The following is a 121,896-nucleotide window of genomic DNA, read 5'->3' as shown; positions in this document are numbered from 1 at the left end:
AGTTACCCAATCAGTGCCCCGCTATGTGTTTACGCCACATTTTAGTCCCCGCTTGGAACCCCAGCGGAGCAGGGACCAAAATCATAACGGTTTGTACCGTGTTGGGGCCAGTGGAAACTAGGCCAAACCGATCTGAGCTGAAGTGAGCAGTGGAAACGCACTCCAAGTGTCTTATTTGTGACGCAGGCTGAGCACGGCCCAGTTGCTGGTCTGACAGTAGCTGAGACGGTTAGCAGAAGGGTTCATTCTTAAATTTCTCCACCATTTCTCTAATAAATAAGCACCTGGTAACTCTTGTGTTCCTGCGGTATGTGTGACATCAACGCTGTCATGATATCGGCCCAGCTCACTGTAATGTAAATATTAAATATATTTTAGACCTATTGAATGTTTTAAGCAATTATTGCACTCACTGTTGCACTCACATTTAATGATAGTAATTAATTATGAAATATAATAAAATATTTGCATTTTAAAATCAAACATTCGAACGGACTACTTTAATACTAAAGCACAATGGAGTCAGACCGGACAGGTGAACGCAAGCGCAGGCATATCACTCCCATGATGCATTGCGTCGGCATTTTCCCGCTCTAACGCATCAGAGAACGACATGTTAGCCGTCTGTACTTCCGTAAAGCGACGGCTCGGCTTACGTGGTTGACTCGATGGATTCCTCGCGGTATAACCGGCAAGTTCGCACCCGTCCCCGGTGTTTTCCCGTTTGCAAACTGAAGTACGTTTTCCTCCTCGACATTTGCCGTCGCGCGTGACGGGGTTGTGTCCTTAAGATAGCGCGTGACAGCTGGTGAGTGGTTCCAAGGCGGAGCTTCCTGGTGTCGGAAGGGAAAACTGACGGGTTGTGCTCCGGTGTTGATCAGACAATTGCGTCGTTGAGCTTTACATATATGTATATATATATTTTTAAAAAGTATAATGAAAATAATAAAAAAAAAAAAACCTCTTAAGTATAAAATTGACCAAAACTTATTTCCCGCCTGTCCGTCGGGAATAATAGTCCCTGGTAACCCGGACCAATAAACTTGGACCGCCCTTTTCCGTTGTGTTTTACATATATATATATATATATATATATATATATATATATATATATATATATATATATATATATATATTCCAGCGCGTATTAGAAATTCCTGGACAACCTGGCTCGATGACAGGGTACTCAACTGCACCTTCATGCTACATTTATTTATATATATATATATATATATATATATATATATATATATATATATATATATATTTGATGCTTTTTGTATTATTATTTTCTTTGTGTCTTTTTTTATTTGGTGTTTGCATTGCGGTGAGCTTTCCCAGCCATTTTACAACTCCTTTCTGTTCAGGGATTTGCTTGTTAAGTTACCTGAACAGGGCTCCATTTTATTAATCCAGATAAAGGTATGATGAGGGCTGGACAGGGATGGCTGGATGATGGAGATGTTTTTGACGTGGTGGATAGCAGAAATATTGATGGCTGTGTTTTGTCCTACTGGGAGGGTGATGTTAAGACTGGCTGAGCCTGGCCAGCAGCCACGGAGGCCACAAACAGAAGCATGAAGGTGCAGTTGAGTGCCCTGTCATCGAGCCAGGTTGTCCAGGAATTTCTAATACGCGCTGGGATAGACTCCAGCCTCAGCACCCTGAACGGTGGTTTAGAAAATGGCTGGATAATTGTCCTTGGAGTCTCTTTCTTTTCACAGTGTGGTTTACAGCCAGTGATCATCACGGGGAAAACTTGCCGCTGGAAGGGAAAATTCTCCACTTCAGAATCCACCTTTTTCAGCAAGTTGCCGAGCGGTGTCTGCTGACAAAAAGAACAGCCAGTAAAAAGTACCGCTGGTTTAGAATTATAACGTGTGTTTTGCTCACTTGCCAGCGGAGTAAGAGGAGTTGAATCGTGATGGGCTTTTCATTCCTCAACCTGACAGTTCGCCATTGATCATTCATCACGCTGGGTATGTGCCAGAGCCATCGATCGAGCATTGGGGAAATAAAATGAGATTCTCCAAATGAAAGTGCTCCTCTGTGAACAACACCTGATGAAATTTACTCTGCAAATGTTATTCTCTGCTTGTTGACAGAGGCTGCGGGAGAACGGCGTGGTGCACGTGCAGGCAGCGTGTTCTCTGTGGGCTATCATGCAGTCCTGCTTTGGCCATCCGTTCTCAGCTGAGTGGAGCTTTTCTCTCTGTCCGGCTGTGGGGATTTTGCCAGGTCTGCAGGAGAGCTTGCAGTGATATTGTGCTGAGTTAAGTGGCCCAGAATCTAATCACTCTAATGTCAACTCTAAATCACAGTCGAGTGCAATGCTTGGTCTGTCCTTCAAAAGGGAAGCTTTCCCTTCCATATTGTCATTATTCCAACTGGATATGAGCTATTGCACTTACTGGCTAGGGCAAGGCACCGGCTGCCTCCACTTTCATTGGCTGCCAGGACACCTCTCTGCCTCCTCCCATTGGCTGCCTGGAGGTGAGTGGGAGGGGAGCTCCCCCCATCCTCCCCCTGTGGCAGAGCGTGTAAATGTAAAGACTCTTTCTCTGCCTAATATCTGAGTGACTCGGGGTTTGGGTGTCTGCCTCCGAGCGTGTCTGAGTGTGTGTTGGAGGGTGAACGAGATAAAGAGAGAGAGAAAAGGGGAGAGAGAGGCAAGTAGCATTTCTTCTCCCCCCTGTCTCCCTGCTCCCTGTCACTCCATCCTTCCTCCCCTCTCCTGGACCACCCTCCAGCCCTGCTTCGAGCCGGACCAAGACCCCCCTACCACCCAGACCACCCCGGGACCCTTTGACTCTCCTCACTTCCATCCCACCAACCTTGGCGAAGGTAAGATCTCTGCTTGTTTCAGCCTCTGAAAAGTATTTCAATTCTCGCTTTCTCAACTCACAGTTGTTTTGATCTCTTGTTGTCTCTGATTTCCTGTGTGCATATTTCAAGTTCTCCCCGCAGCACTTGTGCTCTTCTCACTAAAGTGACACAGTTGCAGGAGATGATAGGTCACTCTGGTCCCCTCCCTCCTCAACTTATCCCTCCATCTCCACAACCCAATCTCCTCATCTCCTCTCCTATCTCATACCCTCGGGAGGTGCAAATTCAGTGGAAAAATGAAGCCTTTTGTTTTCAATTTGGCCTGTAGCACAATGTGACATCACAAATGCGTCTCTAATTGATTTTTTTTTTAATGTTATTGTTGTTGTCTATTTATAGGCGCTTATGCTTTGCTAGGCCACTTTCCCAAATACCAGGACAGATCACATAGACTGTCCACTGGCCCAAGAACACATGACATTGCACAAAGTGTAATGGCTTTACAAGGCATTGACTTGCTTGATTGAATCAAGCAATCTTTCCAGCAGGAGAAGTCCAGTATTAGCATGGGCCATAAAGCATTCTCTGGCAAAAGCAGAGGGGGAGGGGGGGGGGGGGTGGGGGGGCTTAGTTCTTCATCCGCACATCCTGTACTTTAGCAGGAAGGGGAAGTGGAGTGTGTGTCTATGAGTGTGTGTTTGTGAGTGAGACAGAGATGCTGCTAAAGTGCTTTAGACATCAATACTGCCAGCACAGAGTTTTTAAAGCCACTCTATCAAATCTGAAAATTGGACCTTACAATGATGTCAACAAACCAGGAAATGCTTCCTGCAGATGTTGTGCTTCTCTAATGGCTGTTTGAATATGTCTGAAGAATAAACAAAGAGTTTGTAAATCACACGTGACTAACAACAACGCCGACTGGGAACGGGTAGAAATGTTATGATGTATTGCGAAATGATAACGATACTTTTGCGCCAACTATTGACACAAACCTAACATTCTGCACTTTGTTGTGTATTTTTTTGCAACAAATTTTTTGATACTTGACTTAAATTCGGTGAATAAATACACAATTACTTTTTTTTTTAAAAAATCAGAAAGCAGCAGAATCCTCATAGAGGTGCTTGGAAGCTCAAGGTCATGGAGCTGTCGCTCATCATGACCCCCTAAAGGACACCGGAACGTTCTTTTGTTATATGATTAACTGTTACTTGAATGTAAATGCTCATTAAAGGTCTCGTTTTAGTTGTTGATAATAGGAAAGGAGGTTTTTTTTTTAAATGATAACTTGTGTAATATAGTAAATATAGTTTTACACAGAAAAGGGCTTTCTTTAACAAAAAGCGAGCATTTAAGAAAGCACTTAAAATCGTACGTACTTGGATTCAGCGCAAGTCCGATATTTAGCTTTGAAAGTGAATGCTATTTTACTTTTGGGGTTTTCATTTATTAAATTTTTTTGTGTGTTTTCACCTCAAAGTTGTCCATGGCACGATACATAAATGATAATCAAAACTGTCATTTTGACATGTGAAGCCGCATGTCTCGACAGTTTCCTTTTAAATAAGTACTTTTCTGTGTAATGTATTTTTTTCTTCAGTCCTGCATAGATGAACTGTCTTTGAATCCATCGTTTATCGCCGAATGGCTGTATCGTGATATTGTTCGTGTGGGGGTATTATTCTGTCATCAATGTAAATCCCACCTCGTAATTATCATATTAAACGCTGTCGTAATCCACTGTCAGATGCCCCTGCCTCATTTTCGCATCTCTAATATCGCCATCATGCAGTCACATCGGCTGTGACATTCAGTAGAAATTTCCGGCGTTCTTCGGCAGAGAGTTTAACCTTTCCTTCTGTGAGCATCATTTAATAATTTGGACAAAAACAGCATCTGTGCTGAAGCCTTGTGGGAATCTCCCCAATAGGACCGTCTCCAGGGAGAGCAGCTTTCACTGAAAGGCTCTTATTGTGATAGTTTGTGTTGAACAGCTAAATGGGGGAAAAAAACCTGAGATGCCCTTATTTTCTTAAATTTGACTTTGAGCTGCAGTATTTATACTATAAATAGTATTTCCGAAAAAACACTTGATGGAATCACCAACTTCCACCTAAATCTTTCATTTTATCCTCTGTAGCAGATAGAAACATGGAATAAAAGCCTGAGATCTTTAGCTTACATGTAAATTCACTTGTCTTTTCCCCAACTATTCATGATAGGTTTTTAAAAAGTCAGACCTTAAAGGGAGAACACGCCACACAGATGCTGCATCAGGTCACGCGTGTGGCCTGGAAGAACGACGCCGATGCTGACAGTTCTCTGATTCATTCATCCATGTTTGTCTGCTGCTGCTCCACAGATGCTTCGCTGGCTCTGGACTAAATACTGAAGCAGCTGCCACGCAGCATTAATTCACACTGTAATCTCCATGTATCATTCATCAAAAACATTTTGATTGAGGGCTTTTAAACATTCATAGAGTCCAGACTGGAGCAAAGTTATGTTAGTCATTAGGAAATTACACAGAAATGCAAATGAGGAAGAAAAACATATTGCATGTTTCGCTTTAGTGTTTTATATCAGCAGCACATTAAATTAATTCAATCATTCATGGCGTCTCTTCTTCAAACCTGAATATTCCTCTGTAGTTGACTAATTTCTTTGAATTGCAATAAATGCCGTAGTCTATCGTAAGTATTTACCCTCAGTGAAAGCATGGATGTCAGCTTGAGAGAGAGAGTACTTCTACTCCACAATGCACTCAGCTCTCAGCAGCTGCTCTCGTATGCACTGTTATTTAATGCACTTACTGCTCTTTGGGGGTAAGCTCTCATAAGAACGTGCACCTCAAATCTCCTGTAGAATGAGATATTTATGAGCCTCGCTGATGTTTTTGCACACGCCTGCTTGTGCACTGGTGTGCCTTTATAAGCCACCGCGCTGAGCTTCGGGTGAGCTGCTGGTTGTTAACACAGACAATGAGGGTGGCTCGCCACGACACGCCACTTTTAGACTCTCTCTTCACCCAGAGATGTTAGTTAAGGACGAGGTGAAGGTTTGAGGAGTGTTAAACAGAACAACATGAAGTACAAGGAGAAAGGCTTAAGATGGACAAAGGCATGTGACTCGCTGGTTTATTATGGGCTACTGATTTGTGCGAATCCTTCGTTCTTATTTTTAAAAATTGTCTTCATTGTGTCGAGTGACTGCACTATAAAAAGATGGATCACATGCATCCACTACTCGGTAAGCTCTGCTTCCTTCTATGTAAAGTCAATGCTCTGCAAGCAGCTGGCCCTTTGTGTCTGGCCCTTTCCGGAGCTCACGCTGGCCCGGCTCCGAGTGTGATGGGATGGAAGTTTCTGGGTAGCGACTGGCAGAGTGAGAGAGGCTGCTGACATGGACTGACTGCTGTCTTGGTAGCTGTCACGGGATGATGGAGGACAGGTGGACGGAGACACAAGGGTCTGTTGAGGGTTTACTGAGGCTGCTCAGCTGAGTGATGGCTTTATTGATATAAATAATGGAAAGCCAAAATGTGCTCTGGTTTTAAGGTTTTATACAAAGTAGAGACTAGACAGAATCCCTCTGCATCTGTAACGAGCTGTCGGTTAACTCCACTGCAGTCCTTTACTGGAGTAGCATTGCTGGTATCGGCTCGCCACTGGGCCGCCCCTTCGCTGTGCTGCTGTTTTCGGAGCCTGGTGAGACCCTCTGAACCTCACGGGCTCAGATATGGAGCTCTGCAGTTGCGTGTGGATCCCCTCCTATCTGAAATGACGACGAGAGGGTGGAGTATCTCCCTTGACACACAAGTTCCTTTAGCCAATAGGAAACATTTGATGCCATCACATAACAAATCCAGTTGTAAGAGCAGTAAAAACAGCTTTCCTGCAGAGAAACACTGTTGGTGCTGTTGCTGTTATTGAGTCTATAACTGCACATACACTTGTGTTGATGCTACTAACATTACTACTTGCTTCAAGGGAAGACATTTTCTACTACTCTTTTTCCATTGGCGGCGTTGGCTTCAAGAAACCAATCAAGAGCTACCTCATAGGCCCACACATCTGCTGAGGGCAGCAGTCCTGATTAATTTGATAACTTTCTCCAAGTGATTCTAGAGGTTCTGGATGTAGCTGCAGAGCTCAGCTTCTTAGCTTGGTAGATGCTAGTAGTCTGAACACAGTACTCAAAGTTGAGCTAACTAGCAAGTAGCAACTTACTCACTGAAAAGGAAATGGTTTAATGAAGATTTGGTCATGCCGTAAGACTACTTGTTTCTAAAGGTTGCACAGATATAAAATTAATATATCAACATTTTCACGAAAACTGTGCAAGGGCACTGTCCCCTGGTTAGTCCCGCCCACAGTTATTGGCTTATACAAAGTATGAAGGAGCCTCAGGCGTCTTTATTTTCTGAGTGTGATGTATCACGAGGGAATGTCTTGAAGTGTGGCACAAACGCCCATTGAGACTCAAAGATGAGCTGAAACCATTTTGCTGGTCAAAGGTCACTGTGACCTCAAGTCAGTATGACATCTCAGGTGCGCCTTAGGGACATCTTTAAAATTGTTATTATTGGGTTGCAGAGCAGCTATTTTGTATTGTGTTCTCATGGTTGACATCACACCTAGTTTGTGACTACAGGGTAGGATTCTGCAGCAAGGTCTAGTGTTTGTGGGACCGTCCACAATCCCAGCCTCCCTCCATGGATGGTTGCCGTGTGGTCTCCTGTGGTCCTGTGGTCATATTCACTAGATGTCGTCTAAATAGCTTCATATGTTGTTGTGACCCTTACGTCTAAAGCCCTATCTGGTTCTTTTTCCTTAGTGATGCTGGGAAGCTAAACAGCAGCAGCTGATCTAGCTGTGACATACTGAACTGTACACCCCCCCCCCCCCCACACACACACACACATACTTGATTAATAAGCAGTTCTCTGTCACTGAGCAGGGCTGTAAACTTAAAAAAACAATCTATCGTGTGTCATAATTCATAATAAAATGTGGGGGCCGGGGGAGTGAGGCGTCTGCCAGCGGCTGAAATTGAACATGGTACCTTTTAAAATTTGAAGCTATTGCAGAGAATTATGATCTGTGAAACCTGAGGGCCTTTTTTTGTCTGTGTGCAAAGCCAATAGCTGATGTAATTTAAGCCGGTGAAGGGTAGGGAGATCAATCAGGGAGGATGAAGAGTTGGGTGGGGAAAAGGCTGAGCGTTAAGAAATGGAAGGTGAAGTAGAGCTTTTGCATTCCCTGCTGCTTTCCTAGCATCCCTCTGGGTGGTGAAGTGTGGTCATAAATAGGCAGCCCCTTTGCCCCCTGTGTGAGTGCTATTTTTGTACCTGCTAATCCAGGGGGTGTGGTGAAGTGGCAAGAAAACATTATTGTTGGCTTCACTTTAAGAGCTATGCACGTACCTACCATCTGGCAGGATTAGCCTTTGTGGTATTCTTTTATTTGATTGGACCGTGGATTGTTCTTCTCATCTTGAGATGTACTTGTGTTGAGACATCTGAACTGTGTATTGCATCCATTTTCAAGCGTATCTCACTGCAGGTTTAAGGAACAGTTCATAAAAGCTCAAAATATTCAAAGGAGGTCGTGTTTTTGGTGGTGTTTTCTGCAGGATCAGGTCAAAACTATCACCAGTCATGTTGGAGTGTTGTTGACTGGGCCGAGGAAGCCCGCAGAGGTGTTTCCTGTTTTATTCTGAAAGTGTAGTCTGTGGTGTGTTGATGAGCTCTCGGTGTATTTGGTGCAAGCTCGTCTCTGCTGCCACCAGCTTCTAACAGAGCAGCTGAGAGTCGGTGTCTGTAATTCCTTTTAGGAGAACCCAAAATGGAATTTAGCTGTTGCTCCCTGCTAGTGTGCACTAATCAAAGAGTCCATCTGATGTCACATCCTGTAAAACACCTTTTTGTAGAGGAAATCGTGTGCAATTGTTTGTGTCTGTGACATAGAAAGTGATTAATTATCTAGAGGTTTACCCGTTTTTCCACACCATTCTTGAGTCCATGTTTCGAAAATCCGTCAGCAAGATTCATACATGCCAAAACAATGTGTGACTCCTCTCGGGAATATACAGGGTTGACCTTTTGATCCAACCTGCAGGGATGTTGTATGCTCATATAATTTAATAATTTATTTTCGATTAAGCACGTTTTCCTCTCAGTCTGAACTAAATGATTAATGGGAATATCGATTCAACAGTGGGGTTCCTCCCTTGTCGTCGTCATCATCATTACCCGACAGGAATAAGGAGGGAGCTGTCTCAGTATCGTCTGCTTACATTTTCTGTCAGTGTGCAAATAAACAACCAGGTAGCTGCTCCTTAAATATCCCTTTAGCTGAAATTGACTTGTCATCAGAAGTTGATATATTGTACTAAATATAGTCAGTGTTGTGTGTGTGTGTGTGTGTGTGTGTGTGTGTGGTGTCTGCATGCTGACATGGTGATAATGACTGTGCTAACATGCTAATTAGCTCTGCAGGCATTCAGGTGTATTTGCCATGTTTTCTACTTTAGCTAGTCTGCATGTCAGCGGCAGCACTTGGCCTCACAACAATACTCATGAATATATCACGCTGACGCTTGAATGACTGGGCTTGCGGATGATATTTGAGGGGAAGAGCCGAGAGCGTCTGCAGCCAATGTCAGTGACACATGCAGGGGGTTACCCACAGGGGAGTGATCCGGTGGACTACTACCAGGGTTACTCAGTCATTAAAGATTAAAGACAAATCTAAATTAAATATATCAAAAACAATGACAAGATCTGCAGCGTCAGACAGTTGAATAATCAGACCAGAAAGTGAATTTTCTCAGAAATACACAACATTGTTGCTATAAATTTGCCTTGTAAATAAAGATGTAATGAGGCATTTGCCTCTTTTTTTTATGTAACATAGCAGCGCCCTGTGTGGCTCCACATCGTGTGCCGTTTCTCAGAGTGGATTCTATCAAATTAGATCATCAGTTGCTGTGGTGAGCACACACAATTCCTGGTTTAAAAATGTAGCTTTTAATTTTGGTTTGAGTAGAAAGCTTCATGTTTATCATTTCTCACAGACAACATTATCTTTGAAATAAATAGCACATAAATAATGAACCACCATGTCATTTGGACATATTACACATTGTCAATAGGCTGTAGTCATTTCAAAAATGTTCTTACTCATGAGGAAATGATGTGAGTTGCCATAGATATCTGTGTGTAATTTGTTGACATATTTTAAGTGCAGTGACTGCTGTGTGAGGGGCGGGGCTGTGGGTTGTGGGGTCTATATTATGATGATGATTGTATGAACAGTACAGTATGATTACTGCAGTTTCTTGAAGTGTTGGAAAAGGATGTTTTGTAATGTGCCACTGTGGATTAAAAAAAAATCAACTTTTTAGGTTCAAGGCATAAAGCGATACCTGTTTGAAGTTAAAAAAAAAAAAATCACAAAATCCTCCTGGTTTCAGGTAAGCCATGAAGGAACATTTGAGAACACACTGATTTTTCCATCCTCCCCAGAGCCAGACAACAAGATGATGATGCCCCCCAGATAGACTGGCTTCTGCTCTGCACAATGAACGACATCAAAGAGTTCTCAAGTCTTTTCTCCAAACCTTTCTTTGGGACCACTGGGAAGATTATAAAATGATAAATGTTACAATGCTAAAATCAGAGACACAGTAGGAACTGCTTTCATGGGAAAACTGCACCTCAAAAACCCCACTGAGTTATGACTAATCATGGCCGACTTAGGAAGGGAGGATGAGGAGAATTATTGCTGGACAAACCAACATCCTGAACCCGATCCAGTTGATGACTTTTGTTGGAGATATGCTAACATTTACCATCCGCGATAGTTCATTATGCTAAGCTAACTAGCGTCAGTCTCAGCCGCTGAATACAGCACAGAGAAACATCTCTATCTTCTTGACTGGCTCTGTGGACGATGGACAATTAGCAAAATTCAAATAAAGCCAATCGTGGTCTTTTGAAAATGAATCAGGACATGGTTAATGAATTGTGTTATCAGTGTGACAATCAGAACGCTGGCGACTGACATTCTGTGAAAAACTGCTTTGATCCCCATGAGGAAGCTACGGGGGGTGTATTTGTGGGAAGAATCACTGGAAGTGATGAATCACCGCAAATAAAAGTAAGAATAAAACTCACTGTGTTCACTTTAAAGAGGAAAAAAACCCAGATGTGTTTGGCTTACAGTGAAAAATGACGTGTAGTGTTGTCAGGAGAAAGTGTAACAGATATTCCTAATCTCATCTCTTAGCCTGGGCTCTTGGCACTCGCCGCTGCCTCTCAGCGTTTTTACTTGATTAAAAAGCGCCCAGGAGTTTGTAAGCGCATGGTAGGTGCGAGCACACACCCTGACAGCTTAACATACTGATTATTCAAGCCTCTTAGGCTAAGCCACGGCACTCGAGTGATGAACGTCAACTCTCTCTCTCTCTCTCTCTCTCTCTCTCTCTCTCTCTCTCTCTCTCTCTCTCTCTCTCCTGCACACACATTCTCAATATCTCTTTTATTCTTCATTTGAAAGAGTGGAAAGCTAGTGACAGCTTGCAGAAGGCAAACCTGTTGTCTGGGAAGCAGAGGGATCAGTGACACAGTGATTCATACAGTGCCGTGGCTTTATTTAGACATAATCCACCCAGCGTCACTTTCAAGTTCTTTTATGGAGCTGGTGAACAGTAGCGTGGCTGGTATTGTCCTGCGCTGTGGACCACAGGGACGCTAATGCATTAGCCGTGGTTGTCTGATGCATTCATGAGTTCCTGGCGGGGTCAGACAAGGCATCACACACACATTGTTTTGTCCACACACCAAAGATGTTTCCTAACATGGCTTTTCTTAACACTAAATCACAGAAAAAAATGAGTTTGTGGCTTCAAAGTAAGTTTTGATACACTGGTCAAGTTACGCGGCAAAATAGGTTGACTCAACATGACTCGATGGACTAATGATCAGTCTGCAGCTTCCTCAGTCGTCTCAGGCTTCAAATATCGCTGGTGGCATTTAAGTAACGTGCTAGAATAAAACTGTTGAGTGTGTACACACACGGCTAGGAAGCTAATGGTGACTGGATAACTTTTCAGTGAGCAGATGATTTGTCTCTGCTCTGAAGTGTCACTGGGCTCTTCCCACTCCCGTCCTGACTCATAGTATTCAGACAAATATTGTAAATATATTTGCATATTCATTTTGAATAAACAGTTTAAGACAAACCCTGCATGTCTCTCAACAAACAAGTAAAGTAAATCATACTGAACATTTGTAGGATGATTCTGTTATTCTGGTTTCCAAAAATTAAATTTTCCTGCAAAAAAGAAAAGAGAAAAAACATGCAGCTGGTTCCTGTGACTCACACGAGGGAGTTGGCTCGTAGCGTTGACTCGTTTGAGACGGCTCACGTTTTCATTAGGTTGTAGAATACTAAACCATTTGATTATGTACTGACAACACACTCTGATCAGTAAACTATTCACGGTTACTTTGCGGTCTTTCCAAATGATTAGCACTTTAACAAATTGATAAACATCCATGAACAAGTATGGGTCACATATTTTAAACTAACTAGTTTGTTAATTGTCTATAAAATATTTGCATTAAGTGATGATTATGTCAGCATGTCAGTGTTTGCCACTGTTGATAATTGTGTCATAAACAAATTTAACCATCCGGCCTGTTGATAGTAAAATAAACCTCTATCAAAACTGAATGAAACATAGCTGATGAATGGTAAATTAGTTGTTATAAAGTGTCACCAGGAGCGATCCCTGCTTAAAATCCCTATGGGCACACTAGTTATGGACTGTTTTAATAGCCACTTTAGCCTTTTGTGCACTGACTGTAAAAAAATAAGAATAAAAATGTCCACTTTAAAGGCCATAAAGAGTGAATGTGAAATGTCAGCAGCTGTCAGCACCAAAGTGCTACACACACAAAACCAGAACTGCATATCTTCTGCTCTATAAATCTGGGATGAGATTTGGTAGTTAAATCCTCAGTCAAACTGTCAGCATGCACTGAACATTGTCATTATTATTATTATTATTATTATTATTATTATGCAATATTAAACTCCTCATTTCTGTGTTCAGAGTCTGAGAATATTCCTGTTTCAATGTTCTATCATCGGAACCGGTGTGAGAACATGTTGTCTCTCTTGTGTATCAAAGGTTGCGCTGCAGTGCAAGCTGTTCCTCTCTGGGTTTGGAAGTCCTCTCAGCACGGTGGTGAGTCGGTGGCTTCTACCACCGAGTCCCACCTGACCAACAGATTGACCCCAGCAAGGGGTGGGGGGGCGGGGGGCGGGGGGCTGAGGCTGGAGCTGGAGCTGGAGCTGACACAGACGAGGCTCACCTGGTGATTCCGCATATTATATAGACACTTTCTTTTTAGAATACTGGAAAGACTGATTATATGTGGTGGCAGGTTTAACTGTTACTCACAGTAAGTCTGGCAGTGTTCATAAATTTAGAGGGAACCGTATCAGTGCGGGTGTGAGGGACTTTCTGTGAATGTATAGACCAGCACTGTCCTCAGGGTGTCCAACAATGAGCCCAAACCATTAATTAGTAGGTCCACACTCCTGGTAACTACATGACATTAACAGCGGTAGTGGTAGACGACACACAGAAAAGAAGGCTTTTAAAGGGGGGGTTGCACTCTGGACACAATCCTGAATATTAAACATGCAGCAATGAAGTCATGTCAACATGAAAGGTACTGGAGGAGTGTTAGGAGAGGAGTTACTGATGTATGCATATATCGACATTTTCTGCGTGTCAGTTATTGTCATACTTGTTGTCACGTGTGGTCTGGAGTTTTGCTTGATAGCCCGTGTGAGAGAGTGTTTTTTTTGTTTTTGTTTTTTATGGACTCAGATGCCCAGAAGTGTAAACTTGTTTCTGTGGGAGTTCGATCGTGTCTAATGTGATGGTTAAAAACAACTAGTTCTAGAACATGAAAGGTAGAAGAATTACTAGATGACTAAATATAGTCCCTGAGATGATATTTCCTGTTACAGTGATGAATGGAGCACATGCTCCACCTAATAGAGGGGAGGTCATTCATTTAGGTCGTCCACTTCCGGGACCAGGATGTTCAGCCTTGGTGGAGGGTTGGAAGGGGGGCCAGCTGATCCCTCTGATCTGAAGCTGGGTGGTCCTTTGTCATTAGACAGCACATTTGAGGATGAGACAGTTCATCATGTGGTTGAGACCTGAAGCTCCTCAGTCAAGGAGTTGAATCGTCAGGTGTGTGTGTGTGAGAGAGAGAGAGAGAGAGAGAGAGTGGTGGTTGGGGGGGACTCATGAAGAGGAGCAAAGATGTTACCTGATCACCACCTGCTGGTGAGCTGGCTCATGCTGCAGGTGGACAGACCTGGTGGTGAGCGAGCACTGAGAAGGGGCAGCTGTGTGGTCTGAGTGTGTGTGGTCACACTCAAAAACAGAGCAACCAAACAACAGCCACTCCTCTGCTGAATACATTGGTTGTGTTTGTGGAGAAACGGGGGTCGTTTGGCATTGCACAAAATCTTGAAAAGAGGGGGGGAAGGCAACAGATTGAGAAAGTGGAAGTAGGAAAAAATAACCCACCGAGCTGAGCTTTCAGCCCTCGACCCTTTGGTGGTCGTGTCCCACTTAAGACTGCTAACCCTAACAACATTTTAATTTTACATGAAGGAGTAGACTAATGCTGCACTGTGGTGCAAATATCACCTCCTGCTAACACTAGGTGGCGCTGGAGAACACACACGAGACAAAAGCATTAGAACCAGCCAGCTGTGCTAACCGAGCGTGTACAGTGTGTTTCCTCTCCTGGCAGCGCAGGAATGTTGACATGAAGTACAGGGAGATTTACCTGATGAGGTTTATTGCAGCGCGTGTGAACGGATTTGGCTGAGGCTTGAATGTTGGATGTGAAAACATCATGCACAGTGGGTTCCCCCGCTGTGTGCCAGCTCAGCTCAGGTGTTCAGAGTCATTTCTGTCCGTCATCTTGGTCCTGATAGCAGAGACGTGTGTTAAGTCTTCATCTGGTGGTTGACTTCTGTTGGACTGTTGTGTTGAACCTAAATGAAACTGGTGCTTGAACACCTACTGAGCTTGATTTACAGCGGTACTGCACATAAACTTCAGTTAATGTGAGAAAAAGGGCGTATGCAGGTTTGTTGTGTGTACACAGCATTTATACCTCTGGCTCCTGCTCTTTGTTCCTAACTAACTCTATTTCTGGCGTTAAAGAATTGAGCTGCTTCCTGCTTCCCTGACACACTTTTCCTGAACACACGCTGAATATTTGGGGGGGAGCAGCTCCCGAAGCATTCGCCGAACAGGCTGCTAAGTCAGCAAGAACTCAGCCGAGTGTGCTTAAGCAGATGTAGGAAAGACGGCGAATACTTCAGGAGCTTGAGAAAACACTTCCCTGCTCGCTGCCGCTGGCGTGTACTCAGCGTCTTAGGTAGTGGATTTGATGAGAGAGCAGCTGTGATGAAACAGGGCAGGACTGGGAGAGGGGGAGCTTAAAATCCCATTAGCCTCTGCTTTCAACCCCCCCTCACATGCACCGCCTAATTCATTAATCACTAAAAATTTCAGGGACCCCCAAAGGGGCACATTTAAGAATTCCATCATGTGCCATTAGGAGTAACATGGGGACGACTGGATGCACCAAAGTAATGCTGCAAGTGTGTAATATCTCCAGTTAAATTAACTGCAGAGGAACGCCACCTTACAGTCACGCCTTCCTGAATGTTCCCTCTTCCGTTTCCTCCCATTTCTCAATAATCCTGCTTCTCCCTACATTATTCATTTAATGGAAAAGTGAAACTGTGTCAGAGGGAGGGAACGAGGGAGATCTTGTCCCAGACCTAGAGTGCTTCTTTCTCTCTCCCACCTCTCCATCTTTGTTGTCTTGTTTGTACAATTTTCCTGTCATATGTGAGCTATTGCAGAACTCAAAAAGGACTGCCCACTTTTTGAACGGCTCCGGGTCCAGAAGTAAATTACATGAATTGATGCAATTCCAGTTCACTAGGTCACGATTTGATTTGATTTTCTGCTTGATATCAAGTCTGTTTGGAATATTTTCGACATCATGGCAAGAGGGTTACGCGACTATTATTTTTATGTCTATTAGAAATGCCCAAAATATGCACTGCAGGGTAACCTGTAAACTCAAGCTGTGGTACCTTTGCTTACTGGAATACTGGCTTCAATGATGCTATCTACCAATTAGAATTCTATTTCTGAATATTTCTGTTTAAATCTTTTTTCTTTTGTTATAATACTTACATTATTATGTATTGCTAGCAGGAGCAGGTGCCGCGGATGCTCTGTCTGCGCATGCATGACGTGAATGGACACAACCATGTAGCAGTCTGACGCAGAAATATAGCAAAAAAAGAAAAAATATTGTGAATTACATTGTTTAATGTATTTTCAATCAGAAGTAGTTACTGTTTTGATAGTAATCTTTGTTTTTAAAAGTTTGATTTGTTAAATTTTTCAAACAAAACAAAATTTTGGGATTCCTCCATTTACCACTTGAGGGAGCTCCAGTACCACAGTTAGAGAATCCCTGAGCTCCATCAACTACACAGAACCTCTGTAGGTTCTGCCACATGCATCATCCGGTGTATTGACAAGAGCACAATAACCGCAAGATGAGCTTCTTGATTTTTTTTGACATTTTGCAGAGCCCATCGAGCGCTGAGCTACAATCTGTTTCCCTGCAGGCGTCTTAAAAGTGGAAGCAGATTATTCAAGCAGCATGGTGTGATCTCCACGCGCTCAGATGGAACTTGATCCATCGGCTAATTCGCCCTTGTCGTTCTGCAAGATGGCGCTGCATGACATCATGATTACCGTCGTTTCCCCACACACGAGCATGTGGCTGTTGTCATTCTGGTGATGAAAATATTTTTGGAATTTCAGTTTGTTCACTCAACAGTTAAATTGATCTCTGGATTCTTCTTTAAAAATCCATGAGATGCATTTAAACATGCATGGATGACCCTATATATGTAAAAAGCTCTGTGTGTGTGTGTGTGTGTGTGTGTGTGTGTGTGTGTGTGCGCGCTATGTATAAAGAGTGGGGAATTATAAAAATTGCATTCATATGTAGGAGGTTCTTAATTTTTCTCCTTCTTTAGGATTAAGTGGTTAAAGACTCTGGAACATCAAAGAGTTTCACTGTCGTCTCCATGTTGAGGAAAAGCTCCATGCTGAAGGTGTGAAGATGTCAAATGCTGCTTAACGAAACAGGATATTAGGCCTCCCCTGACACAAACACACACGTTCACGCACGCACACACGCACACACGCACAGTATATACCAGAAGGGATACCCATCATTATCCTGGGGGGGGCGGGTTGTTATTCCTCATGGGGGTTGGTTGTTGTTTGGTTCTGATTCTTGTGAATGTGATACAGCAGAACATTGAGAGATTTTTCTGTGGTTTGTAGTTCAGACGTTGGCTTGGTTTTCATCAATCGCTCCATTTATTTCCCCTGAATCTTTGGCACATTGTAGCAGCATATGTCAACAGGAAGCCATTTGTAGAGCGGACAGAAAGTGGACCGGGGATTTTATTGCAACAATCCAGTCCGGTCGATCTACTGTGTTTAGTTCACTCACAAACTCTGCTTTAAGTAGAAGGCCGCAGTGGTGGTGTGTTTGTAAAGGCTAACCTGGAAGCTAGCACCTCCAGTGTTTTTCGTTGTGATGATTTTAATGTCCATGACAACTTCTAATGTTAATATGAGGAGATTGGCTCCAAAATTTTGATCCTGCCGACAAAGGAACTGCGCGTATCATCTTTCTTCGTGGTGAGATAATCGAGAAAATTAATTAACACTGTTGAATGTCAGGTGCTCTGGTCTCCAGCTCTGGGGTTTGGCTTTATTGCCTGAAAAAAGTTCTGTTGTTAACACAAATTGGAGCCATCTTAACATTTTGTTGTATGGCGTAAAATCTGTCAGTAAAATCCACAACAGTGAATGTTGGAGATTTGTAGGTGCTTCAAAACGCTGACGCGACCACGAGGCTCAAGAACCCATCAGATGTTGTCGTTGATGTAAAATGTCATCATGTTTAAAGAAACGCAAAGCTCGGCCGTATCCAGGGTTTTGTTTGTTCATAGCGTAGCATTGGCTTTGCTCTGCTTACGACCACTTCTACTTCTTTACTGTGTCTAAAATCTGAAAAGTGGTGTTTTATTGTGAAGATAATGTAATGTCAAACGCAATGTGTAAGACTCATTTTCAAATTTAGAGTTTGTTTGCATCAGCAATCTATAATCTAATGTAAAATTCCCAGGGGGCTCATGTTCAGAATCAGAATCACTAACAAGGAATTTGACTCCAGTTGAGTTCTCTCTGGAAAAAAAAGTTATGAAGCATGACTGCTGCATGCTAGTATCCAGGTCAGGTATGAAAATACCTCATGGCTGGGGCTCTGACTAGTTGCTGTGCACACGTCAGACAGTGTTTGTGAAGGCAACATCAACAATCTTAACCGAACAAAATGAGAACATGCAGCGGGGGGCCAAGAAAGCTGAGCTTGTCACAAGCCATCAAAACTGTCACCTGTGGGAGCAATCAAGCTCCATTTGCAGAATTTTTTGGAACAAGGAGAAAATCAGTTAACAAACCCCTTCAGTGGTCAAGCATTTGCCTCCTGTGATTTATCAGTTGAATAAAGCTGACACTTTTCATTGGCAGGGAAATCGTAGCAGTGGGGAGAAAACAGCTCCACATCTCCTGATGCATGAAGCTCATTTGGCTGACCGGACATATTGGACAGCTTATTAAAGCATATTACAGAATTCCTTTTCCTTTTAATCAAAAGTGTGTGAAATTGAGAAATGCTTGAGCCAGACATTAGTAGATTAATATTAAATCTCAAGCCCACTCCTGCAGGCTTTCGTGCTCCTCATTTGGCACAAAAGGAAATCTAAATGACAATTAGAGGGACGAAGCAGCCGTCACTTCTGTAAGTGATTTACCGTACATTCATTTGAGATGCCTGAATTATGAGGCTGCTGGCGCAACGTTTTATGTTTTAGATGATTGGAAACAGACTTGGTGACAGTAAGTACACTGACTGTTGATTTTAGGGCCCCTGATTGACAGCTGGTCCAAAACCACAATGGGTTAAAGTTTCTGACCTGGTGGCGCCAGCATGTCAGACGAATGCAAACAAAACCCTGTTTCAGTGTTTGAGAAATGTGTGATTTGTATTCAGAGCTTTTTGCCTCAGCGTTCATTCACAGACATGTCAAAAGGATAAATTGATTTGAATAAGCAGTGTGAAATGTAATTTATCAGACAGAACAATGTAATGCCCCGTAAAATTATCCTGACAGGCCTCCATTTGCTCACGTTTATCTCTGCTTTCGTCTCCTCCGCAGTTTGATTTCATTCACTGTCATAACTCTTTCTTAAGGAACCGCAGCCCACGTCTTTGCATTGTGTTGCAAACAAATCGTGCAACCTAAGAGAATAAATGTATGAGATGGAATTTAGCCCGAGAGGTACAGTATAGTTTCGCTCTCTTGGTTCCTGTGGTCAGACAGTGTCAAGGCCCTCCCTGACCACTGGAGCCTTCCTCAGCAACCAGGAAACTGAAACTGTGGGGTTTTTCTTTGTTGGTTTTGACTCAAGTATGTGCTCATGTGGAGCGGCTGGGATGAAGATCCTCTATATCTGAGGCCATTGTCCTCTTCAAGTCAAGTACGAGTCCTTCACCCCAAGTGAAGGTGTTCAAGTATCTCGGGGGGCCTGGTGTCAAGTGAGGGGGGCATGAGATGGGCTGCAGAATCAGAGCAGCAGGAGCAGTTTTGTGTTTGCTGTACTGCACCGTTGAGCAATGAAGAGGGCAAAGCTCCCCATCTACTCTGTCTTCCTTCCTGCTCTCACCGAGTTGTGACCTCCAGATCACAAATATAAGCAGCTAGAAAGGGTTCCCTTGGGGGCGTGGCTTAGTGATAAAGGTGTCAGTCCTCCATGAGGGACTTGGACTTGAGAGGAGCCACCTGAGATGGTTTGGGTATTTAGTCAAGCTGGGAGGAGGCTGCAGGACAGACTGAGGACCAGGTGGAGGGATTATATCTCCACGCTGGCCCGGGAACACCTCCAGTCAGAACTGGTCAGTGTGGCTGGGGAAAGCGACATGGCGTTCCCTGCTGGAGCTGCTACAGCACCTCCACGACCCGACTTGGTTGGGATAGGTAGCTAATAATGGATGGGTGGATGCGCCACTTTTGTCTCCATCTTCTGGTGTGATCCACTTTGACCACTATGTTCAGTGGTGGAAAAACTAGGACTGTGTCCAGGTGTTAAAGATGGTCGAACATATTGAGGGGCAGCAGGAAGCCTTGCTGCATCTCTGCATCTTGAAGTCAGCAGAACTGCTACACCAGGTTCTCTCAGGAGTGCCAGGGTTTTGTGTTCTCACCTGTTTCAGCGTGCAGGTTGATCACTGACAGTCAGAACCGTGTGGAGTGCTAAAAAGGGCCGACAGCAGACACTTTCTAGTGCTGTTTTTGTTTGTGCGTGGACTTCTTTTGGTTGGTGTAAATCATCTGGTTGTGTGTCGTGAACTCTTCAAGGAGCAAAGCAGCTGCACGTGGCTCGCCTCTCCCTCAGAGCTTTTAATGATGCAAGCTTAAGATAATTTAAGTAGGAAAGTAAATTACCCTATCCTTCTCTTGTGTTTATGTGCATCACACACACTTCCAGTTCAGCAGCTGTGATGAGCAATGAGCCTCTGGGCATAAATATGTCCGGTGTTGAGATATATAATTAATGCTGTCATCTGCTGCTGAAACCTCACCAATTGTTCTATACCACTTCCCTGCTCCCATGCACTCAAATAAATACATGGCACACAGGATGAAGACATCAGAGCCAAGATATGTAATACTCAGTAACTCTTTAGCCATCAATCACATATTGAAAATGTATGCATGTATTGATATTTTATGCATCAAAATGTTTAAGACGTGAGTGTTCATGCTCAGTTGAAATGAATGTAGGGTGCAGTCCAGCCAAAACTGGCAGCAGAAAAACACTCTGAGAACATTGAAGAGCCTCGGATTCTTTATTTCAATTTCTTTCTCTTTTTTTCAGTTTTATTTTTGTAGATAACAACGAAAGTTATATCATGACCCTTTGTAAGAGGGGTAGATCTAGAGCCACTCTCTTTAATTGATTTAGCCTAAAGTGACCTGTCAGTCATAAACAGACACATTTGAGGTAGCAGTGATGAAAAATTTAAGTTTTTAAAAGGCAGAAACATTGAGCAGACCCAGCTTCTATGGGGCGGCCATCTTCCTTGACCGGTTAGGGTGGGACTGACGGGGCAAGGGAGAGCCTGTACTTAGCAAATTGGTGGAATCAGGACTTCTAGTGCTCTTACACAAGTACCTGTGTGAGTAATGAGCTTGTGTACTTGTTCCACCTTTTCCACCTTTCCACCCAAGCCCTTGATCCTTGAATCACCCCTGGAGAGTTTTCAAGTCATGCGAGGAAATCAAGAGCAAAGTTTTAGGAAGTTTCAAGTTTTTATGAGGTCTTAATGCCACGTAACCATTGTGCTACAGTTGTAGCGTTCCCTTGATTGTGAAGTTCCAGAGTTTTGAAGTTGAAATGTGAGGCAGTTCTGACAAAAACACCCCTGAAGCAAAAATCCCTGAAATGCAGCAGTCAAGAAAGCCGATGAAGAGTAAATATAGCGTGACTAATACCTCATCAGAGATGACAAGGCCAAGTCATCTCACACACAATGAGTGGCTTCTCTCTAAATGACTTCAAAGCAAGAATGGAGCGATGGTGCTCCACGACTCGCTGCAGTACACACTTTAGCAAACGCTGCTGCACTGAAATTGCTTGTTTGGTTAAAGAGCTTGATGGGCCAGCTAAGCTCCTGTGATTGGCCTTTGTGTGAGGAAGTGACCATTTAAGTGCTGAGCGGCCCTTCTCGCTCCGTTTGTTGGCATAAGCATTTCCTCTGGTTTTCTGCTTGCTTGCTCTTGCTATATTGTTTGTGTGTTTCTCTGTGTGTGTGTGTGTGTGTGTGTGTGTGTGTGTGTGTGTGTGTATACATGCTTACTGGTGCATTAGATGTTTTGCAGAGAGTGCAGGTGTGTGATAGAGTAAATCTGTGTTGGGGTTTTTGTGTTGCTGCTGGTGTGAAGTCGTTTCTTTGCTTCATTTTAAACAAAAGTTTAGCATCCATCTACAGGAGAGGGGAACAGCAGCCGCTGTACTCACCCTCTGTCTGAGGCTGCCTGCGAGGAGCGTGTGTCACAAGACACATCACTCCATATAAATGGAAAGGACCCCGAGACATATTTGTGAGCCTATTGTTTCAAGTACTTACTGGTGTGGTCAAGGACGTATTCGACCACATACCTGCAGCCATATAAACTCCAGTGTGTCCTGATGCATCACTGACGAGGACATAACAAACAAATATCCCTCATTAATTTAACATGTGGGGTTTATTTTGGTGATGGCGTTCCACAACTGGATGGGAAAAATGCTCCACTTTTTCAAACAGCATTGTCCCTCAATAGTCTCCGTCACAGCTCTCCAGCACCGCAGTCGCCGCTGCTGCCTCCACCTGCTCATGAGGATTTTTCTCAGCTACTTCCTCACCATGGCCACTGAGTGGCATTGATCACGAACCATGATTGTAGGTTGTTCCCACCACTTGTGTTTTGACCTTCTGCTGGACCTCCTGGTGAGGACAGGCTATCATAACATGCTCCTCAGAAACACATTGAAGCACTGACTGCTGCCTGAGCTGCCAAGTGGTGGTGTGTGATTGTTCAGGTAATTTGAGTTTTTAATGCACAGTATTTATCTTTCTCTGAAATCTGGGAAATGTTTAATTATGTGTGTGTTCAATGTGTATGATAATATATTTACACACACCGTCTTTCATCCTCTTTTAGCTTGAATGCTGCCTTCGTCTTTCTCGTGTGTGTGTGGGCGTGCGTGCGTGCGCGCGCGTGTGTGTGTAGGGCAAGTCCTTCAGCAGACGGGGTCACCTCTCTAATCTGAGGTGACGATATTGTGTGTGCGGATATTTAATGAGAGCATAAGAGCGTGTGTGTGAGAGTGAGCATTAGGCTTTTTAGATATCATTAAATATTAATACTGTCAGGGGACTGGAGCACTCTGGGAGCCTTTCATTGACTTTCATGCTGCATGTTAATAGAGTTTCTCCTGTGGGGACCCCCACAAACACGATCCGCCCCTCGGTGCAGTGCTGAAGCTGAGGCCAGATCAGATCTCTAGTGAGGACTGGCTTCAGCTCCGGCGTCAACGACTCGTCACTGCTGCCCCTCTGTCTTTATGTGTTGGATGCTTGTGTAATAATAAAGTCCCTGCAGTTAAAACCTGCAGAACACCCTCAGAGTTCTTAATCCCCAGGGACCTACAGACGGGCTGTCAATCACTTTGACTGAGTTTTGAGAAATTGTTCTTCACGTGTTGGGTTTAATAATTGTGAAGTCGTGTGAACTCAGTTTAATACTGTTCTGTCACCTCACACCCTCTTTCAGTCCAGCAGAGGGCAGCTTCAACATGACGTCCTGCACCTCCGCTTGTTGAAACACTGTAGAACCGAGACTCTGCATCCCCCAAAGACCAAGCTTGACTTAAGGAGCCGCCATCTTTGTATTTTAGTTGAGTATTTAGTGATTTCTCCTGCATACTGTTGGCGAAGATTGTCATTCTTCCAGGCCACCGATTAGCTAGAACTGATGACCCTCTTGGGTGAGGGGAGAAAAAAAGCTGGAATGAGCCCAGTTGCTGATGACGCAGCACTTAAAGGGGAACCTGCATTTTTTTCAACCTGGACTCTATTTTTCTCTCTGTTTTCAGTCTAAATTTCACATCAGGAGTCATGAGACTCATCTGACTGAGTGCTGTGTTTCATATCAGGCACCAACAGAGGGCAGCAGTCTTCTTCTGGAGAAGCCTGTTTTTGTGTGGGTGTGTGTGTGTGTGTGGCTGTGTGGCTCAATGAGGCCATGTGCTGGCTCCTCTCAGTGGGAAAGCAAAACAAAAGACCCATTGAAAGTCATATTAATAAGTTGTCTCCATTGGCAGGATTTCCTCCTCTCCCCGGGGGGCTGCTGTCTCTGAACAACTTCTCCAACAACAAGATGTAAGAATTTCATTTAGCAGACGCTTTTGTCCAAAGTGATGTACAACACAAGCAAGAAACATTTCCACGAGTAAATCACAACTGAACACTTCAGCTTAACCTGTGATAATGAATCCTGGCGGCCTGTTTTTCTCTTTCCAGTTGTACCACTGGGTCCAGTTTCATCATTAATTGGATCAAAAGACGCTTCTGCTGCAAGGCAGAAAAGTAAGTGACTGTAATGAACAAACATGGAATGTTTATCATAACTATGCGTGGTTATAGCCTCCATCAGACTCCACTCGTTTCACACTTTAATGCCGTTCTCCCTCACTGTGCATAAACATTATTAACATCATTGTTAATGAGTTCCTCTGGTTTATTTGATATATACGTATATAACATGAATTTAACCTTTTTTGGCTTTTTTTTTTTTTACATCATATGACAGTTATCAATACAAACAAGTCCCTTCCTCTTTGCTCATCATCAATGATTAGAAACAAGGAGAAATTCATGACTTATTGGCTCTTCCAGATGTTTATGAAATTGAGAAACATTTTGCTTTTTTTAAAAGTCACAATATTTTCATGTGTTTCTGTTTCTGTACAAAGTGAGTATCATATAAACTTGTTTGAATGCAGGTAATATTGGCATCCTTAAGCATTGGCTGAATCACGCTCATGCATCCATTCATGAACAGACGATTCTTGGGCATCTTTCCCAAAGATGGAACATCATTGACAGGAAGGAGTTTGACGTACATCCATCACATCTGTGCACTCAAAAAAATTAAAACACTGACGAAAAAATGTTCATGCCATACAACTCAATGAATTAAAAAAAAAAAGTATCTTAATAAAAGCATTTGTATCGCTTTACCTGAAAATAAGATTAAATACAACATGTCCAACACCCCTCCTTCACTTTTTAGAGCGAAGGCTTCTATCTTTATTCAACAGCATGGTCCTTTCACCGGAGAGAGTTTTCTTGATGTCAAGGTGAACTGTAACCTGCCGCCTCGGGCAGCTGTTGGAACACATGAAGGGCTGATGAACAACCGCCCACTTCACTTCTCTTTTTGCAACATTTAGTGGTGCTTATTCTTCCGTTATTAACCAAGGAAAACACATTTGAAAAGGTTCAATCAAGAATGAGCAGGTGAAGAAGAGTCATACAGGAAATTGTGCGACAGTGTGTGTGTGTGTGTGTCTGTGAGAGAGAGAGAGAGAGAGTGTGACTTGTGTCTGTTTGTGTGAAATGTTTGTTTGTGTCTAGTGCTCAGGGTTATGCTAGACACAATGGAACGCTGGACAACATTATAAATAATTGTAATATTATGAAAATTAAAGTATTTCTAATGTTTGTCTTTAACTGTGGTGTGTTCAGGTGAGTCAGCCCGACGTCCAGTCACCTCATTCAGCAAGAAGGCTGCTCGCCACAGGTCACATGACCTGGAAGAAAAAACCTAGAAGACTTTTGGAGAAGAAACACCTTCTTACAACTTGTACGTTCACACCAGAACCGTCTAAACCTACTTTTGCTACGATGCTGTTGGGGAAATGATGTAATGAAACAAGCGGTTCAAGGCAACTCAGAATCCTCCGACTTGGTAACTTTATTTTAAGGGGTTCACTGATTAATTAAATCAATAATCGTCTCGACGTTGAAGTCTTAAATGGACCTGAGGTGTACTGGAAGTGACCCAGTGAATGTACAATGACTCATCATTGGTCTCTGCGTGAAAATGAAATATTAGAATTCTCATGGAGGGAAGCAGTATAATTATACTCAATTTGTGTACCTTCTTAATTCGTTCTACATCATTTTGAAGGCTCTATGTTGCTCGATAAAACAGGGTGTAAGGGGACACAGATTCTGTGTACGTGTGATGACGCGAAGACTCGTATGAGTCTCACTTGATGTGGCTCTCCTCCTCAGACATCGGCATGGCCTGGCTATCCACCTGAAGGGAATTCTGAGGGCCGATGAACTAAGAGAGAGTGAACATTGCTGGTGTCTCGCCTCACTCTGGTGGTCTATATGACCTGGGAACACATCCCCCACTGCAAATCTGGTGAGTAACCACAGTCGATTGATCTGTCATCTGTCACGCTTAGGAAGGTTCACAGTTATTACTGAAGCAAATATTGAAATAATCTGTTTAAACAAAGACTACTTTCTGTCTCTTTCCTCTCTGCTTGCACATGTCTGGAATGTCTCGAAGCTACACGGCCTCTGTCAGACTCGCCATTGCTCAGCTGTCAGTTCAAGCTGCACATTCTGATGGTTAGAATTATAAGTATTTGAAATGACCAAGCAGTAGAGCAAGGAAATGTTTGAAAAGATAAATTAATGCAACATTGTTTTGCATTAGCAAAATATGAATATTATACACAAGGATACTTAACTTCTGCTGTCAATGTGTGCAGCTCACAGAGGATATTACACTGCATCGCAACATAACCTGACATGCCACCTGGTTCACCTGGTGACTTACAGAATGATCTGAGAGTAAATATTTGATTTATCTTGCACATGTAATGGCCCCACAACTATCACACCAAACAAAGGTGGTGGATGAGAGGCTAATTCCATGTTTTTCCTCACCCAGACATGAGGGTTATCCTCCTGCACCTCAGAGAAGCTGCAGAAGTAGCAAACCCCATCTATTTAGCTCACTCGTAGCCTGTTAGCCTGTTTCAGCTAGCACTTATCCATTAAGGGTCGGGGGGTGGAGCCTATCCCAGCTGACATTTGGCAAAGGCGGCGTTCACCCTGGACGGGTTGCCAGTCCATCAGGAGCAATTAGGGCCTCAGTCTCTTGCTCAAGGACACTTGGACATGGTCACCAGGGGAAGTGAGAATCGAAACAGTGACCCTTTGGTTGCCAGACTGCCATGCTACCTCTGAGCCACGCTGCCCCCTGAGGCAAAAATTGGTGTTTTTTTCTCAACATATTCGGGTTGTATTGCAGACAAGGAAAAAAATGTAAGGAGGAGTTTTGCAGAGTTTCAGAGATCGGGGAGGTTCTCTGAGGAATGATTGGCCCTGCGTTGTATACGCGGACAATGTGGAAAGCAGGCGTTACCCTAGCAGCTGTGCTTCACGGCTAACTTCCTGTAGCCACGAGGTAGCGCTATGACTTTAACTCAGCTTTTTGGCTTGGACTCTCATCAAAGTGTGAGCTGACCATCTGTTGCTGATGGCTGCAGGTTTTACAGTGAAAAACAACTCTCTAGTAAGTGAAGGGAGTGACATTGACCTTATCAAAGTGGCAGAACTGAAGGGGCATTTCTGCAGAGCAGCATTTGCCACTAGTCCCTCTGCCAGCAGTCAGATCTGATGCCCAGTAGCTTCTCTGATGTCAGCATGTGGCATGAATACATGCAGACAGTCAGTCCTCATTCCTGGTTGAGCTCAAAAAGGGTCTACATTACACAACTATCATTCCTTGACATTGAGAAACACCCACGAGATTGTGACACAGACTAAAACTATAATTACCCAACAAACTATAATTACCCCCAAACGTGTTGCTGTGATTGAAATTGTGCATTTTCAGGTGGTTTATACTGTACATGTTGGGGGCTTAATACAAATCCTGAAATCAATATGTCCAATCTGTGAGTATAAGCATCCTGCGGGCATGTTTGTGCATGCTTGTGCATACTAGTGAGTGTATTCTCACTGGAGTTGAGGAAAAGCTTTATAGTTGGAGCCTTAATGAGAGTGTGTCCAAGCTGGCTCCCTCTACTGATGGGACTAAAGGCTGCAGATACTAGATTCCTTTGATAACCTCAAAGGGGTTGAACACTGATCAACATATTAAGTCTGAACAGCAGGGAAACTAACTAACTAACTAGACACAGAGATAAGATTTACCAACCTAATAAGTTAATGCTGCTATATAAGATAAACTTGATCCTGAGTGATGCATATCACTCAGGATGAGGACCTGGACATTGAAGCTGCATCGCTGCACACAAAGCCACAGCAAGGCTGCTTTCTCAGGATTGACTCAACACTTGATCAACTAGGAGCGCACCGGGAGAGGCCAGACGGCTTTATTATATGCAGATATGCAGCTGAAACCGTGAATTTGTCTGGAATTATTTTCCAAAACATAAGCTAAGTCTGTTTTTTCCTCCCATAAACATCACTGGGATTTGTGATGTGAGTAATAAACGACTTGAAAGTTCATATCTATTAGTTTTCTCTTTGTCTCTGTGCTAAACTCCTAGTCAAGCTGCTCCCAGGCACAGATTTGTCTGTTTCTATTGTTACAACAAATCCTAAAGTTCATTAACACAACATCATAGTAACTTGCTGTCCCTTCCAAGCTGCTGCTCTGCTATGCTAAAGTCCTCCATTATATCTGCAACATCGTCTCACTGAAGACAACATGAACGCTCATTCCCTCTTACAAGAACTTCATCACCACCAGAAACACCAGCAGTGTAACTCAGTGACCTTCGACCAACAGAACTGCTGGTGCTCTTCCTAGAATCCGAGTAGATGTTTGTACAACACTTACCTGAAGGAGTTCCTGGAAAATTTGCATTTATTTGAGTCGACAGTGACCTTTGACCCTCCTAAAATTCGTTCAGTTCATCCTTAAGTCCAACTGGACATTTAAGGTCACCTTCACTTCACATGTGGGATGACGGTGACATTGACCTTTGGACCACTGGAATCATGTCACTTTATCCTTGAGTCTCCGTGGATGTTTGAGCCAAATTTCCCTGACGGCGTTCCCGAAATATCACGGTAACAAGAATGGGACAGACATGGTTTACGTGAAGTGACGGGTGAGCCTCTCCTCCAAAAATGTAAAGATTTACTGGAGATTTTTTGAATGACAGGAAATCTCCGGAGGAAAGTCCCCTTCAAGGTAGTTTTATCCGGTGTTGAATCTGCTCCTAAATGTAACGGCTCATGTTGCACCAAGTTCAGAGAAATTTGGCGACCTTTGAGAAGAAAATTGTCCCTTTAGTTTTCACATGAGTGACCACGGAAACCCAGAGACCGCTTCAAACAAGACGACTGAGAGGAATCTGTTTGTAAATTTGAACACGTTGGAAACAAAGACATCAAATACTTGTAAAAAAAAATCAAATACAAGAAAAGCTTAAAAATCTCTTAAGAAAAATTGAATAACACAACAGGTAGATTGAAAAAAAATCATGAAGATGTTTAAAGATAGCAAACTGAAGCCTGAGCGTTAGCGATTCAGCCTACAGTGAAGACACTAAACCTCCATGAGGATCTGCAGCGTCATCAAAAGCAGCATCAGCTAAATCACACAGCCTTGTGCTAACAGAGGCCAGGCAGTTACACTTCATTCCCACACAATTTAGTATATTTATGCTTTTCTTTTTTTTAAAAAACTTTTCTACTCATGACTCACTCGTTTGTTGTAACAGTCACCATGTTCCCGATAAAGCTTCACTGTGGCGTTTTCATCCTTCCTTCCTTTACTGTCATTGATAGAAACCAACACAGACCGGTCAGTCACAAACTCGCTGTGACATCATCCTGCATGTGGAATTTGTTCAAACACTCTCTGATATTGGTGCCATTTTTCAGCCGCCACGCTACTTTATAAGCAGACGTTGCAGTGGGCAGAAGCTGTCACTTCCTGGGCTATTTGAGTTCTCTATCGCTAAAAGCAGAACATTTTTACTGTCACATTAGAATTTACACACAGGAAGAAAGTCTTAATACCAATTTTAAATATGGCATACATATCGCAGACTTTTAGGGATATTTGACCATAAATGTAATAATGGATACTAAAAAAAGAGCTGCAGAGTCAACTGTTATAACTCAGCTTGTCATTTAAAAGGTTCTTTAACAACATGAATAAAGCAGCAAGCAACTACTTCCTATGGAAAGATTTACTGGTTCACATCCTGTGTGTGTGTGTGTGTGTGTGTGTGTGTGTGTGTGTGTGTGTCTGAGGGGCTGAAACGATCATTTAAAATGTATTTTATAGCTAGATGAGGTTTGCGTGTTATTTATGGAAATAAAACTTGATTCAAACTGGGCGTATTTGACACGAGGCTGGACTTCCATGCAGGCTCATGCATGTGTTTTATAGCTGAGATATTTGTAACTACTGACAGACGTGAAGGCTGACTGGTAGATGGCGTTGACTTCTGGGGAAAACAATGAAATAAGGCCATCAGTTTTCTGTCCAACAGTGACGCGTGGTATAAAATGTAGTAGATGCATAAAGCAAGCGTGAGGCAGGGCAGGATAATTAATCACATACTAATGTAATCAAAATGGAGGTTCATAGAGACGATCGTAGCCGAGTTATCAACATTGTATTAAAATCACTACACGGCCTTGGCCAAAGGCAGATGGAAAGCATCGCACCATCATTTCAATATGGTTCAAGTTCACACGTCGGTATTGGCACAAGAATGAAGACGATCTCTGATACTGAGACTTCAACTGATAAAATTGTACTTTTGATTTAAGACTGAAGGATATAAGTTTATTATCAATTTCATTGGGGTTATTTTAATATTTTCCCCTTAACAATTCAGCGTGTCAAGAGTACAGAACCCCTCCGAATCTCCAGCCCGACTGCTGATGGTTGATTGAATCGTGTCGGCACCAGACACTTCTGGTTCTGCTGAATTCGTTCTCATCCTCTGATAAAACGTTGGTTTTGGTTTCTATTGCATAGCTCAGTGTACTTCTTTAATGGGGTCTCCGTGACAACGCCATGTAGCTGCAGAGGGACACTCTTGGAGAAATACTTCTGTTGTTTTTCACAATTACTTGATTTCTGCAGTTATTTTAAGATAAACATCAAGGAAACGATGCACATAAGTCAGACTTGCTCCCAGAGTGTTATTTGATATTCAATCTCTGAGCAACACTTCGCCTTGAAATCCCCAACAAATGAAATCCAATCTTTCTGGATATGAATTGAAGGGTAAATGCACATGCAGGCTAATCTTTTTTGAATGAGAGCGAGTTATTGCCCCATCGCCACACTCCAGAAGCCCAAAGTCAAAAAGGAAATATATTGAAAATGTAGATTACCTCCCTTGTGTTACTGTGACTCTTTCTGTTGTGGAAATGAACGCTGACTACATCTCACCGTGATTTCCACTGCACAGACGGCTCTCTGACTGGGTCGAGGTTCGAAAGAATTCCGTATGTGGAAATATAATTGCTTGACCCCGAGAGGTCCTTTAAGTGATAATAAAATAATACGTACAATAAAAAGAGAACATGAAGCACGTGGAGGACGACATCACTCCAGCTCAAGACAGTCTGGTGTAAGATGACATTGCTTCAGACGGGTTGAGTGAGTTAAGACGGTTTTCCGCAGGATCAGATTTTTGCCTTGAGTCATATCCATTTTTAAGTATCGCTGTTGAAAGCAGGAATGACCGCTCACCAGGCGCGTGTCATTTCCACTGTGGCAGGACCTTGGCGTGGCTTTACAATGTTTCAGTGAACGTTCTAAACTTTGTGCCTCGGGATGATATTTTACTTCTTGCTCTAAACAATAATGTTATACTGATTAAAACATACAATGATAACAGTGGTCGAAAAAGTCCCGACATCTTGCTGAAACACTAATTTTTATCACCAGAAACACGTCTAAAAATATCCCGACGTCTCGCTGACAACACCCCGTTTAGTCAGGAGAAACTTTCAGGAACCAGATGGCTTCTTTCCTACGTGAGATTTCAGCATAAAAACTTCCTCCTTGTCTGTACGATAGAAGTGCTTGGAGATTTAATGGTGTAAATTGAACCGCAGAAAGCAAAAAAAAAAAATTTCTGTGATAACGCGCGAAAATGACGTAAGGAATTGGTGTGTTATTAATGTCTCTGAGGAGTCCAGGCTGGTAGGAAATGCACATTTGCACAGAGCTCCATGACAACAGATTTATCTGCAAGTCAGTTAATGAACAGTGGATTAGAATTTTTGGAGCGTCTAAACTCGGGAGGCTGAAGGTCACAGAGATTCTGATAAAATGCTTGGATCTGTCTTACAAACTTTGGTGGCCACACACACACACACACACACACACACACACACACACACACACACACACACACACACACACACAATCATAACAATCTCAGAAGAAATGATGCTCATGTTAGCAGTCAATCAAAGATAGCTGGAGAAAGCCAGGGAACATAAAACAGCTATGGGATCGGTTGACAAGCTGGCCTCTGTTAGCTTACATGAAGTAGCGTGAACATCTCATTTACTGCACCTCATCACACAGCTGGAAACAGGGCCGCCATCTTGGTACAGCGACGCAGTCCAGCTTTTTGTTGCAAAAGAAATAAAGCCTAACATAAAATAGGTCAAACGAAGATGATGTAAACTTTAACTTCCAATCATATATTTTTTTCCCTTAATTACCAAGTAACATTCATTTCTAGTTTATTAGAGAGGTCTTAATCATGTCTTTGTGTCAGTATCTTGGCAACCTTGTCAGAATGTCGTCGCACACACAGCAGGCAGACGGTGCCTCAGCTGAAGTATCAGTGTAACACACTAACGGTTAGCCTTGACAGGCTCAGGCTAATGCGGTTTGTCACCAAGCCTGCTCACACATTTTGTTCTTTATCTTCTCTCTGTGGATGCGGTTGCCTTCTTTACTGAGAACTCAGAGAACCTGGTTGTGATTGAGTCCGAGCAGGGGAGCGGCAGGTTGAGAGACATCCTGGTGACCTCCTGTACCATCAGTGTGAGGCACATTGCACAAAATCAAGTGAAAATCCAAAAGCCTGCTTCTGCAGGGAGCCGGTAGTCGCACTGAGCAAGCATGTTCGAGGGCTTCGCAAGCCTGTCAGCCACGATATCAGGGCTCCATTTTAAATTCTAAGCCACCTCTGACCCCCCCCTAAACGCTGCAGGGCAACCTTATCTGGGGCACCCATCAAGTCTGCTGCCCATGGAGATCCAGACACTTGCAATAGCTGTAGCGTTCATCTAGTCGGGATGTATTTTCAGGTTCTACGCAAAATGTGACGTCACAAGTGGTGACGCATCGTCCTCGCGACCTCATGTGTTAGCCAATAACGCGACAGCATCAGGTCTGGTCTTAGTGATCAAGTGTTATGATCTCTCAATTCCATTTGGCCATCCTTTGTTGGCAGCTGGTCATCTAGTAGGACTGCAAAAAGGTAAATGATATTGAAATTATTATCTTTGGAAAGTCTTGTGAGGATTAAATGTCTGTGGTGAGCTGTGCTGACTCTCTGATTGTGAGGGCTTTTGTCTGAGGACGTTCAGCTGGGCGAGGATTTGTGTGTTCATGCAGTTGGAAATCATGGGGGAGAATATTCAATGTTTTTTGCAGTCGTAACAGGACGCACGTGACTTTGGATCCAGTACTTTTGATACAGACCTCCTTAGTTGATCAAATGACACTGAGATAAGTTACAGCTGCCTGTGTACATCAAGGATTGGATACAAATATGGAAAATGAATCATAAACAACAGCAATGATAGATTTTCATCTGGATGAGGAGGGACTCTGACTGATTCTTGGTTTCCTTGTCAGTAAAATTGTTTCAGTTTCCTATGTTGTACCATGTAGTTCTAGGCTGAAGTCATGAAGCTGTTTGTGTTATGGAGGCTTCCATGATGTGAGTTTATATCTTCAGGAGGCAACAACAATCCGTCCTAAGGACCACTGATGTCCAAGGAGCTACTGGATGTTCTGCTCCTGGTTAGCAACAGCAAGTGTCTGCATTCAGACGGTAGCATGATGTCTTTGTGTTTTGGCCTGGCGAGGTCAATTAGCAGACATGTTACGCTATGTTCAAGCTAATGCTAGCTGGCAGAGGAACAATGCAAGAGGGGCTGTCAGTGTGTGATTGTAATTTAAGCTGAGCTGTCAAGCCGGCCATCTGATTGGAGATGACAGGTTCACAGCTTTTGGGCTGAGAGGGAGGCAGGACAGCAGCAGTCGCAGCTCGCAAAACAAAAGCGTCCTCAGCCTGTGAATGAATCTGTGGATTTATCCAATCCTCCCTCGCTGCTCTGCCACATCACATTTCCCCAAAAGCATCAAAACAGTTTGAGCCCATTCTGAAAGGGGGTTCTGCCGCACTGTAGCTAGCAGGTGATATTTAACCAAAACAAATGATGACACTCCTTCCTCAAGGTTATCATTTCACGGACATTCATGGCGAGAAAAAGCCCTCGATTGGTCCTCTGCTACATTAGGAGCGCAGCATGCTGCGCTGATTTGAATTTAAGGAGGCAGAAAAACCGTATGTGCTTGCTTGAATGCGTGTGCTATTCTGAGTATAATTTTCCAACACACTGCCTTCTAGGCAAAGAACCTTTTAAAGTTTTCTCGCTATGATAATCGCTGATCTGCACAAGTTAAAGAGACAGTTCACCCAAAAATGAAGATTCCCTCATGTTCGACTCCGCCCTTGCACAGCAGCCTCCACCATGACTGGGTGGATGAGGCAACAGCTTAAAGCACGTCCACTACCGCCAGTGTAGGAAAGCGTTATGTATCTGCGTAGCATGTACCAAGGCTGAGTAAACTCATCTGGAGTTCAGCACTGGAGGAACAAATCTGAAGGAAGTGACACCGATCTGATTGGTGTCATTCGCAACAATGACGCTTTCATCCAGGTGACAACTTAGAACATCCATTTAAACAGATATCAGTACAAAAGATCCCTGATAACCTCCCTTTCATGTAATAATGAGAATAATAATCATGTTCTTTTTAACACCCAACACGCTCTGAATGCAGAGGGGCATTTGGACAGCTGCTGTATCCACATTAAACAAATGAAGGCACTTTTTGCTGGATTGTTACAACTCACTTTGATGGCGTGTACTATGTGTACACAGTACTGCTAATTTAGATGAATAGCACTGTGTAACATTTTTCTTTAGAGGTTTTCTTTTTCCCCGCATAAATGAATCTACATGCTGATGTTCTCATCCATGGATCGCGTGATGAAGGAAAAGCACATCCATAAAGCAGCGGCTGTCCTTGGATGACTATGGATGGACACTAAGAATGCTAAATAGGGCATTTAATATTCATTCTCTGCTATCACGGACTGTTAGCATAGACAGTTACTGTATATTAAAGTATTCAGTTGGACATTCGCTGATGCAAAAGATAGTTTGAGCTTCCACAAATGAGATAACATGCAACACCAAAAAACATAGTTAAATGCATAAAGATACAGCAAAGCCAACCTGAATGGCACGGCCTGCTAACATCAAAAGTTAACATAGAATCTGACATTGCATGATTTTGTTGAACCGTTGAAACCGTCAATCAGACAAAAACCCACAGCAAAAGTTAGCTTTGTGCTAACAGTCAGAACAGGAGGTCTTGTTTCTCTACCGCTTCAGAACTCGTCCTCTTTGGCTTTGGGACATAAAATAGTCACCGATCTCAGATCAGATTTGGGGATGCTGGCTGGCTAAAGTGCTACGGTGGTGAGTCAGCACGCTACTGGCTGGATTCTACATGAGTGTTGTCCATTTCTAAATCATCTACATACTTTTTATGACTGTGTATGACCGGATACGATTGTACTGGCTGAGGGAGGGCAGTGGAACAGTCATCCAATCCCATTAAACTAATACCTGAAGGATTTGTTTCATATTTGGAGCAATTGTCCAAAAACTTGGACTCATGGATGAATTACAGATTTTAATGGTCAAAGGTCAAGATCACGGTCGGCTCTCATGAATATCTGAAAAACGCCTGAGCCGCCACGACTGGTCTCTGCTAACTCTCACCTGTGAGCATAGAGGGAAGGCAGGTTGTGGAGCTGAAGTGTCGTTGCAGCGCTGTGAATGTGGGAGGTCCTTTGTTTTTTAGTTTGTATTCAATTCAGATTTCCTTGTCATTTCATTACGCACTTCCATACATCGAAAACAGAAGCTGTCTTCCCCTAAAAACACATTTCAGGACAGAAACCATGTAGAGCAAAAGATAAGGACAGGGCGTATGTGCTGGCAATTGAGTTTGTTTGATTGCTTGATTGATTGAGGAAAAACCGTTCAGCCGCCCAGTCTTTCTGGTATGGATCTTCTTGTATGTCATCCCAGACTGCAAGGGGGAAGAGTCTGTGGGGGAGGAACGGGATGGGAGGGGCAAGGCTGTGTATATGCATGTTTTCAAAAGATTTTTGTCTCAGAAATATAGAGTTCTCCCTTTCGTGTTCCTGCTCCAGTCTTTGGGAGGAAGCCGACCAACAAGTGACAAAACAAGCAGACTCTGGAGGGGAGGGGGAGTTCTTTGTGGGACCTTTTCTGTATTTTGACCTGCGTCCATTGCTTCAGCTGCAGGCCTGACAGACTGGAACCCCCTTGAGGGGATCTCTGGCTCGCTGTCATCCAATATCTCCTGATAATGGACGCCTTGGAGGGCGTTGTCTTACTCCCTCCATCAACACTTTCATCTATTTCATCTGTTTTCCCATAACGCCTCTACCACGGGTTTGAGTCATAGCAGGTATACTCTTGGTCACTACTCCAGTTAATAGGCCAGACCGCATAGGAGGTCCAGTTGTGATAATTGAGTGAATAACTGTAGGATTTGAATCTCTCGCTCGCTGTGAGCCTGGCAACTGCAAAGGTCTCTTCCTGTGTTCTGACTTCTTTGATTTCTTTGTAATATATATAGCAGAGTTAGCTGAATACAAATTTATTCAAATGAAGAGAATTTATTCTGCACAGAAAGGAAACGTTCAGTTATTGGAATAGCGTTCGCGGACGGCTGTATTGGTAGCAAGGAGGCAAAGTAAATTGACGCAGAGCAACGAAGGCTGGAGGAGGAAACTGTTGATATCCAACTCCTAGAAAACATCCTGTGAGCCTTAGGACACTGGAATACTGCTCTCATGAAGGTACAGCACAGTGATTTGCACTGAAATATTTACATCCAGACCAGGACCTTATTTAGTTTTTATCTCCAGCACAGTGGACGAATGATGGGATTCCTGCATAGGTGGCTGTTTTTCCATTTTCTCAGACTCTATAACTACGTTCTGAACCAAAGGAGACGCCGGCTGAGTTTTTCTCCTGTGATTACACACAAGTTGATCACGTTTAAAAAAAAAAATTTAAAATAAAAAAAAAAAAAAAACAAGGCAAGAGAGAAACAATATCTGTGGAACATGAATCTAATTAGGCTTGGTTACCTCCAGACAGTCGACACACAATTACAGAGAGTATAAATCACGGAGCAAATGTTGTGTGGGGGCATCATAAAATAATCTTCACTGTGCTGGAGTCACAACAGTCCACTACAAAGGTAGTTTATTATATTCCCAGTATGAGATGCGGTGGCCTGTTTACTTACTGAAATAGAAGAGAGAGCAAGCTGAGCATTGTGGTTTTCTAGCAAACACGCAGAACTATGAACCTGTTGTACTGCTTGTAGAAATCTTGTTACACACTCTTTGAAAGTCAAATATGAAGTTAGAAGTGCAGAGCAGAGCACAAAGGCGCTTTCTGTAAGCACGCAGGAAATTATCTTACTGTCCGTCGTCCACAGAGCCACACGGGAAGTTAGACCCCGTTCTCTAGGGAGCTGAGATGCACGCTAGTTAGCTTAGCACAATGAATGCTGGTGGGTGTGAAGTGTTAGCCCACGTCAAGCAAACGTCATCAAAGAGCCTTTTTGCACGTGTTGCGTTTACCTGCATTAATACATGTGGAGTTTAACCTTCATGACGAATGTTCAGATTAGGAATCAAACACACAGCTGGAAGGAGTTCCCTGATGCCTACAGCAGCTTTTTCCTCAGCTCGTGGAACCTCCACCGTGCGACCTGTGGGTCTGCACCATTAATAACCAGTTAACCTGCCGTGTCTCTGTGTTTAGCTGATGTTTATAAATGGATGGCTTCTCTGTGACCTCCTATACTGGGAGGATATGATGCTCTTCTCCATCATGTGAGCTTGATGAAGGATACCTGAGACCATTAAGAGGAAGCTCACGGGTCCTCCATTCCAAGATAATTTTCTATAAATGTGTGTGTGTGTGCGTGCATATGTGCGCACACGGTGTTTTGCAGGTGACTGGCTGGCTGGAATACCACCCTATTCCTTCCCCTTCTGAGGACGTCCCATTCCAGGACCGCCATCTGGTCTCATGGAGCCCACCAAAGTCCAGTCGGAGGGCGGCCTCAATGTCACCCTCACCATCCGCCTCCTCATGCATGGAAAAGTAAGCAGACTTTCATAACTGGCTTTGGGGAGAGAAATTAGACACGGAATTAGTTTCTTCCTTGCAGGGACATTTAAGCCACTAACGACCTTGTGTAACATCTTCTGGAGGAACTTTAAAGTCGGAGCCGTACCCTAATGACGGCATTATCTCGGCTTGATGACGTCTTATCCCGGCTTAGACGTGGACCTACTGAATTTAGCAGGAATGTTGTGAGCTAGGGGCATGCTGTTTGAAGAACATTTGCATTTACCTGGCAGGGAGGGTTTAATGAGAAGATGCTTTTTGGTGGATAATAAGAAACACAGGATACAGCATCCATACTTAGACAGAGAATATTATAATATCTCAGGCTGTGCTGCATAAACTTTAGTTTTAAATCTGCCTCCTGTGAGTGTCCCAACTTTTTGGAAGTGCTTCAGTAATTCACTGGAGGGTCTAATCTCTGTGAATTCATCCCAGATTCACTAAAGGTGCTTTAGATGACTTCGCATTAAGGAACAAAAGCCCACCAGCGGTAGGTCTGTATCTATAAATGGCTGTTTTTATAGAGCGCATTAGTCTAAAGCAGCTTCTCCTCCAGCCGTAGTAGAGAGCTACCATGCCAGGTGTGACGTCACCGTCGGGACCAGTCTGGGGTCCTGCACCTTTCTCAAGGACACTTGGACATGTGGACAGCAGGAGCTCTGAGTAGTAAACAAACTTTTACCTCCCGAGTCACGGCGGCTCATATTTGTTGCATCCAAACTCTGTAAAAGATCACCTTGAAAAATTCCATTGCATGCATCTCATCTCTGCAGCTGCCATGCAGATGTTGTCCCTTAACTTAGCTTGTAATGCCCAAACTGATGGCTAACTTGAAACCAGCAAGCTAAATCTGTGTGGACTTTCGTTTTCACCACCGAGACACACCGTTTATCTCCCAGCATGACAGCCCGTCCCACAACTAAGACACTGCAGGCAATAACGTCTTCAGTTCCTGTTCAGACCCCAAAAACTTTATTTATCCCCATGGAGGGCAATCAAGTCTCATCTATTGGCTCAAAACCAACATTTAATCACAAGAACAAAAAAGCGTGTTGATAGTAACTGGAGGGATCATTGTTATTGGTGATGATTCCAGCCAACAGCAACTCAAATGACATTGAGGGTTTAAACCCTGAAACTACAACATATCCTGGTACGACCAGTATATCCACCCCCCCTCCTCTACATGGCCACCCAGCCAGAATGCTCTAGAGAGGAGCCAGATGTTCAACTGGTAACTTCAGCCTACCGGGGAAGCTTTTCAGCTGGTGCCATCTTTAAAATGTTACTGGTGCACAAACTGTCCTCATCTAGAATTCAAACTATTCTACGTTTGAACTTTGACCTCGCTGGTACAACCTACTGCCACCTCACCGATGCTGCATCAGCTGTGGATCATCCGTCCTGAGGGATGCGTAGTTCTGTACATGCACACAGTTCGCTCCTTTAATCGAACTGAAGTCACTGCAACTCCTTTCATGAAGATAAACATAAAGAGAACCTGTCTGCTCTCGAGCGTTAGTATTGTTCCCTGTGACATCACCTGTTAGTGTTACATCTTACATGTGGCTGGAGGATGGTCGCATGAGTCCGCATGTGTATCATAATTCATAGAAGTGACAATAATAATAATTGCCTTGAAATACAAAAATCAAATTGCAGCTCCAGATTTGGAGTGGGCGGGCCATGTTCAGACCGCAGAGTCGTGGGCCAACATTCTCTCCTGGTGTTGAGAGCCAAGCGCTCTGCAGGCTGGTGGGGGCTCCAGACAGCAGTGACCCAGGGATGGTTTGTATAACCCTGCTGGAACATCGGCGCCGCAGCCTGCCAGAAGATGGCACATGGTGGCCAGAATGATGACGTGTTGCAGAATGACCCACATTTATCCTCCACTGTTGTCTGAGGGCTTCTCCCCCAAACTGAGTAGCACGAAGCAGCGTCCCTTCACACCTGCTGCACTTTCACTCCCTCACAGTTTTAGCGCTCTCGTCCTGAACGTCTGAAGGGTCAAAGCAGAATGAAAACACTGTGTGGGGTGAAACTGGGTCGAAGCTACTCAGGTTTTGTACACAAGTGGTGTTTTTTCTCAGGATTGCTTTAATGTCAGCAACTTTTTTTAATTCAAAATTGAAGGTTTTCTTTTCTTTTCTTTTTTTTTAAGGGCTAAATGTTTTGACCTTTGTTGTGTGGACGCCACTCACACGTTGATTGTTTTATTCTCTGCCGAATGACAAAGGAGACAAACTTCTAAAGAGATGAAAACCTGGGATGGCCATCAAACTGGCATCCCAAGATAAACCCACAAGACACCCCCCCCCCTCTCTCTCTCTGTGGATGAGCACAGAATCTCAAATTAAAAAGGTTTTGGAGTCAAAAAATGATCAAACTAGGCAACTGGACTCAACCTCTTGGAGTCACCATCGCCATCGTCGCTCGGACGCTGCTGCGTCATTTTTCCGAAGAATGAGCTGACAAGAATGGGTTGAAGGCTTTCATCGAAAAAGTGCCGCAAAGTTGCATCACGGCTGGCATGGAACAAAAATATTCACCCGTGTCAGTTTTTCATGGTTTTTGTTCTCGGTGGCGTGGAAAGACGTGTCATGCTGCCATTGTGAAGAAATAAACCATGGCTGATTCAAAAGGCACAGGAGGGAATTTTTCATTTCAAGCGCAGGTTCACTGTAGATTTGTTTGATTTCTAGTCAAGTGAGTACAAGTATATTTAGATAACACGCTGTTTTCAGGGCAGCAGCAACATTTCACCGTGCAGAAGTTACGAGAGTCGAGGTGTTTGGCTTGTAAAATCCAAAACATTTAGCGAATTCTTGTTAAGTAGAGACGATTGTTCTTGAAACAAGTTGTTATCTTTGTGAGACGATGCTTGGACTGTAATCGTAGAGGATCTTTTAAGACAATAAGTGTTTATTACATTGAAAAAAAACATTATGAAGTAAATTGGGATTAAAAAAAGAGGTGTAAATTCTGAAATGAAAATAATAAATTTAAGTCAATGAACTGGAGAGCAACAAAGTCACAACGTGTTCTGTCGATGTTTAGGGAATAAACTGGCCTCCATCTTTAAGGTCATGATGGATGAACCTCACGTTCCCATGGCGACGCACTAAGCTCATACAGCGTGATGACATGCATGAGGAAGCTGTTCCAGCTGCCTGAGCGCTATCATGTCCCTCTGACAATCTCAAGAGTTTTTTTTTCCATTACTGACATGAAACATTTAAAAAGATCCATGCTTTTCCTTTTTTATTGCAGGAAGTTGGAAGTATCATTGGAAAGGTAGGTGACTTTTATTAAATCAACTATTTCTCATCCTTGGAGGGAAATGATAAGATTTGAAGGTCCTTTCACATTTTTTCTCTTAGATCATACTGGAAAAATACATTTCAAATTGCTTTTAGAATTTTAATTATCGTTTGTTTGTGTCTTTCTTCTCCAGAAAGGGGAAACGGTAAAAAAGATGCGAGAAGAGGTGAGGTGTTAAAGTGTCTGAATATGAATCAGATAAACGAGAGCATCTCATCTTTCTGCAGTGCTCTGTCCCTTCAGCTATTAATAGTGAAGACATCATTCCCAGGTGGAGCTCAGCTGTTGTTGAGTCCGTTGACAGTGTGTACATGCTGGGTTTTTTTTCCTAGAGTGGAGCACGGATCAATATCTCCGAGGGCAACTGCCCCGAGAGGATCGTCACCATCACGGGACCAACGGACACCATCTTCAAGGCTTTCGCTATGATTGCCTACAAATTTGAGGAGGTATGGTGGCTTTGAGAGGGGGGTGGGGGAAGTATTTCTGCGCAACGCAAAATAAGCACATTATGAATCAACATTTGACATTCAGCAATAAAAACTGATGACATTTCAAGACCTTTTGCTCTCATCAAGCGCCACAAAAAAGAGCTGACTCTGAGATCTGTACCTTCAAGGAAACTTGTGAAATTGAAGAGGTCACAGGCGAACTCCATCTCTAGTTGCTGTAGTCGATTAAACACAGCCATGTTGTCACTTGTGATAGAGATTCCTCACACGTCTGCTGTGGGTCTGTGGCGCTAGGCTTGGTCCGTATTTGAGGTGATGCTTAGGTTCAAGCAAAACTGGAGGGAGGCAAACAACCATTCTGTCTTTGAAATTTCGAATTAAATGGCTGAATGGGGCCAAGGAAAAATACATGGCTGCAGAGTGAGAGACAAGTGGAGAGCATTAAATCCTAGCTGTAGAAGCTGAAGACTGCGGTGAAGCGATGATTGTTGGCTCACATGCCCGTTTACAGAGGGATTGACTGCATTCTGGGCGATAAACCCAGCTGCCTGCTATTGAAGTTGCTCGAAAGGAGCCTGGGACTCGATGCCTTTCTTTCTCCTCATCTTCTTTATTATCTGCCCACCAATTTTCTGGCTTCCAAAGCACATCAGATTACAAGTGAAACCATAAAATTTGACTACAGTCGGGTTTTTGCGGGTCTGTTCAGGAGTGTAACCAGTTCCCACTGGGAGCTGATACTGACCACCTGAAAGAGAAACGACAGCAGCCAAAAATCTAAATCAGATCTGAGCAAATCGTCTGTGAGCACTGAGGCTGCTGTATTGTTGAGTTGATATGAATTGAATCTACAATCACGCAACGCCATTAACTCACCTTTGACCTTATGAAGACTGGCAAATGGACTCCCAGTTCTAAACTGGTGCAAACTGGACTCTGACAGTGAGGAGTGCAAGACCCTGGTAAATGAGTTCTTCACCTGGGAGGGAAACTGCAGCTCCGTAGTCGACCCAGGCGCCCTTTAAATTCTGAGTTCCTCCATATTCTGACATTTATGGTAACACAGGCTGTATATAAACTACCTTCAGTCAAAGTATGAGAACCTTTAGTCCACGTCTTTGTTTTTAATAGTGAGAAATCGGGTCAGTTTTATTTCGCACTAAACCACTGCAAGAATAATCTCACGTCACTTTACAAGTCGTCGTCTTCTTTCTTTTTTTCAGAAAACACGAAACTGGGGACAAAACATCATAAGGAGCTGATTTTAAGCAAAAAAAATGTAAAAAAAGAAAGAAAGAAAGACAAGACAGACGATGATTGTAAGGTGGTGAGACGGAGCGGCGGCTCCCCAACACATTTTTTTGAATGAATGTCTTTTAAAGAGACCCAACAGTGCCTCATGAGTCAGCACTTCTGTTACAGCAGCCGTGAAAAACATTCTTTTAACGGGCAGACGTGTCAAGCATTCAATTCATTTTTTCAATTAAAGGCCGATTACAGAGAAAACAGACTTTTTTTTTTTAAAGCAACAATTCGACAGCTGCTGACATCAGTGGCCACAAGTGGTAATTACAGGATGGCGTGATCTCATTTTCAGTTGAAACTTGTCGATAAAATGTGATAGATATCTTGAACTGTGCTGTTGAAAAGGTGTCAAAACTACACTGCAGACAGAACCGGGGGTTTTAAGCCAGAGACGGGAACATCGTCAGCCGTGTTGCTGTTCTTTTCATCTGTGCACCTGTATTTGATCCCACCCAGCCAGGAGTAGAGCTAAATTCACGCTACATGACGGGAGCATGGCGTCGGTGCCTCACTGTGTCCTCAGTGACTTTTGTCTCAGTTGGTCTGCTAGACCCAAGGAGCTTGTAATTTACAGTCAAAGCAGACGTGAAAATGGTGTCAGAATGATTGAGAGTCATTTCTTTGTGAGTTTTATTGGTATTGGCTTTCGAGCTTGTAAAATGATTTATACTGATTACCAACAAACAGAATTTTGGGAGCCCAGCTGTTTGAGATATTATCCAGCAAAATGAAAGTTACTCTGCTTTTGTTCTCTAGGATATCATCAATTCCATGAGCAACAGCCCGGCGACCAGCAAGCCTCCTGTCACCTTACGGCTCGTCGTGCCAGCCAGCCAGTGTGGCTCCCTCATAGGGAAAGGAGGCTCCAAAATAAAAGAAATGAGAGAGGTACCATCATATCTACATGAGCCCGGTGACCCAAACCCCTCTTTTGATAACCCAAGGTCTGGTGGAGCCGGATCTCCCTCTACTGCACCGGGCCAACACAGGAGAGACGTGTGGCTCGACCCGTTAACATTCTGAGTTACTGGAAAGAACACTCTGAATTGTTTGTAAGATACTTGTATTTGTAGTGGGCGGGGCTAAGCCCAGACCCTGAACTGATGGTGCCTTTGCAAAATACCACCCTATGTAACTTATGGTCTATGCAGGAATTTTGTTTGTGTCATTATTGTATATCTGCACAGTTTGCCACAGACATTACCAGCAGATGTGCCTTGTTTTATAATGCTAGTCTTTGTCAAAGCTGTCTAGGCTGGTGCGTCGGTCCTCTCAGCAGCTGTGAGGCATTTTCCATTCTACAAGTGCCTGCAACAGAGCAGAGCCAGGCTCAGTGGGATGGCAGTCAGAGCCTATACTCAGCTGTACCAGAGCAGCACAGGAGTGAGCCTAATACCGAGAAATAGGCTGAACATGCTGCTCCCTCATCTGCAGGCTAATGAGTTTTCTGAATTCCTGAAATAAGTTCTGTGTTAACACCACCTGAAGATCTTTCAACATTTTGTTCTACAGCATAAAGCTGTAAATACAACACTCTTTGATGTTTCCTAAACTGCTACTGCAGAGTACGTGAGTGTTGTGTTACACCTGTTCAGTTAGGAGCGTGTTATTGGAGTCATTTCTGACTGGGTAATAGAACGTCTTTCGTGGACAATCCACAGCATGATATTTTCAAACACGTCCAAAGGGTTGGAGGTGATTGTCATGGGGGGGGACTGCTAACTTGCCCCAGTTGTGTGAGGCTTAACGGGTTGATGGAGCACAAAGTGTGCAGGGGAATCCAGGCATAAACTAGGACAGCCTCGTGTACAGCTACAGCCTGTGAAAAACACTGGCTGCTTATGGAAATGTCGACTTGTGCATGTTCGTCTTCTGCTGAAATATTGAGCCTGAGAGGTGGAGTGTTTGTTGTACGTCCACATGAACCTTGGCAGGAGGCGTGAGCGTCATGTGAACCCTTCTATATGACCAACTGCTGCTCTGCATCAACGGACACTTAGTATGCAAGAACAAGACACCACCATTTTGTGTTCAGCGACTGAAGCCACTTATCCAGCCTTCAGCGTGAGGGCTTGATTGGTCAAGGAGGCCGGAAAATAGGTTCCTGTTCTGTTCGCTGCCCTGCAGAGGCGAGTTCTTGTGCGAGAATGCTGTCAGCGTTGTCAAATCCCTCAACAGTGTGTTCCTCTTGTCCAGTCCACAGGGGCCCAGGTGCAGGTAGCAGGGGACATGCTGCCCAACTCTACAGAACGCGCGGTGACAATCTCTGGAACCCCAGAAGCCATCATCCAGTGTGTCAAACAGATCTGTGTGGTCATGCTGGAGGTAGAGTACAGCAACGCATGGCTGATGATGTCATTAATGATGTTATGTGATGTCATTACATTTCATTTGATTAGTAACTCTTAATAAACAGATATTTCACCCATTTGCCTTTCAAGGATTCATAGTTGGATGTGTTGAACCTGCACTTTTTTCCACCCTCGCGGCTTCTTGTTGCTAAAGTCAGAGTATCTGGATGATTGAGCAAAGCTGGATGAGGAATGCTTGGATTTTACCGACCTGTTGTACAGTTGCATTTCATGCCTGGTGTTTCCTGCCTCCTGGGATCGCTGTGAAGTCGTGCAGGGTTGAAAAATGTCTTTGTGACATCAAGAAACCTCATGGCGAGTCAATAATTGACAAAGTGCACAGATTTTTTTTTAAACCCTCAATTTAGGAAGCAAAGCCTGAGGGCCATTTGAAACCCCTTCCTCCAGAAATAACCACAAGAGCCCAGGACTCCAATTTACTATCATAGTTTCGGGAGTCCATGTTTATTGCTGATTGAGATGTTGAAGTTTGCTAGATTAAAGATGTTGTCCTCTAAGCGTGGACACTGTTTAGGTCGTGGCTCAAACACATGCAGCATTTTCTCTTCCCTTCTATTCTGTTCTAACCACTGCATGATTTGAGCCCTGCTCAGCATGTTGGCGTGTGTCATGTTGACTGCTGACGCTGACGAAAAACTGGGGCGGTCCCATCGTGCTTGTATATTGCAGATGTAGATGTGAGGAGGACCATGTGCAGAGAACAAGGGCATGACAGAAAATCTGAGCGACTTCCTGACATTTTTGACATTCAGCATCCAAACACATTGTTGGGAAAACCGAGTGTGTTTGTGTTTGCGATGTCTTGGTATTGTATGCAAAGCACAACTCTAAGCTCCAGAGGAAATCTGATTAAGTCCCGACTGTCTTGAGCAGCCTTGTTGCTGGGTACGGCGTGAATCAATAACGCCGGTCATTACAGCGACTTCACAAAGGGAAACTCCCCTGCTGTCCAATTTAAACCAGGATGTCCCTGGTGTCCTGAGAGGACAAAGAAGATGGAAAAACCTGGCCAATAAGGATAAAGTTGTGCGGAGCAAAAGTTTTCACACCAACCAGAGCGTTCTATTGTTGTACGTGACTACTTGGAGTCGTATAACTATATAATATATTATAGTACGTTTCCAGAATGTCAGATTATTTGGAAAGTCTCACATTGTCTATCCTCTACAGAGTCAGACTAGAAGACAGAGGACCCTTCTGTCCTCTGTGCTGCATTAGGAAGCTGAGACCCATGCTAGTTAGCTTAGCACAATGAATGGTAGTGGATGGGAAGTGATAGCATACCTCCTTCAAAATTCAGCAAATACACAAATGATCTTTGCCTGCATGAACAGAGCTCAGGGTTTTTTCATAAATTCACCATGAAATTACTCTGAATCACTGGAAAGTGTGGCTTTAAAATCAGGGAGGGCAGCACAGAGGAGAGTTGCGTCTCTGTGGTCCGGCTCTGGGGACGATGGACAGTCAGCACAGTCATTAAAAGTTGTCGTTTAAGTTAAGTGTGTGTTTTGTGGCTTGAGCATGTCCCACCTGCATCTGATGCTTTCTTCCTCTCCCTCTGTTTCTTCTAGTCTCCACCAAAAGGTGCCACCATCCCTTATCGCCCAAAGCCTGCCTCCACCCCTGTCATTTTTTCAGGTGGCCAGGTAAGAGCTGAGCTAGCAAGAGCTGGTCAATTTGTGCCTAAAGACAACCTAAGATTTACTGCAGCATCAGCCACTGCCTGCACACCCAGTAAATGCCACCGCTTCACAAATGAGACGGCACTCGTGGGTGAAAAACTGACACCGACGGTTGTTTGTTCAAACGCCTGAACACGCTTTAGTGACCTTTTGTGTGTCTCGTCTCACTTACGACGACAGGAATGTACCCTTTTCTAGTGGTAGGCCGAGATAACGTGTTGTCTCAGCAACAAGCGGCATCAGAAAGACAAATGTGCTGCACTCCCTGCTAATGTGCATCATTGATTCATGTAAGACTAATAAGCAGTTGAATAGATGCCAAACAACATAAGAGGCACGGCACACAATTACTTTAATGGCTCCTATTTCGAGAATATACTCTTATTATAAAAAGTTTTTGTTTGAAATGATGGAAGACAACAAAATACAGACAAGCCTGCTACAGACAGTTCTGACAAAAGTGGACACAAACACAATATGCAGTAATGCAACACGTATATAATACATTACAGCAGAAACTTTCTGCATAAAACTGCATTGTAAAGGTGTATTTTTTGCAGTGTGGAAATCTGTGTGTGTGTTTGCTATCTAAATGTCTCTCCTGCAGTCCTTTCTTTAATGTCCCTCAGGATCAATAAAGTATGAACTAATCTCCTTAACTACCAATAAGGAGCGCTGCAGGGATGAGAAGTTTTTGTTGCCGTGTAGAAGCTCCATTGTTCCCTCCACCAAAATCAGAAAGTCAACTAAAAAGTGAACGAGACTTAAGCCTGGTTTATGCTTCTGCGTCACGGCGATGCTGTACCTGCGCCGTCGACGCAGACCCTACGCCATAGCCTGATGTGCACCTCCAAAAAATCCTGACTACGCATTGCGTCGACGTGTCATGTCGTGACGTGAACGTCAGGGACTGTGATTGTTCTGCTCAGAATGTCATTTCTGGTTCAGCACAACAACACCGCCATTTTTAAGGTTTCTGTGGTGAGAGCTACATGCAAAAATGGACCAAGCTGAAGAAAGGGTTATCAAGGAGGTCCGCAAGTACGACCACCTTTACTCCTCTTTCAGGGCACTAAAAAGACAAATGGCAAACAATTTATGGAGGAGTCCGACAAGAGCCCCCCGAAACCATACAAAGACACAGCCACACCCCCCTAGCAGCTTGGCGGTGAATTGCAGAGCAACGCGTTCCCTCGACGCAGCACTTCGAATGCTCAATGACTACGCCATCGCTACTCTGTTGCCGCGACGCCGTTGCATAAACAAAGCTTCGTTACTAAAGATCATCTTTACTAATAAACACCACTTTGGTGATGTTAGGAGTGGAAATGCCGTGGTTAGCAGTACAAAGCTAACATTAGCATATGAAAGAACCACACGGTTGAACTTAACGCCTCTTCTGAAAAATCTTCTAAATTCAGGCGTTAAGACATGTTTAAGTGTCTTAAACTTGTGTGATAGCAGATCTTATTGAAAGAAAACTCGACCAGAGAAACTGGACCTCCAGCAATGCTGGAAACTTGTGTCTGGATTCAACAACTCATTCCTGTGCCGTCTGTGCTTGGATTTTGTCTTGGCCGAGTTTAAGGCCTTTTTTCTCAGTAGACTTGAATTTATTAATGAAGACGACCAATGAAGAAACGTCTGCGAATATAATCTGGTGTGTGTGGTCACAGTGACATTCAGACAGCACGACTTGGACGGTGTCGACACGTGTAATCAGTTGTGTCAGACGTTGTATCGTAGGATTTGTTCTGTATGTGTTGATCCTTGCTAACCCCTGCTGTTGATTCTGCTTCTCCAGGCCTACACAATTCAGGGACAGTATGCCATCCCTCACCCAGATGTGAGTTTTAGTCTCTCTTTTTTTAATCTACATGATATTAATGACATGTGATGAACAACTGTACCGTACATTTAATGATATTGACACAGCCTCTCTCTGAAGTTAGGGAAGGGGAGTCCTGAGCTACAACGTCTGGAGTGTCCTTGTAGTTGCAAGCTAGCAGCTAGAATTCTTAGCAGATCCGGCTGACGACCAAACAACAGCTGGGGAATGTAATAAAGGCAGAGACAGTAATGGCAGCTTCAGTGTAGTCACCTCCTTGGTTCCAGTGGACCAGATAGTCTCCATGAATAATCTGCCTTCATTTGTCCTTGTCCTAAGAACATCTCTACATCTACTTCATGACAGATTTGCTAATTCGAGCTTGGGCAGTGATTGATGCTGGTGGAGGAGGTGGTTGACGGTACAATCACTCAAGTACAAACTTGACGCCCTCCCTCTTTAAACTCTTAAGGATTTAAAGTCCTCCTCATTCCCGATGGAAGCGATACACAGCGGTGGACGGATATCTTATGACCGTGTTGGGTCGAGAGACGGTCTGACGGTCATTGAGAACACCTCACATTCTGAAGAAGTGCCAACTAGGAGGGCGCATGGTAATTGACGGGGCGAATGGGAATGAAATGATTTGAGTAAAGAAACTCAGGAGGGAAAATCCATGTTGCTCCGCTTTACTCAGGACGATCTGGCAGTGAGTGAAATGACCCTGACCTCTTAACACCACTTTGCATGGTGGTGGCACGTAATTTGTTCAAATTATGTGGCGGCACAACTGGAATAATGCCGGTGTGTAATCAGTTTAGGTGCTTTTTCACAGTGGCCACACTCGGGGGGGGGGGGGGGTGCACTTTTCAGCATGAGACCAGTGTTTCCCAGCATGAACTTACGCCTGCGTTCACAGCCGTTCATGAGCAACCAAAGCAGACTTTCAGGGTGACGCGGAACCTCAGACATCTCTGGGATGCCAGTTCAGCAGCTGAGGCAACAACCAATCGCAGTTCAGGACTTGATTCTCTTCCTTCAGCAGTTGGGCTCCTCAAGTTCTAAGCAAAGATGTCTTTGTCACGAAAACAAACCTTTTAGTTTCACAAGGTACCAGCAAATGTCTGTTTTCTTCACTGAGTCTCCGTCTCGCTAAAGTTCATTCAGACTAGCAGTGCATTTGCCGACACCTTAAAAAATACCTCTTTTTTTTCTAAGCTGGCTGGATTTAGTATTTATATTTGTTATTTTCAAGTAAAATTCACTTCACATTTTATATTTCAGTGGGCTTCGCCCCCCAGAGAACATCCGGGCCGGCTTGGGAAGGTGAATTGGAAATATACAACACAAAAAAAGATGGAGGCAAACAATGACACCGCATTCCAAAACTGAAACGTCTCATCAGTGATGAACAGTAAACCAAAGCTTTAAACAACAACAAGCTGCGCACGGAGCTGCGTGTCTACCACTCACCAAGGATCTACATTATGATCCTAATGTTCCTTTGTGTCAGCGTGCCGCCACCACGTAAGGCATGTTAGGAGGTGGTTGAAGTTCTGTGACATCACGTTGCTCAATGAAGTGAAAACAACGAGGAAACAGGGCTGGCGCGTCTACCTCAGAAGTAGTCTCAGGAGTGGAGTCTAGCTCCCCGACTGACGATCGCCCTTCTCCATATCTCTCTTTCTCTTGGTTTTTGTCCTCCTCCTCCACCACCCCGTGTTATGGCCCTTCTTCTCCTCACCATTTCTTCACTCTAGTTTTGTTTGGCTTCATTTCTCAGTGTAACAGTAACCTCTTAGTTCTACTTTCCCTCCTAACCCTTCAGCAGTTGACCAAGCTCCACCAGTTGGCTATGCAGCAAACCCCCTTTACCCCTCTCGGACAGACCACCCCCGCTTTCCCTGGTACGTACCCACAGTGCCCTGTAGACATTTCCTTTTCTTTTCATCCAGAGAAACATTTTTCTCTCTTCCCCTACCTTCCACCTTATCTCTTATTTTTGTCACAGCATGACTCGGCCCTGTAGGTTTCTTCCCTCCTTTGATTTTCTCATGTATGGGCCTACATTTTCTCTTGCCTCTGTCTGATATAATGCCGGCGAAAAGCAAAAGGGACACTGGGATTCACTTTAACAGGACATAATCCAAATTATCACTTGTCTGTGGGATTACAGCCTTCCTTTAGGTTGCTTTACTTCACAATAAAGATGAAGACCTCCAGGGGAATATGCTGGGCGCATGGTGTAATCATGATGGAGTGAATCTCCCCTCATCTGGAATGAACAAACAGGCTGTACTCCTTGTGTTGTGCTGCCTGGATCGTGTCCTGCATGTCTAGAAGAGCAAATTATGTTCTCCGACCCTCACACATGTTCTTTTCACACCAGTTTCATGAGCTGCAGCGGTTACCCTAAACATAACTCAACATGGGTCTGACAACAGCGCGCCCCATTTCAGGTGTTGACTCGCAGAGAAGTGCAGGAAAAATCATAACTGGATGCTCTGAGGAATGTTTTATTTTAAATAAACATTCTTCATTTCCGTGCGGTAGCTTAGTTTTTACCTCATTTGTATCTTTATCCTTCATGTGAGCCTACAGTTCAGCACAGGGGGAAGACGTCCGCCTGGACGCATCTCTCTGACACTCGTCTCCACTGCACACTCGCTGATTCTGACCGACCTCATTGCTGGTCCATTACACAGCTTTATTTTTTACGCCGTTGTTGCGTCACGTCCAACGTCATGAGCAGAGTCGCTGCACTGAGAAAACGGGTAAACAGTAAGGTAGAAACAAAGAACTTGACGGGGAGTGTGAGCGCCAGAGGTTGATTGGTCTGTGGTTACTTCTGTTTTCATCTTCTTCAGTCTGAAAGCCCTCGGTGCCTCAGTCATAAAGGCTGTGCTCCAGTCCTGGCCGCTCCTCGCCTTGTATGTGGGTGGGTGGTGCGTCTGCTGCCTTCAGCCGGGGCTCGTGTTTGCATCCACGTTTATCGGAGGTGATGAACACCTGCGTCTAATCAGTGGCGGTTGATTCGACGTGTCCACACAGCAGCAACAGCCAGATGTTAGCAGGTGTTACGTGTTTTTTTTGGCGGTGGGACCGGGGCTGCTTCTCAGACGGAGGTTCTGATGAACAGGTGCTGCTCTTGCAGTCCTGACGATTTGGGTTTTAGTAAACAGGGAAACTGGGGACTGACTGTGAGTCGGCTCGCTCACATCTCTTGATCCGGGTAAACGGGTCCCGCAGGTCTCACCACGATGACATCAGCACTGGTAGAGGTGAGGCTGGACTACAGCCGAGAGACTTTCAGGTTGAGGTGACACGTCCATGAATCAGGCCGCCGGTGCCCGTGTCAATCATCCTCAGTGGAGACGGCGGTGGATGACGAATCGTCAGCAGCCAGGACGAGTCTTTGAGTCGGCACCCACTTTTTTAATCACCAAAGTTAGAGAGCATGTTTTTATTAAAGAGCACTGAACGCTGTTCAGTTCCATCATCGGTGCCAACAAGCGGTGGAGAAAAGAACAGCTGCTCGTGTTCTGTCAGGAACACCCTGACGAGAATGCATTTGTTATGTTTCACCTAAAAAGTTTTTATGTCTTTCAAGTACTCATAAATAAAAGGAAGCGGCAGCCACGTACGTTTAGCTGAAGCTGATGGAGACTGGCGGCCAACCACAGCAGAGCCGTCCAAGACTCTTGTTTTTCCATTGTGCTTGTGCGGAAGCTGACAGCCACAACCACTAGCCCATGCTAGCTCACGCAGCAGTAAGCCAACATTTACAAAACAGGGACTTGGCTACTGTTATCACACTCGGCAACTACGGAAGGTGACTGACTGACACGTAAGGAGCAGAGGAGTGAAAGCCAGCTTCAAGTGAAGATTCCCTATCAGGATTCATGTTCATCCAGAATGGCTCCAAAATACAAAACAGAGCATCTCTGATAATATCGCACACACACACACACACACCATGTGTGTCTTTACACAGAAAACAGTCTCTGCAGCTTTATTCATGCTTAAAAAACTCATTCAGAACTTTAAAAATTCTAATTTTCCTGCCGTTTCTCCCCACTTCAGGTTTGGATGCCAGTCCACCAGCCAGCACCCATGAACTCACCATTCCTAACGATGTGAGGACAGTTTCTGCATCCTGTCAGTTCCCAGTTCTCCACACGTGAATTGAGATGTTTTTGTAGTAATATCGTAGTGTGAAACCCCCAGGTGTGTCAGGTTTAGGCTGTAAAGCCCACTGATTCACCACCTGTTACCGCCATTGATCCCACAGACTCACTCATTCGTAGAAATGTAAGACTGAAGACGAGCGCCGTTTCCTTGTGTTTCTGCTTCAGGGTCTAAGACCTCTGCTTTTCTCCAGCTAATAGGCTGTATCATTGGACGCCAGGGAACCAAAATCAATGAGATTCGACAGATGTCTGGAGCGCAGATCAAAATTGCAAATGCCATGGAGGGCTCATCTGAGCGGCAGATCACCATCACAGGGACCCCCGCTAACATCAGCCTGGCGCAGTATCTCATCAACGCCAGGTAACCTTCCAGCTTGACCTGCTCGACAGAGATGAAAGCAACAGCTGAATGAGTGGCGCTCAACAAGTGTCCGTGACACGGCCATGAGTCGCCAGACAATTCACATTATCTTTGTGCGGTTATGAGCCCGCCAGTAATTCAGCTTGGTGTGTTTCCTGGGTTGTTATTCTCTACTCATTATCTCTGAGGGGAAGACGATTAGTGCACAAGGTTTTGGCAAGTCCAGCCCGTCTCAGCGAGTGGTTCATAGCAGACATGCCGTCCACGGAGACGAGTTATTTGTGTCTTAAGAGAACATGAGGACGAGTAAATTGGAAGATCAATAAACGAATCACCAGCCCCTCAGTGCTTCGCTCACTTTTCAAAGTCCTGATCACAATCATGAAATCTTTTAAACTCCAGAGAAGCGGGCCGAGCTGCCACGGAGGGAGTAGCGTGCAGCCCAGGTTTGCCTGAATTAAAAGAAGGTTCGTTGATATAATCGATGAATATCATCAATCCAGACATTGGCGTTTATAAAAACTGTATTTGAAACTGGACCTAAATAGGAGCGTGAATGAAGCCTGCACAGTGTCAAGTTTCAGCATAAGTTAGTGAGGGATGCAAAAGCCTGCCTTGTTCACAGCTTTTTGCGAGTTGACGTGTCATTGGGCTCAAAACACAAAGTTGTGTAGATTTTGAATGTACACATTAATTACTCCAACCTTAGACAAATAATTAAGGGCCAAGCTAAGTGCTCCTGCTAGCTTAGCGAATCAAATACTGGAGGGACACACGAGAGACGAGTTAAAAAAACGAGTTGGTGACCAGGACATTCGTGTTCTGGCAGAGTTGGAGTAACATCTCATAATGATAGTGATGATACAAATATTAAGTATTACTGCTTTTATTTTGAAGGGAAGAAAACTGTACTGGATGTCATTAACTGATGCGGGATGATGCCTGAAATGGTCGTCAAGAAAATAAATGAAATATCGGCTTTCCTCATTAACTGGAGCAGTAGAGGAGTGGATTACTCACGCCCTTCCTGAGTAATTATAACTTGAGCCGTAATCCATTTATGGTATTAAATGAAAAGCATCTCCAGGATGGAAGCCTCTCTGCCCCAGAGGCTGCGTAGAGCAGCACTTTACATTTCATTGAAGGAGTTTATTCTTCCTACTGTGTGCCGCTCCTGCGTCTTCCCTCCTCTCCGTCCGCTGAAGCCTCCCAGCCGACAGAGAGTCCATGTTTCATTCTCAGCTCTGTGAAAACTGAGCCTGGCTGCTGTCCCCCAGGCTGCCAGCACCTCAGAGTCAAATGTTATCTGTGTTAAAGCAGGGGACCCGCATGCTCACCAACGGGACTCCGTGTCTTTGACTTCTGAAGGGGGTTTCACAATGCACCCCACAGAGAAACTAATGGTTATCGCTTTCCCACAATTCCAATGGCAGGTTCAGGGACGTGGCCGCCATGTGGAATGACCCCTCATCCATGACAACATCTTGAAGTGCCCCCCCCCCCCCCCCAAAACCCCCAACTGGCTCTGTTTTCAAAATCACCACTTCACAAATAATCATGTGTTGTCCCACGGAGTTTGACTCACTTGTATACACTCATTCATGAATCCGTGGGAAGACGAAGGACTCTTGGATTTTTTTTTTTTTTTTTTTAATTCATGTAGAAAATAACAACTTGAGAAGTTTGACATTTGAGGAAAATCGCTGAGAGTTGATGAGAAGATGAGCGTTGTTTGTCTCAGGAGGAATGAGACAGCCGGCGAGACGTGGAGGCGAAAGCAGACAGCCGGCTGAGTGCGGCGTCACCGCCCAAGTGACTCCGCAAAGTCTTCATCCGTGTTGTGACTAAACCAAAATGTTCTTGAACGTATTTCATTGTATTGATTTAGTTCCTAGTATGAAAGCTACAGTGCGTGAAGTATTAACGTAGTGGCGTCGTAGTGATAGTGGGTCAACGTTCCTTAGTGGCCGGTGACCAAAGCAGGTCTCACTAACGCTTTGGCCGGCTGACAACTTCCTGTCATATTTTTAATTTGTTTCGCCATGTAATTTGATGTAAAGTGTTTGATTTCTGATTTTAGCCTTTTTTTTAATTTTTACTTTTTTGGATCAAGCGTGGCGAACTTCCACACTTTGTTTCACGTTGCTAAGTTAAGCTAAGCTAAGCTAAGCTAAGCTAGCCAGCTGATGGCTCCGGCTTCATTTTCAGCATAAAAGTACCTTGAAGTGGTATTGAGCCCCTACTAAAACTCGACAGTGAGCCAGGAAGCAAACTCCCCCAAATGTCAAACGAGCTTGTCACATAGAGTATTTAGCATGTCTCAGTATTAATGTCTGACTTCATTGAATTGTTCACACAAACCTGGACTCAAGGATGAACTGGAAAGATCTGAGCGGCCGAAGGCCACTGTCATAATGTCATAATCACTGGATTTGATTAGATTAGATTTTTTAATGGAAAATTACAAAACTGAAAACATTCCACCATGGAGAGGTGCATGAAGGAGCCTCAACAGCCGGGAATAAGTTAGCATGAGTGAACGTCCGCTTCCCTCGTCTGTAAGTCAGCGGGATTTTTGGTAAAATGCCTGAAATAAAGTCTTTGGTTGGTTCAAGCTTAGGATGTGTTAGCGTTGGGTTATGCAGCATCGAATGTCAGAGACCACTGACCTGAAATTTGTCCCCGTGTGTCTTAAAAATGGCGGTTGCTAACCAGCGGCTGACCAAATTTACTTTGTCCTTCCAATGATGGCGTTCAGATTTCCAGATCCTAACTGTGGCGCTCATGGGTCAGGATTATCCAAACGAGCGGGTCGGACAAACGTCCGCTGAATACAGAGACTAACAATCCCATTGGCTTTTGGCGGAGGGAAGCAAAGAGACGCTCACTTCCTGTTGGACTGCAAAAATGCGCCATTCCTGCAGAGCTCGATGCTGAGAAGAGTGATGTGATGCAGCTGTCAGGGATTTTACAGTTACTGCATTCCATGACACCGTCTTTCCTCTCATTTCACTGCATGGGTACACGAGGCAGGGTAGTACTGCATGGTGACATGAGGTACTGCATGGTGACATGAGGCGGTTAGTACTGCATGGTAATGGTGACGGTCATATTTCTAGAGGCTGAGATATTTTATTTATGAGCGATTACGATGGACGTGTGTAAAATACGCCAGGAGCGACTGAAGCACAACACCAGCCATTGCAGTATTCACAGTTGTGTTATTTTGTCTGTCTACCCCCCCCCCCCTCCTCCCCCCCGGATCCTCTTTCCCCCCTAAACTGTTCTAGGTTGACATCTGAAGTCACTGGAATGGGCACACTCTAGTTTCTACCCATCTTCCCTCTGTGCATCACATGACCCTTGAGCAAATATCACCTGCTTTCTTTCTGTATCCAACCGTCTTGATATGTCAGTGAATTCTGTCATTTCCAGTCTGACTGTAAGCACCTGTACCTGCACCTCCACCGGGACTCTCCACGCTCTGGAAGCTCGCTTCTTTCTTGCTCTACGACCTTCAAAGCATCTCATCTCCTGCACCTCTTTGTTTTACCTCATGTTTTAATGAACTCGTCACTGTATTTCTGTATTCTGGGGACCAGAGGCGATGCACAGCAGAGGTTGTTGTGACAGCGGGCGGTTGCTCCTCCCCCTCCCTCGTTCAAATGCCTGTTCAGACCGTCGGCTGTGCCACTAAAGAGCAACTCCACCCATTGCCATTATTCTCTTATTGTTTCCTGCACGAACCCTGACTTCAGCTCGTTATTCAGGCGTAAGACGAATGACAAAACTTAACGAACAAACCCTCCTGACGTTTTGGCGTCGGGAACAAAGGTGAGCGAGTAGGAAGCAGTGAGCTCCCCCTGAACCGCCAGAATAGGAGCGCGCCTCCCTCTGGCTGCTCCTTCCTAGAGAAACCCACCCCCGCGCCGGCGGCGTGTTTCAGGTGTAGATGGTATACAAGTCCAACATAGTACCACACATCTGAGTAAGAACGAGCAGGTGCAGGATAGAAAGATGCTCATGCGGCCGTTGGCTGAGACCCTGCATCGCTGAATCATGTTTGATTATGGAGGGGGGACGTGAGTCGTTAAGCTGTGAGGAAGTTTAGAAAAGAAAAACGAGTTCTTCAAGTTCTAATTTAGATTGGTTGACAAACCATTTCATGGTTTCATCGGTCATAACTCCCATTTATTCACATTCAGGAGCCAATTCCGGTGTTAAAGCCCCCAAACTTTTCCTACTCCTTTAATTATGAGTACGATATTCATTCCAGATGATCCGGTACATGCCCGTGTGTATTACAGTAGTATTCACATTACTGCATGACGCACAGCTCTCAGTCACTGCATGTCATGTTTTGTTCTCAAATCAAAGTGTCAGACAGGAAGGCTGAGTGGTGAGAAGGAATGGAAATCTATAATCAGAGCGAGTCAGGAGTGACCTCCGTGAGCCGCTGGGTTGCACCTAAATCACTCTCCCTCCCCGTCAAGTGACACCTGCCAAGTGGAAGCAGCGGAGAGTGAAAACTCGCCGCACGCTAATAATAATCATTTTTATACACCTGTACTCTACAAACACGTAATCATGTTATTCTTGCTGAAATGACTTGTGAGAGGCTCTTGGGAGGCGGGGCCGTCATTAGCCACTCGCGTTTCAGGTCTTTTATGGCGGCGGTCTTCCCACACACAGATATTACATGTTCCTAGATAGCTTGAGTCATGCCTGGGCTCATACGAAACAGCGGGAACGTCCATCATAAACCTGTTGTTGTTTTACAGTTTGGGAAAGTCAGGCTTCTGCAGTTATGCTTGACTCACACTTCGTTTTCACGTGCGAATGTTTGGGGCTCGTTGGTACACCGGAGCTCCGTTTATCCCCTCGGAAAACTCAAATGATCTCTGAAATGTTAGCAAAGCTCCTCCTTCCTTTATTTTTAGTTCCTGTATTTGCTCCAAGTACATTGAAGTACAATCATGCTAATGTAAAGCTGGTTAGTGTCACACACAAAAAAACAAACAAACACAGACACAGACAGCAGCTGCTTAATACGCCAAGGAACTGTGTGTGGAGCAGTTTTTGGATGAAACAACGTGTTAGCCCAGGCTACAGCATGGCGGCTCAGGCTGCAGCATATTAGCTCAGGCTACATTGTGTTAGCTCAGGCTACAGTGTGTTAGCTCAGGCTACAGTGTGTTAGCTCAGGCTACAGCATGGCGGCTCAGCTGCAGCATATTAGCTCAGGCTACATTGTGTTAGCTCAGGCTACAGTGTGTTAGCTCAGGCTACAGCATGGCGGCTCAGGCTGCAGCATATTAGCTCAGGCTACATTGTGTTAGCTCTGGCTACATCGTGATAGCTCAGGCTGCAGCATATTAGCTCAGGCTACAGCGGGTTAGCTCAGGCTACATCGTGTTAGCTCAAGCTACAGTGTGGCAGCTCAGGCTGCAGCGTATTAGCTCAGGCTAAATTCGTATTAGCTCAGGCTGCAGCGTATTAGCTCAGGCTCCTGCGTGTTAGCTCAGGCTACTGCTTGTCAGCTTAGGCTGCAGCATATTAGCTCAGGCTACAGCATGGCAGCGCAGGCTACTGCGTGTTAGCTCAGGCTACTACGTGTTAGCTCAAGCTACAGCGTGGAGTCTGCCTGGACCCGAGGTACAAGTACAGCTCACCGCAGATGCGTCTCCTCATCCAACTGTTACATCCTCCAGCAGCAGGGAACAATTCTGAAGCCCAATGTAAAGATGAATGTATCTCAGAAATGCATTTTAACATCAAATTTTAAAAGCCTAGTTATTTTTCTCAAGGGTGTTTCTATTGAATGCTGAAGCGAGTGCAGCGGAACAAGATGCATATTGATCATATTTACAGTTTCTGAATTTTACAAGCATAGTAGTCAGGAGGAGTTCTTAGTAGCCATCAGGCTTCGCTCCCCGTCTGTAAGACTAAACTGAGGGCTAAAAAATCCTTTTATAATGCACGAGACCCTCTCACGACTGGGGCCTGCATCTGCGTCCGGCTCTGTAAGAACAAACACATTAATAATCATTGATCCACTGATGTGCTCACAGGAAGTAATCGTTGTGGCCAGCGTTCGTTTGTTACCTCATAGATAGGAAATACAGTTACTGCATGATCACTTAAATTGTAGTAGAACCCGTTTGGCTGGCAAGTACCAAAACCTTCAAAGCCTTTCCAGCCACATATCTCAAACATGTTTCAGCTAAAGCCTATAAACGCGACTCCAATGGTAACCAGAGGTGTTGGGGCGGCTCAGACTCAGGTACTCCACTTTGGTTGGAATTAATTTTACGCAGGTTGAATCAATAATAAGCTGTTGAAATCAATATTTACATTCTGAATGTAAATCTGCGTCAGCTGCATCCAGACGGGCTCCAGACGGACAAACGGCTGACCGAGGGCCTTTAAAGCAACACGCCCACTTTCACTGAACCGGGCGGGACGGAGGGAGACTCTTCTCTCGGCTGCGTGAGGGAGCGTAGCCCCGCGCTAGCTAGCTAGCTAGCTTAGCGCAGTGAATGGGAGTGGTTGCGTACCTCAGGTGTCATCAAATGCAACTTTTTCGCAAAATGTTTGATCATTTATCATGAGACAATTTCAAATCGTGGGACATCTCCCGGGGGAACCGGCGAGCAGCGACGTCAGAAGCTCCCGTGTAACTTCAGCTAGCGAACCCCGCATGTTTGTCGACGACGATCAGGAGGATGAGTGCGCTTGGACCAACTGACACCCTGATGACATTTGTTGAAGGCATGCTAACACTTACCATCCACTCCCATTCTTTGTGCTAAGCTAACTAGCTGTCAGCTGGCCTCGGTGGGTCTGGGCTCCCTGCGGCAGCACGCAGCAGAGGAAAAAAAGTCGGTGTGTTCCTTTAAGTTGTCATTTGCAAGCGAACTGATCAGCAGAAACGTGCGCACATCGTCAGAGGGGTTCAGTTTTTCCTGAGCGGTGCACCTCATCGGCGACGCTCGTCCGATGCCGGTGACAGGCCAACGTGAGTGTGACCAATTTTGCAAAGATCTCAGTTGCCTTTTTTGAACTGTCCCACTTCTCTCATATTCATGCCATCGCTCCTCTTTGTGTTGTCATCCGACTGTCGTTTAGCCTCCGCGTGTTTTGCTTTTATGCTGGAGCAGCAAATGAAGTAACAGAATAAAAAGGTTGCAGATGTTTGAGAGAACTCGTCTGATCCTGTTTCAGTTCGATCATTTACCTGCAGACTGTCTGCACTGCAGATATTATTTCTTGAGGTTGATTCTGAAATGTTTTGTAAAAATGATAGAATAAAGTTTGTGTTTTACCCCCTCGACTTCGCGTCTTTCTTCAGTTTTTGTCCTCTCGGGAACTTGAAGGGGGAAGTTTCTTTGTTCTTACGAGAACACGAGCAGGGAACAATCCCGGGCTGGGCTGCAGACTGTAGACCGGCATTCTGACTGTCTTCAGCTTCCGTGCACTTTACTTTTCAAAATAAAATGGAAAAAAAGATGGCTATACCTGCACGTTTTTCAGAATTAAAGATTTTAATAAAATCAAACCTGCTTTTAGCTAAGAAACTGGGTTTTGAGCTTGTTGAGCAAATCTGCCTACAAATACTTCCTCTGTACTGAGAGGGGATCTGAGTTTTTCTCCTCGTATACGTAGAGTGAAGCTAACGGGGTTAGCCAGGCGTCGTGTGTAACCCGCGTCCTCTTTGTCCAGCCGTGTGATCAATACAATTGATGGTTTGTTCTCAGTCGCGCCGAAGAATACATCGAAATAATTAATAGAGCAAAGAGGGCATTTCAAAATTGGCTCCTCCAAAACTTCCAAAGAGTTTAATAAACTCCCCAGTGTGACAAGTACTTTATTAACTTCCTAAATGTAGTACACTTTGCAGGGCTGCTGCAGTCGACTGCGCCCTGTTGTTAAAGAGTTCATTAATCAAGTTCCTGCACAACGTTCCTACTCATGTCAGGGACTCAAATGAAAGCAGAACCAGACCTGCGTTTACGGGGATGCTCAGTCACCGCGTGAGCCCCGGACGCGCCGCTGCAGAAACCTTTCCCTGTAGGAGCTGCGTAACCGCGGTGAGACATTGCACTCGCCTGACCTCTGATGTGACGTCGCCATCACCTTCGTGCAATGTGTCTTTGTAAACGACCATGAAGCTCGTCTGCCGATGATGTCAGAGATTTACAGTCGCTATAACCTCGGCGTTACGGCCATTAAACTGTGCTTTACCCAGCCGACCTTATGCAGGTTAATTAGAGTCTCATTTCGTCGCGTCAGTGGGACCGAACATTCCTGACGGCTCCGTGGAGCAGAGCCGTCCCCTCAGGCACACGTGTGACGGCGGCCTGCTGAGCCAGAGGCAACGCGCTGCTGGTGAATGTGAGACTCCCGGTGTCATGGAGACCACAGACATGTGGCAGCTTCTTTGAGTCGCTGCACAAATGGCATTCAAACACGGTCCAGGCGATCGGTATCAGGCCGCCGCCGCCGTTCTCGCCTCTGAATACAGCAGATAGAAGCAGCTCTGGTGAATCGCTTCAGTCGGGCTCGCTTCTGTCGGTGGTGTTGTATCAGCGAGCTGAATGACAACAACAGAGGAGTGAAGGGAACGCAGAGACCTTGAGCCGCGCTGAGCAGGCGCCTCAGCGGCCAAATGTCATTCCTGTTATTCCAACCTTCTCACAGGAAGTCGAAAAGAAGAGAGGAGCCTATCACCTCTCAGTAATTCTGATGTTTTGATTGTCATGATTTCTAAGTCTGCAGCAGAACGGCTCCTGGGTTTCCTGATTGTGTCTCCGGGGGGGGAGACCAAATGTCGTTATCTGGCCCTGTTTTCAGATGAAAGCCTGGACTCGTTGCAGGGAAACAGGAGAATCTCACCAGCAAAGGACGTTCATCCAAAACACAAAAAACTGCAAAGCCGTGAGTTGCGTTCAACCTTGAGGAGCCTTGTTTTTGGGGTTTTTTAACACATCTGCATAAGTGGCTCTGCAGTTGTGAGATGGACACTTAAAAGGTTCCCAGCAGCTCGCAAACATCACCTTAAGTTTCTCAAAGTCAATTTTAATGACTTTGTTTTAATATATGTAGGAATAAAGGAGGGAAAGCCGGCTGAGAGGTTCAGGTGTGCGTCTGCTCGTCTGTGTTCTTGTGTTTCTTCTCAGTTCGCTCACTCACTCGCTGCACATTTGGGAGCAACACGACATCCTTGGATCGATCAGCAGTGGACAAAAGAGTCGCTTCCTTCTGCTGTTAATTAGACGTAGCAACGCTCCGGCCCGACATCCAGCTGGAATGTGAACCGCAGGAGCCCCTGCTCCTCTCCAGGGACGGTGAGACGTCACCTCGCAGACCACCAGTCCTCAAATCAGCTTGATTGTATTCCAGGGTCCGTGATTGAGGCAGCCTGCGACTCACCACATGGAACGCTGCCACGCACACGGGGTTTGGGACGCTGGCAGGAGGTCGTAGCAGGAATCAGACGGGCTCAGATTTTAGTTTCACTGTTGAAGAACTTTGTACCTCAGGACTCTGATGTCCTACCGGGGGTTTCGCGACGCGCGCGCGGGTCCTCCTGCAGTACAGCGCGGTTCCAGCTCCCAACGAGTGTGACAACCTCAACATTACCAGAGTTCTGAATTATGAGCACCTCTTAAATGTACCAACATGACAAAAATGATTCCAAATCAATCCACGTCAGATCGGCTCTGCAGCGTGTGGATGTGGAGAAGAGGAATATCTTGTTTAGGAAAACGTCAGGGGTGGAAGTGTAGCTGTGGGTGTCGTCAGTATCTCAGTCACACCTCCAGGAAATTTCCCCAAAATGGGCCCAAACCTTCACTTGGACTGACGGAGGAGCTGGAAATCTGCACTCAGACCTCTGCCCCCCTCATGTAAACACAGAAATAACCTAGAACTGTAATTGGGTTTGCATGGTGCTTAATGGAGAAGACTGGTGTTGACTGACTCTCATCACCGTGTTGTCTTTGGGGCATGCGGCTGCGCTCTGAAATGCAAATGTTCAACTACTCATCTCGCTCGTCTCTGACTCTCTGCAGCTGAACGGACATGAAGTGGCACTCTGAAACTCTGGGTTAAATGGCCTCTCACTCTCTCTCTCTCTCTCTCTCTCTCTCCGCGGGCTACGTTTCTTCCTCTGGGGGAAATGTTAAGCTCTTCAGCTGCTAAATATTTCATGTCGACCGTCTAAGTTCATCTGCTGGAGAACATTTAGAGCCGGACAACAAAAGAGCTAAAGAGCTTTTTCACTGGAAGAAGCGGCGGCTGGAGGCATGAGAGCAGCTCCTAATGAGAATATAATTATAGCTTAGAGTCCCTGGAGCTTCGGCTTCCCCTCCGTCGGATCTCTTAATCGCAGCAGACGCGTTGATTACTGATATCATGTTTGCATGGACAAAAGTTAAGAGCTTCTTGGAGTGACTCGCTGTCTTAATGGGGAATACCCTCATTGTCTATCGTTCAAGAGCCTTCCGGTCAGATAGCCGCGAGTTAGCTTAGCTGCTTCAAAGGCTAGCAGTGTGGAAGTAGAGACAAACATCCCAAAAATCCAAAAAACACCTTTTCCCCATCAGTCTTTGCCTGTATCAATATAACTTGTGTTGTTTCTAACATTTGCTGTGGGAAAAAATACTGTTATAAAATTAGGAGATGCTATTTTATCAGAAACATCCCCCATTGCTAGCATTCAGTGCCGCTAAGCTAACTAGCGGGGGGGGGGGGGGGGGGGGTTCTGGACAAGTTACCAGACCGGTTAGAGACAGGCAACCATTCAGACCTGCAAAACCGTTTAATTTCAATAATTATAGTCCCTTGTTTTAGGAAGCTGGAACACCCAGAGAAAAGCTTCACAGTGGGACAAAAAGACCTTTCACCAAAAAGATGGAACATTCCGTCACTGATCAATGAGCCTAAAAGCTCATTTTGCCCTCCAAGTGGTCGCACACGGGCATCCTGACCTCATGGCAGACATTTTTCTCCCTCCTGCATCACTCCCGTGTGACTCCAGAATACAGAAAGAGCCGGCCACGTATATTTAGCGAGGAGTTGTTAGCCTGTTGCTACTAGCTCCGAGCTAAACATACGTGGCCGGCTCTTTCTGCATTCTGGAGTCACACGGGAGTGATGCAGGAGGGAGGGGAGCATCATCGCCAACTCCAGACAGCCGATTGTGTGTAAGGATGGTGAGGTGTGAGACATCATGGCGCTGTGGTGGATGACATCATCAAGAAGACACAAATCCAGGCTCCAGGTTTGTCTGAAGGTCTTTCGCTGGTGCTGCTGGTCCCTGTGTCTTTCGTGGATATCGCTACAATAGCAGGCGGCTTCAGTCACATGTCAGGGCCGTCAGACCGAGGATGCTGATGCAGCGATTTTATTATTCCTTTAGAAAACCAAACAGAATGACATCCCGGTGCTTTAAGTCCTTCATTTTTTGAGCATGAATACGATTATCAGCGGCTATTCAGGAGATTTCAGGGTTGAACCGTAATGATTCCATCATTAAAAAAGAATTTCCTCCGTCAAATCACTTCCACCGTGTGGCACCGCGACTCAGCCGCCTCAGAGCGAGACACGTGTGAGGGAGGAGTCCAGCCTCGGGGTCAGATTAGCGCTTCCCCCCCAAACTTTAGGGTTTTGTGGTGAATGAAGCTGTGCGTCTGGCTGCAGTTTGGTCATTAACCTCAATAATCACTCTAACCTCTGAGGCAAGTGGAGTCGTCTGTTCAGAATGAACCAGCAACTTAAAAACTCCATGAACACGTCCATCCTGAAAGCTGGAATCAGGTCTGTGACTCACACGAGACTGGAATATTTACCCCCCCCCCCCCCCCCCCCCCCCACGTGTGTGTTGGGAACCATGGCGACGTCCCTGCTCCCGGCTGCAAACGTGCAGCCGGATAAGAATTCACGTGCTGTAAAAGATCCTTCATCACGCACGACAGCGCTGGAGAGGACCGGCACGACGGCCGCTGATCGATCAGGTTGCCACCACGTATGGAGTCCAGGTTTGACCACGAGTCAGCCTGTCACACACAAACAGATCTAGATTCATCACCAGGCCTAATCAGGGAGCCCCCACCACCCCCGCCTCTGTGGGTGCTATTAGCCTCCTCTGCTCCCTCACTCACTGCTACGCTGAGTTCATAATGGTGATGAATTGTTTCCAGGGTCCACTCATCAGTATTTTGACCCCCTTTTCAGGAAAAAACATGAATTTAATTTATAGCAGAGACCAAAGTGATGCGCTTTGGTGAGAAAGTGGGCAACGGCGAGCTGAAGGGATGGACAGCTGCCAAGGGTCGTTTGTCATGAGGACTTGCAGAGTCGCTGAGGGACGTTTGAACAGGAGGGGAGGTCTTGGTGACGAGGGGACCGATGTTGGTACGTCTTCCCTCTGGCGGCCGCTGTGGGCCTGACGCGTGGCGCTCCAGGTGCTCAAGGGGGCTCATATACGCGGTCCAGACGTCCACCAGGACGCAGGGGTGACGTGAAAAGGTTTTGATGGTCAAAGTTCAAGGTCAACACGACAAACATCCTTTGCAGGCGTATTCAACTCCACCGCTGTCATTGTTTTGGTTGGATGGGCAGGCTAACAGCGAGGCCAGCTAGCATGAGCAGGCTGGGCTGGCGGGATGCGTTAGCTCAAAAGTGACGAAGGATGTAGTTCAAGTAGAACTGCAGTAGAAAGGTCTGAGCTAGGGGCTCGTTTCTGGGTGTCGTGGCTACGTGGCTATGCTAGCTGGGCCCCGCTGCTCATTGGCTGACCGCAGTGGGTGGTCGTCGCTGAGAATAACGTTGCGTCAGCAGCTTTTCCAGGTAAAACAACTTAAGATTTCAGATCCAAAGTCTCAGTGAAAAGATGCTTAAAGTGTATGTCAACAGGCAGCTGACCACCGCAGCGCCTCGCATCGCTTCAGGAGGAGCAAATACACACAAGCCATCCTGCGGCCAAGCGAAGAAACGGCGTTGAGTCTGACATCAAAACTCCCACAAACCCAGCGTTGATGTGACATTCACGCGGTCGGTGGCAGCAGCCAGCTGGTGGAGCATCAGCAGCAGCGCCCCGGGCTCCTTGCAGAGTTGGATGGGTGTGTTTTGTGTTTGGAGCCGTTATTGGTGGTCCCGGCGGCGGTGGGAGGCACCGGCCAGTCAAATGGGTTCTAAATTCCACACAATGTAAATAGACGGCGATCATCAGAGGCTCCTGGATCTTAATCACGGCACAAATGTGGACCGTCTTATTCCAGAGTCCCTCAACATGCATTTAGGACACAGACACGGAAAGAGACTCCAGACGCGGGGGGCGGGGAGGGGGAGGGGGTTCTGCAGGGGCCACATAAATCATACGGAGTAGATGTGACGATGAAGCGGGCTGACGTTCATCTGGATGCAGAGCTGCACCCGTCCCACCCCCCCAGTTCCCCGACTCGCTCCCTCCAATTGATTGAGGACAGTTAGCGCAAGTTGCTGACACGGGAAACCTGCTGCACCTCTGCAGGTCCGTGCCTGATGTCCCCCACTCCTGACCTTGGCTCTCCTTTATCTGCCTGCCGCACGCCACCTGCTTTCTGACTTAAGTTTGTGTTTTTCGCCGAGTGAATCCACTGGTGGTCCTGATGGTGACCCTTTATCCCGCCACACAAAAGATCACATTTGTGTGTGAACGTCCGTGTGCATCTGCGTGAGGTTCGTCGAGCTCGGCAGATGTGTTGGAAGATAAAACCCCACCTCCAGCTGCTCCTCTTATCTCTTGGTCCTGCCTTTTTGTATGCGGCGCACATTCGTTCTAATTTGGCTCATTTCTGCCCGCCGCCGTCTGCCTGGGTTCCTGCGCTGTGGCCGAGTGAATGACGGATCAGTGGGGATCAGCGGCAGCATGGGATGGACGGTACGAGGGCGGGGTCCATTTGTGTTTCATACGTTAACGCAGCCTGTCAGTCAAACCCAGCAAATGCAACCCAATTAATCCCGGATGGCGACCAGAGGCGGCGTGGCCGGGTGCCTGGTGTACTGGAGAACAGGGACACAAACACGGAAAGATGCACAATTGGGGTCAGGGGGTCGTCCCACAGAAGAAGAAAAATGTCCTTAAAAACAATTTTGCAGTAATTAATTGAGAGGGAAACACTCACTCTGGTCCGGAGGGTCTGGAGGGTCCGGAGGGTCCGGAGGGTCCGCAGAAGAGCAGATCTCACCTGCACTCACACAAACCCGTGCACAAGGTTCCCACTTTGATTCTCCTGGGGGGTCCGGGTCCACTGGGGTCTTCACACGCTGGCTCGGGGACAGAATCTTAATACACCGAAGGAACTCACGCTCCCACTGGTGGAATCGAACCTTTTCAGGGTTCAGCTCCAGTTCCAAACATGGCGTCGGTGTTATGGTCCAGTCCTGCGTTCTCACTGCTGCAGGGCGCCGGAGCGGTCGCGGGAGTCTGGGTACTGGACCCAGGATGTGGATCTCCTGCAGGGGACGGAAGCGGCGTTCAGGCTGGAGCTGGACTCAAGGGGAAGGGGGGCGCGCTCCGGGTCTACTCGCACCGCTGTGACCAGCCGCTGCATCATCACGCCAGTGAGCTCAGCTGAATGTAAACAACAGAAACCTCATTAACCGCCGAACGCATCAGAGGAAGTTGGAGTGAGCGACCCGATGGAGTAAAAGTGTTCAGCAAAGTGTCTCGGCTGTCACAGCGACCTCGACCTTTAACCTCTCCATGACATCATCGAGTGTCAGTGGACGTCTGTGGCAAAATTGAAGAAATTCCCTCATGGCGTTGTGGCTGTGTGTCATCGTGACATCACATGGAGTGACCTTGACCTTTGACCACTAGAATTCTGGTGCCCCTGAGAAGTCCACTTCTGTTAATGAGACTGGGACGGACAGAGGACGCCAGAGCGCATCACGCCCCCGCCATTCCCCGGTGTAATCGAGTACATGTAACTAGTTACACCTGCCTGGCGCGTCTCCCGGCTTGGAACCTTTACTGATTTGAGCCTGTTTAAGTGACACCCGTGACGCCATCCATCGAGGTTAAATTAACGACAGTGGTTTAAATTCAGGAAGCGGCTCTGACATCACACAACCGCGAGCGGAGAGATTTTCTGGCAGCCAATTTACCGCGAACGGAACATCAAATGAATCTTGGAAAAACTTCATTTGGCATGCAGGGAAACTCATTTTGCTCACTTCATGACAATCAGGACTTCCCTCTGCTGCAGGGAGCTGATAGGTAAGCGTTCAGAACCCACGTCCTCTTATCTGAGCGCGCTCACACGCGCTGACCGCCGCCCCCAACACAAGGGTTCCAAACACAGGCTCCGACACGGAGGCCAGCTCCTCTTCGTCAGCGGTGGATGTTTGATTCATGCAGATGTTCTGAGCCGGCCCACGGAGCCTCATCGAAGAGGAAATACGTTAAGATCAGATCAGCGCCGGGGATGGGAACCCCCCTATGAAGACGCGGCAGCCGGACTGAGATCAGAAGAATCTCGTTCAGGTGGACCCTGAGAGGAGGATCCCTTTGGGGGGGGGCGTTGTCTCTGGGCTCATCTCCGTCTCTGAGCGCCATCAGCCTGCACTGTGAAGGTGTTCTGGTGTCATTTCATGCGGACTGACGCCTGATTAGGAACTGAAGCTGTTTTAACCTGTGGATGATGTCACGGCTGAAGGGGCGGAGGCTGAGGGTGCTCCACTGCTGAGCCCTCCCACACGGGGGGGAAGACAACAGTGCTGAATGGAGCCCAGCAAAAACCAAACTCTCCCGGGAAAGTTTGGAGAAAAAGAACCAGACCTGCCGGCTGAGGGAGGAATCGCGGGTCCTGGGCGTCGCACGAGGTGCTAGACCCCCACCTGCAGGAGGTGCTGGTCGGACAGAGAGAACCCCCACCTGCAGGAGGAGCTGGTCGGACAGAGAGAACCCCCACCTGCAGGAGGAGCTGGTCAGACAGAGAGAACCCCCACCTGCAGGAGGAGCTGGTCGGACAGAGAGAACCCCCACCTGCAGGAGGAGCTGGTCGGACAGAGAACCAGAGCAGATCTGATTCTGGGAGCTCTTCTCAAGTTAAATGGAGCAAAGACTTTACATAACACAAAATCCATGAGGCCGAGAAGCACAAGGGCGCCACGCCGCCGCTGCCAGTAGTGAGCCGACTGCTGGCGCTGCTCCGCCACCTGCCGCCACTCAAGTCTCCTCTTCTGCTCCAGTGTTCGAGGACCAGTGGTACCGCCCCTAAGACCCATTAGCTCCACCTGATTGACAGCTCCGACATACAGCTCTCACCTCTGCTAACGCTAACTACGCTTAGTAATAATGCTAAATCAATAGCACTGATAATGCGTTTCTCTTTTTTGGTCCAGGACACTGACCTCCTCCAGGTGCAGGAGGCCCCAGCTGCCACCAGGCTCCCCGAGCACGGACCGTGGCGGTGGAACCTCAGAGACTAGAACTGGCACTTTTACATCAGAGAACCAAGCCACCTTCCCTCCGCGTCCTTTGGCCGTTTCAGGTTCTTGCAGTTTCACTCCGATCAGTTATTTGTCCCGTGTGCAGCGCTCAGCGCCAGCAGACCACCTGATATAAAAAAAGCAGCGACGCTTAAAAAAAGAAACTGCATTAAAAACAAAAGACAGGAGTGGTGACGAATGAAGCAGTGATTAATGGCAGAGCTCCGCTCACCACGCAGACGCAAGTTCATGTAGCGTTTAATAAAAAATAAGAACAATAAAACTCACCCCCCCCCCCCACACACACACACACACACCTCCTCCTCCTCCCCCACTCCGTCCGAGATTACAATAATCCATAGTTTACAGGGAAGGATGCGACCTGGGGGAGGTCACCAGGTGAGGAACTCCAACATCTGGTTCACGGAGCCCAGAGTGACCGCCGAGTGGGGGGGGGGGGGGGGGGGGGGGGCAGAGAGAGAGCATCAATATGTTGGATTCAGATCTTTTTGGCTGCAACAAGACACAACTCGTTCCCACACCTTCTCAATTTGTGGCCACAAGATAAGGAACCTCCCCAGGATGTCATCAGGTGAATGAGCGTCCTGAGTCCCTGCGCTCGCGCCCTGCTCCCCCCTGACCACGCAGTTCGGAAGTTCCTATCAAACGCACTCGCACGTGGGAGGAGGCAGGATCCTGACGTGAGGCGTTCGTGTTGAATGTTCAGACTCCGTTCTGCTCCCAGGAGAACCGTTCACTGAAAGAGAACGAAGAGGGAGGAGTGGGGGGGGGGGGCAGACAGGTGGGGCGGGAGCAGCAGCAGGAGGAGGAGGAGGAGGAGAGCCCCACTATAACGGAACGGCGCTCCAATCCACGCGCGCCACACACTCCCTGTGCCGCCAAAAAGCGCGCGGTCGGTCGGTCGGTCCGGGGACACAGCGGCGCGTGATGCCGGTGCTTCACTAGCGGATTTGTGTTTGTGACCGGGGACGTGAAACGGAGCCCCGCCGGAGACATGAACCGTTCTTCCCGGAGGTGTGAGCAGTTCCCCGTCTGCCGCTGCCGCCGCCTGGTCACTCCGCCGTGACGCGGATGGTTGGACTTGAAGATTGTTCTTCCTCTGCGCGGATGTGAACGTGAGAGGAGCCCGACGTCCGCGTGAGTTCCTCCACAAGTTCCTCACTAGTTCCTAGAACTTAAGAGACTGCACAGCACATACACGTTCAGGGAGGAGGTCCAGGAGCTGAGGGGTGATGGAGGGAGGAGGTCCGGGACCTGAGGGGTGATGGAGGGAGGAGGTCCAGGAGCTGAGGGGTGATGGAGGGAGGAGGTCCGGGACCTGAGGGGTGATGGAGGGAGGAGGTCCAGGAGCTGAGGGGTGATGGAGGGAGGAGGTCCGGGACCTGAGGGGTGATGGAGGGAGGAGGTCCGGGACCTGAGGGGTGATGGAGGGAGGAGGTCCGGGAGCTGAGGGGTGATGGAGGGAGGAGGTCCGGGACCTGAGGGGTGATGGAGGGAGGAGGTCCAGGAGCTGAGCAGTGATGGAGGGAAGAGGTAGCGAGAGCTGAGGGGTGATGGAGGGAGGAAGTCCGGGACCTGAGGGGTGATGGAGGGAGGAGGTCTGAGTGCTGAAGGGTGAGGAGGGAGGAGGTCCGGGAGCTGAGGGGTGAGGAGGGAGGAGGTCCGGGAGCTGAGGGGTGAGGAGGGAGGAGGTCCGGGAGCTGAGGGGTGAGGAGGGAGGAGGTCCGGGAGCTGGACTGGAGCTCATCTGGTGCCTGCTTCCCCCCCAAAAAAGAAAGGAGGAGAGCAAAGGGAGGTGTCAGTGCGTCACAGCACTGCGAGACCACAGATCCAGCAGGACTTCATGATGCACTGCTGCCACCACGTCACTGCAGGGTCGTGAGCGCTGGAGTGTGTGTGTGTGCGCGTGTTGGTGTGTGTGCGCGTGTTGGTGTGTGTGTGTATGTGTGTGTTGGCGTATGTGTGTGTTGGCGTATGTGTGTGTGTGTGTGTGCACGTGTTGGTGTGTGTGTTGGCGTATGTGTGTGTGTGTGTTGGCGTATGTGTGTGTGTGTGCAGGGGACACACCTCCTGCTGAGCATGAGAAGCTCATTTAAGAATCATGTGAGGCCTCCTGCTTGATGAGAGAAATAAGAAGACACATTGGGACTGGGCGATGACCTCAAACACGGCGGCGGTGTGTCTGTGTGTGTGTGTGTGTGGGGGGGGGGGGGGTGCACAGTCTGAACGCTGCTGTGCTCCTGCTGGCCCAGCGTCCACCGTCCCCGAGCCCTTGGCTGGTTTACAGATACAAAGCTTCTTCTTCTTCTAATCCATCATCAGAATCATGAACGCTTGTAAAAGTGGCACTCGCTAGCGTTTCCCCCTCAACACGCTCCTGCACGTGCTCAGTCTCACCGACTCAGAAGCTTCAGGCCGTTGTTATTCTGCTGGAGCGGAAACTCAAAAATGCTCCGGATTGTTCGTATTTCTGTAAGCCAATCATAACCATCGGGCGGAGCAAAGCTGTGGATGCTGCACCCTTGCGGGACAGTATTGGAGCTTTGCTATTAGACGTGAGTCGCTCTGTGTAGCCGGTGGGGGGGGGGGGGTTACCACACGGAGGCGGCGGCGAGTGTCAACTGGCGACCCTCACGCCAATGAAAGTGTTTCAATCCAACAGTCCAATGATGTTGAATGTCTCTCCAAGTCACGGTGTCGAGAAGCGAGCTGCTCCCTCAGCCCACATTTACTGGGACTTCTTTATTTTAAGGAGCTTTGTTCTTCCTTAAGAAAGAACAACAAGGAGAATGCGTTCAGTCGCCTTTTTTCTGAATGAAAACGACGACAAAAACAAAAAAAACAACCCACCAGCGCCTGAGCCTGCGCCCCCAATGGTCGACTCCATCGAGGCTTCGCTGAAGCTTCCGTAGCGTGTAGGAGGATCACGTGAGACGGTGTTGATGGGAGCTGAAAAATGTGAAAACTCTAACTTGTTCACTTCTTCTTTTTCTTCTCTAAAAAGAGGAAATGCATGTTGGACTCGGCGCGTCTTCAACTCAGCTGACTAACCAGCCGTTTCCGCCGCCGCCGTCGTCCCAAACTGCGGCATGTCCAGTACTAGCCGGTGCTGCAGAACAGCGACGTGTCCAACCAAAGGTTCCTCCTCTGTTCTCTTCTTTTTTCAGTTCATTTCATATTCAAAGAAAACAAACTTTCCAGTGCACCGATTGATTGGATCCACTCGGACCATCCCCAGACTTCTGAGTTGAGCTGTTAATTGAGTTTTTTCTGCCGGAAAACACTCCTTCCTCCGTGGCCTGAACCTACAGCTGAGATTTAAGAAAGCAAAAAAGATGAATGTTTGCGGTCGGAGGAGGGGGGAAAACAACAACAACATCTTAAAGCATCTGGGAGGGGAAAAAACAGATTCAAGTGCGGGAAAACTGGACAGAGACGCCATCCGTAATGCGTACGCTCAACGTGACGGTTATGGCCATTCAGGGTAGAAACACTCAGAGCTATTTCATGTTAAAATGAAATACACACACTTTTAGGTCAGTAAAAAAACGAGTAGTTCTGGTGTATGTACCTCCAGCACCAGAAAATAATAGTGTGTAATATTTATAGTAGCGGAGCACAATGATGTTTGGCTAATTGGATCAGAGGATGCTGGCGATGACCCATGAATGTGGCTGCTGCTTTATGAGATTTGCTGGAGTGAAATGGATTCCTCTCAATAATCACATTATGTGTTCTGTAAACACTGTGGGAATAGCATTTACTCAGCGAAATTTCAGAAGACAAAGGCAATTGTGCATCCAGAGAATGAATCAGTTACTGTCTGGATTAGCTGCATCGCTAATGAGAGCAACGCCTGCTGCATCCAAGAGCTACAGATGTTTGTTTCTGCTCAAGAGTATAACCTCATTTTCTTTGTTTTTTTTCCAGTGATGTATTGATTGCAGTGCTGCTTGGCCACCCCCCCCCCCCCCCCCCCCATGCTGAAGCTATCAACTTCCTCAGAATAAAATTACAGTCTCCTGCTGGATTTTTTTTTTTTGTTGTTGTTTTTTGGATGAGCTCTTTTCAGCGCTATCTTAGACCACCATCAGATACATCCCCTGGGATTATCTCGTCTGCGTGAATAAGCTATCGTTTTTGAATGATGCTGCTTTTATCAGCGTTTAATTTCAAAGTCAGGTGAAACATGAGCGCTTTTGCCTGAGAGGACCCTGAGGTTGATGCTGAATATGCAGGAGTTAACGGAGCCTGATGTGCCAGGACGGTCCCGTAGACGCGGCGGCGTGGCTGTCCTACGGTGCTTGGTCTTTGGAATATTCCTCTCAAGTGCGCCTGTGACAGCATGCCCCACAAGCTGCCACTGTATCGAAAAGAGCGGCATGACGGTGGTCCAGTGCATGTCCCGGAACCTGGAGAGGATCCCATCTGACCTACCCAGAGATACGATTGTTCTACTTTTGGCGTCTAACCACATAACCCACATCCCAAATCACGTATTCAAAGAGCTGAACTACCTTCAGGAGTTGGACCTGTCAAACAACGACATCGAGACTGTGGATGTCGGAGCATTTCAAGGGGTTTCTGACAGCCTCCTTGTCCTTGATCTAGCAAACAATCACATCCAAAGTGTCCCTAAAGAGGCATTTGCTCGCCTCAGAGCAAAGATCAACCTCTCCAACAACCCCTGGCACTGTGAGTGTGCCCTACAGGAGGTTCTGAGGGAACTGCGGCTGGACCCTGAGACGGTCAACGAGGTGATCTGCCACACAGCGGTGCAGGAGGCGTACGCCGGCAAACCGGTCATCCAGGTTTTGGACTCAGGGATCAACTTCTGCAACTTTCACCACAAAACCACCGATGTAGCTATGTTCGTCACCATGTTCGGGTGGTTCACCATGGTCATTGCGTACGTTATCTACTATGTTAGACACAATCAGGAGGATGCAAGGAGGCACCTGGAGTACCTCAAGTCACTGCCCAGCAGCTCTCAGATCAGCAAGGAATTTGACACCATTAGCACGGTTCTCTAGCAAAAGGTGTGACACCGTATGTTTGTGGTTACATCAGAAACCCATTCAAACACAAATCAACACTGTTTTTTAGGACATTATTTGTTGTCTTTGTGTGCTTAAATGGTTAATTTTAGAGGTAAACCTGGTTCTTCATCCACAGGGCAACAATGATGCGCATGAGAGGAGATCTGGACCGGGGGGGGTGCCACTGTATCTCAGTAACTTGGTTGCTTATGTCAAGATGAAGGGAAGTCAGTTCATGTATAGAGTCTGAAAAAGGTATTAACAAGTACTTTATTTACGCATCCAAACCCTGCATGCAGTTCTCATCAACCAAATGAAGGAAATTAGGGTTCTCCTCTACCCAGGCAAAGGATCTGACACAACTTGGAATAAGAAGGAAATTCTGTACTTGACCGGCGTTGAAGAGGAAGAAATTTAAACAAAATTCTCATACAACTTGGAGTGCAACAAATATGACCACCTTTCAACCATCACAACCTTAGGCTGAATGTGCAGGAAGTCAGCGTTCAAACCACCCAGGCAAAGTATGAGAAGTAACCGGTACGCTGTTATTAAAATCACCAAATCATGAGGGCGCCACAGGGATGCTTTTGTAGGTCAACTGGGAAGTTAGCGTCTCCACAAGCTGCCTCAGTGAAAACGAATGGGCCCTTTAACGTCGGACTTCGGAGACGTAATAGAAGGTTAATAAAACAAGGCGACATTCATGAATGAACAAGCGTTACAGATATTTGGTCAGTGCCAAAAACGGAACCATAATTCTGGTACTCAGCCAGAGTGCAATGTAACCCATGTTTGATGATTTAACAATGTCAAGTTACTCCTTGTTTGACTGTGTCAAGGGAGAAGAATATTGTCTTCGTAAAAACTGGAATTCATTTTGTATTGGATTGCAACACAGTGCAAAAGTGAGACGAATGATGTGGCCATGAACGATGATCGCGTCCATTACCAGGTGACGCAAGAGAGGAGGGTTGAGAGGTCCCCATTTTATTACCTTCCAGCACAACGTCCAAGGTTTCATTGTCTTTAATAATGACACCTGTGGGATCGACCCTCTCTTCTGATTGAAATGTGAACGTGGAGGAAGGAAGAACTGAACACACTCGGGATATCTAACTCAAAGTCATGTTTAATGTATGTATGTAGTCTGACCATGAAACACTTGGTTTCTTCCTAAACAACAGCAAGCAGATGAATCAACATGCCATACTACTGATTTGATGGTGAGGAATTGATTGTTTCCAAGTGCCTAATCTCTGGGACTTCTACACCATAGCACTGTGCACCAAATTGGACAAGTCCTCTTCCTGTCCAGTCTAGCCACTGCAGAAGTCAGTCAGCCCCGGATTATGCACAAGCTGTTGCTATCTAAGGGTGCAGCGCATGGGCTGTGGTCCGGACTCTTGAGGCGCTTTCACAACTTCAGTCAGTTCGAGTGCAAATCCAGCTGGAGGTGGTTTGGTATTTCAGTGCGGTGTATAGAAGTGGACCAAATTTTTAAAAAATTAAAAAAAAAATTGAGGCATTTAAGTCTTTCTTGCCACCAGGATGAGGCATTTTTGTAGCCAAAACCAGAAGTTAGCCGCATGATGGGATCCCTTCAACAAAAAACTATTGGGATTTTTATTTTGTGTGAGTCCAACATGAAAACGACCCCGATGATGTGCATCTACACCAAGATACACCCGTCCCTGGTTACAGTCAATGCGCGCATGCGGAACAGGCAGAGAAAGTTGATCCAAGTGACCTGAAAATGTACTGAGACGATGTAAGTATCATCGCAGGAAAAGGTTTCTGAGATCTGATGAATTTCATTGATAATGCCTTCTGTCACCAGACTGATAGAGACTCACTACGTTGCAAAACGTTAGCCAGAGCTGAGAAAGTTGCACTAATCACTGACTGCTGGACCGCTTCAACAGCAGAGAGCTACCTCACCTTCTCCAGCCACTACAATAACGATAAAATCAAAAACTGAGTGTTAATTTTCCCAATGATTGACCACGGAAATGTCCTTAAATACCCACCACTAGTTAGCAGTACACAGCTAACGGTAGGCTAGCAAGGCACAACACCACAAACTCAAGACTTTTAACTTCACCACAACTGAGCTTCACACTTCTCTTCTCACCAACAACCTCTTAAAAGGCTTTTGAAATTCAGAAATGCCCTCATTTCCGAAGAAAGTAGGACTTCCAACAGGGAACCCATATTTTCTTTTCACTGACTAAATCGACCAGCTCTGACTGGAGGAGCCCGAGGCGTTCCCAGGCCTGCAAGGAGACGTAACCCCATGAGTCCTTGGCCTGCCCCTAGGGGGAGATGCATGGATTCCTTTGGGTCAAAGTGGCAACGACTCGATTAAAGTTCCAGGTTTTCTAACTGACTTCACTCTACTGGACAAGACTTGAGCGTTGGACATAGTGAAGCCCTTGGCCCAGATGTCTAACACAGCAGATATCAGTAGGGGTCCAAGTCATTTAATCCCACAACCCGTAGGCTTCCGTTTCGGTTTGAAAACAACAAAGTGGAATTCGGTTCTCAGAGTAATCAAACCCCACCAGACCAGGACTGTGCGAGGGGTGGACTCGGGCCGTTTGTGTCGACCCACACCAGAGTGGGATTAGCAGTAGAAAGGATCGCACCGGTATTTGAGCTTCACAAAGGTTAGACGGTAACCGACAACATGCTGGGTTCTGAAAGCGCCTCCAATGGTGTCCGTGTCCCAAAAACGACGAGTGCCGGAGGACAAGTGACAGAAAAGTTGGATTTTTTTTTCCTGTGCCCATCAACACGAGCACCTGCTCTTGTACGGTAATCAACATTTACCAAGTAGCCCAAGCAGGTTAAGAACAACTATTTCCAGCCAATACTTGACCCTGCTGTGGGTGGAGACTCGTTTTTTAGTCGTGTGTGATGTATTTGCATCGGATCAGATGTTTTCTACAGCTGTAGGTTTCTATGTTACAGAAGTCTGTGCGGTTTCGACTTGTCGCGTCTGTACTGTATACAACTCCCGCAGTAGGAGGGGGTTCACGCGCCATCTGTGTGTTATTTTGTAAAACTACATCTTTAGGTCAATCCACCCGTGTTTGGACGCCTTCATGTCTCTTCATCTGTAGAGGAGCTGGCCTGTGAGCTGTACTTCTGCGACGGAAATGAAAGGGCTCCAGTCCTCTTGTCTGTGGTAATCGTACAGTTTTTAATTAATTTATTTATTTTTTCTATCTGTTTCTGTAATTACTGTGCACTAGGTTTTGTCTTCTGGATTTCAATGGACCAGCATTTGAAAATAAACTGTATTTTCCAAGACTGTTCAAACCCTCACAGTTTTCTCTACGTCAACACATGAAATAACTGAAACACTTGCACTTTTTAATCAGAATTTTCCTGCCCTTTCTTTATCAGTTAATTTATACTGCTTTGATTCAAACAAACAATTAATCTTGGGGGGGGTCGGTGGCGGCACAGAATTCAGTATCGCAAATTTTTCACTCCCAGATGATAACAAATGTCACTGACAGAAAGATTATTATCTGAGCAACGGAGGGAAAACAACAATAAAGGGATGTGAAATGAGCCTGAAAAATTCAAGAGTTAAAAACGTAGAGAAATTCATTTGTGCCGGCTCGTGGTTCTCGTTTTGTTGTCGTGAGACGGTTTCATGTTGGAACGGTGTGGGATGAGCCTCTCACTTGAAGCAGCTTGACAAATATACCTTTTTAGTTTATCTCACCAACAATTCGACGGCGGTTTACTGAGCTCAGTAACAGTGATAAACTTCTGCCTGCTGCTTTGGTTTTAAAGGCCAACACAGAAATAAGGTTTTCTTTTTTAAATATACTAAAACTTTTATTTTCATTGCACTATTTTTTTTTCTTTTTTTGGCAAAACCATTATTCAGAAGTAATGGTAATAAGGCTTGGTATCCCATGAGTGCTCTGTCTAGACTTGAACAAGTAAAGAGTCAAAGCTGTATGCAATTAAAATAAAAAAGAATTCTCAGCCAATCGTTAAAATTCCTCCTGATTTACTGTGCAAATATAGAGACAAAATAAAACCAACAACAACAACAAAAAAAAGTTGGAAAGAGCCCTCTTCTTTGTCCGGACATAAAACTTTGAACAAATTAACTTCAAAAAGAGATTTGGACATTTTCCTCGTGTACTTTCAAATTTCTGTCCCTTGAGAAACAGTCCTTCATCTTATACTCGTTTAAAAATCTGAAAATGCTCCATTTCTCTCACTGCACACTATTTTCAACCTGGACAGGTCAATTTATCTCAGATTGAAATATATATACTGTATGTATGTGTATATATATATATATATATATATATATACACACATACACACATATATATATGTGTGTGTGTGTGTGTGTGTGTATATATGTATGTATATGTATGTATATATATTTATGTATATAGAATTATGATTATATATGTGTATGTATATATATATGTATATATATTTATGTATATAGAATTATGATTATATATGTGTATGTATATATATATTTTCCTCATTATTTTGCTGAAGTGAGATTTAGAGAAATGTGAGTTCAGAGATTTGTAAATCTGATGAGAAAAATTCTTTTAATCAGAAAAAGACGTCCTCTCAGAATGAGTGGCACCACCCATCATCTATAATCCATCCTCCATCTATCTGCCATAAATCCATCCATCATCCATGAATCCATCCATCATCCATGAATCCATCCATTCATTAATCCATCCATCCATTAATCCATCCATCATCCATTAGTCCCTCCATCATCCATTAATCCATCCATCATCCATTAGTCCCTCCATCATCCATTAATCCATCCATCATCCATTAATCCATCCATCCATTAATTCATCCATCATCCATTAATCCGTCCATCATCCATTAATCCATCATCCATTAATCCATCCATTAATCCATCATCCATTAATCCATCCATCATCCATTAATCCATCCATCATACATGAATCCATCCATTCATTAATCCATCCATCCATTAATCCATCCATCATCCATTAGTCCCTCCATCATCCATTAATCCATCCATCATCCATTAGTCCCTCCATCATCCATTAATCCATCCATCATCCATTAATCCATCCATCCATTAATTCATCCATCATCCATTAATCCGTCCATCATCCATTAATCCATCATCCATTAATCCATCCATTAATCCATCATCCATTAATCCATCCATCATCCATTAATCCATCCATCATCCATTAATCCATCCATCATCCATTAATCCATCCATCATCCATTAATCCATCCATCATCCATTAATCCATCCATCCATTAATTCATCCATCATCCATTAATCCATCATCCATTAATCCATCCATTAATCCATCATCCATTAATCCATCCATTAATCCATCATCCATTAATCCATCCATCATCCATTAATCCATCATCCATTAATCCATCCATTAATCCATCATCCATTAATCCATCCATCATCCATTAATCCATCCATCATCCATTAATCCATCCATCATCCATTAATCCATCCATCATCCATTAATCCATCATCCATTAATCCATCCATCATCCATTAATCCATCCATCATCCATTAATCCATCATCCATTAATCCATCATCCATTAATCCATCCATCATCCATTAATCCATCCATCATCCATTAATCCATCATCCATTAATCCATCCATCATCCATTAATCCATCATCCATTAATCCATCCATCATCCATTAATCCATCCATCATCCATTAATCCATCCATCATCCATTAATCCATCCATCATCCATTAATCCATCCATCATCCATTAATCCATCATCCATCCATTAATCCGTCCATCATCCATTAATCCATCCATCATCCATTAATCCATCCATCATCCATTAATCCATCCATCATCCATTAATCCATCATCCATCCATTAATCCGTCCATCATCCATTAATCCATCCATCATCCATTAATCCATCCATCATCCATTAGAGGAAAAGTCATAACAACTCAACTTTATACACTCACATTTGATTTGCAGAGTGAAAACATTTTAAAATTCCCTTGTCAAACACAGCCCAGCACTTCCCACACAGGAAACCCAACATGTTCTCACAGGGAGACCCGATGGTAGAGATGCCCCCTGAAACCAGTTCAGTGTGAATCCGATGCGACTGAAACCAATTCCAGGAATGAATTCACGCCACAGCAGAATCTCTCGTCTGAAATCGACCGGCTCACGTGGAGGAGTGTAGATCTGGAACTCGTTAAATTCAGAAATCTATGGACTTGCATGTGGATCTGCAGGACCCAGCGGAGACCAAACAGGAAACAGAATGAGAAGTCCAAATGTAGACGGACAAAACTGGAGGGACACAGTAAAAAAACACAGGCCAGGATCCAGAACAAGTAGAAATACCACGTATGTGCCGGTTAATGACTTTGACCTTTGACCACCGAAGTATCTAGAGTTCATTCTTGAGTCTCAGTGGACATTTGAACCAAATGGGAAGAAATTCCCTCAGAGTTGCTGAGATGTGTATGAGAACGGGGGACGGCGTCTCGCCTCCAGCCTCGGCCGTCTCCTGGACGGAACCGCTGGCTGGAACCTCACGTGGGAACATTTGTATCAACGCAGGGGATTCATGTGATTTTTGGGATCCGTTCATTCATCCATTCATCCGTCTACTTACCAGGTTTATATTCCCTTCCCTCTTGGCCGCCATCAGGAGCGTGACAACGGTCCACTTGTAGGACGCCACCCTTGCTCTTCTTGGTTCCTCGGTAAGTTCCTCTTGCCTGTTTTGTCCTTTGCGTCGTCTGCTCACTTAAGTGTGATCGCCATGATGTCGTTGGGCCCCGCAGCTCCGTCACCGCCCACAACCTCTGAGATCTTTACTCACCGAACTCAGTTCACACCGACGAGCGCTGGAGCAGCGTTTCCTGTCTCTTCTTTAATCCAAACAAGTGTTGACCGCGGGTCAATAATCTTTTAATGAAGTGTTTGATTAGAGAATCAATAGAACACACACACACACACACACACACGCACACACACACACACGCGTGAACGATAAAGAGAAAAACACAATTGAAATTCAAATGTTTAAATCTGGAGATGCCACAAAGCCTCCAACTCTGCCCGCCGCTGTGAATGAACGTCCGATTCCTATCACATCGTTCATCCGCGCTCCCCCGGTGATGCGGTGGGGCTGCGATTCGTTCCTGCCACTTCCCGACAGTTAAAACGACCGATTCATTCGTGCTGGTGGAAGCTCAGGTGATGCAGTAAAGCGCCGAGCAGGTAAAGGTGTTGCGGTAAAGACATTCTGTGGTTTCATTGTCTGTTTTTGGAGGGAAACTCCAGCAGTGTTTGAAGGTTTGTAAATCTCTCCCGACCTTCCAGCAGCTCGGCGCTGAGTAGATCCTTTTCTTTCTTTTTTTTTGTGGTCATTTTTGGGTGAACTGTCCCTCTAAGTCGTCTGAGGTGTCGGTGAAGACTGTAGAGAATTAACTTCGGATGGCTGCCTTTCTCAAACCTTCACGGCTCCGGATTCGTCGCACAGCTGCTGCGCATCATCGCGAGTTTGATTACTTCTCAGTCGCAGGCTCCCTCGGGGGCTCGGTCACCTTCTGAACGCCGCCACTCTTGATAAGAAGCAGCATCAAAACCAAAAACCTGCCTCGGCGTTCTTAGAACTCAAAACCAGAACTTTCACAGATTTAATCAACTTGTTTGTTTGGTTGGTTTTATTTTTGTATTCTTACAAAACTGAAACATTTAAATGAACTGAAAAGATTTAAAATAAAAGGAAACCCTCGGGAGTTGTTATCGTGCATCACTTCGTACCTGAGGGCAGCTGCGGATTTCCACGTTGACAGCAGGAGGGTTCGCTTTTGTGCGTTCACTCATTTGGCGAATCTGCAGCGACTGAGAATTGCGACCGTGCGTGACGACCTGTGCAACCGTCTCAGTGGCCTGAGGTGAGACGTTCTCCCAGAGTGGGAGGAGGAGCTCAGGTCACTCAGCAGAGAGATTCTATTCAGACTTTACATGCGGGGAAGTGGCTTTTAGTTTCTGAGAGCTCATCATAACCCGGAGTATCGACCGCCTCGAACACCGCGCCGGATTTATCACCCTATGAAGTTGTCTTTACGGACACGGGCGCATGACTCCAAAACTGCCTCACAGTGGCGAGCGGGCAGGCGCAGGCGGTTTATCAGGGTGGGAGTGACAGGAATATGAGCGCGTCGGAGCTCCTTCCTGTGTTTTCCCTCTAGCATCTCAGAAATAAACGCCATGAATGTTCCCTCCTTCTTCTTTCGGGTCTCTTTAACAGCTGGAAATCCAACAACTAGATTCTCTGCACATGGATGGGGGGGGGGGGGACGCCTCCTACAGGAAATACATCAGTTCATTGATATAAAACCATCAGTGCAGCTCGGGGGGGGGGGGGGTTGGCGTGAGCCTGGATGTTCATTTAGCGTCCTTCATGAAGACGTTTCTATAATGACGCTCATTACGAAGGACACGAGATACCTGGACTTCAATTAAAGTTGTTGTGGGGTGGAAAGCTTCCTGGCTGTGACGCCATCTGGAGTGCACTGAAGCAAAGTCCCATCATTTGGGCCTGCTGGAGGGCGGTGGCGGGGGTGTGTGTGGGTGTGTGTGTGTGGGGGGGGGGCAGATGAGGAAGGTCACGCTTTGAATCCCTGAAACGCTGAACGTGTCCAGACGTCAGTGTTTGCTGGAGGAAAGCAGCCGACACCAAACCTCTCCAAGTCTCTGGATGCTGATGGATCATTTCAAGCTTGGATAACGACACTGTTTTAGCAACGCTGTTAAGAGAAGGAATCCTGCTGCCGCGGAAATTGAGAAGAGGATTGAGTGCAGCCTGGGACACCAAGAGAATCTTGTTGTTTTCAATCATTCTCACTCTTTAGCTGAATTAGATTCTGAGTGCATCAGATGATGACACGTTATTTCCCACTTAGGACATTTGTCAGGTGCTGCCGTGTAAACAGCAGAAGAAAACCAGTGGTGTTTTTCATTTAGAAAGGAATAGAAAATGAAAGATGCACTTAAATGCAATAAAAAAATGTCATTTCTTTTCATGACAAAGATTTTAAAAAATAAAGAAAAACATTAGATTAGTAGCTCTAAAATAAGAAATACAGACATCTTCCCCAGTGAAATATTCACATACACGGCGTCTTTCCTCATGACTGTAACTCTCCTATTTGTAAACAGTTTCTTGTTGGATCGAAGTACTGACTTGCGTACTAAAACACACTATTTGGGGAAAAAGAAGAGTTTCACACTGTCACAAATACTTCCTTGTTCCGTCTCAGGCTTCAAACGCCTCCTGGCTGCAGAGATTAATGGAAAACTATTAACTGAGCGTTCATGGTATCCAGACGTGACTCCAGATTTTGGAGGGCACAGAAACTTAAATCAATACGCAAGTTTCAATAACACGATGTCAGACACCGACAAGCGGCGCAGCGTAGTAAATCAGATTTACACTGAAGCCAGTAAAGGAGGTGACCTGCATCAGAGCAATATTTAGTTAATGGATTTTCAAATCGGGAACACGCGGAGCCGCAGTGGAGGCCGGGCCAGCAGACGTGTGGTGGGATCAAAACACGGCGTGCAGTGATTGAAGGGGTATCAATCACTCCGGCACAGCCAGCCGCTCTCCTTCAGAGTGCATTCAGGAACCTAATTTATTCTGACAAATACGTTCTAGGAGGGTCTATTTGCTCCATCGTCAAAAAAACGTGGCGTTCTTGTTTCACCTGTAGGGAGACGGGCGGGTTAGAGCGTGCAGGCAGCCGTGTGCAGCAGTGACACTCGCTACAGTCTGGTAAGGTTCTGCTGTTGTCACGCCCCTGCTGTATGCCCCGCCCCTATGCCTCTGCCCTGCCTCCTACTGTTCCTGTCTTATGCGCCGCGTCGTGTCAGCTTCTGAGGACGCACACCGCCGCCACTTCAAATGGATGCAGGTTCCATGAAGCAACGTGTCCCTACACTAAATGGTCCTTGATAACAAGTCGATCTTACAGGTTCAACACTGTAGTGACTCGGGGATTCAGGACTGTCTCACAGCCGTCACGGCTGAGTTTTAGTGGGGGGACATCAGTTTTCTTGAGGATATTGTGAGCTGGACTTAGATGGTCGGCAGGGGATTCCAGTCCTGGGACCAGAGTTTGGCCCACGTGTGGTCCAGAATGTCCCACTCACAGGTTGAAGGTTAAACCTCATCTGAGATTTACATAAAGTTAGCAACAAACTGTGGGTTGTCACATAAACACAGGAAGCCTCTGAGCTTGAATTGCTCCCGTAGGTCAGTTTGCTCCACAAGATGGCGTCTTGAGCCATCCATCCATCCATCCATCCATTGTCTTCTGCTTATTCCTGTTAAGGGTCACGGGGGGTGGAGCCTATCCCAGCGTCTACGGGCGAGAGGCGGGGTTCACCCTGGACGGGTCACCAGTCCACGGCAGGGCCAACACATAGAGACAGACAACCATTGGCTCTCCCAGCCACGCCTACGGTCAATTTAGAGTCTGGATTAACCTGGTCCCTCTTGATGTCTTTGGACTGTGGAGGAAGCTGGAGTACCAGAGAGAACCCAGCAGGAACAGGGAGAACATGCAGACTCACACAGAAAGATCCCGCGCCCGAGCTGGGACGCAAACCTGGAACCTTCTTGCTGTGAGGCGACAGTGCTGACCACTGCTCCAACAGTTGCCTGCTTGATGGTGTCTAACAGAAATGGCGTCGTTCAGAACATCAGGGGACATTTGAGGGGAAGGTGATGGTCGATAGTGTTGCTATGACGATTTTTTGACCATGTAGGCCATAACGTACATCAACCAATGAGTTCTTTTTCTGATTGCTGGTGGACTCTGGACTGGTGATCCACCAGCAGTGCTGAGAACTCAAACTACAGCAGAAGCAGGGAGTTGTTTATCACGCAGACTTGAGAGAAGACGTCAACGTCTTCCTACTTTAGGTTTAAATCCATGTGAGTGTTCTATATTTACATCGGAGCAACACTTCCTGTCTGCGACATAATCACGCTGACATGCACACTCATTACTGTGCTTTTAAATGACCACGCAGGCATGAAAGTATCACATCAATGCTGCGCTCAGCGGCGACGGCGGCATTAGCGCTCGGCCGGTAGTGCCGATGTTCTTGCGTTCTTGCTCATTTTATCCGTAGTTCTTGTAAATCCTCCTGATGCAGCAGGTTTGGTTTTAGTGCTGACGTTTGTCAGGTCCTGCTGGTTTTACTGGCTGTGTGGCAGGAACACACATGACCTTAATTCCTCGTGTCAAAGCAATGACTTATTTGATTAGTGATTATGTGCTTTTGCAAGCGCACCAGAACAGGTTTACGTCTTTTATGTCTTGCAATAATCAAATTTATCCAGAGGGGCTCACACAGTGAGAAGAATACACAGCTGGAAAGACAAGATCCAGACTGACAGATAAGATTGCACCTTCCACACGTTCAGGCTCGCTCAAGGCGAACTCTTATTATTCTTGGGATGACATTGCACCATCTCATCTATGACACAAGAATGTACCTTCCTCTTCAATTATGCATTTCTCACAACCCGCAGGCCGTTTGCAGATATTGTTGGACCGCCTGTATGTCTCCGGCACAAGTCTGCTGTCTCAAGAACTTAGGATATTAACTTCAGAACCGCAGTCTCACTGAGGAAGAACGCCCTTATTGTTGCAGTAAAACAAGAGTTTCATGAGAACACAGACAGTAGATGAAGGCGGACCAGGAGCCCACAGGTCTCTCTGGCTCCTGCAGGCTGGCTGCTGCCGCGTCGGTCACAAATCCCGCCTCCGTCATCCTGCGGATGACATTTCTCACAAGATATTTTGTGTACGACCGTTCCTGTCGTGGTTGTAATTCCTGTGAGGGATGTTCACGCCCGTTATCAGCACCAACCGGCGTCTGCTCTCAGGCAGCAGACCTGCAGTGGCCATGGGTGTGCAGCAGGCTCCTGCAGCGTCGCTCCATCCAGGCGGCGCCGACCATCGAGGTTCTGTTCCTGTTCTGTCTTCAGAAACTCTTTTCAGCTCTGCTGTAAAATAAGAACGTAAGTGACGGTCGAGCCAACAGCTGACTGCTGCGACCATGTCACTGCAAACAGGTGGCGCTCTTAGCGTTGGTGCACAACAAAGTGGAACACGCCAGCTTTTTATTCACCATCGCCTCCAGGTGAGAGGGGGTCACCAGGTGGTGAGAGGAATATTTACTCCATTTTTTTTTGAGAGAATTTGTACTTGGCAATTTGTGTCAGTGAGTAGAACTTTGAACAGAGACTTTTAGGTTTACCAGATTTATTTTGACCGTTTCTTACTTACAACAGTTTCAAATCACGAGCTGACCGGGTCATGGATTTGACGCAGTTCCTCAAAATGTCAGCCAGCAGAACCAAACTTTTACTGAGGACTGCTGCTAGCAATCATGAGGAAGAGGAGGATTCCTGCTGGACACTCCAGCATCCTGGGCCTGAGTGGGTGACCTTTGACGGTTGTGTGCTAATCTGCCCCACGCTGGCGTTCGGTGCGCTAAGCTAATGAGCAGGCAGCCGGTCTCTGTGGGTCTCAGCTCCCTGATGTGGCTTCATGAAGACTTTTAAGGCACAATTAACTTTCCAAACTGATGTGGAGGACGGAGTTGTTGCTGCAGGAGCGACCTCCAGACCCCGGCTCCACCCCCTGATCATCACTACCAGTGCAAACTGTCATCGTTACAAGATGGCAGCATCTGTATTAAAGACACTTCATATTTGTACGGGGGACTTTTGTCCATCAGCCCATGAGTAGGGAGAGAAGCTCCAGCGTGTGAAGGGCGGGGACAGAAGACTGGGACTGAGGAGAAGTGTCCTCAGGCTTGTCCTCAGATGGACCGAGTATTTAGGAAGCTTTGCCACCGCCGTCGCTGCTCAGTCCATTTCAGTTCAGACCGAGATGAGAACAAAGATAAAAACCTTTTGTCTTGTTATTAGATGAGTAAAGATGGCAGGCGAGCTTTCATAGCCGTCCACCATTCATGCATTCCTCCCGACTGCACCGATCAAGCTGAATGTAAATGAGCTGTCACATATATACCAAAGACGCCCAGAGCGTCTTCATACAGTCAGTTTCACTCCATGGCAACGGGATTCCATACATCCACGATTGCCTTTATGTTGCTATGTGGTGTTCAATTAGCGGTGGCGCCGGCGCCTTGTATTGAAAGGATGAAGAGATCTCTGAGGGGCTCTGATAACAACGCTGCCTGGTCTCAGATGCTACAGGGGCTCAATGCCTCCTTTGTGCACGAGACAAAAAAACATGGTTACTAATAGGCTGGCGGATCTCTTCCCCTTTACACTGGATCGGGCTGATGGTGCAGCGTTTGTGTTAAACCAGGTCACATGATCCAGTGTAGCAGCGAGGGGAAAGCAACCTGGGTGCTTTTATATTTGTGTTTGGACTTTAGAATCGCCTCAAGCCCGCTGAGCTGGTCGTGTCTGCGGCTCCAGGAGCAACAGGTTCAACTCCAGGACCTGTCAGTGTTCGCGTCCCGCCTCAGCCTTGCCCCGCCCCCGATCACGGGGCAGCGAGACTGACGTCCGTTCCACAGGGTTCCCCCGCAGCTGTCAGCACCTGCTTCAAGGTGTGCACACGTCTGCAGCCCAATGAGGTGAAATAAGAACTCAGGTGAGACAGAACTGAGCATCAAACCACAGATTCCACAGACGTTGCATTTGTTCTGTTGAGGTGAATGCAACTCAGCTTCACTCAGACGTCGTCTTGCGTTTGTCCACATTATTTACGGATGTTTCTGTCTTTTCAAGGCCAAAGATGGTCGTGACGTCACCATGGCGACGTCTTACGCCCAGCCGATTTGGATCAGCTGATTAGGCCCCTTCTCTGATGAGTCGGGCTTCGATCAGATCTTTATTTGAAGCTGTTGTTTTGGCTGTTTCACGGTGTATTGACCAGACGATGAGACCGGTCGTTGATGGTCTCCGTGTGTTTGAATACGGAAGCAGATGAACAGAGCCGTGACTCTCACACCTGCAAATGTTACACGAATGTTGACATGGAGCCGCCACCGCCGCTTCCACTCTGTGAATAGTTTAATTGCCGAGAATGTGAAAGTGCTGGCGTGACACACCAGAGCCAGACGGCGTTTCATGTTTGAATCAAATGATTTCCAGATTGCTGCCAGCCTCTCACTGGTTGCCTTCAGCTTTCAAAGGCCGTGCGCCAGTTCTGAATTATGCTGATGTTCATCAAATTAAAGGCGCCTCAGACTGTCTGCGTCTCCCTCGCCACTGCTGTCGACTCACCCTACAGATGTAGATTAGAGAAGGGAATTACACCAGGGGAGGGGGCAGGTCGTTCTCCCTCCAGCGTATCTGTTCATGCTGCGGCCAACCGATGACCATCTTTGTGACAGAGAAGGGATTGGAAGTGTAAACACTTTTACAGCTCGTGGTTTTAAAAATGTGACAGCGTTGTGTTGAATCATCCCAGGCCCGTGTGGCGGCTGGGGGGGGGGGGGGGGGGGCAGCTCCATATCTGTTGAGACGGTGCTTTTCAACAGACATTAAAGATGACAATTGTCTCAGAGACGTACCAGACCCGCGTCTGAGGGCGATAATCACAGTGTGAGGTTGTGCGGTCATGGAGGGGAGCGATCGCCTCCTGTCTCTCCGTCATCACCACCTAAACACGCACCTCTTTGATCCCCTGAAAATATTTCAGGGCCGTTTGCTGGTCGGCGTTCACTTAACCAGTGAAATGTGTCGGAAGTTGAGTTCCACCTATTACTTTGATGGACATTTTGAAGCGTCACATTTGAAAACTTTAAAAGGAACTGCAACATCCATCTCTCCATCTTCCCCCTCTCCTCCTGTTCAGGGTGGTGGGGGTGGAGCCTATCCCAGCAGCCTTCACCCTGGACAGGTCACCAGTCCATAGCAGGGCCAACACATAGAGACAGACAACCATTGGCTCTCCCAGCCACGCCTACGGTCAATTTAGAGTCTGGATTAACCTGGTCCCTCTTGATGTCTTTGGACTGTGGAGGAAGCTGGAGTACCAGAGAGAACCCAGCAGGAACAGGGAGAACATGGAGACTCACCCGGAAAGACCCCGTGCTGCAGCCGGGGCTCCACCCACAACCTTCTTGCTGGGGGGCCACAGTGAGGACCTCTGCTCCACCGGGCCGCCCCGGAATCTGCTACAACGCGAAGTGATTGATTCGTGTGTGACTTGTGTGTTCTGGTCTCCTTTATACTTGAGTGTTGTCGTTCTGGAGTTGGTGTGTTGGTTCTTTTCCTTGTGGATGTCCTGCTGTTCCGGTCTTTGGCCGCTTGATTGTCCACACCTGAGTGATGTCACTGAACTGAACTGCTGCTCATCTGCTGTTCTTATTGTCTCCTCAGCCAATCACGTGGCTGCCCTCATGTTCTGGATCTGCCTCTTGTTATCTGATGTAATCCAGGTGAGTTTGAGCTCCACACCTTCGTGTTGCTGCTGTCCTCTGCGCTTTGTCCTCCTCTTCCTATTGACAACTCCTTTCTCTGTCCGACGCTGAAGGCAGCAGCCAAGATGACGTCACCCTCATGGCTTCGTGACTATTTCCCCTCAATGTTTTTTATGCCAAGGTCCACTTAAAATCCTAATAATTTCATGAGACAGTGTCTTTCTTGATGTAAAGGCTAAAACAATCTCAAGTGCTGGTATTATCATTGAATGATGGGAGGAGCTCTGAGTGAAAGCATCACGCCACTCTAATGACCCTGATAAAAGCTGGAAGTAGCGATGAGTTTGATTGAGGACAGTCTCACATGGGCGATGTGTTTTCACGAACAGAGCAAACATCTCCGCGTGTTTAAAATTGGTTAAAATAAAGAAACATCTAATCACGCCCGCCGCACCGTCATCATCTGATGTGTGTTTGCAGACGTCGGCGAGGAGCTTCAAAGCTGTCGCGCAGCTGGAATTTACGTACGAGAGCAGCTGGAATATCCATCATTGTGTTATTCTGCTAATGAACACCAGCCGTGAGGGGAGAGTCGCACTCCCCTCTCAATCAAGTGGAGGACAGAGCAAACCGTTATTAATTGGGGGGGGCTTCACTCTATGAAATGAGGTGCGACCCTCCTCTCCTGCAGCGTGAGCAGGTCTTTGTCCCGCCCAGTGCTGGTGTTCTTCTCCAGACCCCTGAGCTCCAGCGACAAGCGTCATCGTGTTTTGTGTTCTTCTTCACCACGTGGAGCTGCAGAGCTCGGGCATCACCTCCAGCTAAGACCCCCTCTGCAGGCGGTGGTCAGTACAGCACGACGTGGGCGTGGGTCTACCTTAGGACCTGTCGATCGCAGAGGTCAGAGAGCGGTGACCTCAATAAGTGTGCCCGTCTGCTCTTATCAGCCAGACTTAAGTTCCCAAATGACACAGACATCACTTCTGAGCAAACATGAAGAGAATCCATTTTCAGTAATCCCTCTGCTGACTCCGTCCCTGCCTGCCTCCTCCTGCTCACTCCCTCCCTATCTGCTTCCCAGCTGCTCTCCTGCTCCTCCTCCAGAACAACACCTGTGGACCGTGACGCTCCTCCCTTTGTGTGCTGCTATCAGCTGAGATGATCCCACGTTCCTGCTTCTGTCTAACTTCATCGGTGACGCCGGCCGGAGAGGAGCATGATAATCCCCGGTGAGACGCCCTAATGATTTGGGCTTCCTGCTCCTCAGTGACTGTGATTACTCCTAAGTGTTGCTGTGACAGCGGTATTGATTTCCCTCCGATACACATCATCCAATCACCTCGGTGGCTCCATGCGAGCTGCAGGGACTCGACTCCATCCAGGATAACGAAGCAAAACACAGCAGCTATTTTTAGCTGTCCTGCCCCCTCAGCTGAGGGGCATCTAAAGGACACCCAGCCGTTGCTTCAGATGCTTTCATTCATTTTTATGTTCACTGTTTAAAATCTGCTGTTTCAAAACGGTTAGACTGAGAAATAATCCTACAGCGGTGAAGCGGTCGCCGGGAGAAAGCTTTGAGGTGCTGCTGCATCATGTTTGGTGAGTGTATTCCTGAGAAAAATGACCAGAAAGACAATCCTCCAGCGCCCGATGGTCCATTTCAATACTTCAGATGGAGGAGAGGCTCGACAGAGGCTTGAAATCTTATTGACGTCCTGATTCAATCGTCCAGGCCTCGTCTCCTCGGCCTGCGCTGGGGTGTTTTGTCTTACAGTTGAGGGAATATACAGACTGATGGCTCCAATCGTTGGCGGGGCAGAGCCATTTCAAAAAGACAGAAAGGTTTAGACAAGCAGGACTTTTCCTCCTTTGTCTTGTTCATGTCACCTGGGATTCCCGAGAGAACGAAGGTGACTGGATCGGCGTGCTGCCTCTGATACTGAGGCCGACCAACAGGCTGTTGATGGAACACTCATTGGTTCCACGCGATCAGTCAGTGGCTGCAGTGCTGTAGAACCGAAGCGCATAGAGACGCAACAAGTGGAATGTAGACTCATTATCAGAATTATAAGTGTGAGGTGCAGCTGAAAATAATTCAAAAATGTTTTATTCACTCATCACGGAAAACCAGAGAAGGTGAATGTCTGTGGAAAGTGTGTGCCAACGTGCTGGCGTCCATTAAAGCCGCACCAAGGAGAGTTTCTCTTAGACTGTGTTGTTGATTGTCGTGCAGCTCAGACCAACGTAACAAGTCCCAAACCTTCAGATCCGTGAGCCTCATTTTTCATCTGCCTTTCATTATTTTGGGAAGTGAGCTTGTTTACCCTCCTCCTCCTCGCGCTGCAGCACAGACCGGCTGAACCCTCAGCTCAGCTCAGCTGTTCCCAGCTCCTGGTGCCCCCAGGGGCGAGGCTAGCAGCGCTAACATCAACGCTAGCTCTGGTTGCAGGCTGGGGTCTTCGTGTGTGGGGTTTGCGTGTTCCCCTATGCAGGTTCCCTCCTCCCTCTGATCAAAAACATGCCAGGTGGAGAATCCTGTGAGTGAGAGTGCTTGTCTGCTCTGACGGACTGCTGACCCGTCCCAGGTGGATCCGCGTGGATCACAATGACAGCTGGGATAAGCTCCAGCTCCCCACAACCCTCAGCCGGATTATCACTGCAGACAATGGATGGATGGAGTGATGGATGGATGGGCTGAGTGACTGCGTCCACCTGCCTCCACCGTGACATCGCTGTGAAGTACTTTATTTTTGATTTCAACTCACAAAAATCTCAGATTTACTGGCGGTAAAACTTTTAACTCCTCCTCAATTTGGTCTCAGGTCACAGCCCCGGGGCGTCTGCCTGATGTGAAACACGCGCTCCAAAGTAGAAGCGCCGGTTTTTATCTAAACGGATGCAAATGTTGGTTGCTATGGGAGTCCACACCTCTTTGTGCTCTTCCTGCAGGTCAGACCTTCACTTCAGGCCTCAGAGACGATGAATTGTTCTCCTCTCTGACTTTGAGTGTGTTTGGATGGTTGCTGCTCTCTCAGGGCTCAGAATGACGCCAGCAGGCTGAAACCACGACGTATGGAATCGGTGGGAGATCTGAACTTGTGTGGCTGCCATTGGGGGAATTGAGGAAATGGAGCGGAGTGTGACGATGACTCAGGAGACACCTGGTCGGATGAGGGATGAACGCGACGGCGACAGCTCTCAGAGGGCGGCGCGAAGACGATCCGCAGATGTGACAGGCCCCCAACATTAGAGGGTAAGAACATGTCAAAATTCTGTTTAAGGTTTGTCCCGCTCACTAATGATCCTCCACACCATGTCATTCTGCATTCCTGTCTCAGAGACGTCTGACTGAGGACAGCCAACATGATGTCATCGCTCCACATCAGGTACACACACTTCTGACAGGAAATCAGGCGCGTATGGACCTGAGTCTGTTGTATCTGGTCGTCCACGGTGATGTAATGTGACCCGTGTGAGACATGAGAACATTTGCAATCTAATTAAAGCAGCTGATCCGTGGTGAGCGGCGTTGGAACAATTCCATTTCGTGTACCACCTGCACCCGACATCATTCTCTCTGCCCTGTTTGGCACGTGGCCTGAGAACAACCAGGAGGTTTGTGTCACAACACAACTGCTGTGGTGCTTCCTGGTAACGCACAACATCCATGTTGAACAACACACGGGAGGCTTTACTGAGGTGGCGGGAAGTTCTCACTGCTAAACAGGTGACATGTTGCACTTTCTTGAGTAAAGGAAAGTCACGTCCTTGTAAAGCCAGAGGCGAGTCGTCGTGCTGCGAGTCGTCGTGCTGCGAGTCGTCGTGCTGCGAGTCGTCGTGCTGCGAGTCGCAGCGACTGAACAGCTCATTGGTGTCAGCTCAGCTTGTAGTCCCAGAGGATGTTTGGACTACAGTTGAGGACAGGCGTTCCTGTGACGTCACGTTCATATGAGTAGACAGTGACCTTGACCTTTGAAGTCCCACCGGTTTGTTTGTGCAAGTTTGTGAAACACAACCTTGTGTGTGTGTGTGTTTGTGTGTGTGCCCAAACTCACAGCGCAACGCTGTGCGGCGAGCGTCTCCAGCCGTCTCTGCCATGTAGAGTGGCGTTCCAGTCACAGTAAATCAGCGCGTCTGGATGAGAGACGCTGTCGACTGCGTGGAGATTAAAAAACAAAGATGACAAATCGTTTCCGATTGAAGCGACAGGAAGGAAGTTCAAGACAAAAATATGGTGTTTGTTCGTGTTTCTTCTTTTTCTTGTAAATATTTCTGTCCTGGAAAATTATGCGCAGACTTGTCCTGGTTTCTCGTTTGTAGAGTCGATGCTAAAAACAGTCTGATCTCCATCTGGAAGTATTTATAGATGGAGTTCAGCCTCGCCGGGTTCCAGGGTCTCTGCTCGCTGATGGCCATCAGACTCGGCACAGAGGAGCGGCGTCGTCACTCGGTTTGAACTGTTTTAGCTTCTAAACCGAGCCGGAGCTTCTTCAGCCTGAGACGCCGCTCTTGTCACTTTATACAGCTGCTTTGACATCATCACCATCATCATCATCACCATCATCATCATCACTGACATCCCCACATGTGAATGAGAGGCAAGCGGGAGGTGGGCTGAGGGGGAGAGCCAGGACCAAACGGGCCGTTAGCCTGCTAGAATGTAGCAGGGGCGAACTGAGACAAAAGACAAAATAATCTCAGCTACCGGACAGGGAGGGGAGAGACGTCTCACAACACCACACAAAACCGACAAAAAGTGGTCCAAAGTGTCCAACCCTTCAATCAAACGGCCATATTTTATGACTTATGGGAACTCCAGATGTCAGTTAAGATCCAGCTGTTCTCAGATGCCTGTTTGGTGCAACCATGAAGCAGAGGAGCACCTCTCTGTCTGGGGAGGCCGGCTGCAGGAACCCACAAACTGCTATGATAGTTTTGAGTCGTATTGGACAAAAGCCATTTTGTTGCTCTGCTGCATTTCGAATCCTCTGCTACGCTGAGATATGAAATATGAAAGTGTGGTTTTTGCAGGTCATGTGACCTGAGTACAGCAGCCGGCTGGACCAGCCTGTCTTCAGCCGCTGGGTGCTGTAGGTGCTGAACACAAGGCTGCTCTAAGGGAGGAAATCGTTTCATATTACTGGAGTTTTCTTACGCTGTGCAGAGGTGACTCAGGGCAATGAAATTCCAAACGTTTTTTTTTAATGCTCCAGCATTTTATCAGTGGAAGAAGATGCAAAGACATGGCGTGGCTGCTGGGGCAGCGGTTGTGAAGCTACTGACGCTGAGCGGTTTGTCTGCCGATGACGGGGATTTGTGTCAGGCATCTCAGAGACGGAGGCTGTCTTTGACTTTTTACTTCCAGGTTTTGGATGCAAGGTGTCTCTTCATAGACGCCATAATGAATCTGTTTGTTTTTTTTTCAGTCGGCTGTATTCTGCCTGTCTCCGCTCTCTGGTTTTGATCTTTCACCAGTGACATTCCTCTGTGGCGCTTTACTCGAACCAGGAGCCGCTTTCATCTTCAGATGCACGATGTTATCAATAACTATTCATAGCTGCGACTGCTGGCAGGGAAAGTTGCAGGAAGTGAAGGAAGAGCTGGTGTGGGTGAACGATGCCGGGGCGCGTCTTCATTGTCACGCGGTGCTTCAGTGACCATCTACTGCATGTAGACACCGGCTGACCACCAACATTCACCAAACCCCGACGTTTAAGAGCTTGGATGAAGAGTTTAGTGGGATGAAGGCAGTGGACTTGATTTGTAGTTTTCGTCTCCGTCACGTCCAAATCTAAATTTAGTGCCGCTTGAAAATCAGTTTGTTCAAAAGGCAAATTGCCTTTTATGTTGTTTGTTATGTTGACGTTTATGTTGTTTAGTTTATTGGTTTATTTGCCAGGGACCGCGCACAACTAAACACAAGAGCTAGCTACATTGCTAACCTGCGCATGTGGATTTTGGAAAGGACAACATTATATATTGATATATATATCTATATATATCTATATATATTGATATATATAGATATATATAGAGAGTATGCTTTTCCCGCTTTCATGCGAGTCTCTCCCCAGACAACGAATCCCTTTTTGAAAATTCTGATTCCGAGTTTCAACAACAATTAGCTGCTCTGACATTTAGCCGCTGCTGTCACCACGAAATCCATTTGGATAATGAGATTGTAGTCTCACTTCATTTGTAAAGTGTCATGAGATAACTTTTGTTCCATAAACAAAACCCTCTTGACTTGTGACCACGCTGAATTCCTCCCGGCTCAGTGGCACTCTTCAGTCCTCTGAAGGACTCAGAGGTCCCCTGATGAACGGATTATTTTTTTAGCATGACTCTCATGTCCGCGTGTGTTGGAGGAGCGGGAGGTCACTTTATGATTCAATAGATAAAATAACAAGATTTATTTTTTTAACCGGATCAGACTGTTAGACATTAAACGTGGAGGGGAAACAGGCCCCGATTCCTCTCAGAGGTTTACGTAACCGAGGCAGCTGTCCTTGATCATGCAATTGGATTACAAGCCTGAAAATGCTGGTGCTGGTGCTGGTGCTGCTGCTGCTGCTGCTGCTGCTGCTGCTGCTGCTGCTGGAGCTGGTGCTGCTGGTGGTGATGGTGGTGGTGCTGCTGCTGCTGCTGCTGCTGCTGGTGCTGCTGCTGCTGCTGGAGCTGGTGCTGCTGGTGGTGGTGGTGGTGGTGCTGCTGCTGGAGCTGGTGTGTCTAGTGCTGCAGGTGCTGCTGCTGCTGCTGGTGGTGGTGGTGGTGCTGCTGCTGCTGGAGCTGGTGTGTCTAGTGCTGCTGCTGCTGGAGCTGCTGCTGGAGCTGGTGTGTCTAGTGCTGCTGCTGCTGGAGCTGGTGTGTCTAGTGCTGCAGGTGCTGGTGCTGCTGCTGCTGCTGCTGCTGATGCTGGTGGTGGTGTGTCTAGTGCTGCAGGTGCTGGTGGTGGTGCTGCTGCTGCTGCTGCTGATGCTGGTGGTGGTGTGTCTGGTGCTGCAGGTGCTGGTGGTGGTGCTGCTGCTGCTGCTGGTGCCTGGCACCCATCTGGAGCGTCAAAGCTCTCCTCAGCAGCTCCGTCAATCATCCAGAAAACAAATGCCTAACCCCTTTTATTAGGTTATTCTGGTTGCTAAGCGGGGGTCGCGACTACCAGCGCTGATAGAAATGCATTAGCGGCGGCACAAGCCGAAATTTCAATTAACGTTCTATCTGACTTGTTTTTCCTCTTTTTTAATCTCTAAATCCGGTTCATTTCTGGGAGCAAATACACTGTAAGAGATTTAGCCTTCGCATGAGGAAAAAAACAATTATGTTTCATAAGCAAACAACACACATTTTAATTGGCAGAGACTTTTTGGGATTGGTTTCTTGTCTCATGACGGAGAAACGGCACGGCGTTAATCTCGGCGCATAGTGCCCCCCCCCAGGGACTGAGTGGCAGTACTTTGTCGAGTAGCTGATGAAGTTTTGCACGGTATTCTCCTGCGGCGTGGACGCGTCCCATTGCTTTGTGCTGCAATTATTAAACGTCTGCATGATTGGTGTGTCGAGAGAGAAGGAAATGCCAGCTATTTTGAGAACATATTGTTTTTTGTTGTTTTTTTAAAGTTTTTTTAAACACGTCAAACGCGGTGGTTCCAGACTCGCAGACGCGAGCGAGCTGTCACGATGTTCTGATGTTCTCGACCTTTTGTTTACCAAACAATAAATCGATCGATGAAGCCAGAAAACAACCAGCAGATAAATCGATGAGTTGTAGAACTCCAACGCTAACTTGTCTTTTCCTCAGCCAGAGGGAGAGGCGGGACCTGTCAAAGACTTTGATTGGCGCACCCATCAGCCAATAACATGAATTCTGCATTTCCTCTGACCTTTTAACCCATAAACTCAGTAGAAGAAAGAGTCTTTCTTTCCCTCTGTCACAAGTTTTGAGTGACAACAGGAAGTGCTGGTGCTTATTGCTTGGGGGGGGGGGGGTCAGTAGAGTAAAAACCATTTCCTGCAGCTCAACTGAAGTGTCAGCGATGGCTTTCCCTCATCCTGCGCTCGGGATATCTCGCTGTAGACGGCGAGCAGCTCTGTGTGTCACCCTTCAAGCACAAGGCAGCACTTTTCCACAGGCGGGGGCTAAAATGAGACAGACAAAATAAAACAACAGCGGCTGTGTAATTATCTTCCTGTTGAGCCGTCATGATTGGTGTTTCCTGGTAATTACAGCTTGGATGTTGACATTAAATCCATTTACATGTCAGAAACTGGCAATTTATTTTCAATTTGATGCTTCTGAAGTACCAGTTATGAGAGTAGTTCATTACTGAAGTAACCTGCTGCAGTAATGATTGTATGTAATAGTAATTAGCATTTCTACAACACTGTGACCACTGACATTCCCTCTGAGGAGTCGGTCCTTTCTCCTCACCAGCCAACCAGGAAACGGGCAGGTTTGTGATCTGGTCATGCTGCGTTTACTGTCCCAGAGACTTCAGGTTCCCTTCAGCCCAGTTGTGACTTGATTATTTCACAGGATTTTCATACTGAACATGCCAGCATTTGCCCTTGTTAAACATTTGGTTTCATTTCAAATTTTAACTTGAAATTCAAACCATAAACTTGGTCTCTCATCAAAGTATGCAGACGCGTTTTATCATTTTCGTTGTCGTTTGGTGTCGCTGGTGAAGACGCTAAACCAGTGAAAGGGGTGCACCTTTATTGCCTCCGTTGCTAATTGGTTACTAGGGGTTACCTGCTTGCCGGACATGTCAACTAGGTGTCATTACATCCAGTCATTGACATGAATGACTGATTTCCAGGGAGAGGAGACGACCCAGGAGGCACTGTGCTGCCACGCAGCATGAAGACGTGTGGTTGTCGCACACACGAGCAGTGGTTATTAAATGCTGAGAGTGCTGAATGAATTCATTCATGACCTCCGACAAAACATTAAAAATAAAATCTGGGTATGACATCATCGGCTCTGGTTCCACTTCAGCTCCCATTATGAAAGTTCATGGATCAGAACCTCCAGGCAGTGATCAGGTGACCTCAGGGGTTCGACTGGCGTTAACGCCCTCACGTGTGAAAGGGAACCAGAGGCTCTTCAATACCAGTTCATCCAGTAGGAGGAGGAGGAGGAAGAGCAGGAGGAGAGGGAAGAGTGGGAGGAGGAGCAGGAGGATGAAGAAGAGCGGGAGGAGGGGGATGAAGAGTGGGTGGAGGAGGAGCGGCAGGAGGACGACGACAAACAGTAGGTAGAGGAGGAGGAGGAGGAGCAGCAGGAGGACGAAGACAAACAGTAGGTAGAGGAGGAGGAGCAGCAGGAGGATGAAGACAAACAGTAGGTAGAGGAGGAGGAGCAGCAGGAGGATGAAGACAAACAGTAGGTAGAGGAGGAGGAGCAGCAGGAGGATGAAGACAAACAGTAGGTAGAGGAGGAGGAGGAGGAGCAGCAGGAGGACGAAGACAAACAGTAGGTAGAGGAGGAGGAGCAGCAGGAGGATGAAGACAAACAGTAGGTAGAGGAGGAGGAGCAGCAGGAGGATGAAGACAAACAGTAGGTAGAGGAGGAGGAGCAGCAGGAGGACGAAGACAAACAGTAGGTAGAGGAGGAGCAGCAGCAGGAGGACGAAGACAAACAGTAGGTAGAGGAGGAGGAGCAGCAGGAGGAGGGCTGGTGTAGCCGCGTACGTCTGCTCTATGAGTCGGAGCTCCTTCACTGAGGCTCTGATTGCGAAGGTTTATTAATTACTGTTTCACCTCCTTACTCGTCTATGCCATTGATCTGGAGTGAATGTGGCTCAGCTCATTAGTTCACAAGGAAGCGTGAGGCAGGAACTCCAGTATTTGTCTTTCATTGTCAACGTCAGAGGACGGCAACATTCAATCAACAGCTCCTTTTGCCGTGTTGCTAATTACAGCCGAGCCGCCAGAATAGCCTTGTAATCAATTACAAATTCAGGCGACACCTCCACCGCCGTGGTCTCACGCGCTTACACAACTGTCAGGAGAGGAAGAACTATGTACACGCACCCTTCAAGCGGAACATGTTGCTAAAATTCCGTCAGAGTTATGGTGTAAACACACCGCAACGTCATGACGAGTAACCAGACATGAAAACAAAGCTTCATGTGCGGCTCTCCGTGCACACCGAGCTGATTTGTGGGTGGAGGAAGAGGAGGCTGGAACTGCCTTGAGTCACGCCTGCATAATGCAAGAATCTGAAGGTTTTGCTGCGACGCAGAGTTGAAACAGCAGCAGCAGCACTCACGTGAAGGTCCGGGAGCCTTTACTCATCACGCGTCCATGTAGCTGCTCGCACGCGGAGAGCTCCTTGAGTTTAGGTCGTGCTTGCTTGAGGAGGAAAAAGAACCGGTACACCTCTGGTTCTCATGTAAAATAGAACAGAATACTTCATTGCCATTGTTCATCGAAGCATGCAAGGAAATTAGAGAGCATCTCCCCTCCAGTGCGAGAACACTTCTAGAGGCGAAATAAAAAAATACACAGACGTGTCAGAAATTTGCGTTTCAGTGAGGCGTTCAGAAATATTGCACGTGGGATTGACGTGGGTATCAGCAAATCAAAGTGTAACTACAGAGTTGTGTTAAGTCAGCGAGACAAGCATTCGTCAAACTATTCTTTTACAGAGGTGGCACGGTGGTGCAGCGGTCAGCACTGTGGCCTCACAGCAAGAAGGTTCCAGGTTCCAGGTTCGAGTCCCGGCTCGGGCGCGGGATCTTTCTGGGTGAGTCTCCATGTTCTCCCCGTGCCTTCGTGGGTTCTCTCCGGTACTCCGGCTTCTTCCCACCGTCCAAAGACATCAAGAGGGGACGAGGCTGATTGATGCTCCGTAGGTGTGAGTGTGAATGGTTGTTCGTCTCTCTATGTTGGCCCTGCGAGGGACTGGCGACCTGTCCAGGGTGAACCCCACCTCTCGCCCGTAGATGCTGGGATAGGCTCCAGCCCCCCCGCGACCCTTAACAGGAATAAGCGGAAGACTATGGATGGATTCTTTTACAGTATTTAATATGTTACTAGATATATTTTAGCACTGCATGATACTTTACATGTGTGTACTGTTGTCGAGTCCTGCGGTGGTAACAGAGAGAATCCCTTCTTTGAGGAGTAGAAGAGTAGAAAATATTTTCAGGACACGAGATAAAACTTGTTTCCCCTAAAATAACTTTTTCACAATCTTTTCACGGTGAAGGTGGAGGACGTCATGAACCGCGTTTTGTTGGGTCTAAAAGCGTCTGGTGCTCATCCATGTCAGAGAGCAGCAACAAAGCGGGCAACGTGCACCGTTTTAGGCGGCTGGTCTTGGCTGATGGAGGTGGTTGAACCGAGGCCTGATGTCCTGCTTTGTCCTCCACGTTTAGTGAACTTCCTGAACTTTTCTTGAACATCTTCCAGCCGTACACCAGGCATGTCTCCCAAGACGCTGTTGTTAATGTCCAGTCGTGCACCTGTCTCTCCAGGCGAGTTCTCGTTCGGCGCGTGTGACACTGTCTGACAATCTCGCGCTCGCTGTCTCGCACCCTCGCGTCAGCTTGTTGCCTCTGGTCCAATGCTGGTATTTTGAAAGTGAGCACAGCTGCAAAGCTTCACATTTAATCCACCGACTCCAGTCGTCACCTTTTCCTCTCCAGCAAAATGACTCAGATCAATTACCGGAGAATTCGTCATAGAAGTTTACTTTTTTCTTTGTTTTATTTTTCCTCAAATAAACCAACCTTCCGAACAGTACTGCGGTTCAAAAGATGGAGAAGGAACCTTTGATGATCTGTAGGAGTGAGCGTATTGATTCCCGTGACCCGCTGACCTTTACAGATGAAATACTACCAAACGCAGCAGAGGTCTTTGCTTTATCGATTGCTGTTTTGATTACGTTTGAACCCACCAATTACTTGGAAATACAAATGAATGTTGATATTGATTAGCAGCAAATTCAGCTATTTCCACGCTGCTATTTTACAGACAACAAGCAATTAATTTTATTTTGATGGCTGCAGTGCCTATAAGATGCCCGGAATGAGAAACATTTCCATGCAGATTCTGTACCTTATTGACTGTGTCTAACAAAAGAGGCAGCAGTCTGAAAACAGAAGCATGTCTGTGCGCTGATAAGATTAATGGAGGAAGTCGGTCGGGGATGAGTAGACACAGACTTCCAGAGTGCAGGAGAACAGATTTCCAAAAGAGCCCCAGTAGAGGCAGCTATTTATGTGGAGAAATGAAGCATTGCTGTATCTAATTTGTGACAAATTGATCCCAAAGACTCTCGCTGCCGTTCATCCTCCTGCTTGTGTGTTTAGACTCCGATTTATATTTGGTCAGCAGGGGAATAGAAGCTGGAGGACAAATGTGTCACTGCTCACTGGCTCTCGGAGGCCCCTGTCAAAGAAGAGCTATTATGGTGAGGAAGCCAGCCGAGAAGGAATCCACTCATGTGTCGATGACAGAAAGCTGGGCAGACGGACATCAACACCGGGGAAACCAATCATCAGGAGTGCGTGGAGGGGTTACAGGCTTCAAGAGGGCTCATGGAGAAGGTAAGTTGTGAAAAGTGAGCAGTAAAGTTGAGATTAACTCCTGTCGCTATAAAGATGTTTTCAGGTCCGTATTTTTACGTTTCTCTTGCAAGGCAATTGGACGAGTGATGTGAGACTCAGCTCACCACTTTACCCAGCATTTGTTAGCTTAGCTGCTACAACTCTTGATTTAGTTACCAAAATGTTGTCTTACGTGATTTTAGCACCATTCACATGTGTAACGATCATTAAGAGAAACTTCCTGAGCTGCTACTCATATCTTAGGGGCTGCAGAGTTAAACTGTTCTCACAGAACACCAAGTGATACTTTTTTAAAAAATTGCATTACAAGTAAAGTCAACGCTAATAAACACTATTTGCTGAAGGCGGTGTGACTGGTGTGTGTGAGGCAGATGAATAAAAATCTGGGCATGAATGAGATGGTTTCATCTCCCAGCATAGTCACACAAGCTTAAAATATTGAACTTTGAATATGTAATTGTCAGAAAGCTGTGGAGCGCGAGCCAATCAAGGAGAAGATTCTCTCAGCTCTTCCCATCTTAAAGCGTTAGCACTCACCGTTAGCTGGGAGTGCTCTCCCCATCCCGGAGCGTTAGCACTCACCGTTAGCTGGGAGTGCTCTCCCCATCCCGGAGCGTTAGCACTCACCGTTAGCTGGGAGCGCTCTCCCCATCCCGGAGCGTTAGCACTCACCGTTAGCTGGGAGTGCTCTCCCCATCCCAGAGCTTTAGCAATCACTGCTAGCTGGGCAGCTAGCTCCCCTCCTCTCCTCTTCCTTCCACTCTTCAGTGGACCCCTGTCATTGAGGTGCAAATAAACACTAACTCACTGGCACAAATGATGCAAATAAAAATGAGTAGTCCAGCTACCAGGGGATGTAAGGATAAAGGTTGTGCTAGCGTTAGCTCACCACTCTGAGCTGCTGAGACTAGTTTGTCCATAAAGTTCCACAAATTTGCAGCTGCGGGGGAGCTAGCTAACAGCGTTAGCCTTCTTGTTCTCCTTCAGAAAGCCTCTTCCTCCTCAACCTGACTGCCGTGTGAAGCGCGACCCCTGGAGGTAAAATGAGTAGTCTGGATCATTGGACCGGTTTAAAAACAACCACACCCTCACACACCAGGAATTTTATGATTGGGTAAGTTGACGGTGGCGACAAGAACAGGAATTGAATGCAAGTGTCCAACTGTGCCAAACCAAAGGGGACAGACAGTGGTCAAAGGTCCATAAGTCCATAACTTGAGGGGTGATGGTAAACACATGAAGCTGCAGATGCAGGGGTGTGAGGGTTCCTGTTCCTCCTTGAAACACTGCAATCGTAATTTGAACGTGCTCTTAAAATTCACAATGAGAAACAATGTAGTAGACGTGTACTTTATGGTTCTGTGTATGTCGGGTTTTTTTCGACCTCGGTGGTACTTGAAGTGCTCCACGAGGTTTCCCGTGTGCTCACAACTGATGATGGTGACCGTTAGACGGGATGCTGAGGAGGGACTCAAGTCAGAGTTCTGCTGTCGTTGTCAGACGCGGGTGTGTGGAGTCCCTCAGCGGTCACTCCTGTGTGCAGGTGGAGGTGTGTTTGTGTGTGTGTGTGTGTGTGTGTGTGTGCGCGCGCGCACGCATCTGAGAGTGACTCATGAAAGCATAAGGGAATAAAAAAAAAAGAGAGAAAGAGGTTTAGAATTAAGGCTCGAGGCAAAATTAAAGTTTAATGGAAGTGTTTCATATGACCGGAATGTCCCGCAAATGTAAAGTACCACTGTAATGAACCGAGAGAACTACTGCAGTTATGTAACGCGACTGCTGCTGCTGCATGGGAAGCGTTATTGTCACAACTGCTCCTCCAACTACTTTAATACACTCTCTCCATCATACAAGTACTGTCTCAAGTACACTCCCGATCCCAGGAGGACGGATTCAGAGGTTAAACGCCAGTTCTAATCAACTTGGGCTGGACTTCTTCTTCAGCGGCGGTTGATGTTATGAATAATGGATAAATGAAGGATTTCGACCTCTTCAGCACCATCTGGTGGTGGAAACTAGTCCCTGCAAGTGATTCCTGACCTTCTGAATTTTTAAATACGTCCATAAATACATCAGACCACTGATGGCGGAACCCTGGGTGTCCGGCCTGGAGCGCCATCAGTCCATGACACCTGTTTTACTAACAAGACTAATTCATGACATAATTTTACATTATTAATTATCTAAGAAGGCAAACCTGACCTGGTCACAATCACTGTTAATGATAATACGAAAATATGATCAAAAAAATCATTATCATTAATGTGAGTTTAACCTGCAAATAAATTATAAAAGAAATGTATGTCACGTATTCTGTCACTCGGATTTACTAGAGTTTTATTTTATGTGTTGTTTAATTTGATCCAATGATTAATAATTTACATTATTTATTCTATCAATATATAATAACTGAATTATTTAATGTGTCCTAAATAAATCTTACTCTCTTTTATATTAAATCCAAGTAATTACTGGTGAAGAAGGGTTATTTATGGATTCTTTTTATAATATTAATATTATATAATAATATTACCGGTAGTATTTGTAGTATATTTATTACTTGCAGAAGTTCTAAACTACTGAATATGAAATCATTAGGATGATGAGACTTCTAATTAAATGATTAAATCCACGTGGAACATTAATACACCAATAAATGACGTGGGTTGTTGAGGGACGTTTATTAATAAACGGCGAATATTACCTCAGGTATTACAGGTCTGATGGGGTACTGCATGAGTACTCCGAGATACTGTAGTAGGACTGCGAGTGATGACCACACGCACCGTGCGTGGGCCTCCTCGCGGCTGCAGGGGGGCGGAGTTTTGCTGAGAACCAGAGGAGACTCGGACTCGTCGGGATGGAGCGCGAGGCTTCCCGCGGCCACAAGTAGTTGGTGACGCGTCTGCAGGTCGGTCCCCGCCACGAGTGTCGAGTCATGCGTGTGCCGGAGTGGCTACTGGCCGCGCTGCTCCTGTGCGGGACCCTGCGCGGGACCGCGGGAGAGTTCACCGGGAGCGGACGCGCTCCGCATGTCGATGATGACGGTCACTTGTTGTTGTCGCGGGATCACGTGAACCAGGAGCTCCGGGACCAAGAGTTCGATCCCCGGCCAGGTTTGTAGCTCCGTATCAAGTCACGACGAATTATATAACCTGACGTGTTTGGACGTGTGAGAGGAACCAGTTCTAGAGAGAGAGCGGAACCACCGAGACTCACGGTTCGATTTGTGATTGACAGGCCGATAATTTACCTCCGGTCAGGACCTGCATTTACCGAGGATGATGACCCCTCGTGACAGTCGGGGTCTGTTCGTGCTTCCTGTGTTTACAGTCGCCGTGAAGCTAAAGGCTCCATCAGGATCTTTAAAGGGACCTCAGTCCCCGTATAAACACGGAAGAATCGATCCAGAACCACCCAGAGGACCTGGCAGTCTGAACCGTGTGACCTCCTCTGTCCTGCTCGTTTCATCCGCCATGATTGTTTACCCCAGAACTCTGTGGTTCAGCCTCTGGGTGAACCGATGGAGCGGGTCAGCTCGCACGTTAGCTGACCCGCTAACTCCCTCGCCTGGTCTGGCTGGAAGCGACCCCGACTCTTCGATCCTGCTGCGTCGACCCAGTAATTTGACTTTTCCCCTTCGTGTAAATGTTCTGACTGAAAAACACGTAAGCAAAGAAAAAAGCAAGTTCTTATTTATTTCTCCAAAACATTTGAAACTTTATTATTTACTCGGTGACTCAGCTGAGTTCTGATAACCAGCAGATGACGAGCCAAGATGGAGGCGCGATGTGCGTGTCAGTCCAGTACCCGGCTGGTGCACAGCCAGTTCTACTTTCAGTTAATCCTGCCGCCGAACCCGTAGGGTGCCCGGCCCGGTTCAGCCCGCCGGACCTACGGCAGCACGTTACAAATGAACAACATGTAGCGATGCCAATATGGTGCCTCTCCGCTCAGACCATCTGTGGACGGAGTCTTCCGTCTGTCTGCAGGCCATCCATGTATCACGGTGTTGTTTACAACATTACAGTCATACTAATACGTGTGTGTGTGTGCGTGTCTTAGGGCTGCTAACGGCTCCCGGTTCCGTGCCGATATCTCACAGGTTCCTCCTCTCAGCTTGTTTACAGCCGAGCGGCGGTGGCGGAGAGCAACGCTTATCCCCCCCAATTCATGACTCATTCATGCTGGCGTAGGAGGACGTTGCCAGCCCTCGTCATGTGACCCTCCAGTCTGAGTTGGTACACTTGGAAGTGTACGCAAGCATGGTATCTCCCCCCCCCCCCCCCTTCCTCCCTCGCTGGTTTGCTTCGTGTCCCAGACTCTCAGGGGAACGATTGCCAACTTTCCACAACAACTACAGAAAAAGAGAAATCTCAAAAGTATAAATGACGTCGTCTCCTTTCTCAAACAGATGGTCAGTGCCCCCCCGCTGTGATCAACGCCGCCCCCTCAGGTTTAATCTCTTTGTTCTGGAGTGCAGCATCAACAGCACGGGCGTCTCTTGCTTCTGTTTCATGTCGCCGACCTGCACTGGAGACAGATTTGGCTTGTGTTTTCCTCTATCTGTGGAATGTGATGGCCTAATTCCAGCGCACACACACACACACACACACACACACACATCCATACACACGGCCGCAGTTGTGCTAACGAGCGTGGGTGAGGGGGATGCATGGGGGGGGGCGAGATAAGTCCCTGCCGGACCATCTGTTACCGCTGCCTGGCGGTTTCACAGAACTGACCAATCAGCAGGCTTGTTTTGGGTGTGGGATCAGCTGTCCGCCAATTCACTGTTGTCACTTTGACCCGAGAGCGACTCGGAGGTTCGAGGTGACGATGGGCAGCACGTTTGGACGATGTTGTCGTCCTTTCTTCATTTGCGGTTCGTTAGAGTTTGAGATGGATGCGTTTCTACGGAGGAAGGCGCCAGTGAAGCTTCCTGGAAAAACAAATGTCTGGGTTTTTCGACACGGGCGCTGCTTCCACTGGCGAACGTCGCTTCCACCTGGCTGTAGCCCAGGATGTTAACAGGCCAAACTCACTAGCAACAAGAAATAAAAGCGTGTCACCTGACTTTCTGACATCTCAGCCACAAACCCCGCCCGTCTAACAGTCTCCATGACAATGAACATCACTCGGGTGATGGCGAGTTTGACGAGCAGATGGAAGCATTAAAGATGCTACGAGAGAAACCCCATCACTGTCCTCCAAGCCCGAGACCCTAAACTCTGCTGCTGTGGTGACATCACTCAGCAGCAACGATGGGACTGTTGGGTCACCGATCATCTGTTGACGTGCAGCCACGGAGCAGCTGCGTTGAGGCAGTCATCAGCAAACACTGCGGCGCCGAAGACTCGTTTGTCCCTTCTGGGCTTCTGTAGACGCAACCTGGCTCATCCCAAACTGAATAAACCTCAGCATTTGTCAGCTTCAGGTGAATGAAGATTGTAGGTCGTCCTAAATTCTAGACCCTTCACCTCAAAAGACATTTCATGCATCGTGTTTTTCATCCGTGTCTGATGGTTTATTTCAATCCTCTTTGTGGCGAGCGTCAGTTTGCCCAACGGGGAGATTACACTAATCTGGCGGGGACACCTCCACCTCCCATGCAGTGACCCCCTTCTGTTATCTGCGGCCTCACACAAAGAGAACATCTCTGTGGTATTCTTGCTGAAAGGCACTCCTGGCAGCAGCGGCAGGCGTTTCTCATCCCCTGATCAAAGGGGATCGTTAGACGCCATGATATGGGATGATCTGATTTTCTGGCGCGGGCACTTCCTGCGCCGTGGCGTGATCTTGGTAGTGTGAAGCATGTCTTCATTAGCTTTCGCTGAAGCTTTGGCGGATGTTTGATCAGCTGGATTATAAAATTCACCCGCTGCCTCTGTCAGCTCGCCGCCGTAGACATGCTGCAGGGCCGGCGCAATAATAAGAGATGACACTGGTAACATAATTAGCAACATTAGCATGTAGCGCGGCGAGCCCTCTAACCTGGACAAGTCAGCGTTGGTCGTCCAGCTTGCATGTATTTAATAGTTCAAGCAATCCAGCGGTGCTACCAGAGGGAGCGCAGGGCCGGAGGCGACCACCACCCGCTTACAGCCAGTCTATTGATTCGTGAGCTTTAATGAATCACCTGAGTCCCTGAGTCATTGATCCTCGCTGCCACGCGTTACTGAGAACTCCCTCATCGCTATGCAGCGCCACGCTCTCCCAAATGAAGTCTTGCCGTGAAGCTACCATCGGGGCGCCGTGATGGAGGCTAATTGTGTTTGTTTATCAGGTGTCACAGTGTCATTAGGTTCCAAATGGGACAAGAAATGATGTAATGAGTTCCTCACAGGAGAAGGAGAGTAAATATGTACTCGCCGAGCTGTCACACGCTGATGCAGCTTTACTAATTGCCCAGTTCCGCCATTTGTATTCATATCAACCTCTTTCAAATCTAGTGGGATTAAATAATTGATATCCTTGAGGGATTCTGCAAACGAGTCTCCCTGTTGTGTTGTTAAGGGGACGCCATCTGGGTTAATTGTGAGCTGCATCATTGTGTATTGAAGCCGGCGGAGTTTGGCGAGCGCCGCTGAAAGCTGAGGGGCGGCGATGCATGAGCAGCAATCAGAAGTAGCAAGTCATGAAATGAGGATTATTCATGTTAACAAGCTGCTGGTCATCCCTGCGTTGGCACGGCGTCAGGAAAGTCCCATCGTGGTTGGTGTGAGAGAAGCTGGGCTCTTGAGCCGTTTAACACCTGAACGGGCTTCCAGTCAGTAGATTTCGTTCTCGTCAGCAGGAACTCCACCATCTAAAAGCTCACGACAGATTTGGATTCATTTGGTGTGAATGTAGACGATAGAACCCAGAACAGGCCATGACTTTTGGAAATGAGGCGGCTCAAACCTCAGACGTGGGGTCCTGAGCTCCTGTTTGCTGGCTTAAACGTGTTTTGATGACAGGCCGCCACGGCGACATGCATTTATTCTGCTGCACGTAGTTCATGATCCATAATTCCTTTCTGCTCTGCGATGCAGGACATGCAGATGATCTGAGCTCTGATCTCTCCTCAGCTTCTCGGTTCAACCTGAAGGTCCAGGTCAGTGACGTGCTGAGTCGTCAGTACCTGAGCCAGGTGCTGGTGGAGGCTTACGTCAACTACACCAGGACCGGCACGGCTCGCACCGGCGCAGACGGCGTTGTTATGCTTCACGTCCCCTTCCAAAGCGGGCGACCCGTCTCGCTTGTGGCCAGCAGGGACGGCTACGTTCGCGCTCTGCTGCCCTGCACCGCCAGAGGGAAGCCAAGTGAGACTCATTTGTGTTTAACAGTTTCTGAAGACGTGAATTCCTGTATTTTCATTGATCCTGGAAATGTCAGCACCTGGAAGTCCGGGGGCGTCGGTTCATCACGGCTTCAGCTCAACAACCACATCATTTCAGTCTCTGCAGAAACAATTTGTCCTGCTGGCGGTTCTGTCAGCAGGTGCTGTGCGGTTCTGTTTGACAAGCACGTGCCACGACACAGTGACGGTCCGTCAGAGAATCATGGGAACCTGTAAAGACAGAAGGAGTAACCGGCCCGCCCACCCGTCTGTTTTCTTTCTTGGCGTTTCTTCTTTTCTCCCTGTCTCTGTGACCCTGAACCTGACTGGTTTGGAAATGAAGCATTAATTTATTCATTTTCTGCTTCTCTATTTCCTCATTAGTCTTTTCGTCAGTGATGATGTCGCTGCTCGCTCTGACGCAGGGGAACATCTGGTTGTTGGAGGATTCTGTCCTGATATCAGACACAAGATCCGGTACTGTAAACACGCCCCAGGTTCCTGCTTGCTTCTGCTGACCGTCACGTTTACTCAGGAAGAACTTGGTGTCTGTTTGTCTCAGACGCTTCGTCGCAGCCGGTCGTCCAGTTTCCTGAGAGGCTGCTGAATCTGACTGACGGCGCTGACATCACCTCTTACAAAGCCTATCTGACCATCCCCAAGCTGCCGTCAGAGCCGGACGCCTCGCTCGCCACGCTGGGCGTCCTGAGCACCAACTCAGGTAGGCGAGTGAATACAACACAGTATAAAAGGCTGGTGCCAGTAACGCACGCGTCAGCCACAACTCAGCAACTTCCTGTTTCACCAAGTGGCTGAGCAGAGATGAGAGTGAGTGGCGTCTCCTCATGACTGACCCCCGTGTCTTCAAGGATACGTCAGGGTGGATTTACATCCAGTGGCGGCGGTCAGTGTGCAGCTCTTCGCAGGAGAGGCGGAGCTGAACGTCAGCGGGGCCATAACCATCAGCCTCCCCCTCCCGGACAACTGCGGGCTCCAGTCTTCCAGCGTTGTTCCAGCGTGGTTATATAACCGGACCGTTGGTGAGTGGATAATGATCACGCACGCCTCGCTGGGCACAGACCTCGCCGAGCCCGGCGGCCCAGTCTTAGACAAACCTCCATCAGGATCTGCGGTGCGTCTGTCGATGCAGATCTGATCCCTGCTGTCTTCACACAAGCCCACCTGATACTTGCAGAGACAGCAGTGGCAGCGAGGCTTTGATTTGTTGGCAAGTGTTGGGATTCGGACAAATGATTATTATTATTGTTGTTATTATTATTGTTGTTGTTATTATTATTGTTGTTGTTGTTATTATTGTTGTTGTTGTTATTATTATTGTTGTTGTTGTCTTTGCAACAAGAAAGAAGGTTCACAAAAGTAATCCTGCATCTGCTACACACTTTCATCTTTCCTATTTGAGCCCCCCCACCACCAAGTTTGATAGAAAGCAGTTATTGGCTGTAGTAGAAGTTGGTAGGGTTACTGATGTACTTCCTGTTTCCTGTCTTTAACCAGGCGCGTGGATGAGACGGGGCTTCGGGACAGTGGGACAGTCAGCAGATGGGAAACTCCGCTGGACGTTCACAGCTCCTCACCTTGGCTACTGGATCGCTGCTCCGCTCTCATCCACCAGAGGCAAGTCTTCTACTACTACTACTACTACTACTACTACTACTACTACTACTGCTACCACTACTACTACTACTACTTCTACCACTACTACTACTGCTAGTCCTGCTATGACTACTCAGGACTCGCGGGTCTCGAGGGCTGCAGGGGTGAGGTGTTGTCATGTTTTGGAAGTTAATATCTTGATGCTCAACCAACAGCCAATGGGAGGCCTTCATAGCCCATGAAAAAGGAATGAATTATTTAAAGGTTGTAGTATTTGACGAATAATCAGCTCAAGTTGAGAGAAAATACAAAACAAAAGTATGTGGTAAAACTTCACAAATGTAGCTGTGTATTTGCTGCAGGTTTCTTCAGACTCGCCATCCCGATGGACTTCATCCTGCACCACACGGCGTTCCTGATGGTTGTCTTGGGAGGAGCGCTGTTGATCGTCACCTGTCTCCTGCTGGCGTTGTTGTGTTGTCACAGGTAAGAAGGCGTCAGTCTCGCGCAAGTCCACTCAGAACTGGGGACGTCAAGAATTGAGGACGTGCGAGTTGTGTTTCACTAGAACTGTCGAGATCTCTGTCAGCTAAAAGTGATCTGTCTTTCGTGGCTCTGGCGCTCCAGCCCTCTAAGAATCGGACCCAGGTTTTGCCCTGCAGCAGATCCTGCTCGTCCTGTTAGCCGGGGCGTGTGTCTCTAACTCAGCTGCTGCTGGGTCACACGCTCGTGGATCCAACGCTTCCTCAGAGGTGTTGAGTGTTGTCGCAAAGGTTTGGTTGTGGTGTGTTTACCTCTGAAGGGACCCTCTGAGCTGGCAGATGCGTGAACGCTGCTCTGATCCCACTAGGATGAATAATCATGAGTATGCAGGATAATCTTTGAATGTAATCAACTGCCTCATCTGTCCGGTGTGTAGACGTCCCCCCGGTGAGGCCAAGGCCAGGCGGATCCTGCCACAGAGGAGAAAAGACCAGTCCACCAACACCTGCGAGGACGACGGCTCCTCAGGTGATGTCACCCATTCCCAGGATGGACTCGACCGATCACTGACAAAAAGAGGCGATAACGACCTCACCTCCGTATCCATCTATAACGGTAATGTGATCGCCAATCCCAACGCCGTGGCCCTCAGCACGGACCATCGTGATCTGGCCCTGGCAGTTCCGGCGGCCCTCACAGAGAATTTATTATTTTACAACCAGCCTGTCGCTTTTCTTCACGCGTCGGCATTTTTCCAGCTGGAGGAGCCCCAGGAGGCAGCCCAGCGGAGCAGGTCAGCCACTCTCGCTCCGGCAGTGGCCCCCAGCAGTGCTGCCTCAGAGCCACTCCTCATCCAGACTCCATCAAACGGGTCCTCAACCCCCCAGAACCAGGCAGAAGAACCTGAGGACCAGGTTCCAGAGGGCTCTCAGGCATCAACCTCCACCAGCACATCCAGGGGTCAGTATGGCCTCCAGGAGTCGATGTCGGTCCCGGTGACGCTTAATAGAATCAGGGAGAACAGACGCTCCATGCACGCCGAGACAGAAAAGCCCCCCTCGTCCCAGCCTCCCCGGGCCTGGTTTGTATCTCTAGAGGGGAAACCCGCAGCTGAGATCCACTACGCTGTGTCCGAGCAGCAGAGAAGGCGTAGACCAGCTGAGAGTCGAGACACCAGTTTGGACTCTGGGGTGGACATGAGCGAGCTGAACCACACGCCTGGACGAAGAGCGCTGGAGCGCAACCTTACCTTTGTGAAAAGCACCTCCAGCAGCAGACAAACGCCCCCGCAGTAGTGATGATGACAGCAGCATGGACACAGGACATTTTTGGGCCAGTTGGACCAAAGACAACACCAGACCCGTGGACCTGGACCAACTGGGCTGTCCTAGTTGGAGTCACGCTAGCTAGGGCTTAGCCTTCAGCTTAGCCTGCAGCTTGGCTCATCAAGTCATCAGCGTCTGCTTTTAGCATGATTGACAAGCCAACCAGGAAGTGGTCATCTCCTTGGTTCCTCCACCAACAGGAAGTGGCCATCTCCTTGGTTCCTCTACCAACAGGAAGTGGTCATCTCCTTGGTTCCTCCACCAACAGGAAGTGGCCATCTCCTTGGTTCCTCCACCAACAGGAAGTGGCCATCTCCTTGGTTCCTCTACCAACAGGAAGTGGTCATCTCCTTGGTTCTTCCACCAACAGGAAGTGGCCATCTCCCTGGTTCCTCCACCAACAGGAAGTGGTCATCTCCTTGGTTCCTCCACCAACAGGAAGTGGTCATCTCCTTGGTTCCTCCACCAACAGGAAGTGGCCATCTCCTTGGTTCCTCCACCAACAGGAAGTGGTCATCTCCTTGGTTCCTCCACCAACAGGAAGTGGCCATCTCCTTGGTTCCTCCACCAACAGGAAGTGGTCATCTCCTTGGTTCCTCCACCAGCAGGAAGTGGTCATCTCCTTGGTTCCTCCACCAACAGGAAGTGGTCATCTCCTTGGTTCCTCCACCAACAGGAAGTGGTCATCTCCTTGGTTCCTCCACCAACAGGAAGTGGTCATCTCCTTGGTTCCTCCACCTTAACCCTAACCCAACATGAAACATGAACATGGTTCAATCTAAAATCAGAGACATTTAACTAAACTGTAGCTAACCAGGCTATACTAACTTATTTCTGGGTGTTAGGACTCAATCCTACGGTTTCTCCAGCTCAGAACCGACCGATGCAGGAAGCAGACCGGGGGGTGATGTCTCTAGATTGGCATTAGCCCCGCTGGTTTCTCCCCCCCAGGACTGTTTCATATTGAAAACTATTGGAACTGTTGGAACTCTGAGGAAACCACAGTCTGGAGGTACAGACCTGGAACCCTGAGAACCGCCGACGGTTGTTAACCTCCGAGCTCTTTTTTTTTCCGCACAGTTCTGTCTGAGTGTCGATGTTAACAGTGTGTTTGGGGCCCACTAGCGACTGGACTGAGTGTGTGTTATTTTAAAATGTCGTTTTAGTTTTAATTCTCCGTGTTTCGGTACATCATTTCCTTCATATTTATTTTTTTAAGAACAGGCCTTTTTGATGTCAATGATCCCTGTGTTTACTTATCGTTGCTTAAACGTTCTAATTTTCATGAAAAGTCGGAGCTCATAGGAAGCTAACCTTCTCAGTGTCATATTTTGCCTGAGTTTTATCTGAATAAAGTTGACCAGTTTAAATCGATGGATTTGAAAAATAACGAAATAAATGTTAATATTTTGGTAACGTGTTATCACAGAGCTCGGACTGTCTAAATTTACTCACTAACATTCTTTTCTAAAACCTTTTAAGTGCATTGTAGTAAATTTAAACAATATTTTCTTTATCCTACCAACTATATGACCTGGAAATATGTTTTTTAATCTGAAATATTTGTACATCAAGAACTAGAAGCAGTCACGAGGACACAAAACTCCTTTTTCTCCGTCAGTAAATCCCAGGAGGCTGCGTGGAGGCCTGGAAGCGATTCACACGTTTTGAGTCCCAAAAGTAATGAATTGCAGTGAAGCAAAGGACGCAATCCTTCAGTTAACATGCTCAGCCACTAGAGGTCGCAATTGTGCAAGGTTTGTTTCCACGTGTCGTTTCCAGATCACCAGAACTCACAATGCCCAGCACCAGAGTGTGTCAAGAGTTGACGGTTCACATGAGTGTTGCTATGAGGACGAGGCGGCTGGAAACACACTGTTGAACCCCAAACGCTCCCTCGTTGTTCAAGGACTCTGCAGGCCGAGCCTCCAAGGCGTCAATTACATTAATATGTCACCAAATATTAAAGCCACGCACACGTCGCCCCTCGTTGTCTATTTCCAGCGTATCAAATATCGTATCTGAAGATTTAACACATTTACCTTTGAAACAGATCAGCCAGATTAATGGTTTATTACATAAATAACAGTCAAACCCAACCACTTGTCCCATGTGACTGCTCCGGGATGGCGGCGTGAAATGGGAGCAGGTAAGTGGTGTGAGTGACAGTAGCGCCGTTGCCTCTCTGCTCTGGGGAGCTGGAAGTGGTTTGGAGTACCTGGCTGTGGATGCTGGGACTGCGTGTGTGGAGTTGAGAGCGAGAGAAAGTGGCTGGAGGATCCAGTTGGAATGGAAAGAGTCTGACGCACTTGTTAGATCATAAAACACCGGTGGGATTAGCGCCGGTCAGTGCAGGGACAGCTAATGACAAGCACACTCACAAGTTAGCTGTGTCATTGGCAGCGGTCCATTTATTCTTCTTGCTGTTTTATGGATCTTATCTCTGTCGAGGGAAAGTCCCCCGTGCGGGACAGACGGGACAAAACAACGTCTCGCGGTAAATCTGTATCAACCAAACAACTCCCAGCTCAGCACGTCACCTCATCACAGATATCGCTGCAAATGTAAGCCACCCTGGAGGACTGGCTCTCCATCTGGGGGTCGCCAGAATTCTGTGAGAAAAACATCTTCCTTGTTGAAAGAAAACAGTTTTGTTTTTTTCTGCGTTTTATCGGCTGATTTGTCTTGACATGAAAACCAGGAATAGTGCGAACTATTAAAAGCTGCTGTTCAAGGCCTGGAGGACCATCGGGCTTTGGCCCAAACTCAGAAATATTAGACCGGATTTCTTTGCATTATTGCTCTTTCAGACCTAAATTACATGTCGACTTTGGCGCTTGAGATATTTCAGTAAATCCAAAAGTGGAATTTATAAGTCTGGGGGGTGCAGAAGAACTAAAGCAGTGTATGATGCTTTGCGACTGTTGAGGCGGGATGTTTGGATCCCGTGCCAATGCCCGTTGGAAGATGAGCGGCGAGCGTCAAACATTAGAATACATTAGCATGACCTATTGTTCTACTTTGCTCCGACTGTCACTACATGGGGGGCTGGGGGGGGGGGGGGGCATTTTTCACATGCCTTTGCACTGCCAAGCTTTCGAAATGTGAACCCCCCACCAGGCCAGACGCTGGATGCGGCCCGTCGGTGAGAAGACTATCTGCCACACGGGCTCAGCGGTGTTTGTTTTACCAGCAGGCTGTTAGCAGGCATGCTTGTCTTGTGTGTTGAACAAGGCTTTCCAGTCTTGTTCAAAAATCCTCCCATGTCATTAAGATAAAGGGCTGCGTTTCAAGACCGAGGCCGACAGCGGGGGTCCGGTGTCACTGGGCTCTGGGAAAGATGATGAAACCTCTGATTTGTGGTGTTCTGAGAGAACAACACGCCTCACCAATCCTTGCAGACTAAATTTGTTACCCACACTGTCACAGGAAAGGCACGCAAGTGTTACAAGATGTATATTATAAAGTATTTAAAAGCCCCTGGAGGTTTCTTTATTTCTGTGAAATCTGGTTTGCCCCTCCAGTGATACCCTCAAAACTAAATCCTAACAAATCACTTGAATCTGTCTCTTAAGTCTCCAACCTCTCGCAGCGACGGTCGCTGCCGGTTTGGACCAAAAATTTACGTCGAGACGCAACAGTTGCAGGCGACGTAGCAACGAGTTCAGCGCCACTCGGCTTGTCGAGTTTCCTGAGGCTCATTTAAGGGCGTGCATTTTTTTCAGCATCTGCGCGTGGAAGGCTCGGCTGCAGCCTACGCTCTCATTACTCTTACGGGTGTACGGTTGTGGCGCCACACATGCGCGTCCCTACAAAACGCTGCGCTCTTTGAAACTTCTCCTGTGGATTCTGAGCGTGTTTGACAGCTTTTAAAGCCACAATCTGCTGCTGACTTCTTATTCCCATCCTGCACCAAGAACAGCTTCACTTTAACCTGGAAATGCATGAAAAAAGAAAGACAATACATGGAACGGAATGTTTCAGGGTTAGCCTGTCGGCAGGAGTCTTAATTACTTTAGGGTGTGCAGCACAGAGGGCGCACGCAATAGCCTGATGTGGGAGGTACTCAAGGGTGGCGCCGGCAGCGTAGATGGTCAGATCCTACAAGATGGCCTCAAATTTGTTTTTAGAAGCCACAAAAACAATAGGGGCACCACACCAGATAGGCTTGCAGCCTGGCCATTCTGACGGGAAGTCTCAGTCAACATGCTCTATGTTTGGAGGACATGTGCTACTCTGACAAACCTCCTCTTCCTCTACACCCCCACCCCACCCCCTCCAAATCCCACGCGCGCACACACAGCACACCAGTACCCAATATAGTACTGCATGGTGAAAATGGATTCACAAATAGCTTGGAGTTGAAACGGGGTGGACATGGATACCCGCAGGGACGGTTCCATCTCAAGTGACATCTCATTTCCTATCTTCTGTTTGTGTCCCACATACGTGTGTAGCCATGGGATCACGGCCGTCTCCTTCAGATCCTGCGGATCGAGTGCTGCCGTTTGCCTCCATTCATCACGGCCCTGCATGGAAAACCTCCGCCTGAACTCGTAGTGTGTGACATTCCAAACCGGAGATCCGTATATTCTTTCATTTTCATCAGTACAAAACAAAGATATGGACTTGAGTCACAGTGACTTGGTGTTGAGTCACTGCTTTGATGACTTGTGACTTGACCTGAGTTAAAATAGATGTAGAAAAAACAATCTGACACCAAATGGCAGGCCCTCGTGTCTCAACACAGTCCATGCTTGCCGCCGCCGCTGTTCCCAATCAGTGGCCGGTGTTTCAGTCCATACTGCCCTGAAAGAAAAAGGGGAAAAAAACAAACAGTAAATGTGAGCTGCGATGTTGGATAATAGGATAATAGACCATCCTCACGCGGCGGCCATGCACCTGTGACATCACCATTTGGGTGGGAAGCTCGTATCCTAGATAATATGCTACTGAAACCTAGATAATATGACAAACAAATTATCAGTTCATCACTTCCTGCTCGATCAGCAACACAAAAAAAACAATTGACAGTAAAAATTCAAAGAGACATCCTGCCATATTTGAGGTACAACTACATATTTGATCAACTCACAACCTAACATTAGCGATCAGCCTCTTACTAGCTAACGTTGGTGGTCATTTTGTGGTTGTTGGTAAATAGATAAACCCAGAAGGGAGTGTTTTCCCGTGGCCCATCCACCTCTGCGCAAGTGTAGGGGAAAATTCTCCTCACACTTCTTATGCAGTTCTTCTAAACGTCAGACAAATTAACAAATGGCAGAGAACACTCATTAGTTAAGGGTGATTACTTTGTGCCACAACTGTATTAGCTCAACATGCGACTGGGGTTTGTGGTCAAAATGCTGGGATTTGAGGTTCCTGACTCCAAAAGATCCCGGTGGTCTACATGTGCAGGCAGTCAGAAGCCTCTTTGGGTCTAATATAGGAAACAACCTGACACATTTACAGGAATCCCAAAGAGTTTAATTGCTTCAAGAAGCCACTCTCTCAATAGCTTTCCCAGATTTGCCTTCCCCCCGACCCAAAAGTGTGTTTCTTATTCGTCAGAATGACACTAATTATAACACTTGACTGTCAATTAGGAGCTCAGCAAAGACCGTGTGAGTCCCACATGAAAGAAACGAAGAATATTTTTGGGAGCAATTAGGATTTGGACCCAAAAGCAGAACACAGATGTGGAGCTGATTAAAGGTGATTCTATTGATAATTTCAAGGTTCTGGTTTTACAGGACGACGGTGGGGTAGTGGATGATCGAACTCGGGGTGCAGTGGGTGAGAATGTCCAAGTGAGGGTTGGAAAGAAAATGGTTGGCGAGCAGGAGCTACGGGTGTGGTCTTTGGCAGAAAAGATGTTTGCTGAAGGCACTAAAACTCAAGGAAAGCACTTGGACCCGGGGCTGTGCGTGCCACTCTGGTGAGAAGTGGATGAAGAGCTGGCGCAGAACCAGTGTCCACTGAAGGGGAGAGCCAGAACAAAACACCAGAGAAATGCGTAAGAAAAAAACAGAAAAAACACAAAATCCTAACTGCGGCTCGTAAAATACTGACAAGGTTCTAGCTGGAGACTCTCAACTATGAAAGCAAGTGCGTCATCAAAATGTCCAGATTCCAGTCACAATGACAGGAACATCCGATCTGATCCGGTGATGTGAATCCAGAGGGCAAGACGAGATGACCACAACCTCTCGAGGTGGTGACAAGACGTCTGCTGAAATGAGCGCTCAGAAACCTCAACAGAGAGCCAGTGAGGGTCCTCCCGTAGCTAAAATCCCGGTTCAACACCTGGCGCTACCGGCTGCAGTTCAGGTTTTATTGGTAGAAAAACTTAACTGTTACACGCTGTACACTGTAGTTTGAGCTTGGGTTGAGAATTGCAGTTTCTACTGGACTCCAACAGGACCTGCACACATCGGGTCCCCATGAGTTCATCCACCGCTCCCTCCAACCCCGTACATGCGTTTCATCCCCTTCTATTAAGGTTGGGTGACTTCCTGCTTTCCAGTGGTCATGATTACAACAGCCCCTTGAGATTTGTACCTGTACTGAATCGCCTTGTCACAAGAGGCCTTCTCAGTCAGAGCCCCGCGGCTGTGGAATTCTTAGGTTGGCGGACACAGGGAACTCTTTTAAATTACGCCTAAAAACCTGCTTTTACAGGAAGGCCTTTTTACAGTAAATCTGTTGTCCGCCATCTTTTTGTGACTTTTGTTTCATTGTTTTATTTATCCCCATTTTTATCGGGGCCTGTGTTCTTTGTCTTCACTCTGTATTCTATGGTTGTATGGTTTTACCGTGTTTGTTTTATCTTGCTGGATAAAGCAGATCAGGTTTTTGTGTGCTTTTATTATGACTTTGTTTGGTCTGTATCATTTTATTGTGAACTGTACAGCACTTTGTAACTATGTTTTGAAAAGTGCTATACAAATAAAGTTTATACATATATATATATATATATAAATATATGTATTTCTCTTGATGGTTGAAACTGGCCCGCTGGTGGCGCTATAGATCACTTTAGACCCGCCATTGGTGAGCAGTCCATCTATTGCAGATATTTACACATCTCCGTCTTTGCTTAGATGGGATACAAACATTCAGATTTCAAAAAACAAGTGCGTTGTGCTTTGAAGAATAGAAACGAGACATGTGCTGCGCAGACGGGGTGGATCAAAGCTGGTTGCTGATCTTCAAATCTTCAAAAAGCGACAAATTGATTTATGAGCGGGAACTTGGTGTTGCGGCTTATTCACGCCGGCTAAATTACAAACATTTGTCCTTGTGCAGACGGAACACCAATGTTGCTTATTAAAGTTGAGCTGGAATGTGTTTCGATGTTTTTTTCTGGGTCGGGGTACAAATGCAGAGCAGCTGTTTCTCCTGCTGGTCTGGGTTCAGTGCATGTCACAGCGAGTATGCGGGGTTTCGCTCCGTCTGTTGTGGTTTGATGCTTCACAGACATCCAGTTATGTGACATTAGCTTTGATGACGGGGATGTTTCTCCACTTGGGATTGTTGTCTACGTTTCAGCTCCTTCCTCTTGAGCTGAGGACGAGATTGCCGTCCCCGCGTGTTTGTATTTGCTGCCTTCAGAAGTTAGAAGCGGCTTCGGCGTTGTGATCCTTCATTTTGAACAGATTTATTTAGTCCTTTTCATTTGGCCGGCGGCAACTCTTTGTCCCAAAGGGCAGGTGACTTGGCACCTCTCCACCGGCCTGAATCTTCGTGCTCCATGATGCCCAGTAACCG

General features: G+C 46.6%; 3 protein-coding genes across 15 annotated transcripts; all 3 read left to right on the top strand.

Annotated features, from left to right (window-relative positions):
- Nucleotides 1-607: 607 nt before the first annotated feature.
- On the top strand, nt 608-61,095 carry pcbp3 (poly(rC) binding protein 3). 10 transcript variants are annotated; one of them, XM_086219661.1, is made up of 20 exons: nt 608-736; nt 1,901-1,979; nt 2,106-2,238; nt 2,751-2,844; nt 23,980-24,037; nt 24,179-24,244; nt 25,406-25,523; nt 25,958-26,093; nt 38,082-38,233; nt 41,531-41,554; nt 41,715-41,747; nt 41,914-42,030; nt 44,095-44,226; nt 45,535-45,663; nt 47,282-47,356; nt 49,197-49,238; nt 51,049-51,127; nt 53,304-53,356; nt 53,602-53,771; nt 55,205-61,095. In XM_086219661.1, the coding sequence occupies exons 9-20, from the start codon at nt 38,159-38,161 to the stop codon at nt 55,257-55,259; spliced, it is 984 nt and encodes a 327-aa protein (XP_086075787.1). In that variant the 5' UTR covers nt 608-736; nt 1,901-1,979; nt 2,106-2,238; nt 2,751-2,844; nt 23,980-24,037; nt 24,179-24,244; nt 25,406-25,523; nt 25,958-26,093; nt 38,082-38,158; the 3' UTR covers nt 55,260-61,095. The 10 variants fall into 10 exon arrangements, 9 of the variants coding, with proteins under 9 accessions (XP_086075787.1, XP_086075788.1, XP_086075789.1 ...); XM_086219662.1 differs by having other exon boundaries at nt 2,106-2,272; XM_086219663.1 differs by having other exon boundaries at nt 614-808.
- Nucleotides 61,096-74,237: 13,142 nt separating this feature from the next.
- On the top strand, nt 74,238-78,573 carry LOC147251750 (leucine-rich repeat-containing protein 3-like). The gene has a single exon (XM_086221158.1). It carries the CDS (start codon nt 74,495-74,497, stop codon nt 75,302-75,304), a length of 810 nt encoding a protein of 269 aa, XP_086077284.1. The 5' UTR covers nt 74,238-74,494; the 3' UTR covers nt 75,305-78,573.
- Nucleotides 78,574-100,889: 22,316 nt separating this feature from the next.
- On the top strand, nt 100,890-115,537 carry LOC147251749 (protein FAM171B-like). Of its 4 annotated transcripts, XM_086219659.1 has the most exons (10): nt 100,890-101,555; nt 103,148-103,362; nt 110,454-110,687; nt 111,089-111,181; nt 111,267-111,425; nt 111,574-111,744; nt 112,220-112,339; nt 112,681-112,804; nt 113,238-113,416; nt 113,560-113,852. In XM_086219659.1, the coding sequence occupies exons 2-10, from the start codon at nt 103,173-103,175 to the stop codon at nt 113,706-113,708; spliced, it is 1,419 nt and encodes a 472-aa protein (XP_086075785.1). In that variant the 5' UTR covers nt 100,890-101,555; nt 103,148-103,172; the 3' UTR covers nt 113,709-113,852. The 4 variants fall into 4 exon arrangements, with proteins under 4 accessions (XP_086075785.1, XP_086075783.1, XP_086075782.1 ...); XM_086219657.1 differs by having other exon boundaries at nt 100,907-101,084; nt 103,151-103,362; nt 113,238-115,537; XM_086219656.1 differs by having other exon boundaries at nt 101,171-101,555; nt 113,238-115,537.
- The last annotated feature ends 6,359 nt before the right edge of the window (nt 115,538-121,896 follow it).

Source organism: Aulostomus chinensis, chromosome 12 (genome assembly GCF_037954235.1).
Source record: "Aulostomus chinensis isolate RoL2024-O1b breed Wild chromosome 12, RoL_Achi_v1.0, whole genome shotgun sequence".
In the NCBI taxonomy this organism is placed as follows: Eukaryota; Metazoa; Chordata; class Actinopteri; order Syngnathiformes; family Aulostomidae; genus Aulostomus; species Aulostomus chinensis.
This window is presented reverse-complemented; position numbering and strand designations above follow the sequence as displayed.

Excerpts from the sequence above, each read along its gene's own strand:
- LOC147251750 (XM_086221158.1), top strand. The coding sequence starts at position 74,495 with ATGCTGAATATGCAGGAGTTAACGGAGCCTGATGTGCCAGGACGGTCC.
- pcbp3 (XM_086219661.1), top strand. The coding sequence starts at position 38,159 with ATGGAGCCCACCAAAGTCCAGTCGGAGGGCGGCCTCAATGTCACCCTC. Across the intron at positions 42,031-44,094 it reads TTGCCTACAAATTTGAGGAG|GATATCATCAATTCCATGAG; the intron begins GTATGGTGGCTT and ends TTTGTTCTCTAG. Across the intron at positions 47,357-49,196 it reads TCATTTTTTCAGGTGGCCAG|GCCTACACAATTCAGGGACA; the intron begins GTAAGAGCTGAG and ends CTGCTTCTCCAG.
- LOC147251749 (XM_086219657.1), top strand. The coding sequence starts at position 103,173 with ATGTGTCACTGCTCACTGGCTCTCGGAGGCCCCTGTCAAAGAAGAGCT. Across the intron at positions 103,363-110,453 it reads CAAGAGGGCTCATGGAGAAG|CTTCTCGGTTCAACCTGAAG; the intron begins GTAAGTTGTGAA and ends ATCTCTCCTCAG. Across the intron at positions 112,805-113,237 it reads GCGTTGTTGTGTTGTCACAG|ACGTCCCCCCGGTGAGGCCA; the intron begins GTAAGAAGGCGT and ends TCCGGTGTGTAG.